Source organism: Hemitrygon akajei, chromosome 7, assembly GCF_048418815.1.
Source record: "Hemitrygon akajei chromosome 7, sHemAka1.3, whole genome shotgun sequence".
Classification (NCBI taxonomy): domain Eukaryota; kingdom Metazoa; phylum Chordata; class Chondrichthyes; order Myliobatiformes; family Dasyatidae; genus Hemitrygon; species Hemitrygon akajei.
Genome location: NC_133130.1, coordinates 131996165 through 132132827, shown reverse-complemented (window position 1 = coordinate 132132827; position 136663 = coordinate 131996165). Strand labels below are relative to the sequence as shown.

The following is a 136663-nucleotide window of genomic DNA, read 5'->3' as shown; positions in this document are numbered from 1 at the left end:
ATGACTTGCAGCAGACTGAAAAGCTTGAGAATGTAGATATTAAGAAAGAGGATGTGCTGGAGCTTTTGGAAAGCATCAAGTTGGATAAGTCACCAGGACCAGATGAGATGTACCCCAGGCTACTGTGGGAGGCGAGGGAGGAGATTGCTGAGCCTCTGGCAATGATCTTTGCATCATCAATGGGGACCAGAGAGGTTCTGGAGGATTGGAGGGTTGCGGATGTTGTTCTGTTATTCAAGAAAGGGAGTAGAGATAGTCCAGGAAATTATAGACCAGTGAGTCTTACTTCAGTGGTTGGTAAGTTGATGGAGAAGATCCTGAGAGGCAGGATTTATGAACATCTGGAGAGGCATAATATGATTAGGAGTAGTCAGCATGGCTTTGTCAAAGGCAGGTCATGCCTTATGAACCTGTTTGAATTTTTTGAGGATGTGACTAAGCACATTAATAAAAGTAGAGTCATAGATGTAGTGTACAGTATATGGATTTCAGCAAGGCATTTGATAAGGTACCCCATGCAAGGCTTATTGAGAAAGTAAGGAGGCATGGGACCAGGGGGACATTGCTTTGTGGATCCAAACTGGCTTGCCCACAGAAGGCAGAGAGTGGTTATAGACGGGTCATATTCTGCACAAAGGTCGGTGACCAGTGGAGTGCCTCAGGGATCTGTTCTGGTTCCCTTACTCTTTGTAATTTTTATAAATGATCTGGGATGAGGAAGTGGAGGGATGGGTTCGTAAGTTTGCTGATGACACAAAGGTTGGAGGTGTTGTGGATAGTGTGGAGGGCTGTTAGAGTTTACAACAGGACATTGATAGGATGCAGAACTGGGATGAGAAGTGGCAGATGGAGTTCAACCCAGATAAGTGTGAGGTGGTTCATTTTGGTAGGTCAAATATGATGGCAGAATATGGTACTAATGGTAAGACTCTTGGCAGTGTGGAGGATCAGAGGAATCTTGGGGTCCGAGTCCACAGGATGCTCAAAGTTGCTATGTAGGTTGACTCTGTGGTTAAGAAGGCATACGGTGCATTGGCCTTCATCAATCCTGGGATTGAGTTTAAAAGCCGAGAGGTAATATTGCAGCTATATATGACCCTGGTCAGACCCCACAGAGTACTGTGCTCAGTTCTGGTCGCCTCACTACAGGATGGATGTGGAAACTATAGAAAGGGTACAGAGGAGATTTACAAGGATGTTGCCTGGATTGGGGAGCATGTCTTATGAGAATAGGTTGAGTGAACTTGGCCTTTTCTGCTTGGAGCGACGGAGGATGAGAGGTGACCTGATAGAGTTGTACAAGATAAATGAGAGGCATTGATCGTGTGGATAGTCAGAGGCTTTACCCCAAGGCTGATATGGTTAGCATGAGAGGGCACAGGTTTAAGGTGCTTGGAAGGAGGTACAGAGGAGATGTCAGGGGTAAGTTTTTTACGCAGCGAGTGGTGACTGTGTGGAATGGGCGGCCGGCGGCGGTGGTGGAGGCGGAAACGATAGGGTCTTTTAAGAGACTCCTGGATGGCTACATGGAGCTTAGAAAAATAGAGGGCTATGGGTAAATCCTAGGGAGTTCTAAGGTAGGGACATGTTTGGCACAACTTTGTGGGCAGAAGGGCCTGTATTGTGCTGTAGGTTTTCTATGTTTCTATGATACAAAGATAGGTGGAGGGGTAGGTAGTTCTGAGGAGTCAAGGCGACGGCAGCAGGACTTCGACAAATTGGAAGAAAGGGCAAAAACATGGCAGATGGAATATAGTGTTAGAAAATGTATGATAATGTATTTTGGTAAAAGGAACAAAAGTATGGACTATTATCTAAATGGGGAGAAGGTTCAAACATCAGAGGTACAGAGGTACTTAGGAGTCCTCATGCAAGATTCCCAGAAGGTAAATTTACAGGTTGCAGAGAGCAGTGAATCCATGGAATGCTCTGCCACAGCTGGTGGAGGACAAGCCCGTGGAAATGTTTAAACCAGAAGTTGATAGATTCCTGATCGATCTGGGCATCAAAGTGTATGGCAAGAAAGCAGGTGTATGGAGTTGTGGGGGATCCAGAATCAGCCGTGGAATGACAGAACAGACTCGATGGGCTGAATGGCCTAATTCTGCTCCCATCTCATGGTCTCGGGTGTAGGAAAGGTACAATACTGCAGATACATCAACAGTGAGGTACAAGGCTGAGGAGAACCACAGTTCTGCAGATACAGCAATGGTGAGGTACAAAGCACAGGGATGTACAATGCCATAAATAATGGGAGGATAAGGTTTTATGCAAAGTAGAACTAAAATACTACAGTTGCTGGAATAGTGAGGTACAAGGCAGAGGAACATACAATAATGCAGATACTGCAGCGGTGAGGTGCAAAGCAGAGGAGGAGCAAATACTGCAGATAGTTCAATGGTGAGGTACAAGACAGATGAGTACACAATACTGCACATAGAGTTGGAGGAACAAGGCTCAAGAGAAATACAATACTGCAGGTGATGGAACGGTGAGGTACAAGGCACAGGGGAAATTTAATGCTGCAGATGATAGATAGGTGAGGTACAAAGGACAGGGGAAATACAATACTGCAGATGATGGAATGGTGAGATAAAGAACAGTGGAGAATAACAATACTGCAGATATGTCAGCTGAAATAGCTCAGTTGGGAGAGCGTTAGTCTGAAGATCTCTGGTTGAATCCCAGGTTTCGGCACTGGGACTTATTTACTGGACACACCGGTACTGTAGTGGTCTGTGTGACACCATTACAGCGTGGGGTGTCAGAGTTTGGAATTCACTTTTGATGTTCTGTCCAAATTGGTAAGTCCTTCCCATGTCCATTTCCTCCCACAGTCCAAAGATGTACTGGTTGTAGGTTAATTGTTTTTTTTTTAAACCATCCCACCATTAGGTTAGGGTTAAATCAGAGTTCCTGAGTGGCACAGCTTGGTGGGCCGGATGGGCCTGTTCTGTGCTCTATCTCTGAATAAAATAAAATAAATAATATTCTGTGATGGTGAGGGACGGGGGAGAGGAGATTCACAATACCGTAGACAGCAACGGTAAGGTACAAGGCAGAGGAGTAATACAATACTGCAGATACAGCAACAGTGAGGTACAGCCAGAGGAGAACCACAATTCCACAGATGCAGGGACGTTGAGTTACAAAGCCAATGATATACAATACTGCAGATGCAGGAACTGTGAGTAACAAAACACAGGGAAAGAATGCCAGAGATACTGGAAGGGTGATGATTAAAGAACTACAATACTGCAGATACTGGAATGATGAGACCATGCAGAGCTGCTTAACGACTATCACCCAGTAGCACTCACATCTACAGTGATGTGAGGTTGGTCATGACTAGATTCAACTCCTGCCTCAGCAAAGACCTGGACCTATTCCAATTTGCCTATCACCACAATAGGTCAATGGCAGATGCAATCTCAATGGCTCTTCACAGGGCCTCAGACCACCTGGACAATACAAACACCTATGTTAGGATGCTGTTCATCAACTATAGCTCAGCACTTAATACCATCATTCCCAAAATCCTGATTGAGAAGTTACAGAACATGTACCTCTGTACCTCCCTCTGCAATTGGATCCTTGACTTCCAAACCAGAAGACCACAATCTGTGCAGATTGGTGATAACATATCCTCCTCGCTGACAATCAACACTGGTGCACCTCAGGGTTGTGTGCTTAGCCCACTGCTCTACTCTCACCCATGACTGTGTGGCTAGGCATAGCAGAAATATCATCTGAAAATTTGCTGATGATACAATCATTGTTGGTAGAATCTCAGGTGGGGACGAGAGGGCGTACAGGAGTGAGATATGCCAACTAGTGGAGTGGTGTCACAGCAACAACCTGGCACTCAATGTCAGTAAGACGAAAGAGCTGATTGTGGACTTTAGGAAGGGTAAGATGAAGGAAACACATACCAATCCTCATAGAGGGATCAGAAGTGGAGAGAGTGAGCAGCTTCAAGTTCCTGGATGTACCTTGGAGAGCATTCTGACAGGCTGCATCACTGTCTTCTCTGGAGGGGCTACTGCACAGGACCGAAAGAAGCTGCAGAAGGTTGTGAATTTAGTCAGCTCCATCTTTGGTACTTGCTCCTTCAAGGAGCTGTGTCTAAGAAAGGCAGCATCCATTATTAAGGACCTCCAGCACCCAGGGCATGCCCTTTTCTCACTGTTACCATCAGGGAGGAGGTACAGAAGCCTGAAGGTACACACTCAGCGATTCAGGAACAGCTCCTTCCCCTCTGCTATCCAATTCCCAAATGGACATTGAACCTGTGAACATGACCTCACTTTTTTAATATGCTTTATTTCTGTTTTTTGCACAATTTTAATATATTCAATATATGTAATACTCTAATATGTTTTAATTACTTATTATTTCTATTGTTCTGCATTATGTATTGCATTGAAATACAATACTGCAGATACTGGAATGCTGAGGTACAAGACAGAGGGAAATACAATACTGCAGATACTGGAATGCTGAGGTACAAGACAGAGGGAAATACAATACTGCAGATACTGGCATGCTGAGGTACAAGACAGAGGGAAATACAATACTGCAGATACTGGCATGCTGAGGTACAAGACAGAGGGAAATACAATACTGCAGATACTGGCATGCTGAGGTACAAGACAGAGGGAAATACAATACTGCAGATACTGGAATGCTGAGGTACAAGACAGAGGGAAATACAATACTGCAGATACTGGCATGCTGAGGTACAAGACAGAGGGAAATACAATACTGCAGATACTGGAATGCTGAGGTACAAGACAGAGGGAAATACAATACTGCAGATACTGGCATGCTGAGGTACAAGACAGAGGGAAATACAATACTGCAGATACTGGCATGCTGAGGTACAAGACAGAGGGAAATACAATACTGCAGATACTGGAATGCTGAGGTACAAGACAGAGGGAAATACAATACTGCAGATACTGGCATGCTGAGGTACAAGACAGAGGGAAATACAATACTGCAGATACTGGAATGCTGAGGTACAAGACAGAGGGAAATACAATACTGCAGATACTGGCATGCTGAGGTACAAGACAGAGGGAAATACAATACTGCAGATACTGGCATGCTGAGGTACAAGACAGAGGGAAATACAATACTGCAGATACTGGAATGCTGAGGTACAAGACAGAGGGAAATACAATACTGCAGATACTGGCATGCTGAGGTACAAGACAGAGGGAAATACAATACTGCAGATACTGGCATGCTGAGGTACAAGACAGAGGGAAATACAATACTGCAGATACTGGAATGCTGAGGTACAAGACAGAGGGAAATACAATACTGCAGATACTGGCATGCTGAGGTACAAGACAGAGGGAAATACAATACTGCAGATACTGGAATGCTGAGGTACAAGACAGAGGGAAATACAATACTGCAGATACTGGAATGCTGAGGTACAAGACAGAGGGAAATACAATACTGCAGATACTGGAATGCTGAGGTACAAGACAGAGGGAAATACAATACTGCAGATACTGGAATGCTGAGGTACAAGACAGAGGCGAACCACAAAAATGCAGATATATCAGCCGAAATAGCTCAGTTGGGAGAGCGTTAGACTGAAGATCTAAAGGTCCCTGGTTCAATCCCGGGTTTCGGCATGGGAATGAACATATTTATTGGCACCATGATAGCATTGCAGTTAGTATGACACTATTACAGCTTGTGGCACCAGAGTTCAATTGTGGTATCCTCTGTAAGTAACGTCCTTCCCTTGTACACAGTCCCTCCATCGAAAGGCAGACTGGTTAGTAGGTTAATTGTATTTTAAATTGTCCCACAATTGGTTTGGATTAAATCAGTGGATTCCTGGGTGGAACAGCTGGGTGGAACAGCTGGGTGGGCTGATGGACCTTTTTTGCACTCTATCACTCAACAAAATAAATAATATTCTGTAGTGGTGAGGGACGAGGCGAAGAGCTGTAAAAAGCAGGAGGTTTTCTCAGCGCACGTTGTTTATTGGAGTACTACGCAGATGCAGTAGAGGCGTTCACGTCAGGCAAAAACCTTTAAAAACCCAGTCTGAATAAAAGTGTGGTACCGTCTCGTGGAGCGGTCATCATCAGAGTGGTCTGAGTCAGAGTGGTAAGGCTTTGGCTCAACAGGGCTTTGGCAAGAACAGGCAGGAACAAGGTAAGTAGGTAATATCACTCCTTATTTATTATTTAACTCTGAGAGAATGGGGGTATGTCTACAGGGCCAATGTTCTGTTCGGGATGTCACATGTGGGATTTACACGAGACTACCAGCCTCCCCGATGGCCACATCTGCACCTGGTGTATCGAGATGCAGCTGTTTAGAGACTGTGTAAGGGAACTGGAGCTGCATCTCGATGACCTTCGGCTTGTTAGGGAAAGTGAGGCAGTGAGAGACAGGAGCTACAGGGAGGTAGTCACCTCAAGGCTACAGGAGACAGATAGATGGGTGACTGTCGGGAGAGGAAAGCGAGTACTTCAGATAGTGGAGAGCACACCCGTGCCCAGCCCCTTCAACAATAAATACTCCATTTTGAATAATCTTGGGGGCAGCAATAGCAGCCGTGCCTCTGTTACTGAGTCTGGCCCTGTGGCCCAGGAGGGTAGGGAACTGACAAGGATGGCAGCAGTGATTCGGACTCTATAGTCAGGGGGACAGACAAGTGATTCTGTGAATGCGACAAAGAAACATGGATGATTGTTTGCCTCCCAGGTGCCAGTGTTCGAGATGTTTCTGAGTGTATCCACAATATCCTGAAATGGGAGGGTGAGCAGCCAGAGATCGTGGTACATATTGGTACCAATGACATCGGTAGAGAAAGGGAGGAGGTCCTGAAAACAGAATACAGGGAGTTAGGAAGGAAGCTGAGAAGCTGGATCTCCAGGGTAGTAATCTCGGGATTGCTGCCTGTGTCACATGACATTGAGGATAGGAATAGAATGAGGTGGCAGAGAAATAATTGAAGAATTGGAGGGGGCAGGGATTCAGATTTCTGGATAATTGGAACCTCTTCTGCGGCAGATGTGACCTGCACAAAAGGGGCAGGTTGCACTTGAATCCAAGGGGGACTAATATTCTTGTGGGCAGGTTCACTAGAGCTGTTGGGAGTGGTTTAAACTAATATGGTGGAGCATGGGAACCAGTGTCATAGAGCTGAGGATGAGCCCGCAGGACTGCAAATAGATGATGGGTGTAACCTGAATGTAAGGAAGGACAAGCCTATGATTGGGTACAAATGCAGTCAGAGCAAATTGTACCACTGAGGCAAACTTGTACCACAGAAGAATGCAGTACTGAAGGTGTTGTATTGAAATGTGCTTAGCATTCGGAATAATGTGGATGAACACGTGGCACAATTAGAGATTGGTCAGTATAACATTATGGGCATCACTGAGTCGTGGCTGAAAGAAGGTCATTGTTGGGAGCTTAATATCAAAGGATAAACTTCGTATCGAAAGGACAGGCAGGAAGGGATAGGTAGTGGTGTGGCTCTGCTGGTAAGAGATGGAATTACATCATTAGAAATAGGTGACATAGGGTCAGAGAAGGTTGAAACTTTGCGGGTGGGGTTAACGTACTGCAAGGGTGAAAAAACACCATTATGGGAATCGTATATAGGCCTCCAAATAGGAGCCAAAATGTGGGGTTGAGATTGTACAGGGAGCTGAAAAAGGAATGTAATAAGGGTAATGTCAGAACTGTAAATGAGGGCAAACTAGCCAATAATATAAAGCAGGAACCATCGTGCAGACTATTATCTAAATGGGCAGAAGGTTCAAACAGCAGAGGTACAGAGGTACTTAGGAGTCCTTGTACAAGACTCCCAGAAGGTAAATTTACAGGATGCCAGAGAGCATTGAATCTGTGGAATGCTCTGTCACAAACTGTGGTGGAGAACAAGCCCGTGGGAATGTTTAAACCAGAAATTGATAGACTCCTGATCAGTCAGGGCATCAAAGAATATGGCAAGGGGACAGGTGTATGGAGTTGGTGGGGCATCCAGGATGAGCCATGATGGAATGACAGAGCAGACTTGATGGGCTGAATGGTACAATACTGCAGACACAACAACGGTGAGGTACGAGGCTGAAGAGGGGCAAACCACTGCAGATGCTGGAATGCTGAGGAACATCAATACCACAGATAAAACTATGGTGAGGTACAAAGCACAGGAGAAATATAAATCTGCAGATACTGTGATGTTGAGGTACAAGGCACAGGAAAGATACAATTCCGCAGATACAGGAATGGTGAGTTACAAAGCACAGGAGAAATACAATACTGCAGAGTCCGGAAAGATGAGGTACGAAGCACGGGGGAATACAATACCACTGGTGCTGGAGCAGTGAGGTACAAGGCAGAGGAGAAATGAAATACCACATACACAAGAATAGAGAATTTTAAAGCACAGTAGAACTACAATACTGCAGATGATGGACTGGTGAGGTAGAAAGCTCATGGAAATACAACAGTGCAGATGCTGGAATTGCGAGGTAGAATGTACAAGAGACATACAATACTGCAGATGTTGCAATGGTGAGGTACACGAGAGTGGAGAATAACAATACAGCAGCTGTGTCAGCCAAAATAGCTCAGTTGGGAGAGCGTGAGACTGAAGATCTAAAGGTCCCTGGTTCAATACCGGGTTTCGGCATGGGAACGGACATATTTATTGACACCATGATAGCATTGCAGTTAGTGTGACACTATTACAGCTTGTGGCACCAGAGTTCAATTTTGGTATCCTCTGTAAGTAACGTCCTTCCCTTCTACACAGTCCCTCCATCGAAAGGCAGACTGGTTAGTAGGTTAATTGTGTTTTTAAACCATTTCACAATTAGCTTAGGCTTAAATCAATGGATTCCTGGGTGGAACAGCTGGGTGGGTCTGATGGGCCTGTTCTGTGCTCTATCTCTCAATAAAATAAAATAAATAGTATTTTGTAGTGGTGAGGGACGAGGCGAAGAGCTGTAAAAAGCAGGAGGTTTTCTCGGCGCACGTCGTTGATTGGAGTACTACGCAGATGCAGTAGAGGCGTTCACGTCAGGCAAAAACCTTTAAAAACCCAGTCTGAATAAAAGTGTGGTACCGTCTCGTGGAGCGGTCATCATCAGAGTGGTCTGAGTCAGAGTGGTAAGGCTTTGGCTCAACAGGGCTTCAGCAAGAACAGGCAGGAGCAAGGTAAGTAGGTAATATCACTCCTTATTTATTATTTAACTCTGAGAGAATGGGGGTATGTCTACAGGGCCAATGTTCTGTTCGGGATGTCACATGTGGGATTTACACGAGACTACCAGCCTCCCCGATGGCCACATCTGCACCAGGTGCATCGAGATGCAGCTCCTTAGAGACTGTGTAAGGGAACTGGAGCTACAGCTCAATGATCTTTGGCTTGTTAGGGAAAGTGAGGCAGTGAGAGACAGGAGCTACAGGGAGGTAGTCACCCCAAGGCTACAGGAGACAGATAGATGGGTGACTGTCGGGAGAGGAAAGCGAGTACTTCAGATAGTGGAGAGCACACCCGTGCCCAGCCCCTTCAACAATAAATACTCCATTTTGAATAATCTTGGGGGCGGGGGACCTACCTGGGTGAAACAATAGCAGCCGTGCCTCTGGCACTGAGTCTGGCCCTTGCGGCCCAGGAGGGTAGGGAACTGACAAGGATGGCAGCAGTAATCGGCGACTCTATAGTCAGTGGGACAGACAGGTGATTCTGTGGATGTGACAAAGAAACACGGATGGTAGTTTGCCTCCCAGGTGCCAGGGTTCGTGATGTTTCTGAACGATTCCACAATATTCTGAAATGGGAGGGAGAGCTGCAAGAGTTCAAGTCCATATTGGTACCAATGACATGGGTAGAGAAAGGAAGGAGGTCCTGAAAACAGAATACAGGGAGTTAGGAAGGAAGCTGAGAAGCAGGACCTCAAGGGTTGTAATCTTGAGATTGTTGCCTGTGCCACACGACAGTGAGGATAGGTATAGAATGAGGTGGCAGATAAATGTGTGGGTGAAGAATTGGAACAGGAGGCAGGGATTCAAATTTCTGGATATTTAAGATCTCTTCTGCGGCATTTGTGACCTGTATAAAAGGGACGGTTTGCACTTGAATCCGAGGGGGACCAATATTCTTGTGGGCAGGTTCACTAGAGCTGTTGGGAGAGGTTTAAACTAATATGGTGGCTAATGGGAACTAGCTTGATAGAGCTGAGGATGAGCCCGCAGGTTTACAAGTAGATGATGGATGTAATATGAATTTAAGGAAGGACAAGCCAGTGATTGGGTACAAATGCAGACAGAGCAAAGAGTTAAATTGTCCCACAGTGGCAAAATTGAAAAGGGTGAAGAATGCAGGACTGAAGGTGTTGTATTTAAATGGCTTAGCATTCAGAAAAAGGTGGATGAACTCATGGTGCAATTAGAGATTGGTCAGTATCAAGTTGTGGGCATCACTGAGTTGTGGCTGAAAGAAGGTTATTGTTGGGAGCTTATCATCAAAGGATAAACTTTGTATCAAAAGGACAGGCAGGAAGGGATAGATAGTGGTGTGGCTCTGCTGGTAAGAGATGGAATTACATCTCTAGAAATAGGTGACATAGGGTCAGAGAATGTTGAATCTTTGCGGGTGGGGTTAACATACTGCAAGGGTGAAAAATCACCATTATGGGAATCATATGTAGGCCTCCAAATAGTAGCCAAAATGTGGGGTTGAGATTGCACAGGGAGCTGAAAAAGGAATGTAATAAGGGTAATGTCACATTTGTAAATGAGGGCAAACTAGCCAATAATATAACGCAGGAACAATAGTGCAGACTATTATCTAAATGGGGAGAAGGTTCAAACAGCAGAGGTACAGAGGCACTAGGGAGTCCTTGTACAAGACTCCCAGAAGGTAAATTTACAGGATGCCAGAGAGCATTGAATCTGTGGAATGCTCTGTCACAAACTGTGGTGGAGAACAAGCCCGTGGGAATGTTTCAGCAGAAGTTGATAGATTCCTGATCAGTCAGGGCATCAAAGAATATGGCAAGGAGACAGGTGTATGGAGTTGGTGGGGCATCCAGGATGAGCCATGATGGAATGACAGAGCAGACTTGATGGGCTGAATGGTACAATACTGCAGACACAGCAATGGTGAGGTACGAGGCTGAAGAGGGGCAAACCACTGCAGATGCTGGAATGCTGAGGAACATCAATACCACAGATGAAGCAATGGTGAGGTACAAAGCACAGGAGAAATATAAATATGCAGATACAGTGATGTTGAGGTTAAAGGCAGAGGAAAGATACAATAACGCAGATACAGCAACAGTGAGTTACAAAGCACAGAATGAATACAATTCTGCAGATACAGGAATGGTTAATGCAGAAGAAAAGCACAATTCCACATTTACTGGGACATTGAGGCTGAAAGCACAGGAGAAATACAATACTGCAGAGTCCGGAAAGGTGAGGTATGAAGCACGGGGAAATACAATACCACTGGTGCTGGAGCAGTGAGGTACAAGGCAGAGGAGAAATAAAATACCACATACACAAGAATAGAGAGTTTTAAAGCACAGTAGAACTACAATACTGCAGATGATGGACTGGTGAGGTTCAAAGCTCATGGAAATACAACAGTGCAGATGCTGGAATTGTGAGGTAGAATGTACAAGAGACATACAATACTGCAGATGATGGAACGATGAGATAAAGAACAGTGGAGAATAACAATACAGCAGCTGTGTCAGCCGAAATAGCTCAGTTGGGAGAGCGTTAGACTGAAGATCTAAAGGTCACTGGTTCAATCCTGGTTTTGGCACTAGAGGTTGTTTATTGGGCACCATGGTAACAGCAGTTAGTGGAACACTACTGAAGCGTTTGATTTCAGAGTTCAATTCTGACATCCTCTGTAAGTAGGTTTGAAAGTCCTTCCAGTGGGCACATGGGTTTCTGCTGGGGAGCTGCAGTTTGCTCCCACAGTCCAAAGATGTACTGGTTAGTAGTTTAACTGATTATTTTAAAGCATTCCACAATTGGGTTAGAGTTAAATCAGTGGATTCCTGGGCGGCTGGCATGAATCCATTGATTTAACCCTAACCTGATCGTGGAGCGGTGCAGCCTGGTGGGCCAGACGGGCTCATTGTGCCCTGTAGATCTCAGTAAAATAAAATAAATAATATTCTGTACTGGTGTGGGTCGAGGGAATGGAAAACACTATTCTGCAGATACAGCAATGGTGGGGTAGAAGACAGAGGTGTGTACAATACCGCAGATAGAGAAAAGGTCAGGTTTAAAGCATGGGGATACTGCAGATGCTGCAATGGTGGGGTAGAAGACAGAGGAGTGTGCAATACCACAGACAGAGGAATGATCAGGTTTAAAGCACGGGGAAATACAATACTGCAGATGCTGCAATGGTGAGGTACACGAGAGTGGAGAACAACAATACTGTAGCTGTGTCAGCTGAAGTAGCTCAGTTGAGCTCCTCATGGTCTCACCATTAGAGAACTGGAGCTGCAGCTCGAAGACCTTTGGCTCATTAGGGAAAGTGAGGCAGTGATAGACAGGAGCTACAGGGAGGTGGTCAGCCCAAGGGTACAGGAGACAGATAAATTGGTGACAGTCAGGAAAGGGAATGGAGAACATCAGATAGTGGAGAGCACCCCTGTGACCACCCCCTTCAACAATAAATACTTCATTTTAAGCATTGTTGGGGGGTGGGGGTTCCTACAACAGAGGCCATGCCTTTGGCACTGAGTCCGGCCCTGTGCCTCAGAAGGGTGGGGAACTGAAGAGAATGGCATCAGTAATAGGGGACTCTATAGTCAGGGGACAGATAGGCAATTCTGTTGCCTCGATAAAGAAACACGGATGGCAGTTTGCCTCCCAGGTGCCAGGGTTTGTGATGTTTATAGGCACTTCCACAATATCCTGAAATGGGAGGGTGAGCAGCCAGAGGTCGTGGTACATATTGGTACCAATGACATGGGTAGAGAAACGGAGGAGGTCCTGAAAACAGAATTCAGGGAGTTAGGAAGGAAGCTGAGAAGCAGGACCTCAAGGGTCGTAATCTCGGGATTGCTGCCTGTGCCACACAACAGTGAGGATAGGAGTAGAATGAGGTGGCAGATAAATGTGTGGGTGAAGAATTGGAGCAGGGGGCAGGGATTCAGATTTCTGGACATTTAAGATCTCTTCTGCGGCAGATGTGACCTTTACAAAAGGGACGGGTTACACTTGGATCCGAGGAGGACCAATATTCTTGTGGGCAAGTTTACTAGTGCTGTTGGAGTGGTTTAAACTAATATGGTGGGGAATGGGAACCAATATGATAGATCTGAGGATGAGCCCGCAGGTTTACAAGTAGAAGATGGGTGTAACATGAACGTAAGGAAGGACAAGACAGTGATTGGGTACAAATGCAGACAGAGCAAAGAGTTAAATTCTACCACAGAGGTAAAATTCACAAGGGTGTAGAATGCAGGACTGAAGATGCTGTATTTAAATGCACTTAACTTTCTGAATAAGCTGGACAAACTCGTGGCGCAATTGGTCGGTATGAAATTGTGGCTGAAAGAAGGTTATTGTTGGGAGTTTAATATCAAAGGATATACTGTATGGAAAGGACAGACAGGAAGGCAAGGGCAGTGGTGTGGCTCTGTTGGTAAGAGATGGAATTACATCTTTGGAATGAGCTGATATAGGTTCAGAGAATGTTGAAACTTTGTGTGTGGGTTTACAAACTACAAGGGTAAAAAAAACCATTATGGAAATCATATGTAGGCCTTCAAATAGTAGCCAAGGTGTGGAGTTGACATTGCACAGGGAGCTGAAACAGGAATGTAATAAGGGTAATGTCAGAACTGTAAATGAGGGCAAACTAGCCAATAATATAAAGCAGGAACAATAGTGCAGACTATTATCTAAATGGAGAGAAGGTTCAAACATCAGAGCTACAGAGATACCTAGGAGTCCTTGTACAAGACTCCCAGAAGTTAAATTTACAGGTTGCCACAGAGCAGTGAACCTGTGGAATGCTCTGCCACAGATGGTGGAGGACAAGCCTGTGGAAATGTTTAAGCAGAAGTTGATAGATTGCTGATCTTTCAGATCATCGAAGGATATGGCAAGAAAGCAGATGTATGTAGTTGAAGGTGATCCAGGATCAGCCATGATGGAATGACAGAGCAGACTCAATGGGCTGAATGGTCTAATTCTGTTCCCATCTCTTATGGTCGTAGGCACAGGAAAGATACAATACTGCAGATGCAGCAAAGATGAGGTATAAGGCTGAGGAGAATCACAGTTCTGCAGATACAGGAATGGTGAGGTATAAAGAACTACAATTCTGCAGATGCTGGGAAGGTGAGGTACAAGACAGAGCAAAACTACAATGCTGCAGATGCCACAATGGTGAGTTACAAGGCAGAGGAGGAGCAAAATACTGCAGATAGTTCAATGGTGAGGTACACGGCAGGTGAGTATACAATACCGCAGATAGAGGAATGTTGGAGGTATAGAGCACAGGGAAAATACTGCAGATGATGGAATGGTGAGATGAAGAAAAGCGGAGAACAACAATACATCATTTTTTGGACACCATGGTAACAGCAGTTAGTGCAACACTATTGCAGCTCACTTGATTTCAGAGTTCCATTCTGCCATCCTCTGTAAGTAGGTTTGAAAGTCCTTCCCATGTGCATATGTGTTTCTTCCGGGGTGCTGCAGTTTGCTCCCACAGTCCAAAGACGTACTGGTTAGTAGTTGAACTGATTATTTTAAAGCATCCCATGATTGGGTCAGAGTTAAATCAGTGGATTCCTGGGTGGCCTGAATCCACCGATTTAACCCTAACCTGAATGTCGGGCGGCTCAGCTTGGTGGGCTGGACGGACCCGTTGTGCGCTGTCGGTCTCAATAAAATAAAATAAATAATATTCTGTGATAGTGAGGGTCAAGGGACAGGAGAACTACAATACTGCAGATACAGGAATGATGAGTTACAAAGCACAGAAGTAATGCAATTCCGCAGATACAGGAATGGTGAGGTTAAGGCAGAGGAGAATCACAATTCCACATTTACTGGAACGTTGAGGCTCAGAGCGCAGGAGAAATACAATACTGCAGAGTCCGGAAAGATGAGGTACGAAACACAGGGAAAAACAATACTGCAGATGCTGCAATGGTGAGGTACACAAGAGTGGAGAACAAGAATACAGAAGCTGTGTCAGCCAAAATAGCTCAGTTGGAAGAGCGTTAGACTGAAGATCTAAAGGTCGCTGGTTCAATACTGGGTTTTGGCACTGGGAGTTATTTATTGGCATTCTGATAGCATAGCAGTTAATGTGACACTATTACTGCTTGTGGCTTTAGAGTTTGGAATTCAATTGTGGCATCCTCTAAGTAAGTTTGTATGTCCTTCCCATGTACACAGTCCCTCTGTCCAAAGCCAGACTGGTCGGTAGGTTAATTGTATTTTTTAAACCATACCACAATTAGGTTTAGGTTAAATCGGTGGATTCCTGGGTGGATCAGCTGGGTGGGACGAACAGGCCTGTTCTATGCTCTACCTCTCAATAAAATAAAATAAATAATATTCTGTAATGGTGTGGGATGAGTCGAAGAGCATTAAAAATCAGAAGGTTTTTATAGTGACAGTCATTGATTGGAGTACTGTGCAGACTCAGTAGAGGCATTTCCGTGCAAGTCCGGCAAAAAGCTTTAAAAACCGTCTCCACAAAAGAGGAGTTCCGTCTCGTGGAGCGGTCATCATCAGAGTGGTCTGAGTCAGGGTGGTAAGGTTTCGGCTCAACAGGGTTTTGGCAAAAGATGGGAGCAAGGCAAGTAGGTAAGTTTATTCCTTACTTCTTGTTTCTTTTTTTTCTTATTTACTTGTTGAGAGAATAGGGGGCATGTCTGAAGGGTCAGTGTTCTGTACTGGGTGTCAGATGTGGGATTTCCATGAGAATACCAGCCTTCCCAATGTCCACATCTGCCCCTGGTGCATCGAGAAGCAGTTCCTTAGAGACCGTGTTAGGGAACTGGAGCTGCAGCACATTGACCTTTGGGTAATTAGGGAATTTGAGGAAGTGATAGGAGCTACAGGGAGGTAGTCACCCCAAGGCTACAGGAGGCAAATAAATGGGTGACTGTCAGGAGAGGGACAGGAGAGCTTCAGATAGTGGAGAGCACCCCTGTGGCCAGCCCCTTCAATGATAAATACTCCATTTTGAGCACTGCTGGGGGGAGGATGGAAAGCTCCCTGGGGGAAGCAACAGCGGATGTGACTCTGGCACTGAGTCCGGCCCCGTGTCTCAGGAGGGTGGGGAATTGACAAGGATGGCAGCTGTAATTGAGGACTCTATAGTTAGGGGGACAAACAGGTGATTCTGTGGACGTGACAAAGAAACACAGATGGTAGCTTGCCTCCCAGGTGCCAGGGTCTGTGATGTTTCTGAACTGAGAAGGTGAGCAGCCAGAGGTCGTGGTACAAATTGGTACCAACAACATCAGTAGAAAAGGGAGGAGGTCCTGAAAACAGAATACAGGAAGTTAGGAAGGAGGCTGAGAAGGAAGACCTCAAGGGTACTAATCTCCAGTTTGCTGCCTGTGCCACGTGACATTGAGAATAGGGACAGAATGAGTGGACAGAGAAATGAGTGATTGAAGAATTGCAGCAGGAGGCAGAGATTCAGATTTCTAGATAATTGGGACCTCTTCCGCGGTGGTGTGACCTGCAGAAAAGGGACGGGTTGCACTTGAATCTGAGGGGGTCCAATATTCTTGCAGGCAGATTCACTAGAGCTGTTGGGAGTGGTTTCAACTAATATGATGGGGAATGGGAGCCAGTGTGATGGAGCTGAGGGTAAGCCAGCAAGTAAAGATGGGTGTAAACATAACGTAAGGAAGGACAAGGCAGTGATTGGGTACAAATGCCGACAGAGCAAAGAGTTAAATTGTACAACAGAGGCAAAATTCACAAGGGTGTAGAATGCAGGACTGAAGGAGCTGTATTTAATTGAGCTTAACATTTGGAATAAGCTGGATGAACTCGTTGCGCAATTGGTCAGTATGAAGTTGTGAGCATCACTGATTTGTTGCTGAAAAAACATCAAAGTTGGGAGCTTAACATCAAAGGATATACTTTGTATTGAAAGGACAGACAGGAAGGGATAGGCAGTGGTGTGGCTCTGCTGGTAAAAGATGGAATTACATCTTTAGAAAGTTGACATAGGGTCAGAGAATGTTGAATCTTGCAGGTGGGGTCAACAAACTGTAAGGGTAAAAAAAACATTATGGGAATCATATACCGTATAGGCCTCCAAATAGTAGCCAAGATGTGGGGTTGAGATTGTACAGGGAGCTGTAAAAGGAATGTAATAAGGGTAATGTCACAACTGTAAATGAGGGCAAACTAGCCAATAATATAAAGCAAGAACAATAGTGCAGACCCATTGTCAAAATGGAGAGAAAGTTCAAACATCAGAGGTACAGAGACAAATTTACAGGTTGCCACAGAGTAGTGAATCTGTGGAATTCTCTGCCACAGATTGTGCAGGACAAGCCCATGGGTATGCTTAAAGCAGAAGTTGAGAAATTCCTGATTGGTCAGCGCAACAAAGGATATGGCAAGGAGGCAGTCGTATGGAGTTGAAGGGGATGCAGGATCAGCCATGCTGGAATGACAGAGCAGACTCAATGGGCTGAATGGCCTAATTCTGCTCCAATCTCTTATGGTCTAAGGCACAGGAAAGGTACAATACTGCAGATGTAGCAACGGTGAGATGGAAGGCTGAGGAGAATCACATTTCTGCAGATACAGGAACGGTGAGGTACAAAGCACAGGGACGTTCAATGTCACAGATAATGGGAGGATGAGGTTTTAAGAGGAGAAGATCTACATATGCTGGAATACTGAGGTACAAGGCAGAGCAGAACCACAATGCCGCAGATACAGCAACAGTGAGGAACCAGGCAGAGGAGGAGCAAAATACTGCAGATAGTTCAATGGTGAGGTACAAGGCAGGTGATTATACAATACTGCAGATAGAGGAACATTGGAGGGACAAAGCTCAAGAGAAATACAATACTGCAGGTGATGGAACTGTGAGGTACAAAGCAGAAGGGAAATATAATACTGCATATGCTGCAACGGTGAGATAAAGAACAGTGGAGAATAACAATACTGTCTAAGCTGAAATAGCTCAGCTGGGAGAGCGTTAGACTGAAGATCTAAAGGTCCCTGGTTCAATCCCGGGTTTTGGCACTGGGACTTGTTTATTGGGCCCCACTTTAGTGTGACTCTATAACAACTTGTGTTGTAAGCGTTCAGAGTTTGGAGTTCAAATTGCAATGTCTTGTGTAAATGAGTTTGCAATTCCTTCCATTATTCACATGGGTTTCCTCCGGCTGCTCTGGTTTTCTGCCACGGTCCAAAGACGTACTGATTATAGGTGAATTGATAACTTAAATCATCACAAGATTAGGGTATAGTTAAATCAGAGCATTCTTGGTCAGCACAGTTTGGTGGGCTAGAAGTTCCTGTTCTTCACTAGATCTCTCAATCAAATAAAATAAATAATATTCTGTAACGGTGAGGGATGAGGGAGTGGAGGATGACAATACCACAGATACAGCAACAGTGAGGTTTGAAGCAGAGGGGAAATACAGATACTGGAACAGTGAGTTAATGCGGATATATCAGTCAAAGTAGCTCAGTTGGGAGAGTGTTAGACTGAAGATCTAAAGGTCCCTGGTTCAATCCTGGGTTTCGGCACTGGGACTTGGTTATTGATCACATAGTAGCTCAGGGCATCAGAGTTTGGAGTTCAATTGTGGCATCCTTTGTTCACAGGTTTGTACATCCATCCCTTATACACAGCCTCTCCAAAGGTAGTATGGTTAGTAGGTTAATTGTATTTGTTAAACTGTACCACAATTAGATTAGTGTTATAGACAATAGACAATAGGTGCAGAAGTAGACCATTCGAGCCTGCACCGCCATTCTGAGATCATGGCTGATCATCTACTATCAATTCCCGGTTCCTGCCTTGTCCCCATATCCCTTGATTCCCCTATCCATAAGATACCTATCTAGTTCCTTCTTGAAAGCATCCAGAGAGTTGGCCTCCACTGCCTTCTGAGGCAGTGCATTCCACACCCACACAACTCTCTGGGAGAAGAAGTTTTTCCTTAACTCTGTCCTAAATGACCTACCCCTTATTCTCAAACCATGCCCTCTGGTACTGGACTCTCCCAGCATCTGGAACATATTTCCTGCCTCTATCTTGTCCAATCCCTTAATAATCTTATATGTTGCAATCAGATCCCCTCTCAATCTCCTTAATTCCAGCGTGTACAAGCCCAGTCTCTCTAACCTCTCTGCGTAAGACAGTCCAGACATCCCAGGAGTTAACCTCGTGAATCTACGCTGCACTTCCTCTACAGCCAGGATATCCTTCCTTAACCCTGGAGACCAAAACTGTACACAATACTCCAGGTGTGGTCTCACCAGGGCTCTGTACAAATGCAAGAGCATTTTCTTGCTCTTGTACTCAATTCCCTTTGTAATAAAGGCCAACATTCCATTAGCCTTCTTCACTGCCTGCTGCACTTGCTCATTCACCTTCAGTGACTGATGAACAAGGACTCCTAGATCTCTTTGTATTTCTCCCTTACCTAACTCTACACCGTGTTCCTGGGTGTCAATAAAATAAATATTATTATGTAATGGTAACCGTCGAAGAGCTTTAAAAATCGGGAGGTTTTGTTGGTGGGATTTGTTGATTGGAGTACTGTATATATACAGTGGAAGCATTCCCATGCAAGTCCTGCAAAAAGCTTTAAAAACCCAGTCTGCATAAAAGAAGGGTCCTGTCTAATGGAGCGGTCATCATCAGAGTGGTCTGAGTCAGAGTGGTAAGGCTTTGACTCAACAGGGCTTTGGCAAGAACAGGTGGAAGCAAGGTAAGTAGGTAAGTTCACTCCTCACTCCTTACTTAAATAAGAACTCCAGATCTTATTTAACTGTTGAGATAATAGGAGGTGCAGGGATTCAGATTTCTGGATAATTGGGAGCTCTTCAGCCGCAGTCTGGTGTTTGGGGGGGGGGGGGTGGGCTACTGCACAGGACTGAAAGGGGGTTGTGAATTTAGTCAGCTCCATCTTGCGTACTAAACTACAAAGAACCCAGGACATCTTCAGGGAGCGGTGTCTCAGAAAGGCAGTGTCCATTATTAAGGTCCTCCAGCACCCAGGGCATGCCCTTTTCTCACTGTTACCATCAGGTAGGATGTACAGAAACCTGAAGGCACACACTCAATGATTCAGGAACAAATTTTTCCCCTCTGTCATTCATTTCCTAAATAGCCATTTAACCCACAAATACTGCCTCTCTTTTTTCTTATACATTATTTCTGTTTTTGCATGATTTTAAAGTATTCAATATATGTAATACGGTAAATTGATTTTTTTATTTGTTCTTATTTTTTCTTCTTCTTCTATATTATGTATTGCATTGAACTGCTGCTGCTAAGTTAACAAATTTCAGGACACATGCCGGTGATAATAAACCTGATTCTGATTCTGAGATTCTGGAAGGGTGAGGTTTAAGGAACTACAATACTGCAGAAGCTGGAATGGTGAGATACCATACAGAGGGAAATACAATACTGCAGATACTGGCATGCTGAGGTACAAGACAGAGGGAAATACAATACTGCAGATACTGGAATGCTGAGGTACAAGACAGAGGGAAATACAATACTGCAGATACTGGAATGCTGAGGTACAAGACAGAGGGAAATACAATACTGCAGATACTGGCATGCTGAGGTACAAGACAGAGGGAAATACAATACTGCAGATACTGGCATGCTGAGGTACAAGATAGAGATGAACCACAAAAATGCAGCTATATCAGCCGAAGCAGCTCAGCTGGGAGAGCGTTAGACTGAAGATCTAAAGGTCCCTGGTTCAATCCCGGGTTTCGGCACTGTTACATATTTATTGGCACTGCGATAGTATAGCAGTTAGTGTGACACTATTTCAGCTCGTAGAGTCAGAGTTTGGAATTCAGTTGTGACATCTTGTGGAAGTAAGTTTGTCCATCCTTCCCATGTACACAGTCCCTCTGTCCAAAGACAGACTGGTTAGTAGGTTAGTTGTATCTTTAAACCGTACAATAATTAGGTTACGGTTAAATCGGTGGAGTCCTGGGTGGAACAGCTGAGTGGGCCAGACGAGCCTGTTCTGTGCTCTACCTCTCAATAAAATAGAATGAATAATATTCTGTAGAGGTGAGGGACAAGGTGAAGAGCTTTAAATAAGTAGGAGGTTTTCTCGGTGCGCATCGTTGATTGGAGTACTGCGCAGATGCAGTAAAAGCGTTCACATCAGGCAAAAAGCTTTAAAAACCCAGTCTGTGTAAAAGAGGGGTATCGTCTAATGGAGCGGTCATCATCAGAGTGGTCTGAGTCAGAGTGGTAAGGCTTTGGCTCAACAGGACTTCGGCAAGAACAGGCAGAAGCAAGGTATGTAGGTAATCTCACTCTTTATTTATTATTCAAATCTGGAGAGAATAGGGTGTATGTCTACAGGGCCAGTGTTCTGTTCTGGGTGTCAGATGTGGGATTTCCGTGAGACTGCCAGCCTCCCCAGTGGCCACTTCTGCACCTGGGTCATCGAGATAAAACTCCTTAGAGACTGTGTTAGGGAACTGGAGCTGTATCTCGATGACCTTCGGCTTGTTAGGGAAAGTGAGACAGTGATAGACAGGAGCTAGAGGGAGGTAGTTACCCCAAGGCTACAGGAGACAGATAAATGGGTGACTGTCAGGAGAGGGAAGGGAGAACTTCAGATAGTGGAGCGCACCCCTGTGACCGGACCCTTCAACAATAACTACTCCATTTGAGTACTGTTGGGGCGGGGGGCGGGATCTACATGGGGGAAGTGACAGTGGCCGTGTCTCTGTCACTGAGTCTGGCCCTGTGGATCAGGAGGGTAGGGAACTGACAAGGATGGCAGCAGTAATCAGGGACTCTATAGTTAGGGGGACAGACAGGTGATTCTGTGGACGTGACAAAGAAATATGGATGGTAGTTTATCTCACAGAAGTCAGTGTTTGTGTTGTTTCTGAGCGTGTCCACAATATCCTGAAATGGGAGTGTTATGAATGATGAATAGACCTGATGGACAATGGGGTACAGAGTTAACCATTCCCCTCCTGAGAAACATGAACTATTGCTGTTGCTATGCTGACCATGAGAAAGAGAGACAGAAAAACAAGCAAGAACATCAGCGACAGATAAGAGAGAGGGGGAAATTGCTGATTAACCGTATTATGACTCCTTTTTTGAATTATTTACTGTTTCGCTGCAAGGACAATAGTTTGCTCATAAACATTCCTCAGTGGACTGCAGGAGTGGCCTAATTTGATGGACACAGTCATTCAGGAGTGATGGATAGCTGAGTCCCCGTTGGTAGGGATAAAAGACAGGTCTGGAGAGACACCCTCCAGACACGCCAGTGGACACTGATCGAGTGTTGGAACCCACAAGAAAGGTGGGGGCTTCGGAGACCGAACCAGGAGGTCGGTCATTAAGGCTATCAGTGTAAAAGCAGGGCCGGTGGGGACTTGTGTGTGTGTCCACTCATGCCAGAGTGATGAGTCCACCACAGAAGAATGGTCTAGTAGAAGGACAGAGAGGTCATAACTGAATGACCACACCGATACGATGGATTAAGAAAGCAAAGGAAGGTTTGGCTGCTGTAGCTGTTACAGCTCGTTCGCTCTCTCTCTCTCTCTCTCTCTCTCTCTCTCTCTCTCTCTCTCTCTCCAACGATTACAATACAACAACCATAACTACATCAGCACTCATGAACTGAACTGAACTTTATACTTTTCTATGACAATTTATTTACCCCTAGACATCGATAGAGCTTGTTTATTATAGATTATTATTATTCCTACACTTTTAGGTTTATTACTGCTAACTGGTTTTATATGTATATTTGCATGATTGATATGGTTTTGCTTATTTTTATTAATAAACACCTTTAGTTTGGTACCACCAGACTCCAACGAATTCTTCTTTCTCTGCTGGTTAGACACCCAGTTACGGGGTACGTAACAAATTGGGGGCTCGTCTCAGGATTTGATTACCAAATTAGGGGGTCAGTGAATCGGGATAAAAGTCCCTTATCTGATCTGGTTGTGAGATTAACCAGATGGGAAACCAGCAGAGATGGACATTGTCAAATTTTTAAAAGACCCGACTGCGGGGGCATTAGAGGTTGCCAGGAAGGCTGAATTGGTGAATGTTGTGAAACGATTAGATCTCCCAGAGGTGAAATCATCGATGAGAAAGGTGGATATACAGAGATAAATAGCTATGCATTATATATCCAAGGGTGTGTTCACACCAGATGAATTGGACCTGTTCCCTGAGAGGAAACCAGCCGTGAGGTTCAGTTAGAGATAGAAAAATTAAAGTTGGCTGAGAAAGAGAAACAGAGGAAGCATGAACTTTGGATAAGGCAGCTGGAAACAGAGGAGGAAGAAAGGAAAGCTGAAAGGAAGAGAGAGGAAGAAAGGAAAGCTGAAAGGAAGAGAGAGGAGAAAGAAAGGAAGAGAGAGGAGGAAGAAAGGAAAGCTGAAAGGGATGCTGAAAGGAGGAAAGAGGAGGAAGAAAGGAAGAGAGAGGAGGAAGAAAGGAGGAGAGAGGAGGAAGAAAGGAAGGCTGAAAGGAGGAGAGAGGAGGAAGAAAGGAAAGCTGAATGGAGGAGAGAGGAGGAAGAGAGGAGGAAGAAGGGGATGCTGAAAGGAGGAAAGAGTTGGCTGAAAGGGAGAAGGAAGAAGCTGAAAGGCAGAAGGAGGAAAGGGAGAAAGAGAGGCAGCATGCGCTGGAAATAGAGAGGTTAAAGGTACAGCAGGGAAGAGACCGGGTGGCAGACCCAAATGAGGGGTTCAAGATTAGTCAGGAGATCCTGTTGGTACCTCCATTCGAGGAGATGGATGTCGATAAGTTCTTCCTTCATTTTGAGAAAGTGGCTGTGAATCAGAACTGGCCTGAGAGAAAATGGGCTGTTCTGGTACAGAGCGTACTTAGGGGGAAGGCTCAGCAAGTGTATTCGGCATTGTCCATGGATGAGTCTAAGGATTATGAGGAAGTAAAAAGGGCTGTACTCAGGATTTACGAGTTGGTGCCAGAGGCATACCGGCAGAAGTTCCGGAACTTGAGAAAACCGTGGACCCACACGTACTTAGAGTTCGCCCGTGAGATGCAAATGTATTGTGAGCGTCGGTGCGCCTCAAGAGGGGTTGATGAAGATTATGATAAACTGTTACAGTTAATACTGATGGAGCAATTTAAAAGTTGTATCCCTGAGAGTATGAAGACATACTTGGATAAGAAGGAGACAGAGACTCTGTCTGCAACTGCCAAGTTAGCGGACGAGTACGCCTTAACCCACAAGTCAAAGTTTTCCTCAAATAAGAGTTACCAGAGAGGCAGTAGGGACGGCAGAGAAAGCCCACCGGCTAAGGCAGAGAATAAGCCGGGAGCTAGTGGAAAAGGTGAGAAGGAGGTGGAAAAGCAGGTTGGCAGGAAGTTTCCTAGCTTTACCTGTTATAATTGTGGGAAAGCAGGCCATGTAGCATCTAAGTGCTTTGCTCCGAAGAAGGAGACAGGAAAAGGGAAAGCAGCAATCCCTACAGGTTGCATTGAGTCGTCCAGCAGATGGATGAGGAAGGCAAAGGTAGATAGAGTATGAGAGGGGCGTGAGAAATTTATTTCGGAAGGGACGGTGTCTGTGAAAGAAGGAGAAACCCCAGTTCCAGTGAGGATCTGGAGAGATACTGGGGCTGATCAGTCATTGATCCTAAGGAAGGTCCTAGATTTCGGTCCTGAAACTGGAGAGGTTGTATTAAGAGGTATAGGAAAAGGGACAGAAGCTGTACCTTTGCACAGGATCGTTTTAAAATGTGACCTGTATCTGGACCAGTCGAAATAGGGGTGCGGTCAGAATTACCGAGAGGCGGCGTGGACGTCCTTCTTGGTAATGATTTAGCAGGTGGTGACGTGTATTCAGCAGTGAAATTAACAAGCCAGCCTGTGAGTGTTGAGGACCCGCCCCTAGATTCCAAGATCTATCCCGCATGTGCGATCACTCGCAGCATGTCAAGAAAGGCGGCTGAGAAAGGAGCCAGTTTAAATCAGTCCAGTATTGATTTGGCTGAGACGTTTTTACCGACCCTATACCAAGAGGGGTTAGGGGATGGTAAGACAGAGAATAGGGAGGTGAAAGAGAGTAAAGGAGAGGAGGTAGATCTACCCTTAGCAAGGAGGGAATTTATAGAGGCACAGAGTAAAGATGAGAAACAGATATGGCAGTTAGAAGGTCCGGGGTTGGACACGGATGATCTATCTGGCTTGACAGAGCAGTTTGCAGTTTGAAGAATTTAAATGTGTTCCTGATAATGATGTGAGGGCTGTCCTAGATGAAAAGGATGCCGCTACCTTGAGGGAGTCTGCTGGGTTGGCAGACGAAATTGTTTTAACCCGTAGGGTTGAGTTTACTCCAAAGGGGAGTTGCCCAGAGAGTAACTGGGAGGATCAGGGGAACTTAGAATTTGAAAAGGGGACTGGTATTGAAAGCCTGGAAGAGGTAGATGTCTCATTTGAGTGTGTTCAGGGTGTGGATGCACAGGGTACTGAACCTAGTATTGAAACTCAGGAAAAGTCTGAGGTATCTGTTTTAGTTGAAAAGGAATGCAGACCTTTTGGGTCAGATGGACTTGGTTCAGTGAAGAAAGGGTTAACCTTGGTAACAGTGGAAAGTGAAAATTTTCAGTTGTTTGTGTTAGAAGGTGTGTTAAAAGTTAATGATGAGATGAAAGCTGGTGATGTGAATATTATTGAAGGAGAAGGGAAAGGTATTGTTCCTAAACTGAATAAAGAAAATTTAAAGTCTGGATTGGTTTTAGAAGGATTGACAAAAGGGAAGGGACCGTTAACTGAACAATGGCTTGTTAACAAGGTGCCTGTGAATCAATTACAGTTTGTTTGGAAATTTAAAGATAAACAACTTGGTGATGTTGTTCAAGTATGTGATTTGGAGAGGCAGAACTTGAAATGTTGTTTTGACCCGAGGGATCATCTGCCGCTGTTAAACTGAAAACAAATGGAATGAAAGGTCCTGAAGATAAAATTAATGACTTGCTTAAAATTAATGAATTGTGTGGAAGTTCAGCAAATGGGCTTAGATTGGAAAACATTGGTGATAAGATAACTCCTGTGAAAGGAGTCTGTGAAGGCCTATTCCACACTGGTGAGCAAGCTAACTACGTGAGAGTTAAGTTGAAAAGGGACAAAGGTTGACAAAATGCCACAGGATCTGGTTTTGAGGGATTCTGACAAAGCATGTGAAAGATAAAAACACCATGGAAGGTTGAATGTTAAGTTTAAAAGTAAAATAGAGATTAGTATTTGCACAAACTTTTATAATGTACCACAATATAATCACACATGTATTGGTTCACACTTTGTAATAGGCACCTAAGCTACGACCACAACCCTTTGGTACTTTTGACTTAATATGAAAAATACAAATAGGAGGTTACTAAGTTGGAGTCTGTTGTTACAGGAATTTGATATTAAGATACAACATATTAAAGGGAGTGACAATGTAATTGCTGATTGTTTATCTAGATGTTAATTTGAACGTGTATCTGTATTATTTTAGTAGTTAAGACAACTACTGTATTTGTTAAACTCTGTAATTCAGTCATGTGCTTTATTAGTTAATTTTCCCCCTGGTGAAAATTCCCAGAAGGATGGGGGTGTTATGAGAGATGAACAGACCTGATGGACAATGGGGTACAGAGTTAATCATTCCCTTCCTGAGAAACACGAACTATTACTGTTGCTATGCTGACCATGAGAAAGAGAGACAGAAAAACAAGCAAGCACATCGGCGACAGATAAGAGAGAGGGGGAAATTGCTGATTAACCATATTGTGACTCCTTTTTGAATTATTTACTGTTTCGCTGCAAGGACGATAGTTTGCTCATAAACATTCCTCAGTGGACTGAAGGAGTGGCCTTATTTGATGGACACAGTCATTCAGGAGTGATGGATAGCTGAGTCCCCGTTGGTAGGGATAAAAGACAGGTCTGGAGAGACACCCTCCAGACACGCCAGTGGATACTGATCGAGTGTTGGAACCCACAAGAAAGGTGGGGGCTTCGAAGACTGAACCAGGAGGTCGGTCAGTAAGGCTATCAGTGTAAAAGCAGGGCCGGTGGGGACTTGTGTGTGTGTCCACTCATGCCAGAGTGACGAGTCCACCACAGAAGAACGGTCTAGCAGAAGGATGGAGAGGTCATAACTGAATGACCACCATGAAACGACGGATTAAGAAAGCAAAGGAAGGTTTGGCTGCTGTAGCTGTTACAGCTCGTTCGCTCTCTCTCTCTCTCTCTCTCTCTCTCTCTCTCTCTCTCGCTCTCTCTCTCTCTCTCTCTCCAACGATTACAATACAACAACTATAACTACATCAGCACTCATGAACTGAACTGAACTTTATACTTTTCTATGACAATTCATTTACTCCTAGACATCGATAGAGCTTGTTTATTATTGATTATTATTATTCCTACACTTTTAGGTTTATTACTGCTAACTGGTTTTATATGTATATTTGCATGATTGATATGGTTTTGCTTATTTTTATTAATAAACACCTTTAGTTTGGTACCACCAGACTCCAATGAATTCTTCTTTCTCTGCTGGTTAGACACCCAGTTACGGGGTACGTAACAGGAGGGTGAGCAGCCAGAGGTCGTGGTACGTATTGGTACCAATGACATGGGTAGAGAAAGGGAGGAGGTCCTGTAAACAGAATACAGGGAGTTAGGAAGGAAGCTGAGAAGCAGGACCTCAAGGGTTGTAATCTTGAGATTGTTGCCTGTGCCACACGACAGTGAGGATAGGTATAGAATAAGGTGGCAGATAAATGTGTGGGTGAAGAATTGGAGCAGAGTACATGGATTCAGATTTCTGGATAATTGGGACTTCCTGCGGCATGTGTGGCCTGTATAAAAGGGACAGGTTGCACTTGAATCGGAGGAGGACCAATATTCTTGTGGGCAGGTTCACTAGAGCTGTTGGGAGGGGTTTAAACTAATATGGTGGGGCATGGGAACCAGTGTGATAGAGCTGAGGATGAGCCAGTGGGTTTACAAGCTGATGATGGATGTAACATGAATGTAAGGAAGGACAAGCCAATGATTGGGTACAAATGCAGACAGAGCAAAGAGTTAAATTGTACAACAGAGGCAAAATTCAAAAGGATGAAGAATGCAGGACTGAAGGTGCTGTATTGAAATCTGCTTTGCATTCAGAATGATGTGGCTAAACTCGTGGTGCAATTAGAGATTGGTCAGTATGAAGTTGTGGGCATCACTGAGTCGTGGCTGAAAGAAGGTCATTGTTCGGAGTTTAATATCAAACGATGTACTTTGTATGGAAAGGACAGGCAGAAGGCATAGGCAGTGGTGTGGCTCTGCTGGTAAGAGATGGAATTACATCTCTAGAAAGAGGTGACATCGGGTCTGAGAATGTGGGGTCAACAAACCTCAAGGGTGAAAAAAAACCATTGTGGGAATCATACGTAGGCCTCCAAATAGTAGCCAAGATGTGGAGTTGAGATTGTACAGGCAGCTGAAAAAGGAATGTAATAAGGGTAATGTCACATTTGTAAATGAGGGCAAACTAGCCAATAATATAAAGCAGGAACAATAGTGTGGACTATTATTTAAATGGGGAGAAGATTCAAACATCAGAGGTACAGAGGTACCTAGACTCCCAGAAGGTTAATTTACAGACTGCCACAGAGCAGTGAATCCATGGAATGCTCTGCCACAGGTGGTGGAGGACAAGCCCGTGGGTATGTTTAAAGCAAAAGCTGATAGATTCCTGATCAGTCAGGGCATCAGAGGATATGGCAAGGAAGCTGGTGTATGGAATTGAGATAATGCAGGATCATCCATGATGGAATGACAGAGCAGACTCGATCGGCTGACTGTCCTAATTCTGCTCCCATCTCTTATGGTCTAAGGCACGGAAAAGGTACAATACTGTACATGCAGCAACGGTGAGATGGAAGACTGAGGAGAGTCACAGTTCTGCAGATACAGGAATGGTGAGGGACAAAGCACAGGGCAGCACAATGTCATAGATACTGGAAGGACGTGATTTTAAGGAGAGAAGATCTACATATGCTGGAATACTGAGGTACAAGGCAGAGCAGAACCACAATGCTGCAGATGCTGCAACGGTGAGATAAAGAACCATGGACTATGACAATACAGTAGCTGTGTCAGCCGAAATAGCTCAGTTGGGAGAGCGTTAGACTGAAGATCTAAAGGTCCCTGGTTCAATCCCGGGTTTCGGCACTGGGACTTAATTATTGGGCCCCATGATCACGTAGCAGTTGGTGTGACACTGTTACAGTTTGTAGTAACGGTCAGAGTTTGGAATTAAATTCTGGCATCCTGTGTAAGTAAGTTTGTACGTCCTTCCGATGTACACAGTCCCATTGTCCAAAGCCAGACTAGTTAGTAGGTTAATTGTACTTTTTAAATCGTACCACAATTAAATTGGTGAAGTCCTGGGTGGAACAGCTGGGTAGGCCGGTTGGGCCGGATGGGCCTGTTCTGTGCTCTACCTCTCATAAAATAAAATAAAATGAATAATATTCTGTACTGGTGAGGGACGAGGTGAAGAGCTTTAAAAATCAAAAGGTTTTCTTACTGTTAGTCATTGATTGGAGTACTGTACAGACACAGTAGATGTGTTCCCATTCAAGTTTGGCAAAAAGCTTAAAAAACCCAGTCTGTGTAAAGGAGGGGTATCGTCTAGTGGAGCGGTCTTCATCAGAGTGGTCTGAGTCAGAGTGGTAAGGCTTTGGCTCAATAGGGCTTCGGCAAGAACAGGTGGGAGCAAGGTAAGTAGTAAGTTCACTCTGTACTTCTTGTTTCTTTTTTTTCATATTTAACTATTGAGAGAATAGGGGCATGTCTACAGGGCCAGCGTTCTGTTCTGGGTGTCAGATGTGGGGTTTCCGCGAGACTCCCAGACTCCCCGATGGCCACATCTGCACCTGGTGCATCGAGATGCAGCTGTTTAGAAACTGTGTAAGGGAACTGGAGCTGCATCTCGATGACCTTCGGCTTGTTAGGGAAAGTGAGGCAGTGAGAGACAGGAGCTACAGGGAGGTAGTCACCCCAAGGCTACAGGAGACAGATAGATGGGGAGAGGGAAGGGGAAATGCCAGATAGTGGAGGGCACCCCTGCGGCCATCCCCTTCAACAATAAATACTCCATTTTGAGCATTGGTATTGGGGTGAACCTACCTGGGGGGAAGCAACAGCTGCTGTGCCTCTGGCACTGAGTCTGGCCCTGCTTAGTAGGGGAGGGAACTCTATAGTTAGGGGGTCACATAGGCGATTCTGTGGACGCAACAAAGACACAGAGATGGTAGTCTGCTTCCCAGGTGCCAGGGTTCGTGATGATTCTGAGCCCGTCCACAATATCCTGAAAAGGGAGGGAGAACCACAATCTGACAGATACATCAGCCGAAATAGCTCAGCTGGGAGAGCGTTAGACTGAAGATCTAAAGGTCCCTGGTTCAATCACGGGTTTCGGCACTGGGACTTGTTTATTGGGCCCCATGGTCCCATAGCAGTTGTTGTGACACTATTGCAGCTCGGGGCTTCAGAGTTTGGAGTTCACTTGTGGCATCCTGTATACATAAGTTTATACGTCCTTCACTTGCACAGAGCCCCTCCAAAGATAGTATGGTTAGAAGGTTAATTGTGTTTTTAAACCAGACCAAGAGAAATACAATACTGCAGATGATCGAACACTGAGGTACAAAGCACATGAGAAATACAATACTGTAGATGATCGAACACTGAGGTACAAAGCACATGAGAAATACAATACTGCAGATGATAGAACTGTGAGGTACAAAGCACATGAGAAATACAATACTGCAGATGATCGAACACTGAGGTACAAAGCACATGAGAAATACAATACTGCAGATGATGGAACTGTGAGGTAGAAAGCACAAGAGAAATACAATACTGCAGATGATCGAACACTGAGGTACAAAGCACAAGAGAAATACAATACTGTAGATGCTGTAACAGTGAGATAAAGAACCGTGGAGAATAACAATACTGTAGATGTGTCAGCCGAAATAGCTCAGCTGGGAGAGCGTTAGACTGAAGATCTAAAGGTCCCTGGTTCAATCCCGGGTTTCGGCACTGGGACTTGTTTATTGGGCCCCATGGTCCCATAGCAGTTGTTGTGACACTATTGCAGCTCGGGGCTTCAGAGTTTGGAGTTCACTTGTGGCATCCTGTATACATAAGTTTATACGTCCTTCACTTGTACAGAGCCCCTCCAAAGATAGTATGGTTAGAAGGTTAATTGTATTTTTAAACCAGACCATAATTAGGTTAGGGTTAAATCCGTGGATTTCTGGGTGGCCAGACTGGCATGTTCTGTGCTCTATCCCTCAACTAAATAAAATCACTAATACTCTGTAGTGGTGAGAGATGAGGCAAAGAGCTTTAAAAATCAGGAGGTTTTTCTCAGTGGAAGTTGTTGATTGTAGTAGTGTGCAGATGTGGTCAAAGCGTCCTTGTGCAAGTCCAGAAAAAAGCTTTAAAAACCCAGTCTGCATAAAAGAGGGGTCCCATTTAGTGGAGCGGTCATCATCAGAGTGTTCTGAGTCAGAGTGGTAAGGCTTTGGCAAGAACAGGTGGGAGCAAGGTAAGTAGGTAAGTTCATTTCTTACTTCTTGTTTTTTGTTTATTTAATTGTTGAGAGATTAGGGGGCAAGTCTACAGACTCGGAGTTCTGTTCTGGGTGTCAGATGTGGGATTTCCGTGAGACTCCCAGGATCCCCTATGGCCACAGCTGCACCTGGTGCATCGAGATGCAGTTCCTTAGAGACCGTGTTAGGGAACTGGAGCTGCAGCACATTGACCTTTGGGTAATTAGGGAATTTGAGGAAGTGATAGGAACTACAGGGAGGAAGTCACCCCAAGGCTACAGGAGGCTGATAAGTGGGTGACTGTCAGGAGACAGAAGGGAGAACTTCAGATAGTGGAGAGCACCCCTGTGGCCAGCCCCTTCAAAGATAAATACTCCATTTTGAGCGCTGCAAAGGGTGGGGGGAGGATGGAAAGCTCCCTAGGGGAAGCAACAGCGGATGTGACCCTGGAACTGAGTCTGGCCCCGTGTCTCAGGAGGGTAGGGAACTGACAAGGATGGCAGCTGTAATAAAACTAATATGGTGGGGAATGGGAGCCAGTGTGATGGAGCTGAGGATAAGCCAGCAAGTAGATGATGGGTATAACATGAATGTAAGGAAGCACAAAACTGTGACTGGGTACTAATGCAGACAGAGCAAAGAGTTAAATTGTACCACAGAGGCAAAATTCACAAGGGTGTAAAATGCAGGACTGAAGGTACTGTATTAAAATGTGCTCTTTATTATACTTGTGGCACAGTTGTCCGGTGTGAAGTTGTGGGCATCATTGAGTTGTTGTTGAAGAAAGGTCAAAGTTGGGAGCTGAACATCAAAGGATATTCTTTGTATTGAAAGGACAGACAGGAAGGCAAGGACGGTGATGTGACTCTGCTGGTTAGAGATGGAATTACATCTTTAGAAAGAGGTGACTTAGGGTCAGAGAATGTTGAATCTTACAGGTGGGGTCAACAAACTGCAAGGCTAAAAAAAAACATTATGGGAATCATATACTGTACAGGCCTCCAAATAGTAGCCAAGGTGTGGAGTTGAGATTGTACAGGGAGCTGAAAAAGGAATGTAATAAGGATAATGTCACAACTGTAAATGAGGGCAAACTAGCCAATAATATAAAGCAGGAACAATAGTGCAGACCATATCTAAATCGGGAGAATGTTCAAACATCAGAGGTACTTAGGAGTCCTCGTGCAAGATTCCCAGAAGATTAATTTTCAGATTGCCACAGAGTAGTGAATCTGTGGAATGCTCTGCCACGGATGGTGCAGGACAAGCAAGTGGGTATGTTTAAACCAGAATTTGATAAATTCCTGATTGGTCAGGGTATCAAAGGATATGGCAAAGAGGCAGGCGTATGGAGTTGAAGGGGAATGCAGGATCAGCCATGGTGGAATGACAGAGCAGACTCAATGGGCTGAATGGCCTAATTCTGCTCCAATCTCTTATGGTCTAAGGCACAGGAAAGGTACAATACTGCAGATGCAGCAATGGTGAGATGGAAGACTGAGGAGAGTCACAGTTCTGCAGATACAGGTATGGTGAGGGACAAAGCACAGGGCAGCACAATGTCATAGATACTGGAAGGACGTGATTTTAAGGAGAGAAGATCTACATATGCTGGAATACTGAGGTACAAGGCAGAGCAGAACCACAATGCTGCAGATACAGCAACGGTGAGGAACCAGGCAGAGGAGGAGCAAAATACTGCAGATGCTGGAACGGTGAGGTACAAAGCACAAGAGAAATACAATACTGCAGATGATGGAACGGTGAGGTACAAAGCACAAGAGAAATACAATACTGCTGATGCTGCAGCGGTGAGATAAAGAACCATGCAGAATAACAATACAGTAGCTGTGTCAGCCGGAATAGCTCAGTTGGGAGAGCGTTAGACTGAAGATCTAAAGGTCCCTGGTTCAATCCCGGGTTTCGGCACTGGGACTTAATTATTGGGCCCCATGATCACGTAGCAGTTGGTGTGACACTGTTACAGTTTGTAGTAACTGTCAGAGTTTGGAATTAAATTCTGGCATCCTGTGTAAGTAAGTTTGTACGTCCTTCCGATGTACACAGTCCCATTGTCCAAAGCCAGACTAGTTAGTAGGTTAATTGTACTTTTTAAATCGTACCACAATTAAATTGGTGAAGTCCTGGGTGGAACAGCTGGGTGGGCAGGATGAGCCTGTTCTGTGCTCTACCTCTCATAAAATAAAATAAAATGAATAATATTCTGTACTGGTGAGGGACGAGGTGAAGAGCTTTAAAAATCAAAAGGTTTTCTTACTGTTAGTCATTGATTGGAGTACTGTACAGACACAGTAGATGTGTTCCCATTCAAGTTTGGCAAAAAGCTTAAAAAACCCAGTCTGTGTAAAGGAGGGGTATCGTCTAGTGGAGCGGTCATCATCAGAGTGGTCTGAGTCAGAGTGATAAGGCTTTGGCTCAATAGGGCTTCGGCAAGAACAGGTGGGAGCAAGGTAAGTAGTAAGTTCACTCTGTACTTCTTGTTTCTTTTTTTTCATATTTAACTATTGAGAGAATAGGGGCATGTCTACAGGGCCAGCGTTCTGTTCTGGGTGTCAGATGTGGGGTTTCCGCGAGACTCCCAGACTCCCCGATGGCCACATCTGCACCTGGTGCATCGAGATGCAGCTGTTTAGAAACTGTGTAAGGGAACTGGAGCTGCATCTCGATGACCTTCGGCTTGTTAGGGAAAGTGAGGCAGTGAGAGACAGGAGCTACAGGGAGGTAGTCACCCCAAGGCTACAGGAGACAGATAGATGGGGAGAGGGAAGGGGAAATGCCAGATAGTGGAGGGCACCCCTGCGGCCATCCCCATCAACAATAAATACTCCATTTTGAGCATTGGTATTGGGGTGAACCTACCTGGGGGGAAGCAACAGCTGCTGTGTCTCTGGCACTGAATCTGGCTCTGCTTAGTAGGGGAGGGAACTCTATAGTTAGGGGGTCACATAGGCGATTCTGTGGACGCAACAAAGACACAGAGATGGTAGTCTGCTTCCCAGGTGCCAGGGTTCGTGATGATTCTGAGCCCGTCCACAATATCCTGAAAAGGGAGGGAGAACCACAATCTGACAGATACATCTGCCGAAATAGCTCAGCTGGGAGAGCGTTAGACTGAAGATCTAAAGGTCCCTGGTTCAATCCCGGGTTTCGGCACTGGTACTTGTTTATTGGGCCCCATGGTCCCATAGCAGTTGTTGTGACACTATTGCAGCTCGGGGCTTCAGAGTTTGGAGTTCAATTGTGGCATCCTGTATACATAAGTTTATAAGTCCTTCACTTGTACAGAGCCCCTCCAAAGATAGTATGGTTAGAAGGTTAATTGTGTTTTTAAACCAGACCAAGAGAAATACAATACTGCAGATGATCGAACACTGAGGTACAAAGCACATGAGAAATACAATACTGCAGATGATGGAACTGTGAGGTACAAAGCACAAGAGAAATACAATACTGCAGATGATCGAACACTGAGGTAGAAAGCACATGAGAAATTCAATACTGCAGATGATCGAACACTGAGGTACAAAGTACATGAGAAATACAATACTGCAGATGATGGAACTGTGAGGTACAAAGCACAAGAGAAATACAATACTGCAGATGATCGAACACTGAGGTACAAAGCACAAGAGAAATGCAATACTGTAGATGCTGTAACAGTGAGATAAAGAACCGTGGAGAATAACAATACTGTAGATGTGTCAGCCGAAATAGCTCAGCTGGGAGAGCGTTAGACTGAAGATCTAAAGGTCCCTGGTTCAATCCCGGGTTTCGGCACTGGGACTTGTTTATTGGGCCCCATGGTCCCATAGCAGTTGTTGTGACACTATTGCAGCTCGGGGCTTCAGAGTTTGGAGTTCACTTGTGGCATCCTGTATACATAAGTTTATACGTCCTTCACTTATACAGAGCCCCTCCAAAGATAGTATGGTTAGAAGGTTAATTGTATTTTTAAACCAGACCATAATTAGGTTAGGGTTAAATCGGTGGATTTCTGGGTGGCCGGACTGGCATGTTCTGTGCTCTATCTCTCAACAAAATAAAATCACTAATACTCTGTAGTGGTGAGAGATGAGGCAAAGAGCTTTAAAAATCAGGAGGTTTTTCTCAGTGGAAGTTGTTGATTGTAGTAGTGTGCAGATGTGGTCAAAGCATTCTTGTGCAAGTCCAGAAAAAAGCTTTAAAAACCCAGTCTGCATAAAAGAGGGCTCCCGTTTAGTGGAGCGGTCATCATCAGAGTGTTCTGAGTCAGAGTGGTAAGGCTTTGGCTCAACAGGGTTTTGGCAAGAACAGGTGGGAGCAAGGTAAGTAGGTAAGTTCATTTCTTACTTCTTGTTTTTTGTTTATTTAATTGTTCAGAGATTAGGGGGCATGTCTACAGACTCGGAGTTCTGCTTTGGGTGTCAGATGTGGGGTTTCTGTGAGACTCCCAGGCTCCCCGATGGCCACAGCTGCACCTGGTGCATCGAGATGCAGTTCCTTAGAGACCGTGTTAGGGAACTGGAGCTGCAGCACATTGACCTTTGGGTAATTAGGGAATTTGAGGAAGTGATAGGAACTACAGGGAGGAAGTCACCCCAAGGCTACAGGAGGCTGATAAATGGGTGACTGTCAGGAGACGGAAGGGAGAACTTCAGATAGTGGAGAGCACCCCTGTGGCCAGCTCCTTCAAAGATAAATACTCCATTTTGAGCACTGCAAAGGGTGAGGGGAGGATGGAAAGCTCCCTAGGGGAAGCAACAGTGGATGTGACTCTGGAACTGAGTCTGGCCTCATGTCTCAGGAGGGTAGGGAACTGACAAAGATGGCAGCTGTAATAAAACTAATATGGTGGGGAATGGGAGCCAGTGTGATGGAGCTGAGGATAAGCCAGCAAGTAGATGATGGGTATAACATGAATGTAAGGAAGCACAAAACTGTGACTGGGTACTAATGCAGACAGAGCAAAGAGTTAAATTGTACCACAGAGGCAAAATTCACAAGGGTGTAAAATGCAGGACTGAAGGTACTGTATTAAAATGTGCTCTTTATTATACTTGTGGCACAGTTGTCCGGTGTGAAGTTGTGGGCATCACTGAGTTGTTGTTGTTGAAGAAAGGTCAAAGTTGGGAGCTGAACATCAAAAGATATACTTTGTATTGAAAGGACAGACAGGAAGGCAAGGGCAGTGATGTGACTCTGCTGGTTAGAGATGGAATTACATCTTTAGAAAGAGGTGACATAGGGTCAGAGAATGTTGAATCTTACAGGTGGGGTCAACAAACTGCAAGGGTAAAAAAAACATTATGGGAATCATATACTGTACAGGCCTCCAAATAGTAGCCAAGGTGTGGAGTTGAGCTTGTACAGGGAGCTGAAAAAGGAATGTAATAAGGGTAATGTCACAACTGTAAATGAGGGCAAACTAGCCAATAATATAAAGCAGGAACAATAGTGCAGACCATTATCTAAATGGGGAGAATGTTCAAACATCAGAGGTACTTAGGAGTCCTCGTGCAAGATTCCCAGAAGATTAATGTACAGATTGCCACAGAGTAGTGAATCTGTGGAATGCTCTGCCACAGATGGTGCAGGACAAGCAAGTGGGTATGTTTAAACCAGAATTTGATAATTTCCTGATTGGTCAGGGTATCAAAGGATATGGCAAGGAGGCAGGCGTATGGAGTTGAAGGGGAATGCAGGATCAGCCATGGTGGAATGACAGAGCAGACTCAATGGGCTGAATGGCCTAATTCTGCTCCAATCTCTTATGGCCTAAGGCACAGGAAAGGTACAATACTGCAGATGCACCAATGGTGAGATGGAAGACTGAGGAGAGTCACAGTTCTGCAGATACAGGAATGGTGAGGGACAAAGCACAGGGCAGCACAATGTCATAGATACTGGAAGGACGTGATTTTAAGGAGAGAAGATCTACATATGCTGGAATACTGAGGTACAAGGCAGAGCAGAACCACAATGCTGCAGATACAGCAACGGTGAGGAACCAGGCAGAGGAGGAGCAAAATACTGCAGATGCTGGAACGGTGAGGTACATAGCACAAGAGAAATACAATACTGCTGATGCTGCAATGGTGAGATAAAGAACCATGGAGAATAACAATACAGTAGCTGTGTCAGCTGAAATAGCTCAGTTGGGAGAGTGTTAGACTGAAGATCTAAAGGTCCCTGGTTCAATCCCGGGTTTTGGCACTGGGACTTTATTATTGGGCCCCATGATCACGTAGCAGTTGGTGTGACACTGTTACAGTTTGTAGTATCAGTCAGAGTTTGGAATTAAATTCTGGCATCCTGTGTAAGTAAGTTTGTACGTCCTTCCGATGTACACAGTCCCATTGTCCAAAGCCAGACTAGTTAGTACGTTAATTGTACTTTTTAAATCGTACCACAATTAAATTGGTGAAGTCCTGGGAGGAACAGCTGGGTGGGCCGGATGGGCCAGATGGGCCTGTTCTGTGCTCTACCTCTCATAAAATAAAATAAAATGAATAATATTCTGTACTGGTGAGGGACGAGGTGAAGAGCTTTAAAAATCAAAAGGTTTTCTTACTGTCAGTCATTGATTGGAGTACTGTACAGACACAGTAGATGTGTTCCCATTCAAGTTGGGCAAAAAGCTTAAAGAACCCAGTCTGTGTAAAGGAGTGGTATCGTTTAGTGGAGCGGTCTTCATCAGAGTGGTAAGGCTTTGGCTCAATAGGGCTTCGGCAAGAACAGGTGGGAGCAAGGTAAGTAGTAAGTTCACTCTGTACTTCTTGTTTCTTTTTTTTCATATTTAACTATTGAGAGAATAGGGGCATGTCTACAGGGCCAGCGTTCTGTTCTGGGTGTCAGATGTGGGGTTTCCGCGAGACTCCCAGACTCCCCGATGGCCACATCTGCACCTGGTGCATCGAGATGCAGCTGTTTAGAAACTGTGTAAGGGAACTGGAGCTGCATCTCGATGACCTTCGGCTTGTTAGGGAAAGTGAGGCAGTGAGAGACAGGAGCTACAGGGAGGTAGTCACCCCAAGGCTACAGGAGACAGATAGATGGGGAGAGGGAAGGGGAAATGCCAGATAGTGGAGGGCACCCCTGCGGCCATCCCCTTTAACAATAAATACTCCATTTTGAGCATTGGTATTGGGGTGAACCTACCTGGGGGGAAGCAACAGCTGCTGTGCCTCTGGCACTGAGTCTGGCCCTGCTTAGTAGGGGAGGGAACTCTATAGTTAGGGGGTCACATAGGCGATTCTGTGGACGCAACAAAGACACAGAGATGGTAGTCTGCTTCCCAGGTGCCAGGGTTCCTGATGATTCTGAGCCCGTCCACAATATCCTGAAAAGGGAGGGAGAACCACAATCTGACAGATACATCAGCCGAAATAGCTCAGCTGGGAGAGCGTTAGACTGAAGATCTAAAGGTCCCTGGTTCAATCCCGGGTTTCGGCACTGGGACTTGTTTATTGGGCCCCATGGTCCCATAGCAGTTGTTGTGACACTATTGCAGCTCGGGGCTTCAGAGTTTGGAGTTCACTTGTGGCATCCTGTATACATAAGTTTATACGTCCTTCACTTGTACAGAGCCCCTCCAAAGATAGTATGGTTAGAAGGTTAATTGTATTCTTAAACCAGACCATAATTAGGTTAGGGTTAAATCCGTGGATTTCTGGTTGGCCGGACTGGCATGTTCTGTGCTCTATCTCTCAACTAAATAAAATCACTAATACACTGTAGTGGTGAGGGATGAGGCAAAGAGCTTTAAAAATCAGGAGGTTTTTCTCAGTGGAAGTTGTTGATTGTAGTAGTGTGCAGATGTGGTCAAAGCGTCCTTGTGCAAGTCCAGAAAAAAGCTTTAAAAACCCAGTCTGCATAAAAGAGGGGTCCCGTTTAGTGGAGCGGTCATCATCAGAGTGTTCTGAGTCAGAGTGGTAAGGCTTTGGCTCAACAGGGTTTTGGCAAGAACAGGTGGGAGCAAGGTAAGTAGGTAAGTTCATTTCTTACTTCTTGTTTTTTGTTTATTTAATTGTTGAGAGATTAGGGGGCATGTCTACAGAATCGGAGTTCTGTTCTGGGTGTCAGATGTGGGATTTCCGTGAGACTCCCAGGCTCCCCAATGGCCACAGCTGCACCTGGTGCATCGAGATGCAGTTCCTTAGAGACCGTGTTAGGGAACTGGAGCTGCAGCACATTGACCTTTGGGTAATTAGGGAATTTGAGGAAGTGATAGGAACTACAGGGAGGAAGTCACCCCAAGGCTACAGGAGTCTGATAAATGGGTGACTGTCAGGAGACGGAAGGGAGAACTTCAGATAGTGGAGAGCACCCCTGTGGCCAGCTCCTTCAAAGATAAATACTCCATTTTGAGCACTGCAAAGGGTGAGGGGAGGATGGAAAGCACCCTAGGGGAAGCAACAGTGGATGTGACTCTGGAACTGAGTCTGGCCTCATGTCTCAGGAGGGTAGGGAACTGACAAAGTTGGCAGCTGTAATAAAACTAATATGGTGGGGAATGGGAGCCAGTGTGATGGAGCTGAGGATAAGCCAGCAAGTAGATGATGGGTATAACATGAATGTAAGGAAGCACAAAACTGTGACTGGGTACTAATGCAGACAGAGCAAAGAGTTAAATTGTACCACAGAGGCAAAATTCACAAGGGTGTAAAATGCAGGACTGAAGGTACTGTATTAAAATGTGCTCTTTATTATACTTGTGGCACAGTTGTCCGGTGTGAAGTTGTGGGCATCACTGAGTTGTTGTTGTTGAAGAAAGGTCAAAGTTGGGAGCTGAACATCAAAAGATATACTTTGTATTGAAAGGACAGACAGGAAGGCAAGGACGGTGATGTGACTCTGCTGGTTAGAGATGGAATTACATCTTTAGAAAGAGGTGACATAGGGTCAGAGAATGTTGAATCTTACAGGTGGGGTCAACAAACTGCAAGGGTAAAAAAAAACATTATGGGAATCATATACTGTACAGGCCTCCAAATAGTAGCCAAGGTGTGGAGTTGAGATTGTACAGAGAGCTGAAAAAGGAATGTAATAAGGGTAATGTCACAACTGTAAATGAGGGCAAACTAGCCAATAATATAAAGCAGGAACAATAGTGCAGACCATTATCTAAATGGGGAGAATGTTCAAACATCAGAGGTACTTAGGAGTCCTCGTGCAAGATTCCCAGAAGATTAATGTACAGATTGCCACAGAGTAGTGAATCTGTGGAATGCTCTGCCACGGATGGTGCAGGACAAGCAAGTGGGTATGTTTAAACCAGAATTTGATAATTTCCTGATTGGTCAGGGTATCAAAGGATATGGCAAGGAGGCAGGCATACGGAGTTGAAGGGGAATGCAGGATCAGCCATGATGGAATGACAGAGCAGACTCAATGGGCTGAAAGGCCTAATTCTGCTCCAATCTCTTATGGCCTAAGGCACAGGAAAGGTACAATACTGCAGATGCAGCAATGGTGAGATGGAAGACTGAGGAGAGTCACAGTTCTGCAGATACAGGAATGGTGAGGGACAAAGCACAGGGCAGCACAATGTCACAGATACTGGAAGGACGTGATTTTAAGGAGAGAAGATCTACATATGCTGGAATACTGAGGTACAAGGCAGAGCAGAACCACAATGCTGCAGATACAGCAACGGTGAGGAACCAGGCAGAGGAGGAGCAAAATACTGCAGATGCTGGAACGGTGAGGTACAAAGCACAAGAGAAATACAATACTGCTGATGCTGCAATGGTGAGATAAAGAACCATGGAGAATAACAATACAGTAGCTGTGTCAGCCGGAATAGCTCAGTTGGGAGAGTGTTAGACTGAAGATCTAAAGGTCCCTGGTTCAATCCCGGGTTTTGGCACTGGGACTTTATTATTGGGCCCCATGATCACGTAGCAGTTGGTGTGACACTGTTACAGTTTGTAGTATCAGTCAGAGTTTGGAATTAAATTCTGGCATCCTGTGTAAGTAAGTTTGTACGTCCTTCCGATGTACACAGTCCCATTGTCCAAAGCCAGACTAGTTAGTACGTTAATTGTACTTTTTAAATCGTACCACAATTAAATTGGTGAAGTCCTGGGAGGAACAGCTGGGTGGGCCGTATGGGCCAGATGGGCCTGTTCTGTGCTCTACCTCTCATAAAATAAAATAAAATGAATAATATTCTGTACTGGTGAGGGACGAGGTGAAGAGCTTTAAAAATCAAAAGGTTTTCTTACTGTCAGTCATTGATTGGAGTACTGTACAGACACAGTAGATGTGTTCCCATTCAAGTTGGGCAAAAAGCTTAAAGAACCCAGTCTGTGTAAAGGAGTGGTATCGTTTAGTGGAGCGGTCTTCATCAGAGTGGTAAGGCTTTGGCTCAATAGGGCTTCGGCAAGAACAGGTGGGAGCAAGGTAAGTAGTAAGTTCACTCTGTACTTCTTGTTTCTTTTTTTTCATATTTAACTATTGAGAGAATAGGGGCATGTCTACAGGGCCAGCGTTCTGTTCTGGGTGTCAGATGTGGGGTTTCCGCGAGACTCCCAGACTCCCCGATGGCCACATCTGCACCTGGTGCATCGAGATGCAGCTGTTTAGAAACTGTGTAAGGGAACTGGAGCTGCATCTCGATGACCTTCGGCTTGTTAGGGAAAGTGAGGCAGTGAGAGACAGGAGCTACAGGGAGGTAGTCACCCCAAGGCTACAGGAGACAGATAGATGGGGAGAGGGAAGGGGAAATGCCAGATAGTGGAGGGCACCCCTGCGGCCATCCCCATCAACAATAAATACTCCATTTTGAGCATTGGTATTGGGGTGAACCTACCTGGGGGGAAGCAACAGCTGCTGTGTCTCTGGCACTGAATCTGGCTCTGCTTAGTAGGGGAGGGAACTCTATAGTTAGGGGGTCACATAGGCGATTCTGTGGACGCAACAAAGACACAGAGATGGTAGTCTGCTTCCCAGGTGCCAGGGTTCGTGATGATTCTGAGCCCGTCCACAATATCCTGAAAAGGGAGGGAGAACCACAATCTGACAGATACATCTGCCGAAATAGCTCAGCTGGGAGAGCGTTAGACTGAAGATCTAAAGGTCCCTGGTTCAATCCCGGGTTTCGGCACTGGTACTTGTTTATTGGGCCCCATGGTCCCATAGCAGTTGTTGTGACACTATTGCAGCTCGGGGCTTCAGAGTTTGGAGTTCAATTGTGGCATCCTGTATACATAAGTTTATAAGTCCTTCACTTGTACAGAGCCCCTCCAAAGATAGTATGGTTAGAAGGTTAATTGTGTTTTTAAACCAGACCAAGAGAAATACAATACTGCAGATGATCGAACACTGAGGTACAAAGCACATGAGAAATACAATACTGCAGATGATGGAACTGTGAGGTACAAAGCACAAGAGAAATACAATACTGCAGATGATCGAACACTGAGGTAGAAAGCACATGAGAAATTCAATACTGCAGATGATCGAACACTGAGGTACAAAGTACATGAGAAATACAATACTGCAGATGATGGAACTGTGAGGTACAAAGCACAAGAGAAATACAATACTGCAGATGATCGAACACTGAGGTACAAAGCACAAGAGAAATGCAATACTGTAGATGCTGTAACAGTGAGATAAAGAACCGTGGAGAATAACAATACTGTAGATGTGTCAGCCGAAATAGCTCAGCTGGGAGAGCGTTAGACTGAAGATCTAAAGGTCCCTGGTTCAATCCCGGGTTTCGGCACTGGGACTTGTTTATTGGGCCCCATGGTCCCATAGCAGTTGTTGTGACACTATTGCAGCTCGGGGCTTCAGAGTTTGGAGTTCACTTGTGGCATCCTGTATACATAAGTTTATACGTCCTTCACTTGTACAGAGCCCCTCCAAAGATAGTATGGTTAGAAGGTTAATTGTATTCTTAAACCAGACCATAATTAGGTTAGGGTTAAATCCGTGGATTTCTGGTTGGCCGGACTGGCATGTTCTGTGCTCTATCTCTCAACTAAATAAAATCACTAATACACTGTAGTGGTGAGGGATGAGGCAAAGAGCTTTAAAAATCAGGAGGTTTTTCTCAGTGGAAGTTGTTGATTGTAGTAGTGTGCAGATGTGGTCAAAGCGTCCTTGTGCAAGTCCAGAAAAAAGCTTTAAAAACCCAGTCTGCATAAAAGAGGGGTCCCGTTTAGTGGAGCGGTCATCATCAGAGTGTTCTGAGTCAGAGTGGTAAGGCTTTGGCTCAACAGGGTTTTGGCAAGAACAGGTGGGAGCAAGGTAAGTAGGTAAGTTCATTTCTTACTTCTTGTTTTTTGTTTATTTAATTGTTGAGAGATTAGGGGGCATGTCTACAGAATCGGAGTTCTGTTCTGGGTGTCAGATGTGGGATTTCCGTGAGACTCCCAGGCTCCCCAATGGCCACAGCTGCACCTGGTGCATCGAGATGCAGTTCCTTAGAGACCGTGTTAGGGAACTGGAGCTGCAGCACATTGACCTTTGGGTAATTAGGGAATTTGAGGAAGTGATAGGAACTACAGGGAGGAAGTCACCCCAAGGCTACAGGAGTCTGATAAATGGGTGACTGTCAGGAGACGGAAGGGAGAACTTCAGATAGTGGAGAGCACCCCTGTGGCCAGCTCCTTCAAAGATAAATACTCCATTTTGAGCACTGCAAAGGGTGAGGGGAGGATGGAAAGCACCCTAGGGGAAGCAACAGTGGATGTGACTCTGGAACTGAGTCTGGCCTCATGTCTCAGGAGGGTAGGGAACTGACAAAGTTGGCAGCTGTAATAAAACTAATATGGTGGGGAATGGGAGCCAGTGTGATGGAGCTGAGGATAAGCCAGCAAGTAGATGATGGGTATAACATGAATGTAAGGAAGCACAAAACTGTGACTGGGTACTAATGCAGACAGAGCAAAGAGTTAAATTGTACCACAGAGGCAAAATTCACAAGGGTGTAAAATGCAGGACTGAAGGTACTGTATTAAAATGTGCTCTTTATTATACTTGTGGCACAGTTGTCCGGTGTGAAGTTGTGGGCATCACTGAGTTGTTGTTGTTGAAGAAAGGTCAAAGTTGGGAGCTGAACATCAAAAGATATACTTTGTATTGAAAGGACAGACAGGAAGGCAAGGACGGTGATGTGACTCTGCTGGTTAGAGATGGAATTACATCTTTAGAAAGAGGTGACATAGGGTCAGAGAATGTTGAATCTTACAGGTGGGGTCAACAAACTGCAAGGGTAAAAAAAAACATTATGGGAATCATATACTGTACAGGCCTCCAAATAGTAGCCAAGGTGTGGAGTTGAGATTGTACAGAGAGCTGAAAAAGGAATGTAATAAGGGTAATGTCACAACTGTAAATGAGGGCAAACTAGCCAATAATATAAAGCAGGAACAATAGTGCAGACCATTATCTAAATGGGGAGAATGTTCAAACATCAGAGGTACTTAGGAGTCCTCGTGCAAGATTCCCAGAAGATTAATGTACAGATTGCCACAGAGTAGTGAATCTGTGGAATGCTCTGCCACGGATGGTGCAGGACAAGCAAGTGGGTATGTTTAAACCAGAATTTGATAATTTCCTGATTGGTCAGGGTATCAAAGGATATGGCAAGGAGGCAGGCATACGGAGTTGAAGGGGAATGCAGGATCAGCCATGATGGAATGACAGAGCAGACTCAATGGGCTGAAAGGCCTAATTCTGCTCCAATCTCTTATGGCCTAAGGCACAGGAAAGGTACAATACTGCAGATGCAGCAATGGTGAGATGGAAGACTGAGGAGAGTCACAGTTCTGCAGATACAGGAATGGTGAGGGACAAAGCACAGGGCAGCACAATGTCACAGATACTGGAAGGACGTGATTTTAAGGAGAGAAGATCTACATATGCTGGAATACTGAGGTACAAGGCAGAGCAGAACCACAATGCTGCAGATACAGCAACGGTGAGGAACCAGGCAGAGGAGGAGCAAAATACTGCAGATGCTGGAACGGTGAGGTACAAAGCACAAGAGAAATACAATACTGCTGATGCTGCAATGGTGAGATAAAGAACCATGGAGAATAACAATACAGTAGCTGTGTCAGCCGGAATAGCTCAGTTGGGAGAGTGTTAGACTGAAGATCTAAAGGTCCCTGGTTCAATCCCGGGTTTTGGCACTGGGACTTTATTATTGGGCCCCATGATCACGTAGCAGTTGGTGTGACACTGTTACAGTTTGTAGTATCAGTCAGAGTTTGGAATTAAATTCTGGCATCCTGTGTAAGTAAGTTTGTACGTCCTTCCGATGTACACAGTCCCATTGTCCAAAGCCAGACTAGTTAGTACGTTAATTGTACTTTTTAAATCGTACCACAATTAAATTGGTGAAGTCCTGGGAGGAACAGCTGGGTGGGCCGTATGGGCCAGATGGGCCTGTTCTGTGCTCTACCTCTCATAAAATAAAATAAAATGAATAATATTCTGTACTGGTGAGGGACGAGGTGAAGAGCTTTAAAAATCAAAAGGTTTTCTTACTGTCAGTCATTGATTGGAGTACTGTACAGACACAGTAGATGTGTTCCCATTCAAGTTGGGCAAAAAGCTTAAAGAACCCAGTCTGTGTAAAGGAGTGGTATCGTTTAGTGGAGCGGTCTTCATCAGAGTGGTAAGGCTTTGGCTCAATAGGGCTTCGGCAAGAACAGGTGGGAGCAAGGTAAGTAGTAAGTTCACTCTGTACTTCTTGTTTCTTTTTTTTCATATTTAACTATTGAGAGAATAGGGGCATGTCTACAGGGCCAGCGTTCTGTTCTGGGTGTCAGATGTGGGGTTTCCGCGAGACTCCCAGACTCCCCGATGGCCACATCTGCACCTGGTGCATCGAGATGCAGCTGTTTAGAAACTGTGTAAGGGAACTGGAGCTGCATCTCGATGACCTTCGGCTTGTTAGGGAAAGTGAGGCAGTGAGAGACAGGAGCTACAGGGAGGTAGTCACCCCAAGGCTACAGGAGACAGATAGATGGGGAGAGGGAAGGGGAAATGCCAGATAGTGGAGGGCACCCCTGCGGCCATCCCCATCAACAATAAATACTCCATTTTGAGCATTGGTATTGGGGTGAACCTACCTGGGGGGAAGCAACAGCTGCTGTGTCTCTGGCACTGAATCTGGCTCTGCTTAGTAGGGGAGGGAACTCTATAGTTAGGGGGTCACATAGGCGATTCTGTGGACGCAACAAAGACACAGAGATGGTAGTCTGCTTCCCAGGTGCCAGGGTTCGTGATGATTCTGAGCCCGTCCACAATATCCTGAAAAGGGAGGGAGAACCACAATCTGACAGATACATCTGCCGAAATAGCTCAGCTGGGAGAGCGTTAGACTGAAGATCTAAAGGTCCCTGGTTCAATCCCGGGTTTCGGCACTGGTACTTGTTTATTGGGCCCCATGGTCCCATAGCAGTTGTTGTGACACTATTGCAGCTCGGGGCTTCAGAGTTTGGAGTTCAATTGTGGCATCCTGTATACATAAGTTTATAAGTCCTTCACTTGTACAGAGCCCCTCCAAAGATAGTATGGTTAGAAGGTTAATTGTGTTTTTAAACCAGACCAAGAGAAATACAATACTGCAGATGATCGAACACTGAGGTACAAAGCACATGAGAAATACAATACTGCAGATGATGGAACTGTGAGGTACAAAGCACAAGAGAAATACAATACTGCAGATGATCGAACACTGAGGTAGAAAGCACATGAGAAATTCAATACTGCAGATGATCGAACACTGAGGTACAAAGTACATGAGAAATACAATACTGCAGATGATGGAACTGTGAGGTACAAAGCACAAGAGAAATACAATACTGCAGATGATCGAACACTGAGGTACAAAGCACAAGAGAAATGCAATACTGTAGATGCTGTAACAGTGAGATAAAGAACCGTGGAGAATAACAATACTGTAGATGTGTCAGCCGAAATAGCTCAGCTGGGAGAGCGTTAGACTGAAGATCTAAAGGTCCCTGGTTCAATCCCGGGTTTCGGCACTGGGACTTGTTTATTGGGCCCCATGGTCCCATAGCAGTTGTTGTGACACTATTGCAGCTCGGGGCTTCAGAGTTTGGAGTTCACTTGTGGCATCCTGTATACATAAGTTTATACGTCCTTCACTTATACAGAGCCCCTCCAAAGATAGTATGGTTAGAAGGTTAATTGTATTTTTAAACCAGACCATAATTAGGTTAGGGTTAAATCGGTGGATTTCTGGGTGGCCGGACTGGCATGTTCTGTGCTCTATCTCTCAACAAAATAAAATCACTAATACTCTGTAGTGGTGAGAGATGAGGCAAAGAGCTTTAAAAATCAGGAGGTTTTTCTCAGTGGAAGTTGTTGATTGTAGTAGTGTGCAGATGTGGTCAAAGCATTCTTGTGCAAGTCCAGAAAAAAGCTTTAAAAACCCAGTCTGCATAAAAGAGGGCTCCCGTTTAGTGGAGCGGTCATCATCAGAGTGTTCTGAGTCAGAGTGGTAAGGCTTTGGCTCAACAGGGTTTTGGCAAGAACAGGTGGGAGCAAGGTAAGTAGGTAAGTTCATTTCTTACTTCTTGTTTTTTGTTTATTTAATTGTTCAGAGATTAGGGGGCATGTCTACAGACTCGGAGTTCTGCTTTGGGTGTCAGATGTGGGGTTTCTGTGAGACTCCCAGGCTCCCCGATGGCCACAGCTGCACCTGGTGCATCGAGATGCAGTTCCTTAGAGACCGTGTTAGGGAACTGGAGCTGCAGCACATTGACCTTTGGGTAATTAGGGAATTTGAGGAAGTGATAGGAACTACAGGGAGGAAGTCACCCCAAGGCTACAGGAGGCTGATAAATGGGTGACTGTCAGGAGACGGAAGGGAGAACTTCAGATAGTGGAGAGCACCCCTGTGGCCAGCTCCTTCAAAGATAAATACTCCATTTTGAGCACTGCAAAGGGTGAGGGGAGGATGGAAAGCTCCCTAGGGGAAGCAACAGTGGATGTGACTCTGGAACTGAGTCTGGCCTCATGTCTCAGGAGGGTAGGGAACTGACAAAGATGGCAGCTGTAATAAAACTAATATGGTGGGGAATGGGAGCCAGTGTGATGGAGCTGAGGATAAGCCAGCAAGTAGATGATGGGTATAACATGAATGTAAGGAAGCACAAAACTGTGACTGGGTACTAATGCAGACAGAGCAAAGAGTTAAATTGTACCACAGAGGCAAAATTCACAAGGGTGTAAAATGCAGGACTGAAGGTACTGTATTAAAATGTGCTCTTTATTATACTTGTGGCACAGTTGTCCGGTGTGAAGTTGTGGGCATCACTGAGTTGTTGTTGTTGAAGAAAGGTCAAAGTTGGGAGCTGAACATCAAAAGATATACTTTGTATTGAAAGGACAGACAGGAAGGCAAGGGCAGTGATGTGACTCTGCTGGTTAGAGATGGAATTACATCTTTAGAAAGAGGTGACATAGGGTCAGAGAATGTTGAATCTTACAGGTGGGGTCAACAAACTGCAAGGGTAAAAAAAACATTATGGGAATCATATACTGTACAGGCCTCCAAATAGTAGCCAAGGTGTGGAGTTGAGCTTGTACAGGGAGCTGAAAAAGGAATGTAATAAGGGTAATGTCACAACTGTAAATGAGGGCAAACTAGCCAATAATATAAAGCAGGAACAATAGTGCAGACCATTATCTAAATGGGGAGAATGTTCAAACATCAGAGGTACTTAGGAGTCCTCGTGCAAGATTCCCAGAAGATTAATGTACAGATTGCCACAGAGTAGTGAATCTGTGGAATGCTCTGCCACAGATGGTGCAGGACAAGCAAGTGGGTATGTTTAAACCAGAATTTGATAATTTCCTGATTGGTCAGGGTATCAAAGGATATGGCAAGGAGGCAGGCGTATGGAGTTGAAGGGGAATGCAGGATCAGCCATGGTGGAATGACAGAGCAGACTCAATGGGCTGAATGGCCTAATTCTGCTCCAATCTCTTATGGCCTAAGGCACAGGAAAGGTACAATACTGCAGATGCACCAATGGTGAGATGGAAGACTGAGGAGAGTCACAGTTCTGCAGATACAGGAATGGTGAGGGACAAAGCACAGGGCAGCACAATGTCATAGATACTGGAAGGACGTGATTTTAAGGAGAGAAGATCTACATATGCTGGAATACTGAGGTACAAGGCAGAGCAGAACCACAATGCTGCAGATACAGCAACGGTGAGGAACCAGGCAGAGGAGGAGCAAAATACTGCAGATGCTGGAACGGTGAGGTACATAGCACAAGAGAAATACAATACTGCTGATGCTGCAATGGTGAGATAAAGAACCATGGAGAATAACAATACAGTAGCTGTGTCAGCTGAAATAGCTCAGTTGGGAGAGTGTTAGACTGAAGATCTAAAGGTCCCTGGTTCAATCCCGGGTTTTGGCACTGGGACTTTATTATTGGGCCCCATGATCACGTAGCAGTTGGTGTGACACTGTTACAGTTTGTAGTATCAGTCAGAGTTTGGAATTAAATTCTGGCATCCTGTGTAAGTAAGTTTGTACGTCCTTCCGATGTACACAGTCCCATTGTCCAAAGCCAGACTAGTTAGTACGTTAATTGTACTTTTTAAATCGTACCACAATTAAATTGGTGAAGTCCTGGGAGGAACAGCTGGGTGTGCCGGATGGGCCAGATGGGCCTGTTCTGTGCTCTACCTCTCATAAAATAAAATAAAATGAATAATATTCTGTACTGGTGAGGGACGAGGTGAAGAGCTTTAAAAATCAAAAGGTTTTCTTACTGTCAGTCATTGATTGGAGTACTGTACAGACACAGTAGATGTGTTCCCATTCAAGTTGGGCAAAAAGCTTAAAGAACCCAGTCTGTGTAAAGGAGTGGTATCGTTTAGTGGAGCGGTCTTCATCAGAGTGGTAAGGCTTTGGCTCAATAGGGCTTCGGCAAGAACAGGTGGGAGCAAGGTAAGTAGTAAGTTCACTCTGTACTTCTTGTTTCTTTTTTTTCATATTTAACTATTGAGAGAATAGGGGCATGTCTACAGGGCCAGCGTTCTGTTCTGGGTGTCAGATGTGGGGTTTCCGCGAGACTCCCAGACTCCCCGATGGCCACATCTGCACCTGGTGCATCGAGATGCAGCTGTTTAGAAACTGTGTAAGGGAACTGGAGCTGCATCTCGATGACCTTCGGCTTGTTAGGGAAAGTGAGGCAGTGAGAGACAGGAGCTACAGGGAGGTAGTCACCCCAAGGCTACAGGAGACAGATAGATGGGGAGAGGGAAGGGGAAATGCCAGATAGTGGAGGGCACCCCTGCGGCCATCCCCTTTAACAATAAATACTCCATTTTGAGCATTGGTATTGGGGTGAACCTACCTGGGGGGAAGCAACAGCTGCTGTGCCTCTGGCACTGAGTCTGGCCCTGCTTAGTAGGGGAGGGAACTCTATAGTTAGGGGGTCACATAGGCGATTCTGTGGACGCAACAAAGACACAGAGATGGTAGTCTGCTTCCCAGGTGCCAGGGTTCCTGATGATTCTGAGCCCGTCCACAATATCCTGAAAAGGGAGGGAGAACCACAATCTGACAGATACATCAGCCGAAATAGCTCAGCTGGGAGAGCGTTAGACTGAAGATCTAAAGGTCCCTGGTTCAATCCCGGGTTTCGGCACTGGGACTTGTTTATTGGGCCCCATGGTCCCATAGCAGTTGTTGTGACACTATTGCAGCTCGGGGCTTCAGAGTTTGGAGTTCACTTGTGGCATCCTGTATACATAAGTTTATATGTCCTTCACTTGTACAGAGCCCCTCCAAAGATAGTATGGTTAGAAGGTTAATTGTATTCTTAAACCAGACCATAATTAGGTTAGGGTTAAATCCGTGGATTTCTGGTTGGCCGGACTGGCATGTTCTGTGCTCTATCTCTCAACTAAATAAAATCACTAATACACTGTAGTGGTGAGGGATGAGGCAAAGAGCTTTAAAAATCAGGAGGTTTTTCTCAGTGGAAGTTGTTGATTGTAGTAGTGTGCAGATGTGGTCAAAGCGTCCTTGTGCAAGTCCAGAAAAAAGCTTTAAAAACCCAGTCTGCATAAAAGAGGGGTCCCGTTTAGTGGAGCGGTCATCATCAGAGTGTTCTGAGTCAGAGTGGTAAGGCTTTGGCTCAACAGGGTTTTGGCAAGAACAGGTGGGAGCAAGGTAAGTAGGTAAGTTCATTTCTTACTTCTTGTTTTTTGTTTATTTAATTGTTGAGAGATTAGGGGGCATGTCTACAGAATCGGAGTTCTGTTCTGGGTGTCAGATGTGGGATTTCCGTGAGACTCCCAGGCTCCCCAATGGCCACAGCTGCACCTGGTGCATCGAGATGCAGTTCCTTAGAGACCGTGTTAGGGAACTGGAGCTGCAGCACATTGACCTTTGGGTAATTAGGGAATTTGAGGAAGTGATAGGAACTACAGGGAGGAAGTCACCCCAAGGCTACAGGAGTCTGATAAATGGGTGACTGTCAGGAGACGGAAGGGAGAACTTCAGATAGTGGAGAGCACCCCTGTGGCCAGCTCCTTCAAAGATAAATACTCCATTTTGAGCACTGCAAAGGGTGAGGGGAGGATGGAAAGCACCCTAGGGGAAGCAACAGTGGATGTGACTCTGGAACTGAGTCTGGCCTCATGTCTCAGGAGGGTAGGGAACTGACAAAGTTGGCAGCTGTAATAAAACTAATATGGTGGGGAATGGGAGCCAGTGTGATGGAGCTGAGGATAAGCCAGCAAGTAGATGATGGGTATAACATGAATGTAAGGAAGCACAAAACTGTGACTGGGTACTAATGCAGACAGAGCAAAGAGTTAAATTGTACCACAGAGGCAAAATTCACAAGGGTGTAAAATGCAGGACTGAAGGTACTGTATTAAAATGTGCTCTTTATTATACTTGTGGCACAGTTGTCCGGTGTGAAGTTGTGGGCATCACTGAGTTGTTGTTGAAGAAAGGTCAAAGTTGGGAGCTGAACATCAAAAGATATACTTTGTATTGAAAGGACAGACAGGAAGGCAAGGACGGTGATGTGACTCTGCTGGTTAGAGATGGAATTACATCTTTAGAAAGAGGTGACATAGGGTCAGAGAATGTTGAATCTTACAGGTGGGGTCAACAAACTGCAAGGGTAAAAAAAAACATTATGGGAATCATATACTGTACAGGCCTCCAAATAGTAGCCAAGGTGTGGAGTTGAGATTGTACAGAGAGCTGAAAAAGGAATGTAATAAGGGTAATGTCACAACTGTAAATGAGGGCAAACTAGCCAATAATATAAAGCAGGAACAATAGTGCAGACCATTATCTAAATGGGGAGAATGTTCAAACATCAGAGGTACTTAGGAGTCCTCGTGCAAGATTCCCAGAAGATTAATGTACAGATTGCCACAGAGTAGTGAATCTGTGGAATGCTCTGCCACGGATGGTGCAGGACAAGCAAGTGGGTATGTTTAAACCAGAATTTGATAATTTCCTGATTGGTCAGGGTATCAAAGGATATGGCAAGGAGGCAGGCGTACGGAGTTGAAGGGGAATGCAGGATCAGCCATGATGGAATGACAGAGCAGACTCAATGGGCTGAAAGGCCTAATTCTGCTCCAATCTCTTATGGCCTAAGGCACAGGAAAGGTACAATACTGCAGATGCAGCAATGGTGAGATGGAAGACTGAGGAGAGTCACAGTTCTGCAGATACAGGAATGGTGAGGGACAAAGCACAGGGCAGCACAATGTCACAGATACTGGAAGGACGTGATTTTAAGGAGAGAAGATCTACATATGCTGGAATACTGAGGTACAAGGCAGAGCAGAACCACAATGCTGCAGATACAGCAACGGTGAGGAACCAGGCAGAGGAGGAGCAAAATACTGCAGATGCTGGAACGGTGAGGTACAAAGCACAAGAGAAATACAATACTGCTGATGCTGCAATGGTGAGATAAAGAACCATGGAGAATAACAATACAGTAGCTGTGTCAGCTGAAATAGCTCAGTTGGGAGAGTGTTAGACTGAAGATCTAAAGGTCCCTGGTTCAATCCCGGGTTTTGGCACTGGGACTTTATTATTGGGCCCCATGATCACGTAGCAGTTGGTGTGACACTGTTACAGTTTGTAGTATCAGTCAGAGTTTGGAATTAAATTCTGGCATCCTGTGTAAGTAAGTTTGTACGTCCTTCCGATGTACACAGTCCCATTGTCCAAAGCCAGACTAGTTAGTACGTTAATTGTACTTTTTAAATCGTACCACAATTAAATTGGTGAAGTCCTGGGAGGAACAGCTGGGTGGGCCGTATGGGCCAGATGGGCCTGTTCTGTGCTCTACCTCTCATAAAATAAAATAAAATGAATAATATTCTGTACTGGTGAGGGACGAGGTGAAGAGCTTTAAAAATCAAAAGGTTTTCTTACTGTCAGTCATTGATTGGAGTACTGTACAGACACAGTAGATGTGTTCCCATTCAAGTTGGGCAAAAAGCTTAAAGAACCCAGTCTGTGTAAAGGAGTGGTATCGTTTAGTGGAGCGGTCTTCATCAGAGTGGTAAGGCTTTGGCTCAATAGGGCTTCGGCAAGAACAGGTGGGAGCAAGGTAAGTAGTAAGTTCACTCTGTACTTCTTGTTTCTTTTTTTTCATATTTAACTATTGAGAGAATAGGGGCATGTCTACAGGGCCAGCGTTCTGTTCTGGGTGTCAGATGTGGGGTTTCCGCGAGACTCCCAGACTCCCCGATGGCCACATCTGCACCTGGTGCATCGAGATGCAGCTGTTTAGAAACTGTGTAAGGGAACTGGAGCTGCATCTCGATGACCTTCGGCTTGTTAGGGAAAGTGAGGCAGTGAGAGACAGGAGCTACAGGGAGGTAGTCACCCCAAGGCTACAGGAGACAGATAGATGGGGAGAGGGAAGGGGAAATGCCAGATAGTGGAGGGCACCCCTGCGGCCATCCCCATCAACAATAAATACTCCATTTTGAGCATTGGTATTGGGGTGAACCTACCTGGGGGGAAGCAACAGCTGCTGTGTCTCTGGCACTGAATCTGGCTCTGCTTAGTAGGGGAGGGAACTCTATAGTTAGGGGGTCACATAGGCGATTCTGTGGACGCAACAAAGACACAGAGATGGTAGTCTGCTTCCCAGGTGCCAGGGTTCGTGATGATTCTGAGCCCGTCCACAATATCCTGAAAAGGGAGGGAGAACCACAATCTGACAGATACATCTGCCGAAATAGCTCAGCTGGGAGAGCGTTAGACTGAAGATCTAAAGGTCCCTGGTTCAATCCCGGGTTTCGGCACTGGTACTTGTTTATTGGGCCCCATGGTCCCATAGCAGTTGTTGTGACACTATTGCAGCTCGGGGCTTCAGAGTTTGGAGTTCAATTGTGGCATCCTGTATACATAAGTTTATAAGTCCTTCACTTGTACAGAGCCCCTCCAAAGATAGTATGGTTAGAAGGTTAATTGTGTTTTTAAACCAGACCAAGAGAAATACAATACTGCAGATGATCGAACACTGAGGTACAAAGCACATGAGAAATACAATACTGCAGATGATGGAACTGTGAGGTACAAAGCACAAGAGAAATACAATACTGCAGATGATCGAACACTGAGGTAGAAAGCACATGAGAAATTCAATACTGCAGATGATCGAACACTGAGGTACAAAGTACATGAGAAATACAATACTGCAGATGATGGAACTGTGAGGTACAAAGCACAAGAGAAATACAATACTGCAGATGATCGAACACTGAGGTACAAAGCACAAGAGAAATGCAATACTGTAGATGCTGTAACAGTGAGATAAAGAACCGTGGAGAATAACAATACTGTAGATGTGTCAGCCGAAATAGCTCAGCTGGGAGAGCGTTAGACTGAAGATCTAAAGGTCCCTGGTTCAATCCCGGGTTTCGGCACTGGGACTTGTTTATTGGGCCCCATGGTCCCATAGCAGTTGTTGTGACACTATTGCAGCTCGGGGCTTCAGAGTTTGGAGTTCACTTGTGGCATCCTGTATACATAAGTTTATACGTCCTTCACTTATACAGAGCCCCTCCAAAGATAGTATGGTTAGAAGGTTAATTGTATTTTTAAACCAGACCATAATTAGGTTAGGGTTAAATCGGTGGATTTCTGGGTGGCCGGACTGGCATGTTCTGTGCTCTATCTCTCAACAAAATAAAATCACTAATACTCTGTAGTGGTGAGAGATGAGGCAAAGAGCTTTAAAAATCAGGAGGTTTTTCTCAGTGGAAGTTGTTGATTGTAGTAGTGTGCAGATGTGGTCAAAGCATTCTTGTGCAAGTCCAGAAAAAAGCTTTAAAAACCCAGTCTGCATAAAAGAGGGCTCCCGTTTAGTGGAGCGGTCATCATCAGAGTGTTCTGAGTCAGAGTGGTAAGGCTTTGGCTCAACAGGGTTTTGGCAAGAACAGGTGGGAGCAAGGTAAGTAGGTAAGTTCATTTCTTACTTCTTGTTTTTTGTTTATTTAATTGTTCAGAGATTAGGGGGCATGTCTACAGACTCGGAGTTCTGCTTTGGGTGTCAGATGTGGGGTTTCTGTGAGACTCCCAGGCTCCCCGATGGCCACAGCTGCACCTGGTGCATCGAGATGCAGTTCCTTAGAGACCGTGTTAGGGAACTGGAGCTGCAGCACATTGACCTTTGGGTAATTAGGGAATTTGAGGAAGTGATAGGAACTACAGGGAGGAAGTCACCCCAAGGCTACAGGAGGCTGATAAATGGGTGACTGTCAGGAGACGGAAGGGAGAACTTCAGATAGTGGAGAGCACCCCTGTGGCCAGCTCCTTCAAAGATAAATACTCCATTTTGAGCACTGCAAAGGGTGAGGGGAGGATGGAAAGCTCCCTAGGGGAAGCAACAGTGGATGTGACTCTGGAACTGAGTCTGGCCTCATGTCTCAGGAGGGTAGGGAACTGACAAAGATGGCAGCTGTAATAAAACTAATATGGTGGGGAATGGGAGCCAGTGTGATGGAGCTGAGGATAAGCCAGCAAGTAGATGATGGGTATAACATGAATGTAAGGAAGCACAAAACTGTGACTGGGTACTAATGCAGACAGAGCAAAGAGTTAAATTGTACCACAGAGGCAAAATTCACAAGGGTGTAAAATGCAGGACTGAAGGTACTGTATTAAAATGTGCTCTTTATTATACTTGTGGCACAGTTGTCCGGTGTGAAGTTGTGGGCATCACTGAGTTGTTGTTGTTGAAGAAAGGTCAAAGTTGGGAGCTGAACATCAAAAGATATACTTTGTATTGAAAGGACAGACAGGAAGGCAAGGGCAGTGATGTGACTCTGCTGGTTAGAGATGGAATTACATCTTTAGAAAGAGGTGACATAGGGTCAGAGAATGTTGAATCTTACAGGTGGGGTCAACAAACTGCAAGGGTAAAAAAAACATTATGGGAATCATATACTGTACAGGCCTCCAAATAGTAGCCAAGGTGTGGAGTTGAGCTTGTACAGGGAGCTGAAAAAGGAATGTAATAAGGGTAATGTCACAACTGTAAATGAGGGCAAACTAGCCAATAATATAAAGCAGGAACAATAGTGCAGACCATTATCTAAATGGGGAGAATGTTCAAACATCAGAGGTACTTAGGAGTCCTCGTGCAAGATTCCCAGAAGATTAATGTACAGATTGCCACAGAGTAGTGAATCTGTGGAATGCTCTGCCACAGATGGTGCAGGACAAGCAAGTGGGTATGTTTAAACCAGAATTTGATAATTTCCTGATTGGTCAGGGTATCAAAGGATATGGCAAGGAGGCAGGCGTATGGAGTTGAAGGGGAATGCAGGATCAGCCATGGTGGAATGACAGAGCAGACTCAATGGGCTGAATGGCCTAATTCTGCTCCAATCTCTTATGGCCTAAGGCACAGGAAAGGTACAATACTGCAGATGCACCAATGGTGAGATGGAAGACTGAGGAGAGTCACAGTTCTGCAGATACAGGAATGGTGAGGGACAAAGCACAGGGCAGCACAATGTCATAGATACTGGAAGGACGTGATTTTAAGGAGAGAAGATCTACATATGCTGGAATACTGAGGTACAAGGCAGAGCAGAACCACAATGCTGCAGATACAGCAACGGTGAGGAACCAGGCAGAGGAGGAGCAAAATACTGCAGATGCTGGAACGGTGAGGTACATAGCACAAGAGAAATACAATACTGCTGATGCTGCAATGGTGAGATAAAGAACCATGGAGAATAACAATACAGTAGCTGTGTCAGCTGAAATAGCTCAGTTGGGAGAGTGTTAGACTGAAGATCTAAAGGTCCCTGGTTCAATCCCGGGTTTTGGCACTGGGACTTTATTATTGGGCCCCATGATCACGTAGCAGTTGGTGTGACACTGTTACAGTTTGTAGTATCAGTCAGAGTTTGGAATTAAATTCTGGCATCCTGTGTAAGTAAGTTTGTACGTCCTTCCGATGTACACAGTCCCATTGTCCAAAGCCAGACTAGTTAGTACGTTAATTGTACTTTTTAAATCGTACCACAATTAAATTGGTGAAGTCCTGGGAGGAACAGCTGGGTGTGCCGGATGGGCCAGATGGGCCTGTTCTGTGCTCTACCTCTCATAAAATAAAATAAAATGAATAATATTCTGTACTGGTGAGGGACGAGGTGAAGAGCTTTAAAAATCAAAAGGTTTTCTTACTGTCAGTCATTGATTGGAGTACTGTACAGACACAGTAGATGTGTTCCCATTCAAGTTGGGCAAAAAGCTTAAAGAACCCAGTCTGTGTAAAGGAGTGGTATCGTTTAGTGGAGCGGTCTTCATCAGAGTGGTAAGGCTTTGGCTCAATAGGGCTTCGGCAAGAACAGGTGGGAGCAAGGTAAGTAGTAAGTTCACTCTGTACTTCTTGTTTCTTTTTTTTCATATTTAACTATTGAGAGAATAGGGGCATGTCTACAGGGCCAGCGTTCTGTTCTGGGTGTCAGATGTGGGGTTTCCGCGAGACTCCCAGACTCCCCGATGGCCACATCTGCACCTGGTGCATCGAGATGCAGCTGTTTAGAAACTGTGTAAGGGAACTGGAGCTGCATCTCGATGACCTTCGGCTTGTTAGGGAAAGTGAGGCAGTGAGAGACAGGAGCTACAGGGAGGTAGTCACCCCAAGGCTACAGGAGACAGATAGATGGGGAGAGGGAAGGGGAAATGCCAGATAGTGGAGGGCACCCCTGCGGCCATCCCCTTTAACAATAAATACTCCATTTTGAGCATTGGTATTGGGGTGAACCTACCTGGGGGGAAGCAACAGCTGCTGTGCCTCTGGCACTGAGTCTGGCCCTGCTTAGTAGGGGAGGGAACTCTATAGTTAGGGGGTCACATAGGCGATTCTGTGGACGCAACAAAGACACAGAGATGGTAGTCTGCTTCCCAGGTGCCAGGGTTCCTGATGATTCTGAGCCCGTCCACAATATCCTGAAAAGGGAGGGAGAACCACAATCTGACAGATACATCAGCCGAAATAGCTCAGCTGGGAGAGCGTTAGACTGAAGATCTAAAGGTCCCTGGTTCAATCCCGGGTTTCGGCACTGGGACTTGTTTATTGGGCCCCATGGTCCCATAGCAGTTGTTGTGACACTATTGCAGCTCGGGGCTTCAGAGTTTGGAGTTCACTTGTGGCATCCTGTATACATAAGTTTATATGTCCTTCACTTGTACAGAGCCCCTCCAAAGATAGTATGGTTAGAAGGTTAATTGTATTCTTAAACCAGACCATAATTAGGTTAGGGTTAAATCCGTGGATTTCTGGTTGGCCGGACTGGCATGTTCTGTGCTCTATCTCTCAACTAAATAAAATCACTAATACACTGTAGTGGTGAGGGATGAGGCAAAGAGCTTTAAAAATCAGGAGGTTTTTCTCAGTGGAAGTTGTTGATTGTAGTAGTGTGCAGATGTGGTCAAAGCGTCCTTGTGCAAGTCCAGAAAAAAGCTTTAAAAACCCAGTCTGCATAAAAGAGGGGTCCCGTTTAGTGGAGCGGTCATCATCAGAGTGTTCTGAGTCAGAGTGGTAAGGCTTTGGCTCAACAGGGTTTTGGCAAGAACAGGTGGGAGCAAGGTAAGTAGGTAAGTTCATTTCTTACTTCTTGTTTTTTGTTTATTTAATTGTTGAGAGATTAGGGGGCATGTCTACAGAATCGGAGTTCTGTTCTGGGTGTCAGATGTGGGATTTCCGTGAGACTCCCAGGCTCCCCAATGGCCACAGCTGCACCTGGTGCATCGAGATGCAGTTCCTTAGAGACCGTGTTAGGGAACTGGAGCTGCAGCACATTGACCTTTGGGTAATTAGGGAATTTGAGGAAGTGATAGGAACTACAGGGAGGAAGTCACCCCAAGGCTACAGGAGTCTGATAAATGGGTGACTGTCAGGAGACGGAAGGGAGAACTTCAGATAGTGGAGAGCACCCCTGTGGCCAGCTCCTTCAAAGATAAATACTCCATTTTGAGCACTGCAAAGGGTGAGGGGAGGATGGAAAGCACCCTAGGGGAAGCAACAGTGGATGTGACTCTGGAACTGAGTCTGGCCTCATGTCTCAGGAGTGTGGGGAACTGACAAGGATGGCAGCTGTAATAAAACTAATATGGTGGGGAATGGGAGCCAGTGTGATGGAGCTGAGGATAAGCCAGCAAGTAGATGATGGGTATAACATGAATGTAAGGAAGCACAAAACTGTGACTGGGTACTAATGCAGACAGAGCAAAGAGTTAAATTGTACCACAGAGGCAAAATTCACAAGGGTGTAAAATGCAGGACTGAAGGTACTGTATTAAAATGTGCTCTTTATTATACTTGTGGCACAGTTGTCCGGTGTGAAGTTGTGGGCATCACTGAGTTGTTGTTGAAGAAAGGTCAAAGTTGGGAGCTGAACATCAAAAGATATACTTTGTATTGAAAGGACAGACAGGAAGGCAAGGACGGTGATGTGACTCTGCTGGTTAGAGATGGAATTACATCTTTAGAAAGAGGTGACATAGGGTCAGAGAATGTTGAATCTTACAGGTGGGGTCAACAAACTGCAAGGGTAAAAAAAAAAACATTATGGGAATCATATACTGTACAGGCCTCCAAATAGTAGCCAAGGTGTGGAGTTGAGATTGTACAGGGAGCTGAAAAAGGAATGTAATAAGGGTAATGTCACAACTGTAAATGAGGGCAAACTAGCCAATAATATAAAGCAGGAACAATAGTGCAGACCATTATCTAAATGGGGAGAATGTTCAAACATCAGAGGTACTTAGGAGTCCTCGTGCAAGATTCCCAGAAGATTAATGTACAGATTGCCACAGAGTAGTGAATCTGTGGAATGCTCTGCCACGGATGGTGCAGGACAAGCAAGTGGGTATGTTTAAACCAGAATTTGATAATTTCCTGATTGGTCAGGGTATCAAAGGATATGGCAAGGAGGCAGGCGTACGGAGTTGAAGGGGAATGCAGGATCAGCCATGATGGAATGACAGAGCAGACTCAATGGGCTGAAAGGCCTAATTCTGCTCCAATCTCTTATGGCCTAAGGCACAGGAAAGGTACAATACTGCAGATGCAGCAATGGTGAGATGGAAGACTGAGGAGAGTCACAGTTCTGCAGATACAGGAATGGTGAGGGACAAAGCACAGGGCAGCACAATGTCACAGATACTGGAAGGACGTGATTTTAAGGAGAGAAGATCTACATATGCTGGAATACTGAGGTACAAGGCAGAGCAGAACCACAATGCTGCAGATACAGCAACGGTGAGGAACCAGGCAGAGGAGGAGCAAAATACTGCAGATGCTGGAACGGTGAGGTACAAAGCACAAGAGAAATACAATACTGCTGATGCTGCAATGGTGAGATAAAGAACCATGGAGAATAACAATACAGTAGCTGTGTCAGCTGAAATAGCTCAGTTGGGAGAGTGTTAGACTGAAGATCTAAAGGTCCCTGGTTCAATCCCGGGTTTTGGCACTGGGACTTTATTATTGGGCCCCATGATCACGTAGCAGTTGGTGTGACACTGTTACAGTTTGTAGTATCAGTCAGAGTTTGGAATTAAATTCTGGCATCCTGTGTAAGTAAGTTTGTACGTCCTTCCGATGTACACAGTCCCATTGTCCAAAGCCAGACTAGTTAGTACGTTAATTGTACTTTTTAAATCGTACCACAATTAAATTGGTGAAGTCCTGGGAGGAACAGCTGGGTGGGCCGTATGGGCCAGATGGGCCTGTTCTGTGCTCTACCTCTCATAAAATAAAATAAAATGAATAATATTCTGTACTGGTGAGGGACGAGGTGAAGAGCTTTAAAAATCAAAAGGTTTTCTTACTGTCAGTCATTGATTGGAGTACTGTACAGACACAGTAGATGTGTTCCCATTCAAGTTGGGCAAAAAGCTTAAAGAACCCAGTCTGTGTAAAGGAGTGGTATCGTTTAGTGGAGCGGTCTTCATCAGAGTGGTAAGGCTTTGGCTCAATAGGGCTTCGGCAAGAACAGGTGGGAGCAAGGTAAGTAGTAAGTTCACTCTGTACTTCTTGTTTCTTTTTTTTCATATTTAACTATTGAGAGAATAGGGGCATGTCTACAGGGCCAGCGTTCTGTTCTGGGTGTCAGATGTGGGGTTTCCGCGAGACTCCCAGACTCCCCGATGGCCACATCTGCACCTGGTGCATCGAGATGCAGCTGTTTAGAAACTGTGTAAGGGAACTGGAGCTGCATCTCGATGACCTTCGGCTTGTTAGGGAAAGTGAGGCAGTGAGAGACAGGAGCTACAGGGAGGTAGTCACCCCAAGGCTACAGGAGACAGATAGATGGGGAGAGGGAAGGGGAAATGCCAGATAGTGGAGGGCACCCCTGCGGCCATCCCCTTCAACAATAAATACTCCATTTTGAGCATTGGTATTGGGGTGAACCTACCTGGGGGGAAGCAACAGCTGCTGTGCCTCTGGCACTGAGTCTGGCCCTGCTTAGTAGGGGAGGGAACTCTATAGTTAGGGGGTCACATAGGCGATTCTGTGGACGCAACAAAGACACAGAGATGGTAGTCTGCTTCCCAGGTGCCAGGGTTCCTGATGATTCTGAGCCCGTCCACAATATCCTGAAAAGGGAGGGAGAACCACAATCTGACAGATACATCAGCCGAAATAGCTCAGCTGGGAGAGCGTTAGACTGAAGATCTAAAGGTCCCTGGTTCAATCCCGGGTTTCGACACTGGGACTTGTTTATTGGGCCCCATGGTCCCATAGCAGTTGTTGTGACACTATTGCAGCTCGGGGCTTCAGAGTTTGGAGTTCACTTGTGGCATCCTGTATACATAAGTTTATACGTCCTTCACTTGTACAGAGCCCCTCCAAAGATAGTATGGTTAGAAGGTTAATTGTATTCTTAAACCAGACCATAATTAGGTTAGGGTTAAATCCGTGGATTTCTGGTTGGCCGGACTGGCATGTTCTGTGCTCTATCTCTCAACTAAATAAAATCACTAATACACTGTAGTGGTGAGGGATGAGGCAAAGAGCTTTAAAAATCAGGAGGTTTTTCTCAGTGGAAGTTGTTGATTGTAGTAGTGTGCAGATGTGGTCAAAGCGTCCTTGTGCAAGTCCAGAAAAAAGCTTTAAAAACCCAGTCTGCATAAAAGAGGGGTCCCATTTAGTGGAGCGGTCATCATCAGAGTGTTCTGAGTCAGAGTGGTAAGGCTTTGGCAAGAACAGGTGGGAGCAAGGTAAGTAGGTAAGTTCATTTCTTACTTCTTGTTTTTTGTTTATTTAATTGTTGAGAGATTAGGGGGCAAGTCTACAGACTCGGAGTTCTGTTCTGGGTGTCAGATGTGGGATTTCCGTGAGACTCCCAGGATCCCCTATGGCCACAGCTGCACCTGGTGCATCGAGATGCAGTTCCTTAGAGACCGTGTTAGGGAACTGGAGATGCAGCACATTGACCTTTGGGTAATTAGGGAATTTGAGGAAGTGATAGGAACTACAGGGAGGAAGTCACCCCAAGGCTACAGGAGGCTGATAAATGGGTGACTGTCAGGAGACGGAAGGGAGAACTTCAGATAGTGGAGAGCACCCCTGTGGCCAGCCCCTTCAAAGATAAATACTCCATTTTGAGCACTGCTGGGGGGAGGATGGAAAGCTCCCTAGGGGAAGCAACAGCAGATGTGACTCTGGAACTGAGTCTGGCCCCGTGTCTCAGGAGGGTAGGGAACTGACAAGGATGGCAGCTGTAATAAAACTAATATGGTGGGGAATGGGAGCCAGTGTGATGGAGCTGAGGATAAGCCAGCAAGTAGTTGATGGGTATAACATGAATGTAAGGAAGCACAAGACAGTAATTGGGCACAAATGCAGACAGAGCAAAGCGTTAAATTGTACCACAGAGGCAAAATTCACAAGGGTGTAGAATGCAGGACTGAAGGAACTGTATTAAAATGTGCTCTTTATTATACTTGTGGCACAGTTGTCCGGTGTGAAGTTGTGGGCATCACTGAGTTGTTGTTGAAGAAAGGTCAAAGTTGGGAGCTGAACATCAAAAGATATACTTTGTATTGAAAGGACAGACAGGAAGGCAAGGGCGGTGATGTGACTCTGCTGGTTAGAGATGGAATTACATCTTTAGAAAGAGGTGACATAGGGTCAGAGAATGTTGAATCTTACAGGTGGGGTCAACAAACTGCAAGGGTAAAAAAAAACATTATGGGAATCATATACTGTACAGGCCTCCAAATAGTAGCCAAGGTGTGGAGTTGAGATTGTACAGGGAGCTGAAAAAGGAATGTAATAAGGGTAATGTCACAACTGTAAATGAGGGCAAACTAGCCAATAATATAAAGCAGGAACAATAGTGCAGACCATTATCTAAATGGGGAGAATGTTCAAACATCAGAGGTACTTAGGAGTCCTCGTGCAAGATTCCCAGAAGATTAATGTACAGATTGCCACAGAGTAGTGAATCTGTGGAATGCTCTGCCACAGATGGTGCAGGACAAGCAAGTGGGTATGTTTAAACCAGAATTTGATAATTTCCTGATTGGTCAGGGTATCAAAGGATATGGCAAGGAGGCAGGCGTATGGAGTTGAAGGGGAATGCAGGATCAGCCATGGTGGAATGACAGAGCAGACTCAATGGGCTGAATGGCCTAATTCTGCTCCAATCTCTTATGGCCTAAGGCACAGGAAAGGTACAATACTGCAGATGCAGCAATGGTGAGATGGAAGACTGAGGAGAGTCACAGTTCTGCAGATATAGGAATGGTGAGGGACAAAGCACAGGGCAGCACAATGTCATAGATACTGGAAGGACGTGATTTTAAGGAGAGAAGATCTACATATGCTGGAATACTGAGGTACAAGGCAGAGCAGAACCACAATGCTGCAGATACAGCAACGGTGAGGAACCAGGCAGAGGAGGAGCAAAATACTGCAGATGCTGGAACGGTGAGGTACATAGCACAAGAGAAATACAATACTGCTGATGCTGCAATGGTGAGATAAAGAACCATGGAGAATAACAATACAGTAGCTGTGTCAGCTGAAATAGCTCAGTTGGGAGAGTGTTAGACTGAAGATCTAAAGGTCCCTGGTTCAATCCCGGGTTTTGGCACTGGTACTTTATTATTGGGCCCCATGATCACGTAGCAGTTGGTGTGACACTGTTACAGTTTGTAGTATCAGTCAGAGTTTGGAATTAAATTCTGGCATCCTGTGTAAGTAAGTTTGTACGTCCTTCCGATGTACACAGTCCCATTGTCCAAAGCCAGACTAGTTAGTACGTTAATTGTACTTTTTAAATCGTACCACAATTAAATTGGTGAAGTCCTGGGAGGAACAGCTGGGTGGGCCGGATGGGCCAGATGGGCCTGTTCTGTGCTCTACCTGTCATAAAATAAAATAAAATGAATAATATTCTGTACTGGTGAGGGACGAGGTGAAGAGCTTTAAAAATCAAAAGGTTTTCTTACTGTCAGTCATTGATTGGAGTACTGTACAGACACAGTAGATGTGTTCCCATTCAAGTTGGGCAAAAAGCTTAAAGAACCCAGTCTGTGTAAAGGAGTGGTATCGTTTAGTGGAGCGGTCTTCATCAGAGTGGTAAGGCTTTGGCTCAATAGGGCTTCGGCAAGAACAGGTGGGAGCAAGGTAAGTAGTAAGTTCACTCTGTACTTCTTGTTTCTTTTTTTTCATATTTAACTATTGAGAGAATAGGGGCATGTCTACAGGGCCAGCGTTCTGTTCTGGGTGTCAGATGTGGGGTTTCCGCGAGACTCCCAGACTCCCCGATGGCCACATCTGCACCTGGTGCATCGAGATGCAGCTGTTTAGAAACTGTGTAAGGGAACTGGAGCTGCATCTCGATGACCTTCGGCTTGTTAGGGAAAGTGAGGCAGTGAGAGACAGGAGCTACAGGGAGGTAGTCACCCCAAGGCTACAGGAGACAGATAGATGGGGAGAGGGAAGGGGAAATGCCAGATAGTGGAGGGCACCCCTGCGGCCATCCCCTTCAACAATAAATACTCCATTTTGAGCATTGGTATTGGGGTGAACCTACCTGGGGGGAAGCAACAGCTGCTGTGCCTCTGGCACTGAGTCTGGCCCTGCTTAGCAGGGGAGGGAACTCTATAGTTAGGGGGTCACATAGGCGATTCTGTGGACGCAACAAAGACACAGAGATGGTAGTCTGCTTCCCAGGTGCCAGGGTTCGTGATGATTCTGAGCCCGTCCACAATATCCTGAAAAGGGAGGGAGAACCACAATCTGACAGATACATCAGCCGAAATAGCTCAGCTGGGAGAGCGTTAGACTGAAGATCTAAAGGTCCCTGGTTCAATCCCGGGTTTCGGCACTGGGACTTGTTTATTGGGCCCCATGGTCCCATAGCAGTTGTTGTGACACTATTGCAGCTCGGGGCTTCAGAGTTTGGAGTTCAATTGTGGCATCCTGTGTACATAAGTTTATACGTCCTTCACTTGTACAGAGCCCCTCCAAAGATAGTATGGTTAGAAGGTTAATTGTGTTTTTAAACCAGACCAAGAGAAATACAATACTGCAGATGATCGAACACTGAGGTACAAAGCACATGAGAAATACAATACTGCAGATGATAGAACTGTGAGGTACAAAGCACATGAGAAATACAATACTGCAGATGATCAAACACTGAGGTACAAAGCACATGAGAAATACAATACTGCAGATGATAGAACTGTGAGGTACAAAGCACATGAGAAATACAATACTGCAGATGATCGAACACTGAGGTACAAAGCACATGAGAAATACAATACTGCAGATGATGGAACTGTGAGGTACAAAGCACAAGAGAAATACAATACTGCAGGTGATGGAACTGTGAGGTACAAAGCCCAAGAGAAATACAATACTGTAGATGATCAAACACTGAGGTACAAAGCACATGAGAAATACAATACTGCAGGTGATCGAACACTGAGGTACAAAGCACATGAGAAATACAATACTGCAGATGATGGAACTGTGAGGTACAAAGCACAAGAGAAATACAATACTGCAGATGATCGAACACTGAGGTACAAAACACATGACAAATACAATACTGCAGATGATGGAACTGTGAGGTACAAAGCACAAGAGAAATACAATACTGCAGATGATTGAACACTGAGGTACAAAGCACATGAGAAATACAATACTGCAGATGATGGAACTGTAAGGTACAAAGCACAAGAGAAAAACAATACTGCAGATGATCGAACACTGAGGTACAAAGCACATGAGAAATACAATACTGCAGATGATGGAACTGTGAGGTACAAAGCCCAAGAGAAATACAATACTGTAGATGATCGAACACTGAGGTACAAAGCACATGAGAAATACAATACTGCAGGTGATCAAACACTGAGGTACAAAGCACATGAGAAATACAATACTGCAGATGATGGAACTGTGAGGTACAAAGCACAAGAGAAATACAATACTGCAGATGATCGAACACTGAGGTACAAAGCACATGAGAAATACAATACTGCAGATGATCGAACACTGAGGTACAAAGCACAAGAGAAATACAATACTGCAGATGATTGAACACTGAGGTACAAAGCACATGAGAAATACAATACTGCAGATGATGGAACTGTGAGGTACAAAGCACAAGAGAAATACAATACTGCAGATGATCGAACACTGAGGTACAAAGCACATGAGAAATACAATACTGCAGGTGATCGAACACTGAGGTACAAAGCACATGAGAAATACAATACTGCAGATGATGGAACTGTGAGGTACAAAGCCCAAGAGAAATACAATACTGTAGATGATCGAACACTGAGGTACAAAGCACATGAGAAATACTATACTGCAGGTGATCGAACACTGAGGTACAAAGCACATGAGAAATACAATACTGCAGATGATGGAACTGTGAGGTACAAAGCACATGAGAAATACAATACTGCAGGTGATCGAACACTGAGGTACAAAGCACATGAGAAATACAATACTGCAGATGATGGAACTGTGAGGTACAAAGCACAAGAGAAATACAATACTGCAGATGATCGAACACTGAGGTACAAAGCACAAGAGAAATACAATAATACAGATGATCGAACACTGAGGTACAAAGCACATGAGAAATACAATACTGCAGATGATCGAACACTGAGGTACAAAGCACATGAGAAATACAATACTGCAGATGATGGAACTGTGAGGTAGAAAGCACAAGAGAAATACAATACTGCAGATGATCGAACACTGAGGTACAAAGCACATGAGAAATACAATACTGCAGATGATGGAACTGTGAGGTACAATGCACAAGAGAAATACAATACTGTAGACGCTGCAACAGTGAGATAAAGAACCGTGGTGAATAACAATACTGTAAATGTGTCAGCCGAAATAGCTCAGCTTGGAGAGCGTTAGACTGAAGATCTAAAGGTCCCTGGTTCAATCCCGGGTTTCGGCACTGGGACTTGTTTATTGGGCCCCATGGTCCCATAGCAGTTGTTGTGACACTATTGCAGCTCGGGGCTTCAGAGTTTGGAGTTCACTTGTGGCATCCTGTGTATACGTCCTTCACTTGTACAGAGCCCCTCCAAAGATAGTATGGTTAGAAGGTTAATTGTATTTTTAAACCAGACCATAATTAGGTTAGGGTTATATCCGTGGATTTCTGGGTGGCCAGACTGGCATGTTCTGTGCTCTATCTCTCAACTAAATAAAATCACTAATACTCTGTAGTGGTGAGAGATGAGGCAAAGAGCTTTAAAAATCAGGAGGTTTTTCTCAGTGGAAGTTGTTGATTGTAGTAGTGTGCAGATGTGGTCAAAGCGTCCTTGTGCAAGTCCAGAAAGAAGCTTTAAAAACTCAGTCTGCATAAAAGAGGGGTCCCGTTTAGTGGAGCGGTCATCATCAGAGTGTTCTGAGTCAGAGTGGTAAGGCTTTGGCAAGAATAGGTGGGAGCAAGGTAAGTAGGTAAGTTCATTTCTTACTTCTTGTTTTTTGTTTATTTAATTGTTGAGAGATTAGGGGGCATGTCTACAGACTCGGAGTTCTGTTCTGGGTGTCAGATGTGGGATTTCCGTGAGACTCCCAGGATCCCCTATGGCCACAGCTGCACCTGGTGCATCGAGATGCAGTTCCTTAGAGACCGTGTTAGGGAACTGGAGCTGCAGCACATTGACCTTTGGGTAATTAGGGAATTTGAGGAAGTGATAGGAACTACAGGGAGGTAGTCACCCCAAGGCTACAGGAGGCTGATAAATGTGTGACTGTCAGGAGACGGAAGGGAGAACTTCAGATAGTGGAGAGCACCCCTGTGGCCAGCCCCTTCAAAGATAAATGCTACATTTTGAGCTCTGCAAAGGGTGGGGGGAGGATGGAAAGCTCCCTAGGGGAAGCAACAGCGGATGTGACCCTGGAACTGAGTCTGGCCCCGTGTCTCAGGAGGGTAGGGAACTGACAAGGATGGCAGCTGTAATAAAACTAATATGGTGGGGAATGGGAGCCAGTGTGATGGAGGTGAGGATAAGCCAGCAAGTAGATGATGGGTATAACATGAATGTAAGGAAGCACGAGACTGTGACTGGGTACTAATGCAGACAGAGCAAAGAGTTAAATTGTACCACAGAGGCAAAATTCATAAGGGTGTAAAATGCAGGACTGAAGGTACTGTATTAAAATGTGCTCTTTATTATACTTGTGGCACAGTTGTCCGGTGTGAAGTTGTGGGCATCACTGAGTTGTTGTTGAAGAAAGGTCAAAGTTGGGAGCTGAACATCAAAAGATATACTTTGTATTGAAAGGACAGACAGGAAGGCAAGGGCGGTGATGTGACTCTGCTGGTTAGAGATGGAATTACATCTTTAGAAAGAGGTGACATAGGGTCAGAGAATGTTGAATCTTACAGGTGGGGTCAACAAACTGCAAGGGTAAAAAAAAACATTATGGGAATCATATACTGTACAGGCCTCCAAATAGTAGCCAAGGTGTGGAGTTGAGATTGTACAGGGAGCTGAAAAAGGAATGTAATAAGGGTAATGTCACAACTGTAAATGAGGGCAAACTAGCCAATAATATAAAGCAGGAACAATAGTGCAGACCATTATCTAAATGGGGAGAATGTTCAAACATCAGAGGTACTTAGGAGTCCTCGTGCAAGATTCCCAGAAGATTAGTCTACAGATTGCCACAGAGTAGTGATGCTGTGGAATGCTCTGCCACAGATGGTGCAGGACAAGCAAGTGGGTATGTTTAAACTAGAATTTGATAAATTCCTGATTGGTCAGGGTATCAAAGGATATGGCAAGGAGGCAGGCGTATGGAGTTGAAGGGGATGCAGGATCAGCCATGGTGGAATGATAGAGCAGACTCAATGGGCTGAAAGGCCTAATTCTGCTCCCATCTCTTATGGTCTAAGGCACAGGAAAGGTACAATACTGCAGATGCAGCAATGGTGAGATGGAAGACTGAGGAGAGTCACAGTTCTGCAGATACAGGAATGGTGAGGGACAAAGCACAGGGTGGCACAATGTCATAGATACTGGAAGGACGTGATTTTAAGGAGAGAAGATCTACATATGCTGGAATACTGAGGTACAAGGCAGAGCAGAACCACAATGCTGCAGATACAGCAACGGTGAGGAAGCAGGCAGAGGAGGAGCAAAATACTGCAGATAGTTCAATGGTGAGTTAGAAGGCAGGTGATTGTACAATACTGCAGATAGAGGAATATTGGAGGGACAAGGCTCAAGAGAAATACAATACTGCCGGTGATGGAACTGTGAGGTACAAAGCAGAAGGGAAATATAATACTGCAGATGCTGCAATGGTGAGATAAAGAACCGTGGAGAATAACAATACTGTAGATATATCAGCCGAAATAGCTCAGTTGGGAGAGCATTAGACTGAAGATCTAAAGGTCACTGGTTCATTCCCGGGGTTCAGCACTTGGACGTGGTTATTGGCCCACACTTTAGTGTGACTCTATTACAGCTTGTGTTGTCAAATTACAACATCTTGTGTGAATTTGTAATTGTAATTAACTAAATTATGCACATGGGTTTCCTCCGGCTACTCTGGTTTTCTGCCACTGTCCAAAGACCTACTGATTAGTAGGTGAATTGGTATTTTAAATCATCACACGATTAGGGTATGGTTAAATCAGGGGGTTCCTGGCCAGTACAGTTTGGTGGGCCAGAAGTGCCTGTTCTTCACTGGGTCACTGTATTTGTTCACTGTACACGTTAATTGTAATTTTAAACCAGACCATAATTAGGTTAGGGTTAAATCGGTGGATTTCTGGGTGGCCGGACTGGCGTGTTCTGTGCTCTATCTCTCAACAAAATAAAATAACTAATACTCTGTAGCAGTGAGGGATGAGGGCGTGGAGCACTACAATACTGCAGATACAGCAACAGTGAGGTTTAAAGCAGAGGGGAAATACAGATACTGGAACAGTGAGGTAATCTGCAGCTGGATCTTCAACTTCCTCACAGACAGGACCCAGGCTGTAAAAATAGGGGACAAGCCCTCTTCTACAATCATTCTGAGCACCGGTGCCCCACAAGGGTGTGCACTCAGCACTCTGCTGTACTCACATGATTGTGTAGCCAAGTTTCCATCAAACTCAATATATAAGTTTGCTGATGACACCACAATTGTAGGCCGTATCTATTTTCTAATTACGATTTATAATTTACATTTTTTATTATATTTACTTGGATTTGTACTTCAGGGAGCACGAAGCGCAGAATCAAATATCACTGTGATGATTGTACGCTCTAGTATCGATTGTTCAGTGACAATAAAGTAAAGTAATGCAGATAGATCAGCCAAAATACCCCCAAAGTACCAGTGTCGGCACTGGGACTTGTTTATCGGGCACCATGGTAACCGCAGTTAGTGCAACACTATTGCAGCTCACTTGATTTCAGAGTTCAATTCAGACGTCCTCTGTAAGTAGGTTTGAAAGTCCTTCCCATGTGCATATGTGTTTCTTCCGGGGTGCTGCGGTTTGCTCCCACAGTCCAAAGACGTACTGGTTAGTAGTTGAACTGATTATTTTAAAGCATCCCACAATGGGGTGGCATGAATCCACCAATTTAACCCTAACCTGATTGCAGGGTGGCACAGCTTGGTGGGCTGGACGGACCCGTTGTGCGCTGTAGGTCTCAATAAAATAAAATAAATAATATTCTGTGATAGTGAGGGTCGAGAGATAGGAGAACTACAATACTGCAGATACAGCAATGGTGAGGTATAAGGCAGAGGAGTGTACAATACCGCAGATGGAGGAATGGTCAGGTTGAAAGCACGGGGAAATACAATACTGCAGATGCTGCAACGGTGAGGTACATGACAGTAGAGAACCTCAATACCGTAGATATGTCAGCCGAAATAGCTCAGTTGGGAGAGCGTTAGGCTGAAAATCTAAAGGTCCCTGGTTCAATCCCGGGTTTCAGCACTGGGACTTGGTTATTGGGCCTCATGGTCGCATAGCAGCATCAGAGTGTGGCACCCTCTGTATGCAGTTTTGTACGTCCTTCCCTTGTACACAGCCTCTCCAAAAGTAGTATGTATTTGTTAAACTGTACCACAATTATGTTAGTGTTCCTGGGTGTCACTTGGTGGGCTTGTTCCTTGGTGGGCTGTATCTCTCAATAAAATAAAAAATATTCTGTAATGGTGAGGGATGAGGCGTAGAGCTTTAAAATTCAGGAGGTTTCCTTGGTGGGATTTATTGATTGGAGTACTGTGTACATACAGTAGAAGCATTCCCATGCAAGTCCTGCAAAAACCTTTAAAAACCCAGTCTGCATAAAAGAAGGGTCCTGTCTAGTGGAGCGGTCATCATCAGAGTGGTCTGAGTCAGAGTGGTAAGGCTTTGGCTCAACAGGGCTACGGTAAGAACAGGTGGGAGCAAGGTAAGTAGGTAAGTTCACTCCATACTCCTTACTTAAATAAGAACTCCAGATCTTATTTAACTGTTGAGAGAATAGGAGGTATGTCTACAGGGCCAATGTTCTGTTCTGGTTGCTCACCCTCCCCAGTGGCCACATCTGCACCTGGTGCATCGAGATGCAGCTCCTGAGAGACTGTGTTAGGGAATTGGAGGTGCATCTCGATGACATTCAGCTTGTTAGGGAAAGTGAGGCAGTGATAGACAGGAACTACAGGGAGGTAGTTACCCCAAGGCTACAGGAGATCGATAAAAGGGTGACTGTCAGGAGAGGGAAGGGAGAACGCCAGATAGTGGAGAGAACCCCGGTGACTGGGCCACTTCAACAATAAATGCTCCATTTGAGTACTGTTGGGGAGGGGGGAGGGATCTACATGGGGGAAGTGACAGTGGCCGTACCTCTGTCACTGAGTCTGGCTCTGTGGCCCAGGAGGGTAGGGAACTGACAAGGATGGCAGCAGTGATTCGGCCTCTATAGTCAGGGGGACAGACAGGTGATTCTGTGGACGCTACAAAGAAATACAGATGGTAGTTTGACTCCCAGATGCCAGTGTTTGTGATGTTTCTGAACGATTCCACAGTACCCTGAAATGGGAGGGAGAGCAGCAAGAGTTCGAGTACACATTGGTACCAATGACATGGGTAGAAAATGGGAGGAGGTCCTGAAAACAGAATACAGGGAGTTAGGAAGGAAGTTGAGAAGCAGGACCTCAAGGGTAGTGATCTTGAGATTCCTGCCTGTACCAGACGACAGGGAGGGTAGGAATAGAATGAGGTGGCAGATAAATATGTAGGTGATGAAATGGAGCAGAGTGCAGGGATTCAGATTTCTGGATAATTGGGAGCTCCTGCGGCAGTCTGGTGTTGAGGGGGGTTACTGCACAGGACTGAAAGGGGGTTGTGAATTTGGTTGGCTCCATCTTGCGTACTAAACTACAAAGAACCAAGGACATAGAAACATAGAAAATAGGTGCAGGAGTAGGCCATTCAGCCCTTTGAGCCTGCACCGCCATTCAGTATGATCATGGCTGATCATCCAGCTCAAAACCCTGTACCTGCTTTCTCTCCATACCCCCTGATCCCTTTAGCCACAGGGGCCATATCTAACTTCCTCTTAAATATAGCCAATGAACCAGCCTCAACTGTTTCCTGTGGCAGAGAATTCCACAGATTCACCACTCTCTGTGTGAAGAAGTTTTTCCTCATCTCGGTCCTAAAAGGCTTCCCCTTTATCCTTAAACTGGGACCCCTCGTTCTGGACTTCCCCAACTTCAAGGAGCGGTGTCTCAGAAAGGCAGTGTCCATTATTAAGGTCCTCCAGCGCCCAGGGCATGCCCTTTTCTCACTGTTACCATCAGGTAGGAGGTACAGAAACATAAAGGCACACACTCAGCGATTCAGGAACAACTTCTACCCCTCTGCCCTTCATTTCCTAAATAGCTATTTAACCCGCAAATACTACCTCACTTTTTCTTATACTTTATTTCTGTTTTTGCACAATTTTAATGTATTCAATACATGTAACATGGGAAATCGACTTATTTATTTATTTATTTATTTTCTTCTTCTTCTTCTTCTTCTTCTTCTTCTTCTTCTTCTTCTTCTTCTTCTTCTTCTTCTTCTTTTTCTTCTTCTTCTTCTTCTTCTTCTATATTATGTATTGCATTGAACTGCTGCTGCTATGTTAACAAATTTCACAACACATGCCGGTGATAATAAACCTGATTCTGATTCTGAGATTCTGGAAGGGTGAGGTTTAAGGAACTACAATACTGCAGAAGCTGGAATGGTGAGATACCATAGAGGGAAATACAATACTGCAGATACTGGCATGCTGAGGTACAAGACAGAGGTGAACCACAAAAATGAAGATATATCAGCTGAAGTAGCTCAGCTGAGAGAGTGTTAGACTGAAGATCTAAAGGTCCCTGGTTCAATCCCGGGTTTCGGCACTGCTACATATTTATTGTAACCGTGCTAGCATAGCAGTTAGTGTGACACTATTACAGCTCATAGTGTTAGAGTTTGGAATTCAGTTGCAGTATCCTCTGTAAGTAAGTTTGTACGTCCTTCCCATGTACACTGTCCCACTGTCCAATGGTTAGTAGGTTAATTGTATTTTTTAAACCGTACCACAATTAGGTTACGGTTAAATCAGTGGATTCCCGGGTGGAACAGCTGGGTGAGCTGGATGGGCCTGTTCTGTGCTCTACCTCTCAATAAAATAAAATGAATAATATTCTGTAGAGGTGAGGGACGAGGTGAGGAGCTTTAATAAGCAGGAGGTTTTCTTGTCACGTGTCGTTGATTGGAGTACTGCGCAGACGCAGTAGAAGCATTCCCATTCAAATTGTGCAAAAAGCTTTATAAATCCAGTCTGCATAAAAGAGGGGGACCGTCTAACGGAGCGGTCATCAATGGAGTGGTCTGAGTCAGAGTGGTAAGGCTTTGGCTCAAAAGGGCTTCAGCAAGAACAGGCAGGAGCAAGGTCTGTAGGTAATCTCACTCCTTATTTATTATTTAAATCTGGAGAGAATAAGGAGTATGTCTACAGGACCAGTGTTCTGTTCTGGGTGTCAGATGTGGGATTTCCGCGAGACTGCCAGCCTCCCCAATGGCCACATCTGCACCAGGTGCATCGAGATGTAGCTCCTGAGAGACTGTGTTAGGGAATTGGAGGTGCATCTCGATGACCTTCAGCTTGTTAGGGAAAGTGAGGCAGTGATAGACAGGAACTACAGGGAGGTAATCATCTCAAGGTTACAGGAGACAGTTAAATGGGTGACTGTCAGGAGAGGGAAGGGAGAACTTTAGATATTGGACAGCACCCTTGTGACTGGCCCGTTCAACAATAAACACTCCATTTGAGTACTGTTGGGGAGGGGTGGGGTTGGGATCTACATGGGGGAAGTGACAGTGGCCGTGTCTCTGTCACTGAGTCTAGCCCTGTGGATCAGGAGGGTAGGGAACTGACAAGGATGGCTACAGTAATCGGGGACTCTATAATTAGGGGGACAGACAGGTGATTCTGTGGACGTGACAAAGAAATACGGATGGTAGTTTATCTCACAGATGCCAGTGTTTGTGTTGTTTCTGAGAGTGTCCACAATATCCTGAAATGGAAGGGAGAGCAGCCAGAGGTCGTGGTACATATTGGTACCAATGACATGGGTAGAGAAAGAGAGGAGGTCCTGAAAACAGAATACAGGGAGTTTGGAAGGAAGTTGAGAAGCAGGACCTCAAGGGTTGTAATCTTGAGATTGTTACCTGTGTCACACGACAGTGAGGACATGAATAGAATGAGGTGGCAGATAAATGCGTGGGTGAAGAATTGGAGCAGAGTGCAGGGATTCAGATTTCTGGATAATTGGGACCTCTTCTGCGGCAGGTGTGACCTGTACAAAAGGGACGGTTTGCACTTGTACCCGAGGGGGACCAATATTATTGTGGGCAGGTTTACTAGAGCTGTTGGGAGCGGTTTAAACTAATATGGTGGGGCATGGGAACCAGTGTGATGGAGCTGAGGATGAGCCAGTGGGTATACAAGCTGATGATGGATGTAACATGAATTTAAGGAAGGACAAGCAAATGCAGACAGAGCCAAGAGTTCAATAGTACCACAGTGGCAAAATTCAAAAGGGTGAAGAATACAGGACTGAATGTGTTGTATTGAAATGTGCTTAGCATTCGGAATAATGTGGATGAACACGTGGCACAATTAGAGATTGGTCGGTATGACATTATGGGCATCACTGAGTCGTGGCTGAAAGAAGGTGATTGTTGGGAGCTTAATATCAAAGGATAAACTTTGTATGGAAAGGTCAGACAGGAAGGCATAGGTGGTAGTGTGCCTCTGATGGTAAGAGATGGAATTACAACTTTAGAAAGAGTTGACATAGGGTCAGAGAATGTTGAATCTTTGTGTGTGGGGTTAACAAACTGTAAGGGTAAAAAAAATCATTATGGAAATCATATGTAGGCCTCCAAATAGTAGCCAAGGTGTGGAGTTGACATTGCACAGGGAGCTGAAAAAGAAATATAATAAGGGTAATGTCAGAACTGTAAATGAGGGCAAACTAGCCAATGATATAAAGCAGGAACAATAGTGCAGACTATTATCTAAATCGGTGAGGGTATCAAAGGATATGGTAAGGAGACAGGTGTATGGAGTTGGGGGGGGGGGGTGGAATCCAGGATAATCCTTGATGGAAATGACAGAATAGACTCAATGGACTGAATGGCCTAATTCTGCTCCCATCTCTTATGGTCTAAGGCAGAGAGAAGGTACAATACTGCAGATGCAGCAATGATAAGGTATAAGGCGAAGGAGAACTACAGTTCTACAGATAAAGGAACCGTGAGGTACAAAGTACAGGGAAGTACAATGTTATAGATACTGGAAGGATGAGGTTTTACGTAGAGAAGACACAGGGATAGTGAGGGACAAGGCAGAGGAGTGTACAATGTTTCAGATATTGCAACGTTGAGGTACAAGGCAAAGGAGGAGAAAAACACTGCAGATGCTGGAACAGTGAGGGACCAGGCAGAGCAGAACCACAATACTGAAGATACAGCAATGGTGAGAAAAAAGGCAGATGAGTATACAATACTGCAGATATCGCACGGTGAGGTACAAGGCAGAGGAATAAAATATTGCAGATGCTGGAACGGGAGGAACCTCAATATCACAGATAAAACAACAGTGAGTTATAAAGCACAAGAAAACTATAATACCACAGATAAAGCAATGGTGAGGTACAAAGCACAAGAGAGGTACAATACCGCAGATAAAGCAACGCTGAGTTACAAAGCACAGAAGTAATACAATTCTGCAGATACAGGAATGGTGAGGTACAAGGACAGGAGAAAAACAATTCCACATTTACTGGAATGTTGAGGCTCAAAGTACAGGAGAAATACAATACTGCAGAGTCCGGAAAGGTGAGGTACGAAGCACGGGGGAATACAATACCACTGATGCTGGAGCAGTGAGGTACAAGGCAGAGGAGAAATAAAATACCACATACACAAGAATAGAGAGTTTTAAAGCACAGTAGAACTACAATACTGCAGGTGATAGACTGGCGAGATACAAAGTACATGAAAATACAACAGTGCAGATGCTGGAATTGTGAGGTACACGAGAGTGGAGAATAACAATACAACAGGATTGTCAGCCGAAATAGCTCAGTTGGGAGAGCGTTAGACTGAAGATCTAAAGGTCCCTGGTTCAATCCCGGGTTTCGGCACTGGGACTTGTTTATTGGGCTCCACTTTAGTGTGACTCTGTTACAGTTTGTGTTGTTAGAGTTCAGAGTTTGGAGTTCAATTGCAACGTCCTGTGTAAGAGAGTTTGTAATTCCTTCCATTTTGCACAAGGGTTTCCTCCGGCTGCTCTGGTTTCCTGCCACGGTCCAAAGACCTACTGATTAGTAGGTTAATTGGTATTTTCAATTGTCACACCATTAGGGTATGGTTAAATCGACCTGTTCCAGCTCGGCACAGTTTGGTGGGCTAGAACTTCCTGTTCTTCATTGCATCTCGCAATGAAATAAAATAAATAATATTCTGTAATGGTGAGGGATGAGAGAGTGGAGGAGTACAATACCGCAGATACAGCAACAGTGAGGTTTAAAGCACAGGGGAAATACAATCCTGCAGATACAGGAACAGTGAGGCGCAAGACAGAGGTGAACCACAAAAGTATGCCATATCGTGGAGTGGTGTCGCAGCAATAACCTGGTACTCGCCGTCAGTAAGACGAAAGAGCAGATTGTGGACTTCAGGAAGGGTAAGACGAAGGAACACACACCAATCCTCATAGAGGGATCAGAAGTGAAAAGTGTGAACAGTTTCAAATTCCTGGGTGTCAAGATCTCTGAGGACCTAACCTGATCCCAACATATCGATGCAGTTATAAAGACGGCAAGATAGTGACTATACTTCATTAGGAGTTTGAAGAGATTTGGTTGTCAACAAATACACTCAAAAACTTATATAGCTGTACCATGGAGAGCATTCTGACAGGCTGCATCACTGTCTGGTGTATGGGGGAGGGGGGAGCTACTGCAGAGGACCGAAAGGGGGTTGTGAATTTAGTCGGCTCCGACAAAGTACCCAGGAAATCTTCCAGGAGTGGTGTCTCAGAAAGGCAGTGTCCATTATTAAGGTCCTCCAGCACCCAGGGCATACATTATTTCTGTTTTTGCATGATTTTAACCTATTCAATATATGTGATATTTTGAGCACTGCGGGGGGCGGAAAGCTCCCTAGGGGAAGCAACAGCGGATGTGACTCTGGCACTGAGTCCGGCCCCGGGTCTCAGGAGGGTGGGGAACTGACAAGGATGGCAGCAGTAATTGAGGACTCTATAGTTAGGGGGACAAACAGGTGATTCTGTGGATGTGACAAAGAAACACAGATGGTAGCTTGCCTCCCAGGTGCCAGGGTCTGTGATGTTTCTGAACTGAGAAGGTGAGCAGCCAGAGGTCGTGGTACAAATTGGTACCAACAACATCAGTAGAAAAGGGAGGAGGTCCTGAAAACAGAATACAGGAAGTTAGGAAGGAGGCTGAGAAGGAAGACCTCAAGGGTACTAATCTCCAGCTTGCTGCCTGTGCCACGTGACATTGAGAATAGGGACAGAATGAGCGGACAGAGAAATGAGTGATTGAAGAATTGGAGCAGGAGGCAGGGATTCAGATTTCTAGATAATTGGGACCTCTTCTGCGGCAGATGTGACCTGCACAAAAGGGACGGGTTGCACTTGAATCTGAGGGGGACCAATATTCTTGAGGACAGGTTTTCTAGAGCTGTTTGGGAGTGTTTTAAACTAATATGGTGGGGAATGGGAATCAGTGTGATGGAGCTGAGGATAAGCCAGCAAGTAGATGATGGGAGTAACATCAATGTAAGGAAGGACAAGACAGTGATTGGGTACAAATGCAGACAGAGCAAAGAGTTAAATTCTACCACAGAGGTAAAATTCACAAGGGTGTAGGATGCGGGATTAAAGGAGCTGTATTTAAATAAGCTTAACATTCGGAATAAGCTGGATGAACTCGATGCGCAGTTGGTCGGTATGAAGTTGTGGGCATCACGGTGTTGTTGCTGAAAGAAGGTGAAAGTTGGGAGCTTAACATCAAAGGATATACTTTGTATGGAAAGGACAGGCAGAAGGCATAGGCAGTGGTGTGGCTCTGCTGGTAAAAGATGGAATTCTATCTTTAGAAAGAGGTGACATCGGGTCTGAGAATGTGGGGTCAACAAACCTCAAGGGTGAAAAAAAAACCATTGTGGGAATCATACGTAGGCCTCCAAATAGTAGCCAAGATGTGGGGTTCAGATGCACAGGGAGCTGAAAAAGGAATGTAATAAGGGTAATGTCACATTTGTAAATGAGGGCAAACTAGCCAATAATATAAAGCAGGAACAATAGTGCAGACCATTATCTAAATGGGGAGAAGGTTCAAACATCAGAGGTACTTAGGAGTCCTCGTGCAAGATTCCCAGAAGATTAATGTACAGATTGCCACAGAGTAGTGAATCTGTGGAATACTCTGCCACAGATGGTGCAGGACAAGCAAGTGGGTATGTTTAAACCAGAATTTGATAATTTCCTGATTGGTCAGGGTATCAAAGGATATGGCAAGGAGGCAGGCATATGGAGTTGAAGGGGAATGCAGGATCAGCCATGGTGGAATGACAGAGCAGACTCAATGGGCTGAAAGGACTAATTCTGCTCCAATCTCTTATGGCCTAAGGCACAGGAAAGGTACAATACTGCAGATGCAGCAATGGTGAGATGGAAGGCTGAGGAGAGTCACAGTTCTGCAGATACAGGAATGGTGAGGGACAAAGCACAGGGCAGCACAATGTCACAGATACTGGAAGGACGTGATTTTAAGGAGAGAAGATCTACATATGCTGGAATACTGAGGTACAAGGCAGAGCAGAACCACAATGCTGCAGATACAGCAACGGTGAGGAACCAGGCAGAGGAGGAGCAAAATACTGCAGATGCTGGAACGGTGAGGTACAAAGCACAAGAGAAATACAATACTGCAGATGCTGGAACGGTGAGGTACAAAGCACAAGAGAAATACAATACTGCTGATGCTGCAACGGTGAGATAAAGAACCATGGAGAATAACAATACAGTAGCTGTGTCAGCCGGAATAGCTCAGTTGGGAGAGCGTTAGACTGAAGATCTAAAGGTCCCTGGTTCAATCCCGGGTTTTGGCACTGGGACTTAATTACTGGGCCCCATGATCACGTAGCAGTTGGTGTGACACTGTTACAGTTTGTAGTGTAGTAACATTTAGAGTTTGGAATTAAATTCTGGCATCCTGTGTAAGTAGGTTTGTACGTCCTTCCGATGTACACAGTCCCATTGTCCAAAGCCAGACTAGTTAGTAGGTTAATTGTACTTTTTAAATCGTTCCACAATTAAATTGGTGAAGTCCTGGGTGGAACAGCTGGGTGGGCCGTATGGGCCTGTTCTGTGCTCTACCTCTCAATAAAATAAAATGAATAATATTCTGTACTGGTGAGGGACGAGGTGAAGAGCTTTAAAAATCAAAAGGTTTTCTTACTGTCAGTCATTGATTGGAGTACTGTACAGACACAGTAGATGTGTTCCCATTCAAGTTGGGCAAAAAGCTTAAAAAAACCCAGTCTGTGTAAAAGAGGGGTATCGTCTAGTGGAGCGGTCATCATCAGAGTGGTCTGAGTCAGAGTGGTAAGGCTTTGGCTCAATAGGGCTTCGGCAAGAACAGGTGGGAGCAAGGTAAGTAGTAAGTTCACTCTGTACTTCTTGTTTCTTTTTTTTCATATTTAACTATTGAGAGAATAGGGGCATGTCTACAGGGCCAGCGTTCTGTTCTGGGTGTCAGATGTGGGATTTTCGCGAGACTCACAGACTCCCCGATGGCCACATCTGCACCTGGTGCATCGAGATGCAGCTGTTTAGAAACTGTGTAAGGGAACTGGAGCTGCATCTCGATGACCTTCGGCTTGTTAGGGAAAGTGAGGCAGTGAGAGACAGGAGCTACAGGGAGGTAGTCACCCCAAGGCTACAGGAGACAGATAGATGGGGAGAGGGAAGGGGAAATGCCAGATAGTGGAGGGCACCCCTGCGGCCATCCCCTTCAACAATAAATACTCCATTTTGAGCATTGGTATTGGGGTGAACAGTATTAAGAAGATCTACATATGCTGGAATACTGAGGTACAAGGCAGAGCAGAACCACAATGCTGCAGATACAGCAACGGTGAGGAACCAGGCAGAGGAGGAGCAAAATATTGCAGATGCTGGAACGGTGAGGTACAAAGCACAAGAGAAATACAATACTGCAGATGCTGCAACGGTGAGATAAAGAACCATGGAGAATAACAATACAGTAGCTGTGTCAGCCGAAATAGCTCAGTTGGGAGAGCGTTAGACTGAAGATCTAAAGGTCCCTGGTTCAATCCCGGGTTTCGGCACTGGGACTTGTTTATTGGGCCCCATGATCACGTAGCAGTTGTTGTGACACTATTGCAGCTCGGGGCTTCAGAGTTTGGAGTTCACTTGTGGCATCCTGTATACATAAGTTTATACGACCTTCACTTGTACAGAGCCCCTCCAAAGATAGTATAGTTAGAAGGTTAATTGTATTTTTAAACCAGACCATAATTAGGTTAGGGTTAAATCGGTGGATTTCTGGGTGGCCGGACTGGCATGTTCTGTGCTCTATCTCTCAACAAAATCAAGTAACTAATACACTGTAGTGGTGAGGGATGAGGCAAAGAGCTTTAAAAATCAGGAGGTTTTTCTCAGTGGAAGCTGTTGATTGTAGTAGTGTGCAGATGTGGTCGAAGCGTCCTTGTGCAAGTCCAGAAAAAAGCTTTAAAAACCCAGTCTGCATAAAAGAGGGGTCCCGTTTAGTGGAGCTGTCATCATCAGAGTGTTCTGAGTCAGAGTGGTAAGGCTTTGGCAAGAACAGGTGGGAGCAAGGTAAGTCAGTAAGTTCATTTCTTACTTCTTGTTTTTTGTTTATTTAATTGTTGAGAGATTAGGGGGCAAGTCTACAGACTAGGAGTTCTGTTCTTGGTGTCAGATGTGGGATTTCTGTGAGACTCCCAGGCTCCCCGATGGCCACAGCTGCACCTGGTGCATCGAGATGCAGTTCCTTAGAGACCGTGTTAGGGAACTGGAGCTGCAGCACATTGACCTTTGGGTAATTAGGGAATTTGAGGCAGTGATAGGAGCTACAGGGAGGTAGTCACCCCAAGGCTACAGGAGGCTGATAAATGGGTGACTGTCAGGAGATGGAAGGGAGAACTTCAGATAGTGGAGACCACCCCTGTGGCCAGCCCTTTCAACGTTAAATACTCTATTTTGAGCACTGCGGTGGGTGGGGGCGGGGAGGATGGAAAGCTCCCTAGGGGAAGCAACAGCGGATGTGACCCTGGAACTGAGACTGGCCCCGTGTCTCAGGAGGGTAGGGAACTGACAAGGATGGCAGCTGTAATAAAACTAATATGGTGGGGAATGGGATCCAGTGTGATAGATAGATAGATAGATAGATAGATACTTTATTCATCCCCATGGGGAAATTCAACATTTTTTCCAATGTCCCATACACTTATTGTAGCAAAACTAATTACATACAATACTTAACTCAGTATAAATATGATATGCATCTAAAATCACCCTCTCAAAAAGCATTAATAAATAGCTTTTAAAAAGTTCTTAAATAGTTTACTAAAATACATTGAATGGTAACTTAAGCTCAGTCCTAACCCCGGCACTTTAACATATCTTACCCCTGGCGGTTGAATTGTAAAGCCGAATGACATTGGGGAGTATTGATCTCTTCATCCTGTCTGAGGAGCATTGCATCGATAGCAACCTGCCACTGAAGCTGCTTCTCTGTCTCTGGATGGTGCTATGCAGAGGATGTTCAGGGTTTTCCATGATTGACCGTAGCCTACTCAGCGCCCTTCGCTCTGCTACCAATGTCATACTCTCCAGTACTTTGCCCACGACAGAGCCCGCCTTCCTTACCAGCTTATTAAGACGTGAGGTGTCCCTCTTCTTAATGCTGCCTCCCCAACACGCCACCACAAAGAAGAAGGCGCTCTCCACAACTGACCTATAGAACACCTTCAGCATCTCACTACAAACATTGAATGACGCCAACCTTCTAAGGAAGTACAGTCGACTCTGTGCCTTCCTGCACAAGGCATCTGTGTTGGCAGTCCAGTCTAGCTTCTCATCTAACTGTACTCCCAGATACTTGTAGGTCTTAACCTGCTCCACACATTCTCCATTAATGATCACTGGCTCCATATGAGGCCTAGATCTCCTAAAGTCCACCACCATCTCCTTGGTCTTGGTGATATTGAGACGCAGGTAATTTGAGTTGCACCATATCACAAAGTCCTGTATCAGTTTCCTATACTCTTCCTCCTGTCCATTCCTGACACACCCCACTATGGCCGTGTCATCAGCGAACTTCTGCACATGGCAGGACTCCGAGTTATATTGGAAGTCTGATGTGTACAGGGTGAACAGGACCGGAGAGAGTACGGTTCCCTGCGGCGCCCCTGTGCTGCTGACCACCGTGTCAGACCTACAGTCTCCCAACCGCACATACTGAGGTCTATCTGTCAAGTAGTCCACTATCCAAGCCACCATGTGAGAGTCTACTCCCATCTCCGTTAGTTTGTGCCTTAAGATCCTGGGCTGGATGGTGTTAAAGGCACTAGAGAAGTCCAGGAATGTAATCCTCACAGCACCACTGACCCCATCCAGGTGAGAGAGGGATTTGTGCAGCAAATACGTGATAGCATCCTCCACTCCCACCTTCTCCTGATACGCAAACTGAAGAGGATCCTGGGCGTGCCTGGTTTGTGGCCTCAGATTCTGTATTATCAACCGCTCCATGGTCTTCATCACGTGCGACGTCAAGGCAACAGGTCTGAAGTCATTCAACTCCTTTGGTTGTGGTTTCTTCGGTACCGGGACAATACAGGATGTTTTCCACTGTCTGGGTACTCTTCTCTGCTCCAGGCTCATGTTGAAGATGCGCTGTAGGGGTTCTCCCAGCTCAGTCGCACAGGCCCTCAGTAATCGTGGGGATACTCCATCCGGTCCAGCCGCCTTGCTGGTACAGATCTTCCTCAGTTGATCTTTCACCTGTGCAGCCGTTATCCCGGGCATGGGCAAGGTCTCCTGTGAGTGGCTATTTTCCTGTGAGGGAAGTAAGCCTGGTGTGGAGTTCTGCGGTGAGGATGAGATTGTGCTATCGAACCTATTGAAGAAGTTATTCAGCTGGTTCGCTTTCTCCACATCTCCACTTATGTTTGCCCTCCGCTTTGCACTGCATCCGGTGATGATCTTCATCCCATCCCACACCTCCTTCATGCTTTTGTTCTGCAGCTTTTGTTCTAGCTTCCTCCTATACTGCTCCTTTGCCCCCCTGATCTGTACTCTGAGTTCCTTCTGAACTCTTTTAAGCTCCAACCGATCACCATCTTTAAAGGCCCTCTTCTTCTGGTTTAGGAGGCCTTTGATGTGACTAGTGATCCACGGCTTATTATTGGGATAGCAGCGAACAGTTCTAACAGGAACAACGGCATCCACACAAAAGTTAATATAGTCCGTTGTGCATTCAGTGACCTCCTCAATGCCCCCACAGAGCCCCCCTTGCAGTACATCCCAGTTAGTAGTACCGAAGCAGTCTCTCAGGGCCTGTTCAGCTTCAGGAGTCCACTTCCTAAAAGAGCGTGTGGTAGTGGGATGCCTCATCACAATTGATTTATATCTGGGCTGTAACAAAACCAGGTTATGATCAGCTTTCCCCAATGAAGGCAGCGGGGATGCACTGTATGCGTCCTCTACGTTTGCATACAGTAGGTCAATAGTCCTATTACCCCTGGTGTAACAGTCCACATACTGGGAGAAAGCAGGTAGTGCCGTGTCCAAAGCCACATGATTGAAGTCCCCTGTAATTAACACCAGTGCCTCAGGGTGCTGTGTCTGAAGCCTAGCAACAGCGGAGTTGATGACGTCACACGCTACCGTTGCGTCGGCACGCGGCGGGACATACACATTCACCACAATGACGTTTGCGAATTCTCACGGCAGATAATATGGCCTCATACTCACGGCGATCAGCTCAATATCTCTTTCACAAACGAAGATCTTTGTACTCACATGCCCGGGGTTACACCATCTTGCGTTAATGTAGACAGCGAGTCCCCCTCCTTTCTTCTTCCCACACTTTTTGGCATCTCTGTCAAATCTTACCGTAGTAAAACCAGGTAATTCTACATTTACATCCGGGATGTTAGCCGTCAGCCATGTTTCGGAAAAGCACATTAAACTGCATTCCTTGTATGCTTTAACATTCCTTACTAGTGAGGCTAGCTCATCCAATTTATTTGGCAGCGATGGAGCTGAGGATAAGCCAGCAAGTAGATGATGGGTGTAACATGAATGTAAGGAAGCATGAGACTGTGACTGGGTACTAATGCAGACAGAGCAAAGAGTTAAATTGTACCACAGAGGCAAAATTCACAAGAGTGTAGAATGCAGGACTGAAGGTACTGTATTAAAATGTGCTCTTTATTATACTTGTGGCACAGTTGTCCGGTATGAAGTTGTGGGCATCACTGAGTTGTTGTTGTTGAAGAAAGGTCAAAGTTGGGAGCTGAACATCAAAAGATATACTTTGTATTGAAAGGACAGACAGGAAGGCAAGGGCGGTGATGTGACTCTGCTGGTTAGAGATGGAATTACATCTTTAGAAAGAGGCGACATCTTTAGTCAGAGAATGTTGAATCTTTGTGCATGGGATTAACAAATTGTGAAAAAACATTATGGGAATCATATGTAGGCCTCCAAATAGTAGCCAAGATGTGGGATTGAGATTGCACAGAGAGCTGAAAAAGGAATGTAATAAGGGTAATGTCACAACTGTAAATGAGGGCAAACTAGCCAACGATATAAAGCAGGAACAATAGTGCAGACTATTATCTAAATAGGTGAGGGTATCAAAGGATATGGTAAGGAGACAGGTGTATGGAGTTGGGGGGGGGGGGTGGATCCAGGATCATCCTTGATGGAAATGACAGAACGGACTCAATGGACTGAATGGCCTGATTCTGCTCCCATCTCTTATGGTCTAAGGCAGAGAGAAGGTACAATACTGCAGATGCAGCAATGATGAGGTATAAGGCGAAGGAGAACTACAGTTCTACAGATAAAGGAATGGTGAGGTACAAAGTACAGGGAAGTACAATGTTATAGATACTGGAAGGATGAGGTTTTACGTAGAGGAGATGCAGGGATAGTGAGGGACAAGGCAGAGGAGTGTACAATGTTGCAGATATTGCAACGTTGAGGTACAAGGCAAAGGAGGAGAAAAATACTGCAGATGCTGGAACAGTGAGGGACCAGGCAGAGCAGAACCACAATACTGAAGATACAGCAATGGTGAGAAAAAAGGCAGATGAGTATACAATACTGCAGATATCGCACGGTGAGGTACAATGCAGAGGAATAAAATATTGCAGATGCTGGAACGGGAGGAATCTCAATATCACAGATAAAGCAATGGTGAGTTACAAAGCACAAGAAAGCTACTATACTGCAGATAAAATAACAGTGAGTTATAAAGCACAAGAAAACTATAATACCACAGATAAAGCAATGGTGAGGTACAAAGCACAAGAGAGGTACAATACCGCAGATAAAGCAACGCTGAGTTATAAAGCACAAGAAAGGTACAACACTGCAGATAAAGCAACGCTGAGGTACAAAGCACAGACGTAATACAATTCCGCAGATACAGGAATGGTGAGTTACAAGGACAGGAGAAAAACAATTCCACATTTACTGGAATGTTGAGGCTCAAAGCACAGGAGAAATACAATACTGCAGAGTCCGGAACGATGAGGTATGAAGCACGGGGGAATACCATACCACTGATGCTGGAGCCGTGAGGTACAAGGCAGAGTAGAAATAAAATACCACATACACAAGAATAGAGAGTTTTAAAGCACAGTAGAACCACAATACTGCAGGTGACAGACTGGTGAGGTAGAAAGCACATGTCTACAGACTCGGAGTTCTGTTCTGGGTGTCAGATGTGGGATTTCTGTGAGACTCCCAGGCTCCCCGATGGCCACAGCTGCACCTGGTGCATCGAGATGCAGTTCCTTAGAGACCGTGTTAGGGAACTGGAGCTGCAGCACATTGACCTTTGGGTAATTAGGGAATTTGAGGAAGTTATAGGAGCTACAGGGAGGAAGTCACCCCAAGGCTACAGGAGGCTGATAAATGGGTGACTGTCAGGAGACGGAAGGGAGAACTTCAGTTATTGGAGAGCACCCCTGTGGCTAGCCCTTTCAACGTTAAATACTCTATTTTGAGCACTGCGGGGGGCGGGGGCGGGGAGGATGGAAAGCTCCCTAGGGGAAGCAACAGTGGATGTGACCCTGGAACTGAGTCTGGCCCCGTGTCTCAGGAGGGTAGGGAACTGACAAGGATGGCAGCTGTAATAAAACTAATATGGTGGGGAATGGGAGCCAGTGTGATGGAGCTGAGGATAAGCCAGCAAGTAGATGATGGGTATAACATGAATGTAAGGAAGCACAAAACTGTGACTGGGTACTAATGCAGACAGAGCAAAGAGTTAAATTGTACCACAGAGGCAAAATTCACAAGGGTGTAAAATGCAGGACTGAAGGTACTGTATTAAAATGTGCTCTTTATTATACTTGTGGCACAGTTGTCCGGTATGAAGTTGTGGGCATCACTGAGTTGTTGTTGAAGAAAGGTCAAAGTTGGGAGCTGAACATCAAACTATATACTTTGTATTGAAAGGACAGACAGGAAGGCAAGGGCGGTGATGTGACTCTGCTGGTTAGAGATGGAATTACATCTTTAGAAAGAGGTGACATAGGGTCAGAGAATGTTGAATCTTACAGGTGGAGTCAACAAACTGCAAGGGTAAAAAAAAACATTATGGGAATCATATACTGTACAGGCCTCCAAATAGTAGCCAAGGTGTGGAGTTGAGATTGTACAGGGAGCTGAAAAAGGAATGTAATAAGGGTAATGTCACAACTGTAAATGAGGGCAAACTAGCCAATAATATAAAACAGGAACAATAGTGCAGACCATTATCTAAATGGGGAGAAGGTTCAAACATCAGAGGTACTTAGGAATCCTCGTGCAAGATTCCCAGAAGATTAATGTACAGATTGCCACAGAGTAGTGATGCTGTGGAATGCTCTGTCACGGATGGTGCAGGACAAGCAAGTGGGTATATTTCAACCAGAATTTGATAATTTCCTGATTGGTCAGGGTATCAAAGGATATGGCAAGGAGACAGGCATATGGAGTTGAAGGGGAATGCAGGATCAGCCATGGTGGAATGACAGAGCTGACTCAATGGGCTGAAAGGCCTAATTCTGCTCCCATCTCTTATGGCCTAAGGCACAGGAAAGGTACAATACTGCACATGCAGCAATGGTGAGATGGAAGACTGAGGAGAGTCACAGTTCTGCAGATACAGGAATGGTGAGGGACAAAGCACAGGGCAGCACAATGTCACAGATACTGGAAGGACGTGGTTTTAAGGAGAGAAGATCTACATATGCTGGAATACTGAGGTACAAGGCAGAGCAGAACCACAATGCTGCAGATACAGCAATGGTGAGGAACCAGGCAGAGGAGGAGCAAAATACTGCAGATAGTTCAATGGTGAGGTGCAAGGCAGGTAATTATACAATCCTGCAGATAGAGGAAAGGTCAGGGTTAAAGCACGGGGAAATACAATACTGCAGATGCTGCAATGGTGAGGTACACGAGAGTGGAGAATAACAATACTGCAGATGTGTCAGCCGAAATAGCTCAGTTGGGAGAGCGTTAGACTGAAGATCTAAAGGTCCCTGGTTCAATCCCGGGTTTCGGCATTGGGACTTATTTATTGGGCTCCACTTTAGTGTGACTCTGTTGCAGCTTATGTTGTCGGAGGTCAGAGTTTGGAGTTCAATTGCAACATCCTGTGTAAGAGAGTTTGTAATTCCTTCCATTTTGCACATGGGTTTCCTCCAGCTGCTCTGGTTTCCAGCCACGGTCCAAAGATGTACTGATTAGTAAGTGAATTGGTATTTTCAATTGTCACACCATTAGGGTATGGTTAAATCGACCTGTTCCAGCTCGGCACAGATTGGTGGGCCAGAACTTCCTGTTCTTCATTGCATCTCGCAATGAAATAAAATAAATAATATTCTGTAATGGTGAGGGATGAGAGAGTGGAGGAGTACAATACCGCAGATACAGCAACAGTGAGGTTTAAAGCACAGGGGAAATACAATCCTGCAGATAAAGGAACAGTGAGGTGCAAGACAGAGGTGAACCACAAAAGTATGCCATATCGTGGAGTGGTGTCGCAGCAATAACCTGGTACTCGCCGTCAGTAAGACGAAAGAGCTGATTGTGGACTTCAGGAAGGGTAAGACGAAGGAACACACACCAATCCTCATAGAGGGATCAGAAGTGAAAAGTGTGAACAGTTTCAAATTCCTGGGTGTCAAGATCTCTGAGCTTAATATCAAAGGATATACTTTGTATGGAAAGGACAGGCAGAAGGGATAGGTGGTAGTGTGCCTCTGTTGGTAAGAGATGGAATTACATCTTTAGAAAGAGGTGACATAGGGTCAGAGAATGTTGAATCTTTGTGCATGGGGTTAACAAATTGTGAAAAAACATTATGGGAATCATATGTAGGCCTCCAAATAGTAGCCAAGATGTGGGGTTAAGATTGTACAGGGAGCTGAAAAATAAATGTAATAAGGATAATGGCAGAAATGTAAATGAGGGCAAACAAGCCAACGATATAAAGCAGGAACAATAGTGCAGACTATTATCTAAATCTTTGAGGGTATCAAAGGATATGGTAAGGAGACAGGTGTATGGAGTTGGGGGGGGGGGTGGAATCCAGGATCATCCATGATGGAACAGACTCGATGGACTGAATGGCCTAACTCTGCTCCCATCTCTTATGGTCTAAGGCAGAGAGAAGGAACAATACTGCAGATGCAGCAATGATAAGGTATAAGGCGAAGGAGAACTACAGTTCTACAGATAAAGGAACTGTGAGGTACAAAGTACAGGGAAGTACAATGTTATAGATACTGGAAGGATGAGGTTTTATGTAGAGGAGACACAGGGATAGTGAGGGACAAGGCAGAGGAGTGTACAATGTTTCAGATACTGCAACGGTGAGGTACAAGGCAGAGGAGGAGAAAAACACAGCAGATGCTGGAACAGTGAGGGACCAGGCAGAGCAGAACCACAATACTGAAGATACAGCAATGGTGAGGAAAAAGGCAGAGGAATAAAATATTGCAGATGCTGGAATGGGAGGAACTTCAATATCACAGATAAAGCAGCAGTGAGTTACAAAGCACAGAAGTAATACAATTCTGCAGATACAGGAATGGTGAGGTACAAGGACAGGAGAAAAACAATTCCACATTTACTGGAATGTTGAGGCTCAAAGCACAGGAGAAATACAATACTGCAGAGTCCGGAAAGATGAGGTCCGAAGCACGGGGTAATACAATACCACTGATGCTGGAGCAGTGAGGTACAAGGCAGAGGAGAAATAAAATACCACATACACAAGAATAGAGAGTTTTAAAGCACAGTAGAACTACAATACTGCAGATGATGGACTGGTGAGGTACAAATTACATGGAAATACAACAGTGCGTTCGCTGGATTGTGAGGAATAATGTACAAGAGACATATAATACTGCAGATTCTTCAATGGTGAGGTACACGAGAGTGGAGAACAATGATACTACAGCATTGTCAGCCGAAATAGCTCAGTTGGGAGAGCGTTAGACTGAAGATCTAAAGGTCCCTGGTTCAATCCCGGGTTTCGGCATTGGGACTTATTTATTGGGCTCCACTTTAGTGTGACTCTGTTGCAGCTTATGTTGTCGGAGGTCAGAGTTTGGAGTTCAATTGCAACGTCCTGTGTAAGAGAGTTTGTAATTCCTTCCATTTTGCACATGGGTTTCCTCCAGCTGCTCTGGTTTCCTGCCACGGTCCAAAGACATACTGATTAGTAGGTGAATTGGTATTTTCAATTGTCACACCATTAGGGTATGGTTAAATCGACCTGTTCCAGCTCGGCACAGTTTGGTGGGCTAGAACTTCCTGTTCTTCATTGCATCTCGCAATGAAATAAAATAAATAATATTCTGTAATGGTGAGGGATGAGAGAGTGGAGGAATACAATACCGCAGATACAGCAACAGTGAGGTTTAAAGCACAGGGGAAATACAATCCTGCAGATACAGGAACAGTGAGGCGCAAGACAGAGGTGAACCACAAAAGTATGCCATATCGTGGAGTGGTGTCGCAGCAATAACCTGGTACTCGCCGTCAGTAAGACGAAAGAGCAGATTGTGGACTTCAGGAATGGTAAGACGAAGGAACACACACCAATCCTCATAGAGGGATCAGAAGTGAAAAGTGTGAACAGTTTCAAATTCCTGGGTGTCAAGATCTCTGAGGACCTAACCTGATCCCAACATATCGATGCAGTTATAAAGACGACAAGATAGTGACTATACTTCATTAGGAGTTTGAAGAGATTTGGTTGTCAACAAATACACTCAAAAACTTATATAGCTGTACCGTGGAGAGCATTCTGACAGGCTGCATCACTGTCTGGTGTATGGGGGAGGGGGGAGCTACTGTACAGGACCGAAAGGGGGTTGGGAATTTAGTCGGCTCCGACAAAGTACCCAGGAAATCTTCCAGGAGTGGTGTCTCAGAAAGGCAGTTTCCATTATTAAGGTCCTCCAGCACCCAGGGCATACATTATTTCTGTTTTTGCATGATTTTAACCTATTCAATATATGTGATATGGTAAATTGACTTATTTATTTAAAATTATTTTTTTTCTTGTTCCATATTATGTATTGCTTTGAACCTCTGCTGCTAGGTTAACAAATTTCAGGACACATGCCAGTGATAATAAACCTGATTCTGATTCTGAGATTCTGGAAGGGTGAGGTTTAAGGAACTACAATACTGCAGAAGCTGGAATGGTGAGATACCATACAGAGGGAAATACAATACTGCAGATACTGGCATGCTGAGGTACAAGACAGAGGTGAACCACAAAAGTTTACCTCCCAGGTGCCAGGGTTTGTGATGTTTCTGAGCACGTCAACAATATCCTGAAAAGGGAGGGAGAACCACATTCTTACAGATAGATCAGCCACAATAGATAGATAGATAGATAGATAGATACTTTATTCATCCCCATGGGGAAATTCAACCTTTTTTTTCCAATGTCCCATACACTTGTTGTAGCAAAAACTAATTACATACAATACTTAACTCAGTAAAAATATGATATGCATCTAAATCACTAACTCAAGAAGCATTAATAATAGCTTTAAAAAAAAAAGTTCTTAAGTCCTGGCGGTTGAATTGTAAAGCCTAATGGCATTGGGGAGTATTGACCTCTTCATCCTGTCTGAGGAGCATTGCATCGATAGTAACCTGTCGCTGAAACTGCTTCTCTGTCTCTGTCTCTGGATAGCTCAGTTGGGAGAGTGTATCTGGTTCAATCCTGGTTTTCGGCACTGGGACTTGTTTATTGGGCCCCATGGTCACATAACAATTGGGGGACACTATTGCAGCTCGGGGCTTCAGAGTTTGAAGTTCAATTGTGGCATCCTCTGTATGCAGGTTTGTACGTCCTTCCCTTGTACAGAGACCCTCCAAAGGTAGTATGATTAGAGGCTTAATTGTACTTTTAATCCATGCCACAATTAGGTTAGGGTTAAATTGGTGAATTCCTGGGTGGCCGGACTGGCGTGTTCTGTGCTCTATCTCTCTACAAAATGAAATAACTAATATTTTGTAGGGGTGAGGGATGAGGCAACAGCTTTAAAAATTACGAGGTTTTTCCTCGGTGGGAGTCATTGATTGTAGTAATGCGCAGATGTAGTCGAAGCGTTCTCGTTCAAGTCCGGCAAAAAGCTTTAAAAACCGTCTCCATAAAAGAGGAGTTCCGTCTAGTGTAGCGTTCATCATCAGAGTGGTCTGAGTCAGGGTGGTAAGGCTTCGGCTCAACAGGGTTTTGGCAAAAGATGGGAGCAAGGCAAGTAGGTAAGTTCATTCCTTACTTCTTGTTTCTTTTTTTTCTTATTTAATTGTTGAAAGAATAGGGGGTATGTCTAAAGGGCAAGTGTTCTGTTCTGGATGTCAGATGTGGCATTTCAGCCAGACTCCCAGCCTCCCCAGTGGCCACATCCACACCAGGTTCATCGAGATACAGTTCCTTAGAGACCGTGTTAGGGAACTGGAGCTGCAGCACATTGACCTTTGGGTAATTAGGGAATTTGAGGAAGTGATAGGAGCTACAGGGAGGTAGTCACCCCAAGGCTACAGGAGGCTGATAAATGGGTGACTGTCAGGAGACGGAAGGGAGAACTTCAGATAGTGGAGAGCACCCCTGTGGCCAGCCCCTTCAATGATAAATACTCCATTTTGAGCACTTCTAAGGGGGAGGATGGAAAGCTCCCTGGGGGAAGCAACAGCGGATGTGACTCTGGCACTGAGTCCGGCCCCGTGTCTCAGGAGGGTAGGGAACTGACAAGGATGGCAGCTGTAATTGAGGACTCTATAGTTAGGGGGACAAACAGGTGATTCTGTGGATGTGACAAAGAAACACAGATGGTAGCTTGCCTCCCAGGTGCCAGGGTCTGTGATGTTTCTGAACTGAGAAGGTGAGCAGCCAGAGGTCGTGGTACAAATTGGTACCAACAACATCGGTAGAAAAGGGAGGAGGACCTGAAAACAGAATACAGGAAGTTAGGAAGGAGGCTGAGAAGGAAGACCTCAAGGGTACTAATCTCCAGCTTGCTGCCTGTGCCACGTGACATTGAGAATAGGAACAGAATGAGCGGACAGAGAAATGAGTGATTGAAGAATTGGAGCAGGAGGCAGGGATTCAGATTTCTAGATAATTGGGACCTCTTCTGCGGCAGATGTGACCTGCACAAAAGGGACGGGTTGCACTTGAATCTGAGGGGGACCAATATTCTTGAGGACAGGTTTTCTAGAGCTGTTTGGGAGTGTTTTAAACTAATATGGTGGGGAATGGGAATCAGTGTGATGGAGCTGAGGATAAGCCAGCAAGTAGATGATGGGAGTAACATCAATGTAAGGAAGGACAAGACAGTGATTGGGTACAAATGCAGACAGAGCAAAGAGTTAAATTCTACCACAGAGGTAAAATTCACAAGGGTGTAGAATGCGGGATTAAAGGAGCTGTATTTAAATGAGCTTAACATTCGGAATAAGCTGGATGAACTTGTTGCGCAGTTGGTCGGTATGAAGTTATGGGCATCAAGGTGTTGTTGCTGAAAGAAGGTGAAAGTTGGGAGCTTAACATCAAAGGATATACTTTGTATTGAAAGGACAGACAGGAAGGCATAGGCAGTGGTGTGGCTCTGCTGGTAAAAGATGGAATTCTATCTTTAGAAAGAGGTGACATCGGGTCTGAGAATGTGGGGTCAACAAACCTCAAGGGTGAAAAAAAAACCATTGTGGGAATCATACGTAGGCCTCCAAATAGTAGCCAAGATGTGGAGTTGAGATGCACAGGGAGCTGAAAAAGGAATGTAATAAGGGTAATGTCACAACTGTAAATGAGGGCAAACTAGCCAATAATATAAAGCAGGAACAATAGTGCAGACTATTATTTAAATGGGGAGAAGATTCAAACATCAGAGGTACAGAGGTACTTAGACTCCCAGAAGGTTAATTTACAGACTGCCACAGAGCAGTGAATCTGTGGAATGCTCTGCCACAGGTGGTGGAGGACAAGCCCGTGGGTGTGTTTAAAGCAGAAGCTGATAGATTCCTGATCAGTCAGGGCATCAGAGGATATGGCAAGGAAGCTGGTGTATGGAATTGAGATAATGCAGGATCATCCATGATGGAATGACAGAGCAGGCTCGATAGGTTGAATGGCTTAATTCTGCTCCCATCTCTTATGGTCTAAGGCACAGGAAAGATACAATACTGCAGCTGCAGCAACGGTGAGATGGAAGACTGAGGAGAATCACAGTTCTGCAGATACAGGAATGGTGAGGGACAAAGCACAGGGCAGCACAATGTCATAGATACTGGAAGGATGTGATTTTAAGGAGAGAAGATCTACATATGCTGGAATACTGAGGTACAAGGCAGAGCAGAACCACAATTCTGCAGATACAGCAACGGTGAGGAACCAGGCAGAGGAGGAGCAAAATACTGCAGATGATAGAACTGTGAGGTACAAAGCACAAGAGAAATACAATACTGCAGATGCTGCAATGGTGAGATAAAGAACCATGGAGAATAACAATACAGTAGCTGTGTCAGCCGAAATAGCTCAGTTGGGAGAGCGTTAGACTGAAGATCTAAAGGTCCCTGGTTCAATCCCGGGTTTCGGCACTGGGACTTAATTATTGGGCCCCATGATCTCGTAGCAGTTGGTGTGACACTGTTACAGTTTGTAGTAACAGTGTTTGTAGTAACAGTTAGAGTTTGGAATTAAATTCTGGCATCCTGGGTAAGTAAGTTTGTACGTCCTTCTGATGTACACAGTCCCATTGTCCAAAGCCAGACTAGTTAGTAGGTTAATTGTACTTTTTAAATCGTACCACAATTAAATTGGTGAAGTCCTGGGAGGAACAGCTGGGTGGGCAGGATGAGCCTGTTCTGTACTCTACCTCTCATAAAATAAAATAAAATGAATAATATTCTGTACTGGTGAGGGACGAGGTGAAGAGCTTTAAAAATCAAAAGGTTTTCTTACTGTCAGTCATTGATTGGAGTAATGTACAGACACAGTAGACGTGTTCCCATTCAAGTTGGGCAAAAAGCTTAAGAAAACCCAGTCTGTGTAAAAGAGGGGTATTGTCTAGTGGAGTGGTCATCATCAGAGTGGTCTGAGTCAGAGTGATAAGGCTTTGGCTCAATAGGGCTTCGGCAAGAACAGGTGGGAGCAAGGTAAGTAGTAAGTTCACTCTGTACTTCTTGTTTCTTTTTTTTCATATTTAACTATTGAGAGAATAGGGGCATGTCTACAGGGCCAGCGTTCTGTTCTGGGTGTCAGATGTGGGGTTTCCGCGAGACTACCAGCCTCCCCGATGGCCACATCTGCACCTGGTGCATCGAGATGCAGCTGTTTAGAAACTGTGTAAGGGAACTGGAGCTGCATCTCGATGACCTTCGGCTTGTTAGGGAAAGTGAGGCAGTGAGAGACAGGAGCTACAGGGAGGTAGTCACCCCAAGGCTACAGGAGACAGATAGATGAGGAGAGGGAAGGGGAAATGCCAGATAGTGGAGGGCACCCCTGCGGCCATCCCCTTCAACAATAAATACTCCATTTTGAGCATTGGTATTGGGGTGAACCTACCTGGGGGGAAGCAACAGCTGCTGTGCCTCTGGCACTGAGTCTGGCCCTGATTAGTAGGGGAGGGAACTCTATAGTTAGGGGGTCACATAGGCGATTCTGTGGACGCAACAAAGACACAGAGATGGTAGTCTGCTTCCCAGGTGCCAGGGTTCCTGATGATTCTGAGCCCGTCCACAATATCCTGAAAAGGGAGGGAGAACCACAATCTGACAGATACATCAGCCGAAATAGCTCAGCTGGGAGAGTGTTAGACTGAAGATCTAAAGGTCCCTGGTTCAATCCCGGGTTTCGGCACTGGGACTTGTTTATTGGGCCCCATGGTCCCATAGCAGTTGTTATGACACTATTGCAGCTCGGGGCTTCAGAGTTTGGAGTTCAATTGTGGCATCCTGTGTACATAAGTTTATACATCCTTCACTTGTACAGAGCCCCTCCAAAGTTAGTATAGTTAGAAGGTTAATTGTATTTTTAAACCAGACCATAATTAGGTTAGGATTAAATCCGTGGATTTCTGGGTGGCCGGACTGGCATGTTCTGTGCTCTATCCCTCAACTAAATAAAATCACTAATACTCTGTAGTGGTGAGGGATGAGGCAAAGAGCTTTAAAAATCAGGAGGTTTTTCTCAGTGGAAGTTGTTGATTTTAGTAATGTGCAGATGTGGTCAAAGCGTCCTTGTGCAAGTCCAGAAAGAAGCTTTAAAAACCCAGTCTGCATAAATGAGGAGTTCCGTCTAGTGGAGCGTTCATCATCAGAGTGGTCTGAGTCAGGGTGGTAAGGCTTCGGCTCAACAGGGTTTTGGCAAAAGATGGGAGCAAGGCAAGTAGGTAAGTTCACTTCTTACTTCTTGTTTTTTGTTTATTTAATTGTTGAGAGATTAGGGGGCATGTCTACAGACTCGGAGTTCTGTTCTGGGTGTCAGATGTGGGATTTCCGTGAGACTCCCAGGCTCCCCGATGGCCACAGCTGCACCTGGTGCATCGAGATGCAGTTCCTTAGAGACCGTGTTAGGGAACTGGAGCTGCAGCACATTGACCTTTGGGTAATTAGGGAATTTGAGGAAGTGATAGGAGCTACAGGGAGGTAGTCACCCCAAGGCTACAGGAGGCTGATAAATGGGCGACTGTCAGGAGACGGAAGGGAGAACTTCAGATAGTGGAGAGCACCCCTGTGGCCAGCCCCTTCAAAGATAAATACTCCATTTTGAGCACTGCAAAGGGTGGGGGGAGGATGGAAAGCTCCCTAGGGGAAGCAACAGTGGATGTGACCCTGGAACTGAGTCTGGCCCCGTGTCTCAGGAGGGTGGGGAACTGACAAGGATGGCAGCTGTAATAAAACTAATATGGTGGGGAATGGGAGCCAGTGTGATGGAGCTGAGGATAAGCCAGCAAGTAGATGATGGGTATAACATGAATGTAAGGAAGCACAAGTCTGTGACTGTGTACTAATGCAGACAGAGCAAAGAGTTAAATTGTACCACAGAGGCAAAATTCACAAGGGTGTAAAATGCAGGACTGAAGGAACTGTATTAAAATGTGCTCTTTATTATACTTGTGGCACAGTTGTCCGGTGTGAAGTTGTGGGCATCACTGAGTTGTTGTTGTTGAAGAAAGGTCAAAGTTGGGAGCTGAACATCAAAAGATATACTTTGTATTGAAAGGACAGACAGGAAGGCAAGGGCAGTGATGTGACTCTGCTGGTTAGAGATGGAATTACAACTTTAGAAAGAGGTGACATAGGGTCAGAGAATGTTGAATCTTACAGGTGGGGTCAACAAACTGCAAGGGTAAAAAAAAGTTGAAGTTGAAGTGGAATGCAGGATCAGCCATGGTGGAATGACAGAGCAGACTCAATGGGCTGAATGGCCTAATTCTGCTCCAATCTCTTATGGCCTAAGGCACAGGAAAGGTACAATACTGCAGATGCAGCAATGGTGAGATGGAAGACTGAGGAGAGTCACAGTTCTGCAGATACAGGAATGGTGAGGGACAAAGCACAGGGCAGCACAATGTCATAGATACTGGAAGGACGTGATTTTAAGGAGAGAAGATCTACATATGCTGGAATACTGAGGTACAAGGCAGAGCAGAACCACAATGCTGCAGATACAGCAACGGTGAGGAACCAGGCAGAGGAGGAGCAAAATACTGCAGATAGTTCAATGGTGAGGTACAAGGCAGGTGATTATACAATACTGCAGATAGAGGAATATTGGTGGGACAAGGCTCAAGAGAAAGATAATACTGCCGGTGATGGAACGGTGAGGTACAAAGCAGAAGGGAAATATAATACTGCTGATGCTGCAACGGTGAGATAAAGAACCATGGAGAATAACAATACTGCAGCTGTGTCAGCCGAAATAGCTCAGTTGGGAGAGCGTTAGACTGAAGATCTAAAGGTCACTGGTTCAATCCCGGGGTTCAGCACTTGGACGTGGTTATTGGCCCACACTTTAGCGTGACTCTATTACAGCTTGTGTTGTCAAATTGCAACATCTTGTGTGAATTTGTAATTGTAATTAACTAAATTATGCACATGGGTTTCCTCCGGCTGCTCTGGTTTTCTGCCACGGTCCAAAGACCTACTGATTAGTAGGTGAATTGGTATTTTAAATCATCACATGATTAGGGTATGGTTAAATCAGGGGTTTCCTGGCCAGCACAGTTTAGTGGGCCAGAAGTGCCTGTTCTTCACTGGGTCACTGTATTTGTTCACTGTACACGTTAATTGTAATTTTAAACCAGACCATAATTAGGTTAGGGTTAAATCGGTGGATTTCTGGGTGGCCGGACTGGCATGTTCTGTGCCCTATCTCTCAACAAAATAAAATAACTAATACTCTGTAGCGGTGAGGGATGAGGGCGTGGAGCACTACAATACTGCAGATACAGCAACAGTGAGGTTTAAAGCAGAGGGGAAATACAATACTGGAACAGTGAGGTAATCTGCAGCTGGATCTTCAACTTCCTCACAGACAGGACCCAGGCTGTAAAAATAGGGGACAAGCCCTCTTCTACAATCATTCTGAGCACCGGTGCCCCACAAGGCTGTGTACTCAGCACCCTGCTGTACTCACATGATTGTGTAGCCAAGTTTCCATCAAACTCAATATATAAGTTTGCTGATGACACCACAATTGTAGGCCGTATCTATTTTCTAATTACGATTTATAATTTACATTTTTTATTATATTTACTTGGATTTGTACTTCAGGGAGCACGAAGTGCAGAATCAAATATCACTGTGATGATTGTACGCTCTAGTATCGATTGTTCAGTGACGATAAAGTAAAGTAATGCAGATAGATCAGCCAAAATACCCCCAAAGTACCAGTGTTGGCACTGGGACTTGTTTATTGGGCACCATGGTAACAGCAGTTAGTGCAACACTATTGCAGCTCACTTGATTTCAGAGTTCAATTCAGACGTCCTCTGTAAGTAGGTTTGAAAGTCCTTCCCATGTGCATATGGGTTTCTTCCGGGGTGCTGCGGTTTGCTCCCACAGTCCAAAGACGTACTGGTTAGTAGTTGAACTGATTATTTTAAAGCATCCCACAACTGGGCGGCATGAATCCACCAATTTAACCCTAACCTGATTGCAGGGTGGCACAGCTTGGTGGGCTGGACGGACCCGTTGTGCGCTGTAGGTGTCAATAAAATAAAATAAATAATATTCTGTGATAGTGAGGGTCGAGAGATAGGAGAACTACAATACCGCAGATACAGCAATGGTGAGGTATAAGGCAGAGGAGTGTACAATACCGCAGATGGAGGAATGGTCAGGTTGAAAGCACGGGGAAATACAATACTGCAGATGCTGCAACGATGAGGTACATGGCAGTAGAGAACCACAATACTGTAGATATGTCAGAGAAATAGCTCAGTTGGGAGAGCGTTAGGCTGAAAATCTAAAGGTCCCTGGTTCAATCCCGGGTTTATTACTGGGACTTGGTTATTGGGCCTCATGGTCGCATAGCAGCATCAGAGTGTGGCACCCTCTGTATGCAGTTTTGTACGTCCTTCCCTTGTACACAGCCTCTCCAAAAGTAGTATGTATTTGTTAAACTGTACCACAATTATGTTAGTGTTCCTGGGTGTCACTTGGTGGGCTTGTTCCTTGGTGGGCTGTATCTCTCAATAAAATAAAAAAAATATTCTGTAATGTTGAGGGATGAGGCGTAGAGCTTTAAAATTCAGGAGGTTTCCTTGGTGGGATTTATTGATTGGAGTACTGTGTACATACAGTAGAAGCATTCCCATGCAAGTCCTGCAAAAAGCTTTAAAAACCCAGTCTGCATAAAAGAAGGGTCCTGTCTAGTGGAGCGGTCATCATCAGAGTGGTCTGAGTCAGAGTGGTAAGGCTTTGGCTCAACAGGGCTACGGTAAGAACAGGTGGGAGCAAGGTAAGTAGGTAAGTTCACTCCATACTCCTTACTTAAATAAGAACTCCAGATCTTATTTAACTGTTGAGAGAATAGGAGGTATGTCTACAGGGCCAATGTTCTGTTCTGGTTGCTCACCCTCCCCAGTGGCCACATCTGCACCTGGTGCATCGAGATGCAGCTCCTGAGAGACTGTGTTAGGGAATTGGAGGTGCATCTTGATGACCTTCAGCTTGTTAGGGAAAGTGAGGCAGTGATAGACAGGAACTACAGGGAGGTAGTCACCCCAAGGGTACAGGAGATCGATAAAAGGGTGACTGTCAGGAGAGGGAAGGGAGAACGCCAGATAGTGGAGAGAACCCCGGTGACTGGCCACTTCAACAATAAATGCTCCATTTGAGTACTGTTGGGGAGGGGGGGGGGATCTACATGGGGAAATGACAGTGGCCGTGCCTCTGTCACTGAGTCTGGCTCTGTGGCCCAGGAGGGTAGGGAACTGACAAGGATGGCAGCAGTGATTCGGCCTCTATAGTTAGGGGGACAGACAAGTGATTCTGTGGACGCGACAAAGAAATACAGATGGAAGTTTGACTCCCAGATGCCAGTGTTTGTGATGTTTCTGAACGATTCCACAATATCCTGAAATGGGAGGGAGAGCAGCAAGAGTTCGAGTACACATTGGTACCAATGACATGGGTAGAGAAAGGGAGGAGGTCCTGAAAACAGAATACAGGGAGTTAGGAAGGAAGCTGAGAAGCAGGACCTCAAGGGTAGTGATCTTGAGATTCCTGCCTGTACCAGACGACAGGGAGGGTAGGAATAGAATGAGGTGGCAGATAAATATGTAGGTGATGAATTGGAGCAGAGTGCAGGGATTCAGATTTCTGGATAATTGGGACCTCCTGCGGCAGTCTGGTGTGGGGGGGTTACTGCACAGGACTGAAAGGGGGTTGTGAATTTGGTTGGCTCCATCTTGCGTACTAAACTACAAAGAACCAAAGACATAGAAACATAGACATAGAAACATAGAAAATAGGTGCAGGAGTAGGCCATTCAGCCCTTTGAGCCTGCACCGCCATTCAGTATGATCATGGCTGATCATCCAGCTCAGAACCCTGTACCTGCTTTCTCTCCATACCCCCTGATCCCTTTAGCCACAAGGGCCATATCTAACTTCCTCTTAAATATAGCCAATGAACTGGCCTCAACTGTTTCCTGTGGCAGAGAATTCCACAGATTCACCACTCTCTGTGTGAAGAAGTTTTTCCTCATCTCGGTCCTAAAAGGCTTCCCCTTTATCCTTAAACTGTGACCCCTCGTTCTGGACTTTCCCAACTTCAAGGAGTGGTGTCTAAGAAAGGCAGTGTCCATTATTAAGGTCCTCCAGCACCCAGGGCATGCCCTTTTCTCACTGTTACCATCAGGTAGGATGTACAGAAACATGAAGGCACACACTCAGCGATTCAGGAACAACTTCTACCCCTCTGTCCTTCATTTCCTAAATAGCTATTTAACCCGCAAATACTACCTCACTTTTTCTTATACTTTATTTCTGTTTTTGCACAATTTTAATGTATTCAATACATGTAACATGGGAAATCGACTTATTTATTTATTTATTTATTTATTTATTCTTCTTCTTCTTCTTCTTCTTCTTCTTCTTCTTCTTCTTCTTCTTCTTCTTCTTCTTCTTCTTCTTCTTCTTCTTCTTCTTCTTCTATATTATGTATTGCTTTGAACTGCTGCTGCTAAGTTAACAAATTTCAGGACACATGCCGGTGATAATAAACCTGATTCTGATTCTGAGATTCTGGAAGGGTGAGGTTTAAGGAACTACAATACTGCAGAAGCTGGAATGGTGAGATACCATAGAGGGAAATACAATACTGCAGATACTGGAATGGTGAGGTACAAAGCACAGGGAAATACAATACTGCAGATACTGGCATGCTGAGGTACAAGACAGAGGGAAATACAATACTGCAGATACTGGAATGCTGAGGTACAAGACAGAGGGAAATACAATACTGCAGATACTGGAATGCTGAGGTACAAGACAGAGGGAAATACAATACTGCAGATACTGGAATGCTGAGGTACAAGACAGAGGGAAATACAATACTGCAGATACTGGCATGCTGAGGTACAAGACAGAGGTGAACCACAAAAATGCAGATATATCAGCTGAAATAGCTCAGCTGGGAGAGCGTTAGACTGAAGATCTAAAGGTCCCTGGTTCAATCCCGGGTTTCGGCACTGCTACATATTTATTGTAACCGTGCTAGCATAGCAGTTAGTGTGACACTATTACAGCTCATAGTGTTAGAGTTTGGAATTCAGTTGCAGCATCCCCTGTAAGTAAGTTTGTATGTCCTTCCCATGTACACTGTCCCACTGTCCAATGGTTAGTAGGTTAATTGTATTTTTTAAACCGTACCACAATTAGGTTACGGTTAAATCAGTGGATTCCCGGGTGGAACAGCTGGGTGAGCTGGATGGGCCTGTTCTGTGCTCTACCTCTCAATAAAATAAAATGAATAATATTCTGTAGATAGATAGATAGATAGATAGATAGATAGATACTTTATTCATCCCCATGGGGAAATTCAACATTTTTTTCCAATGTCCCATACACTTGTCCCATACACTTGTTGTAGCAAAAACTCATTACATACAATACTTAACTCAGTAATAATATGATATGCATCTAAATCACTAACTCAAAAAGCATTAATAATAGCTTTAAAAAAGTTCTTAAGTCCTGGCAGTTGAATTGTAAAGCCTAATGGCATTGGGGAGTATTGACCTCTTCATCCTGTCTGAGGAGCATTGCATCGACAGTAACCTGTCGCTGAAACTGCTTCTCTGTCTCTGGATGGTGCTATGTAGAGGATGTTCAGGGTTTTCCATAATTGACCGTAGCCTTCTCAGCGCCCTTCGCTCAGCTACCGATGTTAAACTCTCCAGTACTTTGCCCACGACAGAGCCCGCCTTCCTTACCAGCTTATTAAGACGTGAGGCGTCCTTCTTCTTAATGCTTCCTCCCCAACACGCCACCACAAAGAAGAGGGCGCTCTCAACAACTGACCTATAGAACATCTTCAGCATCTCACTGCAGACATTGAATGACGCCAACCTTCTAAGGAAGTACAGTCGACTCTGTGCCTTCCTGCACAAGGCATCTGTGTTGGCAGTCCAGTCTAGCTTCTCGTCTAACTGTACTCCCAGATACTTGTAGGTCTTAACCTGCTCCACACATTCTCCATTAATGATCACTGGCTCCATATGAGGCCTAGATCTCCTAAAGTCCACCACCATCTCCTTGGTCTTGGTGAGGGATGAGGCGAAGAGCATTAATAAGCAGGAGGTTTTCTCGGTGCGCGTCGTTGATTGGAGTACTGCGCAGATGCAGTAGAAGCGTTCCCATTCAAATTGTGCAAAAAGCTTTATAAATCCAGTCTGCATAAAAGAGGGGTACCGTCTAACGGCGCGGTCATCATCAGAGTGGTCTGAGTCAGAGTGGTAAGGCTTTGGCTCAAAAGGGCTTCAGCAAGAACAGGCAGGAGCAAGGTCTGTAGGTAATCTCACTCCTTATTTATTATTCAAATCTGGAGAGAATAGGGAGTATGTCTACAGGACCAGTGTTCTGTTCTGGGTGTCAGATGTGGGATTTCCGCGAGATTGCCAGCCTCCCCAATGGCCACATCTGCACCAGGTGCATCGAGATGTAGCTCCTGAGAGACTGTGTTAGGGAATTGGAGGTGCATCTCGATGACCTTCAGCTTGTTAGGGAAAGTGAGGCAGTGATAGACAGGAACTACAGGGAGGTAATCATCTCAAGGTTACAGGAGACAGTTAAATGGGTGACTGTCAGGAGAGGGAAGGGAGAACTTTAGATATTGGACAGCACCCTTGTGACCGGCCCGTTCAACAATAAACACTCCATTTGAGTACTGTTGGGGAGGGGTGGGGTTGGGATCTACATGGGGGAAGTGACAGTGGCCATGTCTCTGTCACTGAGTCTGGCCCTGTGGATCAGGAGGGTAGGGAACTGACAAGGATGGCTACAGTAATCAGGGACTCTATAATTAGGGGGACAGACAGGTGATTCTGTGGACGTGACAAAGAAATACGGATGGTAGTTTATCTCACAGATGCCAGTGTTTGTGTTGTTTCTGAGTGTGTCCACAATATCCTGAAATGGGAGGGAGAGCAGCCAGAGGTCGTGGTACATATTGGTACCAATGACATGGGTAGAGAAAGAGAGGAGGTCCTGGAAACAGAATACAGGGAGTTCGGAAGGAAGTTGAGAAGCAGGACCTCAAGGGTTGTAATCTTGAGATTGTTACCTGTGTCACACGACAGTGAGGACATGAATAGAATGAGGTGGCAGATAAATGTGTGGGTGAAGAATTGGAGCAGAGTGCAGGGATTCAGATTTCTGGATAATTGGGACCTCTTCTGCGGCAGGTGTGACCTGTACAAAAGGGACGGTTTGCACTTGTACCCGAGGGGGACCAATATTTTTGTGGGCAGGTTCACTAGAGCTGTTGGGAGCAGTTTAAACTAATATGGTGGGGCATGGGAACCAGTGTGATAGAGCTGAGGATGAGCCAGTGGGTATACAAGCTGATGATGGATGTAACATGAATTTAAGGAAGGACAAGCAAATGCAGACAGAGCCAAGAGTTCAATAGTACCACAGTGGCAAAATTCAAAAGGGTGAAGAATACAGGACTGAATGTGTTGTATTGAAATGTGCTTAGCATTCGGAATAATGTGGATGAACATGTGGCACAATTAGAGAATGGTCGGTATGACATTATGGGCATCACTGAGTCGTGGCTGAAAGAAGGTGATTGTTGGGAGCTTAATATCAAAGGATAAACTTTGTATGGAAAGGTCAGGCAGGAAGGGATAGGCGGTAGTGTGCCTCTGATAGTAAGAGATGGAATTACAACTTTAGAAAGAGTTGACATAGGGTCAGAGAATGTTGAATCTTTGTGCATGGGGTTAACAAACTGTAAGGGTAAAAAAAATCATTATGGGAATCATATGTAGGCCTCCAAATAGTAGCCCAGATGTGGGGTTGAGATTGTACAGGGAGCTGAAAAAGAAATATAATAAGGGTAATGTCAGAACTGTAAATGAGGGCAAACTAGCCAATGATATAAAGCAGGAACAATAGTGCAGACTATTATTTAAATTGGTGAGGGTATCAAAGGATATGGTAAGGAGACAGGTGTATGGAGTTGGGGGGGGGGGGGTGGAATCCAGGATCATCCTTGATGGAAATGACAGAACAGACTCAATGGACTGAATGGCCTAATTCTGCTCCCATCTCTTATGGTCTAAGGCAGAGAGAAGGTACAATACTGCAGATGCAGCAATGATAAGGTATAAGGTGAAGGAGAACTACAGTTCTACAGAAAAAGGAACCATGAGGTACAAAGTACAGGGAAGTACAATGTTATAGATACTGGAAGGATGAGGTTTTACGTAGAGGAGATGCAGGGATAGTGAGGGACAAGGCAGAGGAGTGTACAATGTTGCAGATACTGCAACGTTGAGGTACAAGGCAAAGGAGGAGAAAAACACTGCAGATGCTGGAACAGTGAGGGACCAGGCAGAGCAGAACCACAATACTGGAGATACAGCAATGGTGAGAAAAAAGGCAGATGAGTATACAATACTGCAGATATCGCACGGTGAGGTACAAGGCAGAGGAATAAAATATTGCAGATGCTGGAACGGGAGGAACCTCAATATCACAGATAAAGCAATGGTGAGTTATAAAGCACAAGAAAGCTACTGTACTGCAGATAAAACAACAGTGAGTTATAAAGCACAAGAAAACTATAATACCGCAGATAAAGCAATGGTGAGGTACAAAGCACAAGAGAGGTACAATACCGCAGATAAAGCAACGCTGAGTTACAAAGCACAGAAGTAATACAATTCCGCAGATACAGGAATGGTGAGGTACAAGGACAGGAGAGAAACAATTCCAGATTTACTGGAATGTTGAGGCTCAGAGCACAGGAGAAATACAATACTGCAGAGTCCGGAAAGATGAGGTACGAAGCATGAGGGAATACAATACCGCTGATGCTGGAACAGTGAGGTACAAGGCAGAGGAGAAATAAAATACCACATACACAAGAATAGAGAGTTTTAAAGCACAGTAGAACTACAATACTGCAGGTGATAGACTGGCGAGATACAAAGTACATGAAAATACAACAGTGCAGATGCTGGAATTGTGAGGTACACGAGAGTGGAGAATAACAATACAACAGGATTGTCAGCCGAAATAGCTCAGTTGGGAGAGCGTTAGACTGAAGATCTAAAGGTCCCTGGTTCAATCCCGGGTTTCGGCATTGGGACTTATTATTGGGCTCCACTTTAGTGTGACTCTGTTACAGTTTGTGTTGTTAGAGTTCAGAGTTTGGAGTTCAATTGCAACGTCCTGTGTAAGAGAGTTTGTAATTCCTTCCATTTTGCACATGGGTTTCCTCCGGCTGCTCTGGTTTCCTGCCACGGTCCAAAGACCTACTGATTAGTAGGTTAATTGGTATTTTCAATTGTCACACCATTAGGGTATGGTTAAATCGACCTGTTCCAGCTCGGCACAGTTTGGTGGGCTAGAACTTCCTGTTCTTCATTGCATCTCGCAATGAAATAAAATAAATAATATTCTGTAATGGTGAGGGATGAGAGAGTGGAGGAGTACAATACCGCAGATACAGCAACAGTGAGGTTTAAAGCACAGGGGAAATACAATCCTGCAGATACAGTAACAGTGAGGCGCAAGACAGAGGTGAACCACAAAAGTATGCCATATAGTGGAGTGGTGTCGCAGCAATAACCTGGTACTCGCCGTCAGTAAGACGAAAGAGCAGATTGTGGACTTCAGGAAGGGTAAGACGAAGGAACACACACCAGTCCTCATAGAGGGATCAGAAGTGAAAAGTGTGAACAGTTTCAAATTCCTGGGTGTCAAGATCTCTGAGGACCTAACCTGATCCCAACATATCGATGCAGTTATAAAGACGGCAAGATAGTGACTATACTTCATTAGGAGTTTGAAGAGATTTGGTTGTCAACAAATGCACTCAAAAACTTATATAGCTGTACCGTGGAGAGCATTCTGACAGGCTGCATCACTGTCTGGTGTATGGGGGAGGGGGGAGCTACTGCACAGGACCGAAAGGGGGTTGTGAATTTAGTCGGCTCCAACAAAGTACCCAGGAAATCTTCCAGGAGTGGTGTCTCAGAAAGGCAGTGTCCATTATTAAGGTCCTCCAGCACCCAGGGCATACATTATTTCTGTTTTTGCATGATTTTAACCTATTCAATATATGTGATATGGTAAATTGACTTATTTATTTAAAATTATTTTTTTTCTTGTTCCATATTATGTATTGCTTTGAACCGCTGCTGAAAAGTTAACAAATTTCAGGACACATGCCAGTGATAATAAACTTGATTCTGATTCTGAGATGCTGGAAGGGTGAGGTTTAAGGAACTACAATACTGCAGAAGCTGGAATGGTGAGATACCATACAGAGGGAAATACAATACTGCAGATACTGGCATGCTGAGGTACAAGACAGAGGGAAATACAATACTGCAGATACTGGCATGCTGAGGTACAAGACAGAGGGAAATACAATACTGCAGATACTGGCATGCTGAGGTACAAGACAGAGGGAAATACAATACTGCAGATACTGGCATGCTGAGGTACAAGACAGAGGGAAATACAATACTGCAGATACTGGCATGCTGAGGTACAAGACAGAGGGAAATACAATACTGCAGATACTGGCATGCTGAGGTACAAGACAGAGGTGAACCACAAAAGTTTGCCTCCCAGGTGCCGGGGTTTGTGATGTTTCTGAGCACGTCAACAATATCCTGAAAAGGGAGGGAGAACCACATTCTTACAGATAGATCAGCCACAATAGTTCAGTTGGGAGAGTGTATCTGGTTCAATCCTGGTTTTCGGCACTGGGACTTGTTTATTGGGCCCCATGGTCACATAACAATTGGGGGACACTATTGCAGCTCGGGGCTTCAGAGTTTGAAGTTCAATTGTGGCATCCTCTGTATGCAGGTTTGTACGTCCTTCCCTTGTACAGAGACCCTCCAAAGGTAGTATGATTAGAGGCTTAATTGTACTTTTAATCCATGCCACAATTAGGTTAGGGTTAAATTGGTGAATTCCTGGGTGGTCTGTGCTCTCAACAAAATGAAATAACTAATATTTTGTAGTGGTGAGGGATGATGCAACAGCTTTAAAAATTACGAGGTTTTTCCTCAGTGGGAGTCATTGATTGTAGTAATGAGCAGATGTAGTCGAAGCGTTCTCGTTCAAGTCCGGCAAAAAGCTTTAAAAACCGTCTCCATAAACGAGGAGTTCGGTCTAGTGGAGCGTTCATCATCAGAGTGGTCTGAGTCAGGGTGGTAAGGCTTCGGCTCAACAGGGTTTTGGCAAAAGATGGGAGCAAGGCAAGTAGGTAAGTTCATTCCTTACTTCTTGTTTCTTTTTTTTCTTATTTAATTGTTGAAAGAATTGGGGGCATGTCTAAAGGGCAAGTGTTCTGTACTGGGTGTCAGATGTGGGATTTCAGCCAGACTCCCAGCCTCCCCAGTGGCCACATCCACACCAGGTGCATCGAGATGCAGCCCCTTAGAGACCGTGTTAGGGAACTGGAGCTGCAGCACATTGACCTTTGGGTAGTTAGGGAATTTGAGGAAGTGATAGGAGCTACAGGGAGGTAGTCACCCCAAGGCTACAGGAGGCTGATAAATGGGCGACTGTCAGGAGACAGAAGGGAGAACTTCAGATAGTGGAGAGCACCCCTGTGGCCAGCCCCTTCAAAGATAAATACTCCATTTTGAGCACTTCTGGGGGGGAGGGTGGAAAGCTCCCTGGGGAAAGCAACAGCAGATGTGACTCTGGCACTGAGTCCGGCCCCGTGTCTCAGGAGGGTAGGGAACTGACAAGGATTGCAGCAGTAATTGAGGACTCTATAGTTAGAGGGACAAACAGGTGATTCTGTGGATGTGACAAAGAAACACAGATGGTAGCTTGCCTCCCAGGTGCCAGGGTCTGTGATGTTTCTGAACTGAGAAGGTGAGCAGCCAGAGGTCGTGGTACAAATTGGTACCAACAACATCGGTAGAAAAGGGAGGAGGTCCTGAAAACAGAATACAGGAAGTTAGGAAGGAGGCTGCGAAGGAAGACCTCAAGGGTACTAATCTCCAGCTTGCTGCCTGTGCCACGTGACATTGAGAATAGGGACAGAATGAGTGGACAGAGAAATGAGTGATTGAAGAATTGGAGCAGGAGGCAGGGATTCAGATTTCTAGATAATTGGGACCTCTTCTGCGGCAGATGTGACCTGCACAAAAGGGACGGGTTGCACTTAAATCTGAGGGGGACCAATATTCTTGAGGACAGGTTTTCTAGAGCTGTTTGGGAGTGTTTTAAACTAATATGGTGGGGAATGGGAATCAGTGTGATGGAGCTGAGGATAAGCCAGCAAGTAGATGATGGGAGTAACATCAATGTAAGGAAGGACAAGACAGTGATTGGGTACAAATGCAGACAGAGCAAAGAGTTAAATTCTACCACAGAGGTAAAATTCACAAGGGTGTAGAATGCGGGATTAAAGGAGCTGTATTTAAATGAGCTTAACATTCGGAATAAGCTGGATGAACTCGATGCGCAGTTGGTCGGTATGAAGTTGTGGGCATCAAGGTGTTGTTGCTGAAAGAAGGTGAAAGTTGGGAGCTTAACATCAAAGGATATACTTTGTATTGAAAGGACAGACAGGAAGGCATAGGCAGTGGTGGGACTCTGCTGGTAAAAGATGGAATTCTATCTTTAGAAAGAGGTGACATCGGGTCTGAGAATGTGGGGTCAACAAACTTCAAGGGTGAAAAAAAAACCATTGTGGGAATCATACGTAGGCCTCCAAATAGTAGCCAAGATGTGGGGTTGAGATGCACAGGGAGCTGAAAAAGGAATGTAATAAGGGTAATGTCACATTTGTAAATGAGGGCAAACTAGCCAATAATATAAAGCAGGAACAATAGTGCAGACTATTATTTAAATGTGGAGAAGATTCAAACATCAGAGGTACAGAGGTACTTAGACTCCCAGAAGGTTAATTTACAGACTGCCACAGAGCAGTGAATCCATGGAATGCTCTGCCACAGGTGGTGGAGGACAAGCCCGTGGGTATGTTTAAAGCAGAAGTTGATAGATTCCTGATCAGTCAGGGCATCAGAGGATATGGCAGGGAAGCTGGTGTATGGAATTGAGGTAATGCAGGATCATCCATGATGGAATGACAGAGCAGGCTCGATAGGTTGAATGGCTTAATTCTGCTCCCATCTCTTATGGTCTAAGGCACAGGAAAGGTACAATACTGCAGATGCAGCAACGGTAAGATGGAAGACTGAGGAGAATCACAGTTCTGCAGATACAGGAATGGTGAGGGACAAAGCACAGGGCAGCACAATGTCACAGACACTGGAAGGATGTGATTTTAAGGAGAGAAGATCTACATATGCTGGAATACTGAGGTACAAGGCAGAGCAGAACCACAATGCTGCAGATACAGCAACGGTGATGAACCAGGCAGAGGAGGAGCAAAATACTGCAGATGCTGGAACGGTGAGGTACAAAGCACAAGAGAAATACAATACTGCTGATGCTGCAACGGTGAGATAACGAACCGTGGAGAATAACAATACAGTAGCTGTGTCAGCCGGAATAGCTCAGTTGGGAGAGCGTTAGACTGAAGATCTAAAGGTCCCTGGTTCAATCCCGGGTTTCGGCACTGGGACTTAATTATTGGGCCCCATGATCTCGTAGCAGTTGGTGTGACACTGTTACAGTTTGTAGTAACAGTTGGAGTTTGGAATTAAATTCTGGCATCCTGGGTAAGTAAGTTTGTACGTCCTTCCGATGTACACAGTCCCATTGTCCAAAGCCAGACTAGTTAGTAGGTTAATTGTACTTTTTAAATCGTACCACCATTAAATTGGTGAAGTCCTGGGAGGAACAGCTGGGTGGGCAGGATGAGCCTGTTCTGTACTCTACCTCTCATAAAATAAAATAAAATGAATAATATTCTGTACTGGTGAGGGACGAGGTGAAGAGCTTTAAAAATCAAAAGGTTTTCTTACTGTCAGTCATTGATTGGAGTACTGTACAGACACAGTAGACGTGTTCCCATTCAAGTTGGGCAAAAAGATTAAAAAAACCCAGTCTGTGTAAAGGAGGGGTATCGTCTAGTGGAGCGGTCATCATCAGAGTGGTCTGAGTCAGAGTGGTAAGGCTTTGGCTCAATAGGGCTTCGGCAAGAACAGGTGGGAGCAAGGTAAGTAGTAAGTTCACTCTGTACCTCTTGTTTCTTTTTTTTCATATTTAACTATTGAGAGAATAGGGGCATGTCTACAGGGCCAGCATTCTGTTCTGGATGTCAGATGTGGGATTTCCGCGAGACTACCAGCCTCCCCGATGGCCACATCTGCACCTGGTGCATCGAGATGCAGCTGTTTAGAAACTGTGTAAGGGAACTGGAGCTGCATCTCGATGACCTTCGGCTTGTTAGGGAAAGTGAGGCAGTGAGAGACAGGAGCTACAGGGAGGTAGTCACCCCAAGGCTACAGGAGACAGATAGATGGGGAGAGGGAAGGGGAAATGCCAGATAGTGGAGGGCACCCCTGCGGCCATCCCCTTCAACAATAAATACTCCATTTTGAGCATTGGTATTGGGGTGAACCTACCTGGGGGGAAGCAACAGCTGCTGTGCCTCTGGCACTGAGTCTGGCCCTGCTTAGTAGGGGAGGGAACTACTATAGTTAGGGGGTCACATAGGCGATTCTGTGGACGCAACAAAGACACAGAGATGGTAGTCTGCTTCCCAGGTGCCAGGGTTCGTGATGATTCTGAGCCCGTCCACAATATCCTGAAAAGGGAGGGAGAACCACAATCTGACAGATACATCAGCCGAAATAGCTCAGCTGGGAGAGCGTTAGACTGAAGATCTAAAGGGCCCTGGTTCAATCCCGGGTTTCGGCACTAGGACTTGTTTATTGGGCCCCATGGTCCCATAGCAGTTGTTGTGACACTATTGCAGCTCGGGGCTTCAGAGTTTGGAGTTCACTTGTGGCATCCTGTGTACATAAGTTTATACGTCCTTCACTTGTACAGAGCCCCTCCAAAGATAGTATGGTTAGAAGGTTAATTGTGTTTTTAAACCAGACCAAGTGAAATACAATACTGCAGATGATGGAACTGTGAGGTACAAAGCACAAGAGAAATACAATACTGCAGATGATCGAACACTGAGGTACAAAGCACATGAGAAATACAATACTGCAGATGATGGAACTGTGAGGTACAAAGCACAAGAGAAATACAATACTGTAGATGCTGCAACAGTGAGATAAAGAACCGTGGAGAATAACAATACTGCAGATGTGTCAGCCGAAATAGCTCAGCTGGGAGAGCGTTAGACTGAAGATCTAAAGGTCCCTGGTTCAATCCCGGGTTTCGGCACTGGGACTTGTTTATTGGGCCCCATGGTCCCATAGCAGTTATTGTGATACTATTGCAGCTCGGGGCTGCAAAGTTTGGAGTTCACTTGTGGCATCCTGTATACATAAGTTTATACGTCCTTCACTTGTACAGAGCCACTCCAAAGATAGTATAGTTAGAAGGTTAATTGTATTTTTAAACCAGACCATAATTAGGTTAGGGTTAAATCCGTGGATTTCTGGGTGGCCGGACTGGCATGTTCTGTGCTCTATCTCTCAACAAAATAAAATCACTAATACACTGTAGTGGTGAGGGATGAGGCAAAGAGCTTTAAAAATCAGGAGGTTTTTCTCAGTGGAAGTTGTTGATTGTAGTAATGTGCAGATGTGGTCAAAGCGTCCTTGTGCAAGTCCAGAAAGAAGCTTTAAAAACCCAGTCTGCATAAAAGAGGGGTCCCGTTTAGTGGAGCGGTCATCATCAGAGTGTTCTGAGTCAGAGTGGTGAGGCTTTGGCAAGAACAGGTGGGAGCAAGGTAAGTAGGTAAGTTCATTTCTTACTTCTTGTTTTTTGTTTATTTAATTGTTGAGAGATTAGGGGGCATGTCTACAGACTCGGAGTTCTGTTCTGGGTGTCAGATGTGGGATTTCCGTGAGACTCCCAGGCTCCCCGATGGCCACAGCTGCACCTGGTGCATCGAGATGCAGTTCCTTAGAGACCGTGTTAGGGAACTGGAGCTGCAGCACATTGACCTTTGGGTAATTAGGGAATTTGAGGAAGTGATAGGAGCTACAGGGAGGTAGTCACCCCAAGGCTACAGGAGGCTGATAAATGGGTGACAGTCAGGAGACAGAAGGGAGAACTTCAGATAGTGGAGAGCACCCCTGTGGCCAGCCCCTTCAAAGATAAATACTCCATTTTGAGCACTGCAAAGGGTGGGGGGAGGATGGAAAGCTCCCTAGGGGAAGCAACAGTGGATGTGACCCTGGAACTGAGTCTGGCCCCGTGTCTCAGGAGGGTGGGGAACTGACAAGGATGGCAGCTGTAATAAAACTAATATGGTGGGGAATGGGAGCCAGTGTGATGGAGCTGAGGATAAGCCAGCAAGTAGATGATGGGTATAACATGAATGTAAGGAAGCACGAGACTGTGACTGGGTACTAATGCAGACAGAGCAAAGAGTTAAATTGTACCACAGAGGCAAAATTCACAAGGGTGTAAAATGCAGGACTGAAGGTACTGTATTAAAATGTGCTCTTTATTATACTTGTGGCACAGTTGTCCGGTATGAAGTTGTGGGCATCACTGAGTTGTTGTTGAAGAAAGGGCAAAGTTGGGAGCTGAACATCAAAGGATATTCTTTGTATTGAAAGGACAGACAGGAAGGCAAGGGCGGTGATGTGACTCTGCTGGTTAGAGATGGAATTACATCTTTAGAAAGAGGTGACATAGGGTCAGAGAATGTTGAAACTTTGCAGGTGGAGTCAACAAACTGCAAGGATGAAAAAAAACATTATGGGAATCATATACTGTACAGGCCTCCAAATAGTAGCCAAGGTGTGGAGTTGAGATTGCACAGGGAGCTGAAAGAGGCATGTAATAAGGGTAATGTCACAATTGTAAATGAGGGCAAACTAGCCAATAATATAAAGCAAGAACAATAGTGCAGATCATTATCTAAGTGGGGAGAATGTTCAAACATCAGAGGTACTTAGGAGTCCTTGTGCAAGATTCCCAGAAGATTAATTTTCAGATTGCCACAGAGTAGTGATGCTGTGGAATGCTCTGTCACAGATGGTGCAGGACAAGCCTGTGGGTATATTTGAACCAGAAGTTGATAAATTCCTGACTAGTCAGGGTATCAAAGGATATGGCAAGGAGACAGGTGTATGGAGTTGAGGGGGATGCAGGATCAGCCATGGTGGAATGACAGAGACGACTCAATGGGCTGAATGGCCTAATTCTGCTCCCATCTCTTATGGCCTAAGGCACAGGAAAGGTACAATACTGCAGATGCAGCAACAGTGAGATGGAAGGCTGAGGAGAGTCACAGTTCTGCAGATACAGGAATGGTGAGGGACAAAGCACAGGGAAGCACAATGTCATAGATACTGGAAGGATGAGGTTTTAAGGAGAGAAGATCTACATATGCTGGAATACTGAGATACAAGGCAGAGCAGAACCACAATGCTGCAGATACAGCAATGGTGAGGAACCAGGCAGAGGAGGAGCAAAATACTGCAGATAGTTCAATGGTGAGGTACAAGGCAGGTGATTATACAATACTGCAGATAGAGGAAAGGTCAGGGTTAAAGCACGGGGAAATACAATACTGCAGATGCTGCAATGGTGAGGTACACGAGAGTGGAGAACAACAATACAGTAGCTGTGTCAGCTGAAATAGCTCAGTTGGGAGAGCGTTAGACTGAAGATCTAAAGGTCCCTGGTTCAATCCCGGGTTTCGGCACTTGGACTTAATTATTGGGCCCGATGATCACGTAGCAGTTGGTGTGACACTGTTACAGTTTGTAGTAACGGTCAGAGTTTGGAATTAAATTCTGGCATCCTGTGTAAGTAAGTTTGTACGTCCTTCTGATGTACACAGTCCCATTGTCCAAAGCCAGACTAGTTAGTAGGTTAATTGTACTTTTTAAATCGTTCCACAATGAAATTGGTGAAGTCCTGGGTGGAACAGCTGGGTGGGCCGGATGGGCCTGTTCTGTGCTCTACCTCTCATAAAATTAAATAAAATGAATAATATTCTGTACTGGTGAGGGACGAGGTGAAGAGCTTTAAAAATCTAAAGGTTTTCTTACTGTCAGTCATTGATTGGAGTAATGTACAGACACAGTAGACGTGTTCCCATTCAAGTTGGGCAAAAAGCTTAAAGAACCCAGTCTGTGTAAAAGAGGGGTATCGTCTAGTGGAGCGGTCATCATCAGAGTGGTCTGAGTCAGAGTGATAAGGCTTTGGCTCAATAGGGCTTCGGCAAAAACAAGTGGGAGCAAGGTAAGTAGTAAGTTCACTCTGTACTTCGTTTCTTTTTTTTCTTATTTAACTATTGAGAGAATAGGGGCATGTCTACAGGGTCAGTGTTCTGTTCTGGGTGTCAGATGTGGGGTTTCCGCGAGACTCCCAGACTCCCCGATGGCCACATCTGCACCTGGTGCATCGAGATGCAGCTGTTTAGAAACTGTGTAAGGGAACTGGAGCTGCATCTCGATGACCTTCGGCTTGTTAGGGAAAGTGAGGCAGTGAGAGACAGGAGCTACAGGGAGGTAGTCACCCCAAGGCTACAGGAGACAGATAGATGGGGAGAGGGAAGGGGAAATGCCAGATAGTGGAGGGAACCCCTGCGGCCATCCCCTTCAACAATAAATACTCCATTTTGAGCATTGGTATTGGGGTGAACCTGCCTGGGGGGAAGCAACAGCTGCTGTGCCTCTGGCACTGAGTCTGGCCCTGCTTAGTAGGGGAGGGAACTCTATAGTTAGGGGGTCACATAGGCGATTCTGTGGACGCAACAAAGACACAGAGATGGTAGTCTGCTTCCCAGGTGCCAGGGTTCCTGATGATTCTGAGCCCGTCCACAATATCCTGAAAAGGGAGGGAGAACCACAATCTGACAGATACATCAGCCGAAATAGCTCAGCTGGGAGAGTGTTAGACTGAAGATCTAAAGGTCCCTGGTTCAATCCCGGGTTTCGGCACTGGGACTTGTTTATTGGGCCACATGGTCCCATAGCAGTTGTTGTGACACTATTGCAGCTCGGGGCTTCAGAGTTTGGAGTTCAATTGTGGCATCCTGTATACATAAGTTTATAAGTCCTTCACTTGTACAGAGCCCCTCCAAAGATAGTATGGTTAGAAGGTTAATTGTATTTTTAAACCAGACCATAATTAGGTTAGGGTTAAATCGGTGGATTTCTGGGTGGCTGGACTGGCATGTTCTGTGCTCTATCTCTCAACAAAATAAAATCACTAATACTCTGTAGTGGTGAGGGATGAGGCAAAGAGCTTTAAAAATCAGGAGGATTTTCTCAGTGGGAGTTGTTGATTGTAGTAATGTGCAGATGTAGTTGAAGCGTCCTCGTGCAAGTCCGGAAAAAAGCTTTAAAAACCCAGTCTGCATAAAAGAGGGGTCCCGTTTAGTGGAGCGGTCATCATCAGAGTGTTCTGAGTCAGAGTGGTAAGGCTTTGGCAAGAACAGGTGGGAGCAAGGTAAGTAGGTAAGTTCATTTCTTACTTCTTGTTTTTTGTTTATTTAATTGTTGAGAGATTAGGGGGCATGTCTACAGACTTGGAGTTCTGTTCTGAGTGTCAGATGTGGGATTTCCGTGAGACTCCCAGGCTCCCCGATGGCCAGAGCTGCACCTGGTGCATCGAGATGCAGTTCCTTAGAGACCGTGTTAGGGAACTGGAACTGCAGCACATTGACCTTTGGGTAGTTAGGGAATTTGAGGAAGTGATAGGAGCTACAGGGAGGTAGTCACCCCAAGGCTACAGGAGGCTGATAAATGGGTGACTGTCAGGAGACGGAAGGGAGAACTTCAGATAGTGGAGAGCACCCCTGTGGCCAGCCCCTTCAAAGATAAATACTCCATTTTGAGCACTGCAAAGGGTGGGGGGAGGATGGAAAGCTCCCTAGGGGAAGCAACAGTGGATGTGACTCTGGAACTGAGTCTGGCCCCGTGTCTCAGGAGGGTAGGGAACTGACAAGGATGGCAGCTGTAATAAAACTAATATGGTGGGGAATGGGAGCCAGTGTGATGGAGCTGAGGATAAGCCAGCAAGTAGATGATGGGTATAACATGAATGTAAGGAAGCACGGAACTGTGACTGGGTACTAATGCAGACAGAGCAAAGAGTTAAATTGTACCACAGAGGCAAAATTCACAAGGGTGTAAAATGCAGGACTGAAGGTACTGTATTAAAATGTGCTCTTTATTATACTTGTGGCACAGTTGTCCGGTATGAAGTTGTGGGCATCACTGAGTTGTTGTTGAAGAAAGGTCAAAGTTGGGAGCTGAACATCAAAAGATATACTTTGTATTGAAAGGACAGACAGGAAGGCAAGGGCGGTGATGTGACTCTGCTGGTTAGAGATGGAATTACATCTTTAGAAAGAGGTGACATAGGGTCAGAGAATGTTGAATCTTACAGGTGGGGTCAACAAACTGCAAGGGTAAAAAAAAAACATTATGGGAATCATATACTGTACAGGCCTCCAAATAGTAGCCAAGGTGTGGAGTTGAGATTGTACAGGGAGCTGAAAAAGGAATGTAATAAGGGTAATGTCACAGCTGTAAATGAGGGCAAACTAGCCAATAATATAAAGCAGGAACAATAGTGCAGACCATTATCTAAATGGGGAGAATGTTCAAACATCAGAGGTACTTAGGAGTCCTCGTGCAAGATTCCCAGAAGATTAATGTACAGATTGCCACAGAGTAGTGAATCTGTGGAATGCTCTGCCACGTATGGTGCAAGAGAAGCAAGTGGGTATGTTTAAACCAGAATTTGATAATTTCCTGATTGGTCAGGGTATCAAAGGATATGGCAAAGAGGCAGGCGTATGGAGTTGAAGGGGAATGCAGGATCAGCCATGGTGGAATGACAGAGCAGACTCAATGGGCTGAATGGCCTAATTCTGCTCCAATCTCTTATGGCCTAAGGCACAGGAAAGGTACAATACTGCAGATGCAGCAATGGTGAGATGGAAGACTGAGGAGAGTCACAGTTCTGCAGATACAGGAATGGTGAGGGACAAAGCACAGGGCAGCACAATGTCATAGATACTGGAAGGACGTGATTTTAAGGAGAGAAGATCTACATATGCTGGAATACTGAGGTACAAGGCAGAGCAGAACCACAATGCTGCAGATACAGCAACGGTGAGGAGCCAGGCAGAGGAGGAGCAAAATACTGCAGTTGCTGGAATGGTGAGGCACAAAGCACAAGAGAAATACAATACTGCTGATGCTGCAACGGTGAGATAAAGAACCATGGAGAATAACAATACAGTAGCTGTGTCAGCCGGAATAGCTCAGTTGGGAGAGCGTTAGACTGAAGATCTAAAGGTCCCTGGTTCAATCCTGGGTTTCGGCACTGGGACTTAATTATTGGGCCCCATGATCACGTAGCAGTTGGTGTGACACTGTTACAGTTTGTAGTAACAGTCAGAGTTTGGAATTAAATTCTGGCATCCTGTGTAAGTAAGTTTGTACGTCCTTCCGATGTACACAGTCCCATTGTCCAAAGCCAGACTAGTTAGTAGGTTAATTGTACTTTTTAAATCGTACCAGAATTAAATTGGTGAAGTCCTGGGAGGAACAGCTGGGTGGGCCGGATGGGCCAGATGAGCCTGTTCTGTGCTCTACCTCTCATAAAATAAAATAAAATGAATAATATTCTGTACTGGTGAGGGACGAGGTGAAGAGCTTTAAAAATCAAAAGGTTTTCTTACTGTTAGTCATTGATTGGAGTACTGTACAGACACAGTAGATGTGTTCCCATTTAAGTTTGGTAAAAAGCTTAAAAAACCCAGTCTGCGTAAAGGAGTGGTATCGTTTAGTGGAGCGGTCATCATCAGAGTGGTCTGAGTCAGAGTGATAAGGCTTTGGCTCAATAGGGCTTCGGCAAGAACAGGTGGGAGCAAGGTAAGTAGTAAGTTCACTCTGTACTTCTTGTTTCTTTTCTTTCATATTTAACTATTGAGAGAATAGGGGCATGTCTACAGGGCCAGCGTTCTGTTCTGGGTGTCAGATGTGGGGTTTCCGCGAGACTCCCAGACTCCCCGATGGCCACATCTGCACCTGGTGCATCGAGATGCAGCTGTTTAGAAACTGTGTAAGGGAACTGGAGCTGCATCTCGATGACCTTCGGCTTGTTAGGGAAAGTGAGGCAGTGAGAGACAGGAGCTACAGGGAGGTAGTCACCCCAAGGCTACAGGAGACAGATAGATGGGGAGAGGGAAGGGGAAGTGCCAGCTAGTGGAGGGCACCCCTGCGGCCATCCCCTTCAACAATAAATACTCCATTTTGAGCATTGGTATTGGGGTGAACCTACCTGGGGGGAAGTAACAGCTGCTGTGCCTCTGGCACTGAGTCTGGCCCTGCTTAGTAGGGGAGGGAACTCTATAGTTAGGGGGTCACATAGGCGATTCTGTGGACGCAACAAAGACACAGAGATGGTAGTCTGCTTCCCAGGTGCCAGGGTTCGTGATGATTCTGAGCCCGTCCACAATATCCTGAAAAGGGAAGGAGAACCACAATCTGACAGATACATCAGCCGAAATAGCTCAGCTGGGAGAGCGTTAGACTGAAGATCTAAAGGTCCCTGGTTCAATCCCGGGTTTCGGCACTGGGACTTGTTTATTGGGCCCCATGGTCACATAGCAGTTGTTGTGACACTATTGCAGCTCGGGGCTTCAGAGTTTGGAGTTCACTTGTGGCATCCTGTATACATAAGTTTATACGTCCTTCACTTGTACAGAGCCCCTCCAAAGATAGTATGGTTAGAAGGTTAATTGTGTTTTAAACCAGACCAAGAGAAATACAATACTACAGATGATCGAACACTGAGGTACAAAGCACATGAGAAATACAATACTGCAGATGATGGAACTGTGAGGTACAAAGCACAAGAGAAATACAATACTGCAGATGATCGAACACTGAGGTACAAAGCACATGAGAAATACAATACTGCAGATGATGGAACTGTGAGGTACAAAGCACTTGAGAAATACAATACTGCAGATGATGGGACTGTGAGGTACAAAGCACAAGAGAAATACAATACTGTAGATGCTGCAACAGTGAGATAAAGAACCGTGGAGAATAACAATACTGTAGATTTGTCAGCCGAAATAGCTCAGTTGGGAGAGTGTTAGACTGAAGATCTAAAGGTCCCTGATTCAATCCCGGGTTTCGGCACTGAGACTTCTTTACTGGGCCCATGGTCCCATAGCAGTTATTGTGATACTATTGCAGCTCGGGGCTTCAGAGTTTGGAGTTCACTTGTGGCATCCTGTATACATAATTTTATACGTCCTTCACTTGTACAGAGCCCCTCCAAAGATAGTATAGTTAGAAGGTTAATTGTATTTTAAAACCAGACCATAATTAGGTTAGGGTTAAATGGGTGGATTTCTGGGTGGCCGGACTGGCATGTTCTGTGCTCTATCTCTGAACAAAATAAAATCACTAATACTCTGTAGTGGTGAGAGATGAGGCAAAGAGCTTTAAAAATCAGGAGGTTTTTCTCAGTGGAAGTTGTTGATTGTAGTAGTGTGCAGATGTGGTCAAAGCGTCCTTGTGCAAGTCCAGAAAAAAGCTTTAAAAACCAGTCTGCATAAAAGAGGGGTCCCGTTTAGTGGAGCGGTCATCATCAGAGTGTTCTGAGTCAGAGTGGTAAGGCTTTGGCAAGAACAGGTGGGAGCAAGGTACGTAGGTAAGTTCATTTCTTACTTCTTGTTTTTTGTTTATTTAATTGTTGAGAGATTAGGGGGCATGTCTACAGACTTGGAGTTCTGTTCTGAGTGTCAGATGTGGGATTTCCGTGAGACTCCCAGGCTCCCCGATGGCCAGAGCTGCACCTGGTGCATCGAGATGCAGTTCCTTAGAGACCGTGTTAGGGAACTGGAACTGCAGCACATTGACCTTTGGGTAGTTAGGGAATTTGAGGAAGTGATAGCAGCTACAGGGAGGTAGTCACCCCAAGGCTACAGGAGGCTGATAAATGGGTGACTGTCAGGAGACGGAAGGGAGAACTTCAGATAGTGGAGAGCACCCCTGTGTCCAGCCCCTTCAAAAATAAATACTCCATTTTGAGCACTGCAAAGGGTGGGGGGAGGATGGAAAGCTCCCTAGGGGAAGCAACAGTGGATGTGACTCTGGAACTGAGTCTGACCCCGTGTCTCAGGAGTGTGGGGAACTGACAAGGATGGCAGCTGTAATAAAACTAATATGGTGGGGAATGGGAGCCAGTGTGATGGAGCTGAGGATAAGCCAGCAAGTAGATGATGGGTATAACATGAATGTAAGGAAGCACGAGACTGTGACTGTGTACTAATGCAGACAGAGCAAAGAGTTAAATTGTACCACAGAGGCAAAATTCACAAGGGTGTAAAATGCAGGACTGAAGGAACTGTATTAAAATGTGCTCTTTATTATACTTGTGGCACAGTTGTCCGGTGTGAAGTTGTGGGCATCACTGAGTTGTTGTTGAAGAAAGGTCAAAGTTGGGAGCTGAACATCAGAAGATATACTTTGTATTGAAAGGACAGACAGGAAGGCAAGGGCGGTGATGTGACTCTGCTGGTTAGAGATGGAATTACATCTTTAGAAAGAGGTGACATAGGGTCAGAGAATGTTGAATCTTACAGGTGGGGTCAACAAACTGCAAGGGTAAAAAAAAAACATTATGGGAATCATATACTGTACAGGCCTCCAAATAGTAGCCAAGGTGTGGAGTTGAGATTGTACAGGGAGCTGAAAAAGGAATGTAATAAGGGTAATGTCACAACTGTAAATGAGGGCAAACTAGCCAATAATATAAAGCAGGAACAATAGTGCAGACCATTATCTAAATGGGGAGAATGTTCAAACATCAGAGGTACTTAGGAGTCGCCCTGCAAGATTCCCAGAAGATTAATGTACAGATTGCCACAGAGTAGTGAATCTGTGGAATGCTCTGTCACGGATGGTGCAGGACAAGCAAGTGGGTATGTTTAAACCAGAATTTGATAATTTCCTGATTGGTCAGGGTATCAAAGGATATGGCAAAGAGGCAGGCGTATGGAGTTGAAGGGGATGCAGGATCAGCCATGGTGGAATGACAGAGCAGACTCAATGGCCTGAAAGGCCTAATTCTGCTCCCATCTCTTATGGTCTAAGGCACAGGAAAGGTACAATACTGCACATGCAGCAACGGTGAGATGGAAGACTGAGGAGAGTCACAGTTCTGCAGATACAGGAATGGTGAGGGACAAAGCACAGGGCAGCACAATGTCACAGACACTGGAAGGATGTGGTTTTAAGGAGAGAAGATCTACATATGCTGGAATACTGAGGTACAAGGCAGAGCAGAACCACAATGCTGCAGATACAGCAACGGTGAGGAACCAGGCAGAGCAGAACCACAATGCTGCAGATACAGCAACGGTGAGGAACCAGGCAGAGGAGGAGCAAAATACTGCAGATAGTTCAATGGTGAGGAAGAAGGCAGGTGATTGTACAATACTGCAGATAGAGGAATATTGGAGGGACAAGGCTCAAGAGAAATATAATACTGCCGGTGATGGAACGGTGAGGTACAAAGCAGAAGGGAAATATAATACTGCAGATGCTGCAATGGTGAGATAAAGAACCGTGGAGAATAACAATACTGTAGCTGTGTCAGCCGAAATAGCTCAGTTGGGAGAGCGTTAGACTGAAGATCTAAAGGTCACTGGTTCATTCCCGGGGTTCAGCACTTGGACGTGGTTATTGGCCCACACTTTAGCGTGACTCTATTACAGCTTGTGTTGTCAAATTGCAACATCTTGTTTGAATTTGTAATTGTAATTAACTAAATTATGCACATGGGTTTCCTCCGGCTACTCTGGTTTTCTGCCACGGTCCAAAGATCTACTGATTAGTAGGTGATTTGGTATTTTAAATCATCACACGATTAGGGTATGGTTAAATCAGGGGGTTCCTGGCCAACACAGTTTGGTGGGCCAGAAGTGCCTGTTCTTCACTGGGTCACTGTATTTGTTCACTGTACACGTTAATTGTAATTTTAAACCAGACCATAATTAGGTTAGGGTTAAATCGGTGGATTTCTGGGTGGCCGGACTGGCATGTTCTGTGCCCTATCTCTCAACAAAATAAAATAACTAATACTCTGTAGCGGTGGGGGATGAGGGCGTGGAGCACTACAATACTGCAGATACAGCAACAGTGAGGTTTAAAGCAGAGGGGAAATACAGATACTGGAACAGTGAGGTAATCTGCAGCTGGATCTTCAACTTCCTCACAGACAGGACCCAGGCTGTAAAAATAGGGGACAAACCCTCTTCTACAATCATTCTGAGCACCGGTGCCCCACAAGGCTGTGTACTCAGCACCCTGCTGTACTCACATGATTGTGTAGCCAAGTTTCCATCAAACTCAATATATAAGTTTGCTGATGACACCACAATTGTAGGCCGTATCTATTTTCTAATTACGATTTATAATTTACATTTTTTATTATATTTACTTGGATTTGTACTTCAGGGAGCACGAAGCGCAGAATCAAATATCACTGTGATGATTGTACGCTCTAGTATCAATTGTTCAGTGACAATAAAGTAAAGTAATGCAGATAGATCAGCCAAAATACCCCCAAAGTACCAGTGTCGGCGCTGGGACTTGTTTATCGGGCACCATGGTAACAGCAGTTAGTGCAACACTATTGCAGCTCACTTGATTTCAGAGTTCAATTCAGACATCCTCTGTAAGTAGGTTTGAAAGTCCTTCCCATGTGCATATGGGTTTCTTCCGGGGTGCTGCGGTTTGCTCCGACAGTCCAAAGACGTACTGGTTAGTAGTTTAAATGATTATTTTAAAGCATCCCATGATTGGGTTAGACTTAAATCAGTGGATTCCTGGGCGGCTGGCATGAATCCATCGATTGCACAGCCTGGTAGGTCGGACTGGCGTGTTCTGCGCTGTAGGTCTGAATAAAATAAAATAAATAATATTCTGTACTGGTCAGGGTCGAGGGACAGGAGAACTACAATACTGCGGATACAGCAAAGGTGAGGTACGAGGCAGAGGAGTGTGCAATACCACAGACAGAGGAATGATCAGGTTTAAAGCACGGGGAAATACAATACTGCAGAAGCTGCAATGGTGAGGTACACGATAGAGGAGAACAACAATACTGTAGATAAGTCAGCCAAACTAGCTCAGTTGGGAGAGCATGAGACTGAAGATTTAAAGGTACCTGGTTCAATCCCGGGTTTTGGCACTGGGACTTATTTATTAGGCCGCATGGTCACATAGCAGTCGGTGTGACACTTTTACAGCTTGGGGCAGCACAGTTTAGAGTTCAACTGTGGCGTCCTCTGTACGCAAGTTTGTACGTCCTTCTCATGTGCACCTGGGCTTCCTCTGGGTGCTCTGGGTTCACCCCACAGTCTAAAGATAGACTGGTTAGTAGCTTAATAGTTATTTTTAAAAGGGATTTAAAAATTACGGTTAATTCAGAATGTTCCTGGTTGGCAGAGTTTGGTCTCTCTCAATAAAATCAAATAATTAAAATTCTATAACTGTGAGGGACGAGGGAGCGATAAATCACAATACCGCAGATACAGAAATGGTGAGTTACAAAGCACAGAAGTAATACAATACCGCAGATACAGAAATGGTGAGTTACAATGCACAGAAGTAATGCAATTCCGCAGATACAGGAATGGTGAGGTTAAGGCAGAGCAGAATCACAATTCCACATTTACTGGAATGTTGAGGCTCAGAGCACAGGAGAAATACAATACCACTGATGCTGGAGCAGTGAGGTACAAGGCAGAGGAGAAATAAAATACCACATACACAAGAATAGAGAGTTTTAAAGCACAGTCGAACAACAATACTGCAGATGACGGACCAGTGAGGTACAAAGTACAAGGAAATACAACAGTGCAGATGCTGGAATTGTGAGGTACAATGTACAAGAGACATACAATACTGCAGATGTTGCAATGGTGAGGTACACGAGAGTGGAGAATAACAATACAGCAGCTGTGTCAGCCGAAATAGCTCAGTTGGGAGAGCGTTAGACTGAAGATCTAAAGGTTCCTGGTTCAATCCCGGGTATTGGGATTGGCTTCGCGATAGCATAGTAGTTAGTGTGGCACTATTGCAGCACGTAGTGTTAGAGTTTGGAATTCAATTGCGGCATCCTCCGTAAGTAAGTTTCTACGTCCTTCCCACATACACAGTCCCACTGTCCAAAACCAGACTGGTTAGTAGGTTAATTGTATTTTTAAACCGTACCACAATTAGGTTAGGGTTAATTCAGTGGATTCTTGGGTGGCACAGCTGGGTGGGCTGGACGGACCATCTGGGTGGAAGCTCCCTGGGGGAAGCAACAGCGGATGTGACTCTGGCACTGAGTCTGGCCCCGTGTCTCAGGAGGGTGGGGAACTGACAAGGATGGCAGCAGTAATTGAGGACTCTATAGTTAGGGGGACAAACAGGTGATTCTGTGGATGTGACAAAGAAACACAGATGGTAGCTTGCCTCCCAAGTGCCAGGGTCTGTGATGTTTCTCAACTGAGAAGGTGAGCAGCCAGAGGTCGTGGTACAAATTGGTACCAACAACATCGGTAGAAAAAGAGAGAAGGTCCTGAAAACAGAATACAGGAAGTTAGGAAGGAGGCTGAGAAGGAAGACCTCAAGGGTACTAATCTCCAGCTTGCTGCCTGTGCCACGTGACATTGAGAATAGGAACAGAATGAGTGGACAGAGAAATGAGTGATTGAAGAATTGGAGCAGGAGGCAGGGATTCAGATTTCTGGATAATTGGGACCTCTTCTGCAGCAGATGTAACTGCACAAAAGGGGCGGGTTGCACTTGAATCCGAGGGGGACCAATATTCTTGTGGGCAGGTTCACTGGAGCTGTTGGAAGTGGTTTAAATTAAAATGGTGGGGAATGGGTAGCAGTGTGATAGAGCTGAGGATAAGCCAGCAAATAGATGGATGGGTGTAACATGAATGTAAGGAAGGACAAGACAGTGATTGGGTACAAATGCAGACAGAGCAAAGAGTTCAACTGTACCACAGAGGCAAAAGGGTGTAGAATGCAGGACTGAAGGTGCTGTATTAAAATGCGCTTAACATTCGGAATAAGCTGGATGAACTTGTGGCGCAATTGGTCGGTATGAAGTTGTGAGCATCACTGAGTTGTTGCTGAAAGATGGTCAAAGTTGGGAGCTTAACATCAAAGGATATACTTTGTATTGAAAGGACAGGCAGTAAAGCATAGGCAGTGGTGGGGCTCTGCTGGTAAAAGATGGAATTACATCTTTAGAAAGAGGTGACATCGGGTCAGAGAATGTTGAATTTTTGCAGGTGGGATCAACAAACTGCAAGGGTAGAAAAAAACATTGTGGGAATCATATACTGTACAGGCCTCCAAATAGTAGCCAAGATGTGGAGTTGAGCTTGTACAGGGAGCTGAAAAAGGAATGTAATAAGGGTAATGTCACAACTGTAAATGAGGGCAAACTAGCCAATAATATAAAGCAGGAACAATAGTGTGGACTATTATTTAAATGTGGAGAAGATTCAAACATCAGAGGTACAGAGGTACTTAGACTCCCAGAAGGTTAATTTACAGACTGCCACAGAGCAGTGAATCCATGGAATGCTCTGCCACAGGTGGTGGAGGACAAGCCCGTGGGTATGTTTAAAGCAGAAGCTGATAGATTCCTGATCAGTCAGGGCATCAGAGGATATGGCAAGGTGGCAGGCGTATGGAGTTGAGGGGGATGCAGGATCAGCCATGATGGAATGACAGAGCAGACTCAATGGGCTGAATGGCCTAATTCTGCTCCCATCTCTTATGGTCTAAGGCACAGGAAAGGTACAATACTGCAGATGCAGCAATGGTGAGATGGAAGGCTGAGGAGAACCACAGTTCTGCAGATACAGGAATGGTGAGGTACAAAGCACAGGGAAGTACAATGTCACAGATACTGGAAGGATGAGGTTTTAAGGAGAGAAGATCTACATATGCTGGAATACTGAGGTACAAGGCAGAGCAGAACCACAATGCTGCAGATACAGCAACGGTGAGGAACCAGGCAGAGGAGGAGCAAAATACTGCAGATAGTTCAATGGTGAGGTACAAGGAAGATGAGTATACAATACTGCAGATAGAGGAACGTTGCGGGGACAAAGCACAGGGAAAATAGAATACTGCAGATGATGGAACGATGAGATAAAGAACAGTAGAGAATAACAATACTGCAGCTGTGTCAGCTGAAATAGCTCAGTTGGGAGAGCGTTAGACTGAAGATCTAAAGGTCCCTGGTTCAATCCTGGATTTTGGCACTGGAATTTATTTATTGGGCCCCACTTTAGTGTGACTCTATAACAACTTGTGTTGTCAGAATTCGTAGTTTGGAGTCCAAATTGGAACGTCTTCTGTAAGTGAGTTTATAATTGCATATTGGTTTCCTCTGGCTGCTCTGGTTTCCTGCCACGGTCCAAAGATGTACTGATTAGTAGGTGAATTGGTATTTTAAATCGTCACATGATTAGGGCATGGTTAAATCAGGGGGTTCCTGGTCAGCACAGTTTGGTGGGCCAGAAGTTCCTGTTCTTCACTGGATCTCTCAATCAAATAAAATAAATAATATTCTGTAATGGTCCAGGATGAGGGAGTGGAGGAGTACAATACTGCAGATACAGCAACAGTGAGGTTTAAAGCAGAGGGGAAATACAGATACTGGAAAGGTGAGTTAATGCAGATATATCAGCCAAAGTAGCTGTGCCACCCAGGAATCCACCAATTTAACCGTAACCTAATTGTGGGTTGGTTTAAAAAATACAATTAACCTTCTAACCAGTCTGGCTGTGGACAGAGGGACTGTGTACATGGGAAGGATGTACAAACTTACTTACAGAGGATGCCACAACTGAATTCCAAACTCTAACACTACGAGCTGTAATAGTGTCACACTAACTGCTGCGCTATCGCGGTGACAATAAATATGTAACAGTGCCGAAACCCGGGATTGAACCAGGGACCTTTAGATCTTCAGTCTAACGCTCTCCCAACTGAGCTATTTTGGCTGATATATCTGCATTTTTGTGGTTCACCTCTGTCTTGTACCTCAGCATGCCAGTATCTGCAGTATTGTATTTCCCTCTGTATGGTACCTCACCATTCCAGCTTCTGCAGTATTGTAGTTCCTTAAACCTCACCCTTCCAGCATCTCAGAATCAGAATCAGGTTTATTATCACCGGCATGTGTCCTGAAATTTGTTAACTTAGCAGCAGCAGTTCAAAGCAATACATAATATAGAAGCAGAAGAAGAAAAAAAATAATAATAAATAAATATGTCAATTTACTGTATCACATATATTCAACAGGTTCAAATCGTGCAAAAACAGAAGTAATGTATAGGAAAACAGTGAGGTAGTATTCATGGGTTAAATGGCCATCAAGAAATGAATAGCAGAGAGGAAGAAGCTGTTCCTGAATCGCTGAGTTTGTACCTTCAGGTTTCTGTACATCCAACCTGATGGTAACAGTGAGAAAGGGCATGCCCTGGGTGCTGGAGGTCCTTAATAATGGACGCTGCCTTTCTTAGACACCACTCCTTGAAGATGTCTTGCGTACTTTGTCGGTTGGTACGCAAGATGGAGCCGATTAAATTCACAACCCCCTTTCGGTCCTTTGCAGTAGCTCAATCCCTCCACCCCCTCTCCAGACAGTGATGCAGCCTGTCAGAATGCCCTCCACGGTACAGCTGTATGCTTTTGAGTGTATTTGTTGACATACCAAATCTCTTCAAACTCCTAATGAAGTATAGTCACTATCTTGTCTTCTTTCTAACTGCATCGATATGTTGGGACTAGGTTAGGTGCTCAGAGATCTTGACACCCAGGAATTTGAAACTGTTCACTCTCTCCACTTTGAACCCTCTATGAGGATTGGTGTGTGTTCCTTCGTCTTACCCTTCCTGAAACCACAATCAGCTCTTTCGTCTTACTAACGTTGAGTGCCAGGTTGTTGTTGCGACACCATTCCACTGTATGGCATACCTCACTCCTGTACTCCCTCTCGTCTCTATCTGAGATTCTACCAACAATGGTTGTATCGTCAGCAAATTTACAGATGGTACTTCAGCTATGCCTAGTCACACAGTCATGGGTATAGAGAGAGTAGAGCAGTGGGCTAAGCACACACCCCTGAGGTGCACCAGTGTTGATCTCGAGCGGGGAGGATATGTTATCACCAATCCGCACAGATTGTGATCTACTGGTTTGGAAGGCGAGGATCCAGTTACAGAGGGAGGTAAAGAGACCCAGGTTCTATAACTTTTCAATCAGGATTGTGAGAATAATGCCGTCCAGGAATCCACTGACTTACCACTAACCCAATCATGGGATGGTTTAAAATAATCAGTTAACTACTAACCAGTATGCCTTTGGACTGTGGGAGCAAACTGCAGCTCCCTGGAAGAAACCCATATGCACACGGGAAGGACTTTCAAACCTACTTACAGAAGATGACAGAATTGAAATTTACAGGTTGCAGAGCGCAGTGTAACTGTGGAATGCTCTGCCACAGGTGGTGGAGGACAAGCCCGTGGGTATGTTTAAAACAGAAGTTGATAAATTCCTGATGAGTCAGCGTATCAAAGGATATGGCAAGGAGGCAGTTGTATGGAGTTGAGGGGGATGCAGGATCAGCCATGATGGAATGACAGAGCAGACTCAATGGGCTGAATGGCCTAATTCTGCTCCCATCTCTTATGCTCTAAGGCACAGGAAAGGTACAATACTGCAGATGCAGCAACGGTGAGGTATAAGGCTGAGGAGAACCACAGTTCTGCAGATACAGGAATGGTGAGGTACAAAGCACAGGGAAGTACAATGTCATAGAAACTGGAAGGATGAGATTTTATGGAGAGAAGATGTACATATGCTGGAATACTGAGGTACAAGGCAGAACAGGCAGAGGAACCAGGGAGATGAGGAGCAAAATACTGCAGATAGTTCAATGGTGAGGTACAAGGCAGGTGATTATACAATACCGCAGATAGAGGAACGTTGGAGGGACAAGGATCAAGAGAAATACGATACTGCAGATGATGGAATGGTGAGGTACAAAGCACAGGGAAATACAATACTGCAGATGCTGCAATGGTGAGATAAAGAACAGTGGATAATAACATAGAAAACCTACAGCACGATACAGGCACTTCGGCCCAGAAAGTTGTGCCGAACATGACCCTACCTTCGAAATTACTAGACTTCCCCATAGCCCTCTATATTTCTAAGCTCCATGTACCTATCTAAAAGTCTCTTAAAAGACCTGATCGTATCCACCTCCACCACCGTTGCCAGAAGCCCATTCTACGCACTCACCATTCTCTGAGTAAAAAACTTACCCCTGAAATCTCCTCTGTACCTACTCCCCACAATCTTAAACATGTGTCCTCTTGTGGCAACCATTTCAGCCCTGGGCAAAAGCCTCTGACTATCCCCATGATCAATGCCTCTCATCATCTTATACACCTCTATCAGGTCACCTTTCATCCCCCGTCGCTCCAAGGAGTAAAGGCTGAGTTCACTCAACCTATTCTTATAAGGCATGCTCCCCAATCCAAGCAACATCCTTGTAAATCTCCTCTGCACCCTTTCCATAGTTCCCACATCCTTCCTGTAGTGAGGTGACCAGAACTGAGCACAATACTCTAAGTAGGGTCTGACCAGAGTCCTATATAGCTGCAACATTAACTCTCGGCTCCTAAATTCAATTCCACGATTGATGAAGGCCAATACACCGTATGCCATCTTTACCACAGAGTCAACCTGCACAGCTGCTTTGAGCGTCCTATGGACTCGGACCCCAAGATCCCTCTGATCCTCCACACTGCCAAGAGTTTTACCATTAGTACCATATTTGGTCATCATATTTGACCTACCAAAATGAACCACTTCACACTTATCTGGGTTGAACTCCATTTGCCACTTCTCAGCCCAGTTTTGCATCCTATCAATGTCCCACTGTAACCTCTGACAGCCCTCCACACTATCCACAACACTCCCAACCTTTGCGTCATCAGCAAACTTACTAACCGATCCCTCCACTTCCTTATCCAGGTCATTTATAAAAATCACGAAGTGTAAGGGTCTCAGTACAGACCCCTGAGGCATACCACTGGTCACCGACCTCCATGCAGAATATGACCCGTCTACAACCACTCTCTGCCTTCTGTGGGCAAGCCTTTTCTGGATCCACAAAGCAATGTCCCCTTGGATCCCATGCCTCCTTACTTTCTCAATAAGCCTTGCATGGTGTACCTTATCAAATGCCTTGCTGAAATCCATATACACTACATCTACTGCTCTTCCTTCATCAATGTGTTTAGTCACATCCTCAAAAAGTTCCATCAGTCTCATAAGGCATGACCTGCAATTGACAAAGCCATGCTGACTATTCTTAATCATATTATACTTCTCCAAATGTTCTTAAAAGCTGTCTTGCAGGATCTTCTCCATCAACTTACCAACCACTGAAGTAAGACTCACTGGTCTATAATTTCCTGGGCTATCTCTACTCCCTTTCTTGAATAAAGGAACAACATCCACAACCCTCCAATCCTCTAGAACCTCTCCAGTCCCCATTGATGATTCAAAGATCATCGCCAGAGGCTCAGCAATTTCCTCCCTTGCCTCCCACAGTAGCCTGGGGTACATCTCATCTGGTCCCGGCGACATATCCAAGTTAATGCTTTCCAAAAGATCCAGCACGTCCTCTTTCTTAATATCTACATGCACAAGCTTTTCAGTCTGCTGCAAGTCATCCCTACAATCACCAAGATCCTTTTCCATAGTGAATACTGAAGGAATGTATTCAATAAGTACCTCTGCTATTTCCTCCGGTTCCAAACACACTTTTCCACTGTCACACTTGATAGATCCTATTCTTTCACATCTTATCCTCTTGCTCTTCACATACTTGTAGAATGCCTTGGGGTTTTCCTTAATCCTGCTGCCAAGGCCTTCTTATGGCCCCCTCTGGCTCTCCTAATTTCCTTCCTAAGCTCCTTCCTGTTAGCCTTATAATCTTCTAGATCTCTAACATTACCTAGCTGTCTGAAACTTTTGTGAGCTTTTCTTTTCTTCTTGACTAGATTTATTACAGCCTTTGTACACCACGGTTCCTGTACCCTACCATAAATTCCCTGTCTCATTGGAACATACCTATGCAGAACTCCACACAAGTATCCCCTGAACATTTGCCACATTTCTTCTGTACTTTTCCCTGAGAACATCTGTTCCCAATTTAAGCTTCCAATTTCCTGCCTGATAGCCTCATAATTCCCCTTACTCCAATTGAACGCTTTTCTAACTTGTCTGTTCCTATCTCTCTCCAATGCTATGGTAAAGGAGATAGAATAATGATCACTATCTCCAAAATGCTCTCCCACTGAGAGACCTGACATCTGACCAGGTTCATTTCCCAATACCAAATCAAGTATAGTCTCTCCTCTTGAAGGTTTATCTACATATTCTGTCAAGAAATCTTCCTGAACACACCTAACGAAATCCACCCCATCTAAACCCCTCACTCTAGGGAGATGTCAATCGATATTTGGGAAATTAAAATCTCCCATCACGACAACTCTTATTATTACACCTTTCCAGGATCTGTTTCCCTACCAGCTCCTCAATAACCCTGTTACTATTAATAGAATCGCAAAATCGCTATTATTTCGGGTCTGATACCCAGGAAATGAGAGAGATACACAGCATGTCAGTAATGAGAGAGACACAGGATAACAGCAAAGACAGTTGTTATAGACAACGCAGAATACACAAAGTGGAATGTCTCCTATTGACAAAGAGAGAGATTACTGCTGTTGTCTCTTGAAGGAGGAATTGTGTATTGAGTACTGTTCTATTCATTGAAACCCCTCAGGGGGCAACCAGAGTGGTCTGGTTGAGGGATTGCATCATCCCAACCTGATTGACATCTGAGACCCCGTGAGTGAGGATAAAAGTAGGGTCTGGGGAACACCCCTCAGACGCACCAGGAGAGACGCTACGAGACCGGTGGGGGCTTTTGTGTGTGTCCACCCTTGCCTGGGTGACGAGTCCTCCACAGAACGGTCTAGCTAAAGGACGGATACGGATCAAGATCGTAACAAGGAAAGTCGGCAAGTTTCTCTCTCTCTCTCTCTCTCTCTCTCCAACAATTGCCACATGGTGATCAGCAACGACTGCAGCCTGTATGACCTGAACTGAACTTTATATTTCCATCAGACAATTCATTATCCCCTAGACAACGATAGAGCTTATTTCTTATTGATTATTATTATACCCGCACTTTTAGGTTTAGTATTGATGACATATATTATCTGTATATTTGCATTGATATTATTTTTGTGTATTTTTACTAATAAATACTGTTAAAAATAGTATCATCAGACTTCAACGGATACTCCTATCTTTGCTGGCAAGACACCCAGTTACGAGGTTCGTAACAAGCCTAACGCTCTCCCAACTGAGCTATTTCGGCTGACACAGCTGTAGTATTGTTATTCTCCACTCTCGTGAACCTCACCATTGCAGCATCTGCAGTATTGTATGTCTCCAGTACATTGGCTAAGTGAACTCGGCCTTTTCTCCTTGGAGCAACGGAGGATGACAGGTGACCTGATAGAGGTGTATAAGATGTTTAACAATATATCTATAACAGTATGTGTATAACAATACTGAAGATGTGTCAGCCGAAATACCTCATTTGGGAGAGCGTTAGACTGAGAGCTAAAGGTCACTGGTACTGGCACTTAAATATTGGTGGACTCTATTACAGCTCGGGGTGTTGGAGTTAAGAGTTCAATTCCGGCATTCTCAGTAAGTAGGTTTTTAAGTACTTCTCATGTGCACATGTGTTTACTCTGAGTGTCCCTGTTTGCTCCCACAGTCCACAGGCCTACTGTTTCAGGTATTTTAAACTGTACCACAAATACATTAGAGTTAAATCAGAGGGTTCCTGGGTGTCACAGCTTGATGGGCTGTATCTCTCAATAAAATAAAATAAGTAATATTCTGTAATTGTGAGGGACAAAGAAGTAGTGATTCACAATAACGCAGATACAGGAA

General features: G+C 45.0%; 47 non-coding genes across 47 annotated transcripts; 46 read left to right on the top strand and 1 right to left on the bottom strand.

Moving 5' to 3' along the window:
- The first annotated feature begins 5578 nt into the window (after positions 1-5578).
- trnaf-gaa (transfer RNA phenylalanine (anticodon GAA)) lies at positions 5579-5651 on the top strand. The gene has a single exon. It is a non-coding gene; the product is annotated as a tRNA-Phe (tRNA).
- Positions 5652-18200: 12549 nt separating this feature from the next.
- On the top strand, positions 18201-18273 carry trnaf-gaa (transfer RNA phenylalanine (anticodon GAA)). The gene has a single exon. It is a non-coding gene; the product is annotated as a tRNA-Phe (tRNA).
- Positions 18274-29391: 11118 nt separating this feature from the next.
- trnaf-gaa (transfer RNA phenylalanine (anticodon GAA)) lies at positions 29392-29464 on the top strand. Its single transcript has one exon. It is a non-coding gene; the product is annotated as a tRNA-Phe (tRNA).
- Positions 29465-30645: 1181 nt separating this feature from the next.
- Positions 30646-30718, top strand: trnaf-gaa (transfer RNA phenylalanine (anticodon GAA)). Its single transcript has one exon. It is a non-coding gene; the product is annotated as a tRNA-Phe (tRNA).
- A 551-nt stretch (positions 30719-31269) lies between these two features.
- On the top strand, positions 31270-31342 carry trnaf-gaa (transfer RNA phenylalanine (anticodon GAA)). The gene has a single exon. It is a non-coding gene; the product is annotated as a tRNA-Phe (tRNA).
- Positions 31343-33713: 2371 nt separating this feature from the next.
- Positions 33714-33786, top strand: trnaf-gaa (transfer RNA phenylalanine (anticodon GAA)). Its single transcript has one exon. It is a non-coding gene; the product is annotated as a tRNA-Phe (tRNA).
- A 1172-nt stretch (positions 33787-34958) lies between these two features.
- Positions 34959-35031, top strand: trnaf-gaa (transfer RNA phenylalanine (anticodon GAA)). Its single transcript has one exon. It is a non-coding gene; the product is annotated as a tRNA-Phe (tRNA).
- A 551-nt stretch (positions 35032-35582) lies between these two features.
- trnaf-gaa (transfer RNA phenylalanine (anticodon GAA)) lies at positions 35583-35655 on the top strand. The gene has a single exon. It is a non-coding gene; the product is annotated as a tRNA-Phe (tRNA).
- A 2342-nt stretch (positions 35656-37997) lies between these two features.
- On the top strand, positions 37998-38070 carry trnaf-gaa (transfer RNA phenylalanine (anticodon GAA)). Its single transcript has one exon. It is a non-coding gene; the product is annotated as a tRNA-Phe (tRNA).
- Positions 38071-39236: 1166 nt separating this feature from the next.
- On the top strand, positions 39237-39309 carry trnaf-gaa (transfer RNA phenylalanine (anticodon GAA)). The gene has a single exon. It is a non-coding gene; the product is annotated as a tRNA-Phe (tRNA).
- A 2343-nt stretch (positions 39310-41652) lies between these two features.
- Positions 41653-41725, top strand: trnaf-gaa (transfer RNA phenylalanine (anticodon GAA)). The gene has a single exon. It is a non-coding gene; the product is annotated as a tRNA-Phe (tRNA).
- A 1166-nt stretch (positions 41726-42891) lies between these two features.
- Positions 42892-42964, top strand: trnaf-gaa (transfer RNA phenylalanine (anticodon GAA)). Its single transcript has one exon. It is a non-coding gene; the product is annotated as a tRNA-Phe (tRNA).
- Positions 42965-43515: 551 nt separating this feature from the next.
- Positions 43516-43588, top strand: trnaf-gaa (transfer RNA phenylalanine (anticodon GAA)). Its single transcript has one exon. It is a non-coding gene; the product is annotated as a tRNA-Phe (tRNA).
- Positions 43589-45931: 2343 nt separating this feature from the next.
- On the top strand, positions 45932-46004 carry trnaf-gaa (transfer RNA phenylalanine (anticodon GAA)). Its single transcript has one exon. It is a non-coding gene; the product is annotated as a tRNA-Phe (tRNA).
- A 1166-nt stretch (positions 46005-47170) lies between these two features.
- On the top strand, positions 47171-47243 carry trnaf-gaa (transfer RNA phenylalanine (anticodon GAA)). The gene has a single exon. It is a non-coding gene; the product is annotated as a tRNA-Phe (tRNA).
- Positions 47244-47794: 551 nt separating this feature from the next.
- Positions 47795-47867, top strand: trnaf-gaa (transfer RNA phenylalanine (anticodon GAA)). The gene has a single exon. It is a non-coding gene; the product is annotated as a tRNA-Phe (tRNA).
- A 2342-nt stretch (positions 47868-50209) lies between these two features.
- trnaf-gaa (transfer RNA phenylalanine (anticodon GAA)) lies at positions 50210-50282 on the top strand. Its single transcript has one exon. It is a non-coding gene; the product is annotated as a tRNA-Phe (tRNA).
- A 1166-nt stretch (positions 50283-51448) lies between these two features.
- Positions 51449-51521, top strand: trnaf-gaa (transfer RNA phenylalanine (anticodon GAA)). The gene has a single exon. It is a non-coding gene; the product is annotated as a tRNA-Phe (tRNA).
- Positions 51522-53861: 2340 nt separating this feature from the next.
- Positions 53862-53934, top strand: trnaf-gaa (transfer RNA phenylalanine (anticodon GAA)). Its single transcript has one exon. It is a non-coding gene; the product is annotated as a tRNA-Phe (tRNA).
- Positions 53935-55100: 1166 nt separating this feature from the next.
- trnaf-gaa (transfer RNA phenylalanine (anticodon GAA)) lies at positions 55101-55173 on the top strand. The gene has a single exon. It is a non-coding gene; the product is annotated as a tRNA-Phe (tRNA).
- A 551-nt stretch (positions 55174-55724) lies between these two features.
- trnaf-gaa (transfer RNA phenylalanine (anticodon GAA)) lies at positions 55725-55797 on the top strand. The gene has a single exon. It is a non-coding gene; the product is annotated as a tRNA-Phe (tRNA).
- Positions 55798-58139: 2342 nt separating this feature from the next.
- On the top strand, positions 58140-58212 carry trnaf-gaa (transfer RNA phenylalanine (anticodon GAA)). Its single transcript has one exon. It is a non-coding gene; the product is annotated as a tRNA-Phe (tRNA).
- Positions 58213-59378: 1166 nt separating this feature from the next.
- trnaf-gaa (transfer RNA phenylalanine (anticodon GAA)) lies at positions 59379-59451 on the top strand. The gene has a single exon. It is a non-coding gene; the product is annotated as a tRNA-Phe (tRNA).
- Positions 59452-61793: 2342 nt separating this feature from the next.
- Positions 61794-61866, top strand: trnaf-gaa (transfer RNA phenylalanine (anticodon GAA)). The gene has a single exon. It is a non-coding gene; the product is annotated as a tRNA-Phe (tRNA).
- A 1166-nt stretch (positions 61867-63032) lies between these two features.
- On the top strand, positions 63033-63105 carry trnaf-gaa (transfer RNA phenylalanine (anticodon GAA)). Its single transcript has one exon. It is a non-coding gene; the product is annotated as a tRNA-Phe (tRNA).
- Positions 63106-65423: 2318 nt separating this feature from the next.
- Positions 65424-65496, top strand: trnaf-gaa (transfer RNA phenylalanine (anticodon GAA)). The gene has a single exon. It is a non-coding gene; the product is annotated as a tRNA-Phe (tRNA).
- Positions 65497-66662: 1166 nt separating this feature from the next.
- Positions 66663-66735, top strand: trnaf-gaa (transfer RNA phenylalanine (anticodon GAA)). Its single transcript has one exon. It is a non-coding gene; the product is annotated as a tRNA-Phe (tRNA).
- A 2039-nt stretch (positions 66736-68774) lies between these two features.
- Positions 68775-68847, top strand: trnaf-gaa (transfer RNA phenylalanine (anticodon GAA)). Its single transcript has one exon. It is a non-coding gene; the product is annotated as a tRNA-Phe (tRNA).
- Positions 68848-72773: 3926 nt separating this feature from the next.
- trnaf-gaa (transfer RNA phenylalanine (anticodon GAA)) lies at positions 72774-72846 on the top strand. The gene has a single exon. It is a non-coding gene; the product is annotated as a tRNA-Phe (tRNA).
- A 5671-nt stretch (positions 72847-78517) lies between these two features.
- On the top strand, positions 78518-78590 carry trnaf-gaa (transfer RNA phenylalanine (anticodon GAA)). Its single transcript has one exon. It is a non-coding gene; the product is annotated as a tRNA-Phe (tRNA).
- A 2922-nt stretch (positions 78591-81512) lies between these two features.
- trnaf-gaa (transfer RNA phenylalanine (anticodon GAA)) lies at positions 81513-81585 on the top strand. The gene has a single exon. It is a non-coding gene; the product is annotated as a tRNA-Phe (tRNA).
- Positions 81586-82754: 1169 nt separating this feature from the next.
- On the top strand, positions 82755-82827 carry trnaf-gaa (transfer RNA phenylalanine (anticodon GAA)). The gene has a single exon. It is a non-coding gene; the product is annotated as a tRNA-Phe (tRNA).
- A 7412-nt stretch (positions 82828-90239) lies between these two features.
- trnaf-gaa (transfer RNA phenylalanine (anticodon GAA)) lies at positions 90240-90312 on the top strand. Its single transcript has one exon. It is a non-coding gene; the product is annotated as a tRNA-Phe (tRNA).
- A 1909-nt stretch (positions 90313-92221) lies between these two features.
- trnaf-gaa (transfer RNA phenylalanine (anticodon GAA)) lies at positions 92222-92294 on the top strand. The gene has a single exon. It is a non-coding gene; the product is annotated as a tRNA-Phe (tRNA).
- Positions 92295-96801: 4507 nt separating this feature from the next.
- trnaf-gaa (transfer RNA phenylalanine (anticodon GAA)) lies at positions 96802-96874 on the top strand. Its single transcript has one exon. It is a non-coding gene; the product is annotated as a tRNA-Phe (tRNA).
- Positions 96875-98062: 1188 nt separating this feature from the next.
- trnaf-gaa (transfer RNA phenylalanine (anticodon GAA)) lies at positions 98063-98135 on the top strand. The gene has a single exon. It is a non-coding gene; the product is annotated as a tRNA-Phe (tRNA).
- A 6269-nt stretch (positions 98136-104404) lies between these two features.
- Positions 104405-104477, top strand: trnaf-gaa (transfer RNA phenylalanine (anticodon GAA)). Its single transcript has one exon. It is a non-coding gene; the product is annotated as a tRNA-Phe (tRNA).
- Positions 104478-108528: 4051 nt separating this feature from the next.
- Positions 108529-108601, top strand: trnaf-gaa (transfer RNA phenylalanine (anticodon GAA)). Its single transcript has one exon. It is a non-coding gene; the product is annotated as a tRNA-Phe (tRNA).
- Positions 108602-113004: 4403 nt separating this feature from the next.
- trnaf-gaa (transfer RNA phenylalanine (anticodon GAA)) lies at positions 113005-113077 on the top strand. Its single transcript has one exon. It is a non-coding gene; the product is annotated as a tRNA-Phe (tRNA).
- A 1174-nt stretch (positions 113078-114251) lies between these two features.
- Positions 114252-114324, top strand: trnaf-gaa (transfer RNA phenylalanine (anticodon GAA)). The gene has a single exon. It is a non-coding gene; the product is annotated as a tRNA-Phe (tRNA).
- A 407-nt stretch (positions 114325-114731) lies between these two features.
- trnaf-gaa (transfer RNA phenylalanine (anticodon GAA)) lies at positions 114732-114804 on the top strand. The gene has a single exon. It is a non-coding gene; the product is annotated as a tRNA-Phe (tRNA).
- Positions 114805-117174: 2370 nt separating this feature from the next.
- Positions 117175-117247, top strand: trnaf-gaa (transfer RNA phenylalanine (anticodon GAA)). Its single transcript has one exon. It is a non-coding gene; the product is annotated as a tRNA-Phe (tRNA).
- Positions 117248-118417: 1170 nt separating this feature from the next.
- Positions 118418-118490, top strand: trnaf-gaa (transfer RNA phenylalanine (anticodon GAA)). The gene has a single exon. It is a non-coding gene; the product is annotated as a tRNA-Phe (tRNA).
- A 2325-nt stretch (positions 118491-120815) lies between these two features.
- On the top strand, positions 120816-120888 carry trnaf-gaa (transfer RNA phenylalanine (anticodon GAA)). The gene has a single exon. It is a non-coding gene; the product is annotated as a tRNA-Phe (tRNA).
- Positions 120889-122069: 1181 nt separating this feature from the next.
- Positions 122070-122142, top strand: trnaf-gaa (transfer RNA phenylalanine (anticodon GAA)). The gene has a single exon. It is a non-coding gene; the product is annotated as a tRNA-Phe (tRNA).
- A 502-nt stretch (positions 122143-122644) lies between these two features.
- On the top strand, positions 122645-122717 carry trnaf-gaa (transfer RNA phenylalanine (anticodon GAA)). The gene has a single exon. It is a non-coding gene; the product is annotated as a tRNA-Phe (tRNA).
- Positions 122718-130538: 7821 nt separating this feature from the next.
- trnaf-gaa (transfer RNA phenylalanine (anticodon GAA)) lies at positions 130539-130611 on the bottom strand. The gene has a single exon. It is a non-coding gene; the product is annotated as a tRNA-Phe (tRNA).
- Between the last annotated feature and the right edge of the window lie 6052 nt (positions 130612-136663).